Source organism: Sinohyriopsis cumingii, chromosome 13 (genome assembly GCF_028554795.1).
Source record: "Sinohyriopsis cumingii isolate HCF-2022 chromosome 13, ASM2855479v2, whole genome shotgun sequence".
NCBI lineage: Eukaryota > Metazoa > Mollusca > Bivalvia > Unionida > Unionidae > Sinohyriopsis > Sinohyriopsis cumingii.
This window is the reverse complement of record NC_142973.1, coordinates 54,947,017-55,091,195: the sequence shown is the minus strand read 5'-3', so window position 1 is coordinate 55,091,195 and position 144,179 is coordinate 54,947,017. Positions and strand designations below refer to the sequence as shown.

The window sequence follows — 144,179 nt, the reverse complement described above, 5'->3', positions numbered from 1 at the left end:
TGTGTGTGTTACGGCATCAGTGAACTTGGTCATACGAATATAACATTTGTGTTTTAATATTCACTCAATGAACCTGGTCAAATGAATCATTTCGGTTTTAATACTGAAACAATGAACTTAGTCATACGAATATAATATTCTGGTTTCAATATTCACACAGTGAACTGAGTCATACGAATATAACATTCGGGTTTTAATATTCACACAATGAACTTAGTCATACAAATATAATATTTCTGTTTTAATATTCACTAATGAACCATGTTATATGAATCTAATTTTGTGGAAACAATATTCTCAAAATAAAATCGCTGTAATAAGTTTTAAAATCATACTGGACAATTTATTTTGTGAATAGGGACAATCATAAAACACTCAGATAAAATTATGCCATGGATGGAAGCTTATTTCAAGACTGAGAAATCATAGTATTGCATTAAACAAGAAAACTGCAGCAAAAATATTTGTATTCTTTTACAGGAAGTCAGTAAAACTTTATCCTACATTGGACTATCAGTAAAACCTAAGACTACATTGGAATATCTGTAAAACCAAAATATGAATTGGAATATCAGTAAAACTTAATCCAACATTGGAATATAAGTAAAACCTAAGACTACATTGTGGATATCAGTAAAACCTAAGACTGCATTGGAAAATCAGTACAACCTAAACCTTCATTGGAATATCAGTAAAACCTAAAACTACATTGGAGTATCAGTAAAACCTACGCCTACAATTTAACATCAGTAAAACCTAATCCTACAATGGAATATCAGTAACACCCTAGCATCCATTGGAATATCAGCAAAACCTACGCCTACATTGGAATATGAGTAAAACCCAAGCATTCATTGGAATACCAGTAAAATCTAAGCCTACTCTGGAATATCAGTAAAACCCAAGCATTCATTGGAATATCAGTCAAACCTAAGACTGCATTGTGAATATCAGTAAAACCTAAGACTACATTGGAATATCAGTAAAACCTAAGACTACACTGGAATATCAGTAAAACATAAGACTACATTGGAATATCAGTAAAACATAAGACTACATTGGAATATCAGTAAAACCTAAGACTACATTGGAATAACAGTAAAACCTAATACTACATTGGAATATCAGTAAAACCTAATCCTACATTGGAATATCAGTAAAACCTAATCCTACAATGGAATATCAGTAAAATCCAAGCATTCATTGGAATATCAGTAAAACCTAAGCCTACACTGGAATATCAGTAAAACCAAAACATTCATTGGAATACCAGTAAATCCTAAGCCTACTTTGGAATATCAGTAAAACCCAAGCATTCATTGGAATATCAGTCGAATTTAAGACTGCACTGTGAATATCAGTAAAACCTAAGACAAAATTGGAAAATCAGTAAAACCTAAGAATACATTGGCATATCAGTAGAACCTAAGCCTACTTCAGTAAAACCCAAGCATTCATTGGAATATCAGTCAAACCTAAGACTGCATTGTGAATATCAGTAAAATCTAAGACTAAATTGGAATATCAATAAAACCTAAGACTACATTGGAATATCAATAAAACCTAAGACTACATTGGAATATCAGTAAAACCTAATCCTACATTGGAATATCAGTAAAACCTAATACTACATTGGAATATCAGTAAAACCTAATCCTACATTGGAATATCAGTAAATCCTAATCCTACATTGGAATATCAGTAAAACCTGATACTTGATTGCAATATCAGTAAAACCTTTGACTACATTGGAATACGACTGCTCCGGTAGTGGTTAGAGCGTCCGCTCGGATGCGGGAGATCGCGGGTTCTAACCCCGGCCGAGTCATTCCAGAGACTTACAAAAATGGAACTAACAGATGCCTCGCTTGGCGCTCAGCATTAAGAGGTTAGTGCTAGTACTGGTCGGCCTGGTGTCAGGATAATGTGACTGGGTGGGACATCATGCTACATGTCTGAGGCATGATGACCCAGTGCTAGACGTCATTATATATTGTCACACTGCAGACATCGCAGCGGTGTGATTGAACAATTGTTGAAGCTACGTTAAAAATCTAAAGCACACAGACATACACACCTGCATTGGAATATCAGTCAAACTTAATCCTACATTGGAATATCAGTCAAACCTAAGACTACATTGGAATATCAGTAAAACCTAATACTACATTTGAATATCAGTAAAACCTAAGCATTCACTGGAATAGCAGTAAAACATAATCCTTCACTGGAATATCAGTAGAACTTAATCCCACATTCGAATATCAGTAAAACCTAAGACTACATTTGAATATCAATAAAACCTAATACTGCATTGGAATATCAGCAAAACTTAATCCTACATTGAAATGTCAGTAAAACCTAATCCCACTTTCGAATATCAGTAAAACATAAGACTTCATTAGAATATTAGTAACACCTAAGACTGCATTGGAATATCAGTGAAACATAATCCTACACTGAAATATCAGTAAACTCTAAGACTACATTGTGAATATCAGTAAAACCTAAGACTGCGCTGGAATATCAATAAAAAAACTTAATCCTACATTGAAATATCAGTGAAACCTAATGCTACACTGAAATATCAGTGAAACATAATCTTACATTGGAATATCAGTAAAACCTAATCCTACACTGGAATATCAGCAAACCTAAGACTGCATTGGAATACCATTAAAACGTAATCCTACATTGAAATATCAGTAAAACCTAAAACTTCACTGGAATATCAGTTAAACGTAAGCCTAAACTGGAATAACAGTAAAACTTAATCCTACATTGGAATATCAGTAAAACCTAAAACTACATTGGAATATCAGTAGAACCGAAGACTACATTTGAATAACAGTACAACTTATTATTATATGCTCATTTTTTCCCCCGTTAACTTACATTGTCGGAATCGTTCAGTATTCCCCGATACTGAATGCGCGCGACAATACACATATAGCATTCACGTGAATAAAGGAACTACTTTCTATTGTAAACAAGCAAAGACGCAGACACCAGCACTTTTGATTTGTAAACAAATCATATACACTCGCGTAAGAGGCTCTTTACGTTGTGGTTATTTAAATTTGTTTCTGAATGAACTAAAACATGTTTCGTAGACTGTACACGCACAAAACACCCAGCTGTTTTGGCACAGTCCGCGTTGATACAATGTTACGGATTTAGGCTAGCTACATTATATAAAAGACGGACGATCATGTCCTTACAAATAACATACAACTGACAAGGAATATAGTGTATTCTTTATGTGGTGATAAGAATGGCAAAATAAAATATACTTACAGTTTTACATCCTGAATTTCCTCAAAATGTTTTTTCTTAATTCTGCGAATCGGAATTACATGAGCCACGTCATAGGTTTTCAATCTGGCTTACACATTTCAAAAGTGTGCTGTAATTTCTGTAAGTCCAATTGCATCCTCCTTACTGCACTCAAAATGAAATACACATTAAATTCCATAGCGTTCTTTTGAAAATTGCAATTGAAAGACTTCATATTTTCCCACGTTATGATTTCAAACATTCAATGACAGAAACAGAAACACATTTGCAGACGTAAATACGCTTCTCCCGCGCCACTTCAATCCGATGAATTTCATGTATAATTTGCACAGATGAATCCAGTCCAAAATCACAAACTTTCATCAAACAAAATACCAAAAATGCATTCACTCCAGATCAAATGGAAAAGTTGTTGCAATGCGCATTCATTCACAATATGACTGAAAATTTCAATTTTAACTAGACACGCCATTTTCTTTCGAAAGTTATGTCGACCGCGCGACTAAGTTCAAATATATCTGGGCGGAGCTATGTGCGCATTAATAATGATGTCATTTTGTAATGTCAAATCTGCGCTTGTGTATTTAGTTTGGAATACGGCATTCATTCATTTACGTTGTTTCTTGTAGTGTATTTTGTTTATATAATTTAACCTTAGGTTGAATAAAAAAATGAGCATATAATAAAAAGGTTACTGCATTTGTATGGGAAAATAGGAACTCGTTTTTTTGGAAGGATATACTGCACTCACAAGTTCGTGCAGTATTCATTCCGAAAACTCGTTCCTATTTTCCCATACAAATGCAGTAACCTATAAATCCTACACTGGAATATCAACGTCTATTTAAGATATATATATTCGATTACTGTAAATTGTACGTGCTAACGTCTCCGGTGGCCTAGTGGTTAGAGCGTCCGCCGTTGATGTAGAAAGCCGGAGGTTGGAAACCTGGTCGAGTCATACCAAAGACTTATAAAAATGGTACTAACATCTGCCTAACTTTGTGCTTGACATTAAAAGGTTAGTGTTGGGACTGGTCGGCCTGGTGTCAGGATTATGTGACTGGAAGGGACATGCTGCATCTCTCCGGCATGATGCCTCAGTGCTAGACTTCACTATAAACTATCACATTGCAGACATCGTAGCCATATGATTGAAAAATTGTCAAAGCTACATTAAAAATCCAACACACACACACACACACACACACACACAGAGTCGTACGTGTATAATGTCTCGCGATTAAAGGAATTGCCAGTATTCCCGTTGGTTATGACTCTTAGATTTACATTACAAGGATTCGTGAATATGCATCCCAACATAAAAGCTTTTATTCGTGTCTACAAAAATGCCATGTAAAAAAGTTTGATTATGCACTGCATTTACAGTTTCACCGGTTTATTAGTTTGTCGCTTTTTAATATGGATTTGCTGTACATTTACGTCAAATTGGTTAAAATAACTTCAAAATTTATATGCCTAGTATAGCCAACAGTGCCCAGATGATTTACATTGTGTGACGTAACATGCAAACAGTGCCCAGCTCACTAACATTGTGTGACGTAACATGCAAACAGCGCCCAACTGACTTACATTGTGTGACGTGACATGCAAACAGCGCCCAGCTGACTTACATTGTGTGACGTAACATGCAAACAGTGCCCAGCTGACTTACATTGTGTGACGTAACATGCAAACAGTGCCCAGCTGACTTACATTGTGTGACGTAACATGCAAACAGTGCCAAGCTGACTTACATTGTGTGACGTAACATGTAAACAGTGCCAAGCTGACTTACATTGTGTGACGTAACATGCAAACAGAGCCCAGCTGACTTACATTGTGTGACGTAACATGCAAACAGTTCCCAGCTGACTTACATTGTGTGACTCAACATGCAAACAGCGCAGTGGCTAATAGTGCGCTGGTTCATGGGATTTCCTGCAATAAAACACGTGCGCATTCAAAGGAAAATCCGTAAGATCAGGTGAAAATAATATTTGTTTTCCTTCTGTAATCATCTCGATTCCCTATGCTGAAGCGATTTCCATAATGGAGAGAAAAACGGAATATTTGTTTTTTAAACTGAAACATTTTTCGGAAATGTTCGTTAATGGAGAACGACAATTAGACCTGTTCATCTTGGTTCTAACAGTTTTGATATCATATTATGATAAATTTGGATTATGTGCATTTGGTTATAGTGCTCCGTTTTAAGGGATTCTTAGATTTTTGTGATTACTTGTCTGATTATTGGAATTTGGTGGAATGGAAATATTCCTTAGCCCGAAATAATTAGCCAGTTACTAGAAGCAAACGTCACGGAGTGAAGTGTTCGTGAGTTTCCATGATGCCATGGTTCACTTTTAGGGAATTTAGGTCAAAACCGCATGAGAGTGTCCTTGTCGTACCATAGTCCCTATTAAAATATAGTGGTGTACATTGACGGTGTGACTGCAATGGCATTATTTATAGTAGGAAACCGGTAAATTACACAATGGAATGAATAAGAAGGGACTCTGCAGATACCGTTTATCTAGCCATGGTGGTAAATGTGATGCAGTTGTACTGGCTACGGTGGCTTAGTTAAAATAGTTCCCTGTATTAGGGGATAGTTGAATAGTTTCTACAACGTGAACTGCTGACGGTACGGAAAGTTGATGAAGAGAAACCATGCAGATGTACGGTTGACGTATATTTGGCAAGTTGTGAGATTTGTGGTCTTGCATTGATTGGAGTAAAATTTATGTATAGAATGGAAACGTCGGGTTTTCTAATTTGCAACTGAAGTTGTATAGAAGTTTTTGGAAATTTGGGGTAAACTTGTGACTTCTAGAGGGAATCGCGCGAGGGTTTGATACCGCTCGGTCAAGCAAATACCCCTGGCTTGTAACCGTATTTACATATTTTCATCATGTGGTGAATGACATCTATTTCTTAGGTCATTACACGGGTTGTTTGTATATTTAAGTGTGATTTTATACTATACTAATAATTACGACAATCTAACGATTAATGACATCGGAATGCGTAATGCATTCAGCTAAAGAAAAACGTAAAAATGTATGGCTCTCTGCAACGGTGACCTACATAGTACTTTTCTATGATTTGTTTTTAAATACGTCAATAACAATAACACTGATTCATGTATTTCATGGGTAACTTTGCTGACTTGATAAAATGGATTGATGTGTAATGACAAAACATTACATATTACACTGATGCCAGATTTTGTAATATATTGAACACTTTCTCACAAATTAATGAAAATAGGAAGCGTTCGTGTTTTGTAACGATTTTATTGTAAGTGCTATTACAAGAAAACCTATTGTCTGCCTGACATATGGACCTTAAATGTTACCATCTTGCGGCATTTTGTGCCGGAAGTCTCCCTCATTGCTGACAAGATTCCTGGTGTATCGGGTCATACATTGTGATAATAACAAACAAGAAAATGATGTACTTAGTGAGTGCACGCCACAGTGTGCAAAACCTGATCTAAATAAAAAGATTTAAAAAAAAAAGAAAATAGAAAAATCACGTAACTAACATAAAATCATTTAAGATATGTGTCCAGATAGAAGTATTGTAATTAAATTTGTCTAACCTGTCGAAGGGAACCACAGTTCTGTAATTTTTCTCCAAAACATATGGACAACTTACCCCCAAGAAACCAATAAATTCTCATCTTAAAAATTTAAGTAGCTAGTTTGATGACATAGATTCGTGTTGAGGGTCATCACTCATGTAAAAGAGGTGTTTTTTTTAGCCACATCGTGAAGAAAAATATACAAGTTTTGTAAAGTCAGATGAAAACGAGTAGCAATGTTACCGAGGAGAGGCACTTATCTTCCATTGCCTTGGTATGATATATCCAATAATGTGTTACAAGTGCTATTACACCCCCACCCCCACCCCAAAAAGTAAATGAAAAAATTAAAAAAGTTAACTGTCGGGGAGGGGAGCTGAATCAGAAGTAGTTCATGGGGACTATATGGGTTCGAATGTGACTATGGGTACCTAACTTCCATCTCACCTCTGTAAGCGTGGGTTTGAGTCTCGGGGTTGGTCAATATGGGTACGTGAGAAAGCTGCCAGTAGCTGTGGTTCTTACCGGTGTTTCCCAGGGTTGTTCCTCCATGTATAGCTGAGAAATGGCATTAAACCAAAAGCAAAACAAAAATATGGATACAAAAGATTATTGTCATCATGCGACTATGTTAGATGGAGACTTATGGGGAAAAGGAGAATTTAACATAGGTTTAACACTGTGGATGGGTACAAGGGGGATACGTAACGTGAAAAATGTCCATTGGTTTAATATGATGGGATTGTGTGGGGACCAAGCGATACTCAAATTAACTGAACAAAACAAGGTCTTACTAATCAGCACCTAGCTCTAATAACCATCACCCAAGTAATCTGACCAGTACCCACATCATGAACCAAAAAGTACACCTCCTAACCAGCGCACTTACTAATCAACACCTACACCTACTGACCAATACGGTCTTACTGACCACCATTCTCATGTACTGATCACCCTCGATGCCTGATAACTAAATCACAGTGCTACTAACCAGCACCCACCTATACTTCGAGTTTCGACACGATCCAGATTTTCTGATGCTGACAACTCTGTATAAACGAGCAATCAGTATCAAACTACTATTATAATAATCGATATTTAATGACAACCGCCCAAGCTTAATGACTAGCACACACATCTGCTAACACTCACTTTTAGAAACAGTTATATAACGATGGGATATTAAATAAGGAGTTAAATAGCGACGATTACCTCTAAATTTTAGACATAGAGTTAGTCACGATAAAACACTCATCCTCTTAAAAACCAAACCAAGGAAGGAAAATCCCACTTAAAGAATGTTGTCCAGTAGCTACATGCATGCATCTGAAATGCTGACATGTATGTACAGTGCAAAAGACATTAGCTCTACCCCAGAATATGATAGCGGTGTCAGTAAATTTTGTTATAAATAACTATAGTCAATGGAATCAGTTGATAAAACATGCACTTAAACGTACGCGACTGAAAATAATGCTAACATTTCGAAACTGTCACAACTCATAATATCAGATTAAATTGACCGAGATTAAAACTCATAATAAAATTGTGAAACTGATACTTAGTTTAGCGGAGACAATAATATTCCGGAATATCATATTATTGTTATACATCAGGGATTTTGGCTTGACCGAGCGGTGTCAAATCCTGGCGCGATTACGTTAGAAGTCATAAGTTTACCCTAATTCCAAAGACTTCCATACAACTTCTGTTGTAAATTAGAAAGCCCAACGTGACCATTCTATAAATAATTTTACTCTAATCAATACAAGACCAAAGATCTCATAAGTTTCAAATTGTCTGTCAACCGCACATCTGCGTGGTTTCTCTTCATCAACTTTCCGTACCGTCAGCGTTCACGCAGTGAAACTATACAAAAAAACTCCAACACAGGGGACTATTTTTACTACGCCACATTAGGCCATTCAAATCATGGTTTGAGCCACATTTCGCCTGTAAAACTGCATCACTTTTGCCACCATGGCGAAATAAACGGTACTTGCCGACGACGGAACAGTCCATTCTTGTTTATTTCATTGTGTAATTTACCAGTCTCCAATCATAAATACTGCACCTGGAGTCATACAACCAATGTACACCACTACATTTTAACAGGGACTATGGAACGACAGGGACACTCATGCGCCTCTGACCTGAATTCGTCAATCATAAACCATGGAATCATGGAAACTCATGAACACTTCACTCCGTGACGTTTGCTCCCAGTAATTGGTTAATTATTTGGAGCTAAGGAATATTTCCACAGGACAGAATTCCAATAATCAAACAAGTAATTACAAAAACTACGAATTCCCTAAAAAGGGGCGCTATAACCAAATTTGCATACTCTAGATTTATTACATTATGAATGTCTTACATATTTAGAATATTGCTAAAATAACGAAATATTAATTGATTTTAGTGGTGACAACATCCCATCTATTATATTAGAATGGCTGAAAATTAAAGTTTTACTAAATTGACACAGACTTTAGTGGAGAATATAAAACACTCGTAAAACTGTCTCAAACGACAGAGAGCAAACGTAATACTAATATTAGGAAACTAATACGAAATTTGGCAAAAATAATAAAAAAGATGCTTTACAAATTACAAATTAAAATTGTTTCAAAAAAAGTTCAAATGAAAAGAAAAATTATACCGAATTTAGCAGAGGGTAAACAAAATATTCCGAAGAAAAATATAAAAAACAGGTAAGAACCATTTTGTTACAAATAGTCACAAAGTGCAAAAAAGTGTTGTAGATTTTAAAAACGAATTTAAAAACAAAATTACAAATTATAATTTTTTTTCGTTTTGTGCTATTGGATAGTAATTCTATTCTTAGCAACCTTAGTACCCTTTTAAAGTATCGTTGTATGAAAACACAGACATGGAATGTTCAAACATGTCACATTCTTTTGAAGTAACATTTAGAGTGATGAGGACTAACACCAAATGGCGATTCATCCAACACCCACATATACAAGCAAAACGGACGAGAGAAAGAGGAGTTACAAGATGGTCACTAGTACACATAAGTACAATCCAACTCCTACCCTTTCAAACAATACAGATGATTGAGTGAGGATAGATGGTTTCTCACACCTACCTATGGACAAACCAACCCATACTCTGGCAATCATGCACACGCTTACATAGAAAATATAATGGAAAGGGACTCACTCACACTTACTAATGGATAAACAAACACATACCTTTGCTATCCATCACCCATACAAATGAATTCAAATTCATTTGAAAGGGGACAAATATTACGTCCTTGGTCTAATACTAAAATGGGCAATTAGTTATTTATTATCTATCACCCATGCACACATACACATTCCTGTAAAATAAATGTAGGGTATATGACTGAGGGATCATTACAAACAAACACTTTTTTCTGTCTAGTTCTAACATTTAAAAGCAAAAAGGATAGCCACAGGGAGGGGACGATACTCATAATATCTTACAGTTAAACACATACTGGTAAGGAAAATGTTGGAATTGGTGACATATTAGGGTTGCTCGCACATACAAATGGACAAATAAGTACATCCTCTTAGTCTCTAACACACGCACACACTTTCGTACAAATCAATTTTAAAAGGGACAAGGGATATGTAGCTACTATTAAACATAATTACAATAAAAGACAGGATATTCATTATCTAACACGATACACTTACAAACTCATGCGTAATGGGATAAAGATTATATAGTTTAGTAGTACTATAACACGTAATTATCATTCACCACAAGTTATTTATTACCCAGCATCTATAAAATTACGTACCAGCGCAAGTATGATCTCTAACACTCGTCCTTACAAACAAGCACATGTTTTTATCTTCCAACACTCACGCTTACAATCAAATTAAATGGATGTAGAAAATGGGTATATGTAATGATTACCTAACTTACCCTAACCCTAAAGGAGAAATAAATATGCCTGGCGCCGCTACTCGCCCTTCGAAAAAAAGCAACAGCAACAGCATCTGCAGAAATTACAGGGAGGAGAATAATGACGGCTGCGGTTTCACACTTGGACGCAGAAAAGGTTTAAGACAGTTGCAGCTGATAATGAAAGATCCGCCATTTTGTGGATTATTTTCAGAGCAACCTTCTTTTTAAGGGCCAGTCATATTTCTCAGAACCAAGATATTCCTTAATCATTACTTAAAGAACAAACCAAACAAACAAAGGACAACAACAACAATACTACTGCTACTACTACTACTACTAATAATAATAATAAACAAATCAATAATATTTAGATATTCTTCTTCTACTTTGTCTAAAATATATTTCTCTTTCGTTATCTCTTTCTTCATTTTCATTTTGAGGAGAGGACATTCTTAACACCAATGTATTTGCTCGTGACACAGAAAACATTCTTCTTTTTTCTATTGTCTCTGGAGGGATCTGGGGTCAGGTGAACATCAGTCATTCTTGAAAATGGACAAGCAAAGACCTACCTTAACTGAACAACACATACGCACACGGGCATACAAGAAAGAAAACAAAGGGTATTTTGAAATTATTACACATAATTAAATACAGGTTATTCACTATCCAACATGACACACGTACAAACACGTGTGACAAGGTACATGTGGTTATATAGTCACATACTAGCATAAATCATACAATCCAATGCACGTTGTTTACTAGTCAGAAAATGTATACTTCAGAACTAATATAAAGGTGATGTACGATATTGAATGAGTCACTAACAGTAGCACTTACAAATGAATACATATTTTGATTCCAACATCCATCCTTAAAAACAAATAAATATTATCATTCAACATCTATTCTTGCAAACAAAACAATTATTTTTATCTTCCAACATATATCCTTACAAATAAAACAGAAGAGGGCAGATAATGTACTAGCCAACGTTCATAGATCCATCAAATCCTAGGTGACCGTAAAAAGAGGAGAACGTTATACGAAACATCTTTGGCAAAGTCAATGGAAACAAAACATGGCATGTCCATTCATCCCAAAATAAAATAAACCATCATCGTCATGATTATCACCAGCTGCCTCAACGATGATGCGGGCAGAGGCTGTGGTCTCACTAGATAGTTTCGTATTTTGACTCATCCCTATTTTTTAAAACATTAACCCCTAGCGTCGAGTTAACTTGGCAGGAGGAAGTAGCAAACTGCCGAGCTCTGCGTCATGGTCATGCATGATACACTAAAATGGGTGATATTATAGAATGGTTGCCAGATGTAGCTCTACAATACTACCACATAATCTGGAATTTCTAGTTGCACTACAAAATACAGAGGGAAAAACCTCCATTTTTGGAATCGATTTTTTTCTATCCAAAATTGGCCCGTGGTCGGGATCCGATTTTGTGTCCGGATTTGAGACTTTTTGGTCTCAGATCTAAGGCAAATCGGTATGAACTGCAAATAGACAGATGAACTTTCGCCAAAAATAGGATAAGATGGGGATTTGGAATAAAGAGTGGTCTCTATACAAAAATAATGGGTCCGTTTAGCAACAACAAAAAAAAGAAAGACAAAAAAAAGAACTCCAACTTTTACCCTTCTGCTCACGTGCGAGCCAAATAGCCAATGAAAAACGATGTTTCTAACACAACTAGGCAGTATGTTATTGAAAAATCACCTGGGATTTGGTGTTTTCGGATGCATTCAGAAATAGCTTTCAAACTGTGTTTCCTACTCGAATATCAGACGAAAACGACAGAAACCTCCAGGGGTTAATATGTTAAGGTACAAGGAATGAACCTAATTATCGTAAGCCTAAACTGTATACATTCACACGGGAGCTAAATATATAATGCGCTTTAGATTTACTTTGAGTCAGGCTTGAAAATGGGTTGGCTTGTTTGGTGACTGCCTGTCACAGTTAGAATAGCATTGGAGATCAAATTTGTAACTTGTGCTGCAAATGATCATCCGATTCGGCTTACGTATTTACATGTGTCTGCTACAGAGGTAAATATCTAAAAATCTAGATGGTTGAGGGGTGATGAAAATTATGCTAATTTGTTATAGTACTAGTGAACTTTATTCATGCATAAGGCATATACTGATTCTTGTAGCTGCCTTGTCACATAAAAATATTCAAAATAGCTCTTTGTTGTCAAAAATGAATGTAAAAAAGAGGGGTTTGTGACAGTGTTGGTTCAGTATAAAAGCCACCAGTTGTATAAGGAATTAACCTGATTGTCGCAGTCAAAATCTCACATGCATGCTTTCAACAAAAACCATTAGTTTGTTTGTATTTGTATCTTCAGTGTAAAAGTATTCTCATTTTTCTGCAATTGGTCATTGTCGGATGAAAATTCGCCAGATAAACTGTCCAGTGAGACATGTAGACTCGGATGGAAAAAAAGATAAATGTAACTGATTACGGAGAATGTATCATTTTTATGGATTTTGTTGAAAGCAACGTCAGTCATAGCCAAATAATTAAATAATCCTCCATAACATGTGTATAATAATAATAATAATAATAATAATAATAATAATAATAATAATCGCAATCAACTTTTATTTCGAACGTGGGAGAGTCGCATGTGACTTAATTATACCTACTTTTTCATTTTGTTGTATTTAATTTCATATTAAAGCATTACTAAATCATTTCGGTACGTGCAATTTGCTGTTTGCCATTATTTACATCAGACTTTCTCCGGAACGGTAGTCATAAATGTGTAACGATTATATTTTTGATGTTTATCTGTTGATTAAGTTCATTATTATTTGCTAGCTATAAAATATCAGTGGTTAATAAAATATAGCAGAGAGTGTAAACTTGATGGTTGAATCAAAGATCGTATGTGATAACGTAATACATATGCTTCAGTCATTTGTGTGTGTAATGTTTACATGTATTTTATTGCCGTGTTATGAAGCATTTGGGGTTGGAGAGAGAGAGAGAGAGACAGAGACAGAGAGTCATTGAAAAGAACACATTAGTGGAAGAAATAAAACATCCAGCACGAACATTGCACAGCTCCTCTGTAGTTCTTATATGCTTCTAGCATGTCTAATTAGGCCCTCATTATAAAATACTTATAGTAAATGCTTACTCTGCAAAACAGTTATTCAATCATGTAGTTTTTCAACAATTCCATTTTGTTCTATCTTTTTGACCAAATCATCTTTAATTTCGTTTATTTTTGGCATGCTGGAGTTAAGATAATAAACTATTAGTTTTGACTCTCTGTAGCACGGCTAAACGAAACACAAGTTCAGGATGCAATAGTGGGCACAGCGTATTTATATATACACATATTTATATAGAACTGGATACCGCGACAAATTTTGTACAGCGGTATATCGATAAATTTCTGAACGTATCATCATACGTACCCGGTATACCGCAGCTGTATTAGGGACCAAGAAGTCAATGTTCTGGGGGAAGGGGCTGACACTTCATAGTTTAATTTCTGCCTGTCAATAGTTGGAAAAATAGTTTTCTCTGATTTATAGCAAAATCGCATCATATTATATCCATGATATTATTTGGAGAAAATTTGTTTATCATGAGATAATAGAAAATATAATATTTCAGCTCCTCACTCCGAAAATTAAATGACAAACATCTTATAGGACATAAATTTGCTGTGTGTATGTTAACTGCTGAAAATAGCTGCAATCTAAAAGCTGTAACTAAAGTGAGATGATAACGATTGCACGATAGCTGATACTCGTGCTGATAGTCAAGATCATGTTGATGACAATCGAAAGTGTTGACACTAAATCCAGCAATTTATAAGTGGACTTGAGAAAATACATAATGTTCCGACAGGAAACAAGTTTGCTCCTGAAGACCATAGGATGATTCTCAATGGAATTCATATTCTTAACACATTAACACATTAACATATTCAAGTAAATACATGTAACTAAAATATGACATGTGATTTTCCTTTTTAATCCGAGTTTTGTTTTCTCCGAAGGTTGAATTTTTCTCTAATATGTTTCACTACATTCCATCTGGCCACCACGATGGCATACATGACACGTCAAACATGTCATTGAGCATAAATATACAGATAAAACTACATATGTATTTTGTTCCGAGTGAGCGGAAAGAACGAGTTTTATGCTGCGTAGGAATATGTCGAGGCCATCAGGTAGAGACGTATGTTTCTGCGGTGTATCAAACGAGTTCTTTTTCGTACTCGGAATAAAACACTTTTGTGGTTTTGTATTTGTTGCATATCCCTTTCTTAGCCACGCGTTCTTTTTAATTATTGTAATGTATACTTTTAGAAAAGATAAATTAGGCACATGACATTTTATTAAAGATATTGTACAACCTCTGAAAAACCCATGTGACGGATTTAACCAGGGCTAGAAAGAGATATGTTGTGTGAGATATATGAATTGATTTAAACTGCAGTCATTGGCAAATGGGTTTTTCCTTGCTTCTCCAATGAAATATAGGTTTTGGACCAATAAGTAACCCTTTCTTCATATACATTCCTTACTGAATACACATACTCTACTGTTTCGAGTCTAGGCTCTTACAAAAAGTAACAGCAAAAACGTGAAGACAACCAGCTTTATAAAAGTAAACAAATAATTTATTTCCCAAGAATATATCAAGTGAAAAATTAGAGAAAAAGAACTTAGGGTTTTACGAATCAAATCCACAAATACTCAAAGAATTAAAAACATACTCTCTTTAAATGAGTGTAACTGTGTTTGAATCAATCTATCTGAATTCGTACAATGATTTTTATATAAGTTTGACGAATTTTTTTTAATTTTGTCGTCTTGATTGTTATTGGAATCTAATAAATTCATGCATTACTTTAGTTGATCTGAGTTACCAGAATCCGTGTGAATTCACCGATCTTAGATGATTTCACGTATGATAAAGACTTGAATGTGTGTATTCGCTGAAAATAATTTGAAGAAAATAAAATAATTAGCCCAAACTGGACACGACATACACAACTTGACGTCTCGAGTGTTAAGGCACGACTGACAATTCTTTCTCAGTACATCTGTAATAAGTCTACCTAAGACTCAAACCATATTTCCGGATGGGGTCTACTTTCTAGAAATGGAAGTTTGTTGCATGATAAATATCACGTAGTCCATGTATGGCCTTGACTTAACTTAATAATTCTTACTCTGAGAATGAATTTTAAAAAATAAAATTAAAAAAAAAGTTGATCACTAAAACTGTTACTGGTCCTGAATCAAGGTCAGAAACCAGATACCGTATTTCTATTACTAGGTGCTTACCAATACAAACATTAAAAAAGTCAGGTCAAACAGAACTAAAGTTAATTCTAAAAACATCAAGTCCAATAAGCAATATTACATTACAATAGCATGTAATGGAATAAAATAAAAAATTAAAACATCAAACAAACAGTTAAATTAAATCAAATATACATAACACTACTTCAAAGGAAAGTTAGGACAAATTTCATAGAATAGCGGTACTTAAATACATTCAATATTAAACAAAAAAGCTCGTTATAGAACAGTCCTTCTAAACTCTCATTATGCTTTCATTACAGGAATTTATTGCTGCATCAAGCTTAAAGGCGGTAATGTAAGTATATATTTTGAACAAAACGAAGATTCAGTCTCTGTCTAACATGCGAACTATATTTTTAATAATCATTTGGATATTTTAACAAGAAATCTCTATATAATATTCTTCTATTTTGTTCCCTTTATTTTCTGCGTGAACATTATGGAAACATTTAAATACAAACCAACATATAACCCCCCCATGTGTCCCATTAATGAAAAATCTCTACAACAATATTGTAAGAAGATATAATTCTTCCAACTTTGGGTCATATTTAAAGCAGCTGTTGCTTTATGTGAAACGTCTAACTTTATGGTGCAAATGTTTCTTCAGTTTATCTTTAGATTTACTAAGCAGAATACATTCCTCAGTAAAATTAATACAAACGGGTGCCCAGTACTAAAGTGTTTTTCTCCGATCTGACAGAAAGGTTGTTTACAAAAGGGTTTAATAACTTACAGTGAGTTGTGAAAAAAAAAATTCGAATCTGACAGAAAAAAGGGGACTTGATTTCGTGACATTTAAAGTGTGAAGAAAAGGTCTCACAATTTTACAGAACTAGAAGTTATTCGAAATCTTGTCAGCTTGATTACAGTAAAAACGTTTTACAAAATGTTGCGACAAAACCAAAGGAAGCTGTAAAATAAATGCTTGAAGTAATAACGTAGCCGAATATACCACAATGGCGAAAATTGTAAATTAATTGACATATCGAGAAGTAGAAGTGTATCAACGCTAAAAGACAACATTACATTATATACGACGCTGGAAGTGATGTGTTTCACCAATTAATATTTTTTCCTTCGTTAGATAAATTTTTAAAGACTTAAGGTACCAGCAATGAAGATCTAGACATTCATTCTATCATTCCTTGTACTAAACTTGATCTGCCCAGTCTTGAACAAATTAGAAAATGTTTCAACTGACAATACCAGGCACCTGTTAACCAGTAGAATAGGTCAATATATAACAAATGCATATAAGAAATTAATCTGAAAAAAAAGTGACTGAAAGCACAAGAAAATTGTTGAATAATTCAAAATGGATTAATTCATTATGTGTGGAATTTTGCATACTATCGCATAATCTGTTTCTCCTGTGTGTGTTTGTTGCATAATAGATAGACTCCCTAATTAACTGCAAATGTAGCGGCAACTCAATATTTAATAATTCAGACACGGGCAAACCCAAATTGAATAAAAAATATAGCGATGTGCTTTGTCCTATTTCTTAGATATTTAAATATATAAAAATGACTGATGTTACAAGCTTTGAAAATAAAGAAATTGAAAATCCGTTTATCATCATAATGTAGCATATGCACAAGTTAAAACAGAGGTGAACGATACTCTAATAATTTTAGTCAAACCACTCTGCATGTTGTCGAGCAATGCACTGGGTACTCTGAGAAACGCTGCACTAGAACTAACTTCCTGACTAGTTCAAGGAGCAGATAGAAAAGGACTCGGCATAAATGAAACGCAGTACGAGTTTGATAGGAAACGGCTTAAAAGAGATAACATCAACCAAATAAAAACCCAAATAACACACACACACACACATAACAACAACAACAACAACAACAAGCAAACAAAAAAGAACTACTCTGAAGAACTTGTTTCTACTAAAGGCAAAATCAAAATCACGACAGTTGAATTGTTAGAAAAAGTTAGATCCTGCTGGCATCCAACACTACGGAAGACCATAATACAACTAACCTTTGGAATAATGAGGGTGGAAAATAACGTCAATAAACGGGTGCGTCCGTTTGAGGATGTACAGCCAAAACATATATTTCAAATTAAACTTTAATTTATATCTCTGTGTTTAATCATTGTAAATTTATCTCATAGAATTTAGAGATCTATAAATTTTACTGTAAATTTAGCGGAATACAAATTTGTGCAATATCCCAAACCGAATATGCTATTTATTCCATTTTCATACTGATCTGGTTTAACCATCTTGCTTTCGAAGCTTATATTATTTTGCTCAAAATTATCATCACTAAATGCAATCAGGATCTATGCATCTTTTGTAAATCATTGGTTGTTGTGTGTTTTTTTGTTTTTGTTTTTGGAGTGTTTTAAATAAATAGATCGTAGTCTGTGTTATACCACGTTATATGAAAATTCAGATTAGACTATCACGTGATATATACATTAGTAGTTAAAGGCATCGATATAGCCTCAATGTAAAAAAACATTAGAGAACCCATCCACCCCGGACGATATAGCCTCAACCTGTTTTAGCACACACTGGGACGCTATAGCATCAATGGGAAAAGGTTGGGTTTTGTATAGGGACAATAGGAATGGAACAGTTGGGTTACGTCACGCTACTGAACATTGGCAACGATGTAGCAAGGGTTTGACCTGAATACGCGCTACTCTAGGGAGAGACAAATACAGGAGAGATATAGACATAGACATAGACATATATAACACATACAACACATATACATATATTGCTACCGTAGGACAAATGAGAACATATAAGGAAAAACATCCTGAAAACGTATATGGAGCAAAGGTTAGTCCATTTTTTCTGCCTATACTGTACCGCCCTCCTCCAAGTAGAAAAAACAAGCTGGCTGAATCTCTCCTTTTTGGAGCAGTTTCCGAATCTCCTGGAGTATGGAAATTCGATAGGTGGCAACCTGATTATTCTTGGAGATTTCAACTTTCACTTTGACTGTCCCGGAAACCCAAACACATCAAAACTCACAGATTTCATTCATGTATTCAACCTCAAACAGTCAGTTAACCAACCCACCCATAAACATGGTCACATTTTAGACTGGATTCTTCATAGACCTGATGATAACATTCTTCGGTCCTCCCTGGTATCCCATGACCTTGAATCAGATCACCTCTGCATTATATACCATCTTGACGTATCAGTCCCTAACCCTCCACCTTTATCTGCTACTAAGAGAAACCTCCGTATGATAAATAGAACCAAACTAATGCACGACATCCAAGCAAACCGAACAACTTGCTTACCTCCTACAGCAGAACAACTCGATAACTGCCTGCGTTCATTGCGCGACAAACATGCCCCAGCTACCAAGTGCAGAGTATCAATTCAAAAGTGTTCTCCATGGTATAGCAGTGTTAGGGACCAGCGTCGCACTGCTAAAAGACACTGCCGTAAAGCTGAGAGGTTTTGGCTTTCCACCAGACTCACTATTCATAAGCAAATCTATGAAGCCGCTAAGAAGAATGTCACAATATAGTCCATGCAGCGAAATCAGCCCACTACACTACTAAGATCATGGAAAGTTTCAGCTGCAAAGAGCTCTTCGAGATTACTAACAAGCTAATGTCAAGGAACAAATGTACACCACTTCTAACTACAATCTCTCCAGTCGACCTTCCGGACATGTTTGCAAATTTCTTCCATGACAAAGTACAAACCATTAGAGATAAACTTGACACCACAATTTCAATTGACTCGTCGTCACCATACAGTTGGGATACAGAATTTCAGCGGCAACCATTAGCACCATTTGAACCTGTCTCTATGGATTTCGTACGTGCAATCCTGATGAAGAGTGCACCAAAGTCATGTGAACTTGATCCAATTCCAACATCACTGCTGCTTGAGTGCTTAGATCCAGTATTGCCTTCACTAACTGATGATATTAATACCTCTCTCTCATCCGGGGAATTCCCATCATTTTTTCATAACTGCCATTGTAAAGCCTCTGTTGAAGAAACCTACACTAGACCATAACGATTTAAAGAACTACCGCCCAGTTTCTAATCTCCCATTCACATCAAAATTTTTAGAAAAGGTCGTTCTATCCCAGCTTGTATCTCATCTGAATTCAAACAGTCTTTTTAGCAATGTACAATCTGCATATCGCCCTTGCCACAGTACTGAAACTACTCTTCTAAAAGTAGTTAATGACATTCTGTCTGCGTTGGATAGTGGAAAGATTACAGTCCTTACCCTCCTTGATTTGTCTGCAGCATTTGACACCATAGACCATGATATATTACTTCACCGTCTCCAGCATGTATTTGGCATTCATGATACAGCCTTACTGTGGCTCAAGTCCTACTTGGTCAACAGGACACAAATTGTATCTGCAAATGGAATACACTCCAGTCCAGTTGATCTATGTTGTGGTGTTCCACAGGGGTCTGTTCTTGGACCTGTTCTCTTCATTCAATACACTCGCTCTCAAGTGTCATAGGTAATCATCCAGTGTCTCACCAATTGTACGCTGATGACACCCAAATATACAAATCTAGCCACCCAGCTGAAGTTGATGCTAACAACCAAGGTGTAGAGAGGTGCATTTCGGATGTGAAATCATGGATGACATGTAACAAGCTGCAGATGAATGATGATAAAACTGAGGCCATTCTGATCACAACACAAAGACTTTCTCATTCACATACTTTACCTCAAACAATAAATATCAGCAACACCAACATTAAATTCACACAATCAGTACGAAACCTAGGTGTTACTCTGGACAGTACTCTCACATTGCACCAACATGTCATGAACATATGCAAGGCTGCATATCTTGAGCTGAGATGCATCTGCTCATTTCGCAACTATCTTTCAGTTGATGCCACTAAAACACTTGTGTGTTCATTAGTACTTTTAAGACTGGACTATTGTAACTCAATTCTGTCTGGTTCATCTCAATATCTGCTCCAGAAACTGCAAAAAGTTCAAAACACAGCTGCTCGGATCATACTTAGAGTACCATGATCAGAGCACACCCTCCCGCTGCTCTGTACCCTACACTGGCTATCCATTCGATCCAGAATCAAACACAAAATTTGTTCTCTGTGTTACATTTCACTGACGGACTCCAGTCCAACATACCTATCCAACATCACCGATGTGTACACACCAGCAAGATACCTACGCTCCTCTTCTGACAATCGTATACTCATTTTATCCACTATGAAAACAAAGTCATATGGACAGCTTTCTTTTGCGTACCAAGGCCCAGCAACGTGGAATGAATTGCCCACTGAACTTAGATACAAAGACACAGTGATCCCATTCAAGAGTGCTCTCAAAACTCACTTATTTCGGCTGCAAGAACAAACTTAAAGATCTAATAATGTTTCATACCTTAAATATTCTCAGCATATTTTTTTTCTTCTAATTTCATGGTGTTTGTTTTTGTAATCATATCATTATATGTTTTTTTTTTATCTTATAGGTGTTGTCTAATGTTATAAAGCGCTTATAGCTTCTAAAGATTAGGCGCTATACAAAGTCCCTATTATTATTATTATTATTATTATTATTATTATTATTATTATATGGAGGGACAAGGTGAATTTAATATGGGGAAATTTAACATGGGTTGGGACTGTATATGGACAGGGGTAATCGAACTTAGGGAATGTATAGCGACAATGGATAGGAACTGTCTATGGACAAGGAAAATTGAACATGGGACTGTCTAGGGAAATTGTATAGGGCCTGACTAAGGGACATGGATGGTAGAAGGCCAAACGAAACAGACAGAGAGCAGCAGAGAGGGTGAACAGACCATTTGCTGGAAATGCCATTTACTGAAAATAAAGCTTTCTACGAAAATGAAACAATACAAGCGTAATAACGTCAAACCGGTCTCTAACAGACCGAGATTTTCTCCAGCTGGGTTAGCTCATTTTGCTAATTTGTCTTTGTCGTTTGTTTTAAAATGTGTATGTGTGTTTTGTTTACCCGCATTTGTGGTCGCACACTCCATGCTGCTGTAGTTTGTGAGTAATTAAATCCTCATTATATCAATAATGGATTCTAAACAGCTAGATTAGGTCGAGAGCGACTAGAGGCAATTAAGAAATATATTTCTGTTCGTGATGTTGTCAAACAACAATAACAAGCTCGTCAAGAGACTGAGGTGGAATTTGCAGAAGGTGCAGAACAATAATTTAAACCGGTTACGAAGGCTACCGAAGGAGTTACAGAGGCTACCAAAGGTTTTCTTCCTACGTTGGAGCAAACCGCGAAAGCAACTGGAAAAATGGCAGAAAGAACAACAACAACAAGAAAAGATTCCACTAGAATTTCCAGCTGAAATAGCTGCTGCTCAACCACAATTACAAGAAGAAATACAACAAGTATTTGAGAGTATTGACAAAGTTCATGAGGAGGTCGGTGATGTAATGGATCTTGTTACGCCAAAACCAAATCAAAAAAACCAACCCGATTTACTGAAGAAGGTCATAGAAAGTTCAAGAAGACGCTGTAAAGGTTGCTGAAACAGGATATCCGAATCGTGATAGATTATTAGATCAAATTATCGCCAGCGTTTCAGGAAAGAATTGGGTTCCTTTTATATTTCGAAAATACCATGGTATACCCAGAATCACTGGTGAATATAAGGATAAATTTGCAGAATTTAAGAAACAATCTGAAGAAGCTGAAAGAGCGCCAGTACTCGGAGATATAGTATCCCCCAACTGGAAGATATTAGACGAAAGAGGGAATTGGGTTCAGCAAGTAAGAAAGAAGCGAAAGGAACAACTAGAAGTGGTCTTTTTACTCGAGGAAGTGGTCTTATTACTCCATGTCTCAGCAATGTCCTTGCTGATGTTGATCGACTAGAAATTCTGATTGGTTGAAGACGAGCTGGTAATAAATTCCCAGAAATCGTTAATGAAGCATGCCGTATCATGGATATTAATGTTTATCGCACTCTCGTCGACGAAATCGTTGATAATTATCACAGTGAGTAAGGGTATGCAATTAAATACAATGACTAAAATAATATGATCACACATAATGCTCAACGTGGACCGATCAAAGTCAGGGTGATAAATTCGCGATTACCAATGTAGAAAGCGATCTACAGAGATGGACTCGATGATGCTGTTCATGGTCTATTCAGAAGGATAGCCCCAAAAGCAATACCGATTGCAAAACAACCGGGAATGAAAGCTATTTTCGTTGTTCGTGATAAAGGTATTGATGGTGTTGCTAGTAAAGCATTCTCGGCAATCCAGGACAGACTCGCACGATCTATACGACGAAAACCGCAGCCAATAAAATTATCCAGTACTGAAGTTTTTCCTTCAAACGTTAGTAAAATAATAAATCAGGCTGTAAATCGAAACCTAGCAGAGTTAGTTGGCGTACCACTATCAGAAAAAGAACAAATACAACCGCTAGTCTGATAGCAGGAAATATGATTTCCCGAAGTGGCATTCGTGTTAAACTATAATAATTATAATAAAATGCTCACACGTATATCTGATCCAGCATTTGACATGGACGCACGAATACTCAAAGATGAATCTATGCGCGTTTATCAATATTATTTTTATGATGCACATGTACCTAACGCACGTGGAAGAATCGAATTACATGTTCAGGATACATGTAAATATTTCTTACCTGCTGAGATATTTATTGAGATATTTATTGAGACAGACCTTTGAAAGCAGATGATACAGCGTACAGACTTTTACATCGACCTAGTTTTGTTAACAATGGTGTTATGACATTATTTAACAGCGCCGTATACGTGATTGACTGAAAAAAGTGAATCATGCCTGGAAACGTTGTCGTTGCCACGACGATTTTGGGTATGGCAAAGTACAGCGATGATTATTCGAGGTCAGCTGGTCCGTCAATGATGTTTCAAAAGGATACCACTGATCAGCCCGAAAGTATTGCAAAACCAGCTGCACTCGGTGCTGTTGGAACTGCTGCTGGGATGTCATTAAAGAAAGCAACAGGTCACGGAATAAATACTTCTACAAAACGAACGAGGTCTAAGACTACCAGGATCTCCTCATTGGTACGGAAAGGGTTTAAGATTCCCCGGGACAATTAAAAGCTTCTACGTCCTATATCCAATTTTGATTTACTTGATGCTGCTAAAAAATTAAATATCAAAAGTTTCAGGTGTTTTTATGCTTGACCAATTACAAAAACAACCAAACAATGTTGAAACAGGTATCATTATTCTCGATAAAAGTTCCCTCCCTGGTACTCATTGGGTTGCATACACGATTGATCCACGTGGAATTGTTTATTTCGATTGGCGCCACCAAAAGAATGTTTAAAATATGTAATATTTCTGTAGTCTGGTATTCAACATTACCAACACAAACAAAACCGATCTGCCAATATGAGGCCGTGAAGTAATTGCTGTAATCGACGCTGTTTCATTATCAACAATACTACCTCATGAAGTCGTGCACGAGTATACAAGTAGACGGTATAACCGTCCAACGTAGTTTTAAACAGATCTTAAAGTATAATGGTAGATATTTATGTGCGATCTTCTGCACAAAAGCAAAAAACTAATGAAATAACCCATGAAAATGTAAGTACACAGATTAGTGATGAAATATCTGCATTATTAAATCTTGCAAAATGTAGATCCAAAAGAAGTGTTTGTATTTCAAGATGAGCAAGGAAAATTAAAAACAAGTAATCTTTCATTGCATGATATTATCGTTAGAATCAATGAAGTAACTGAAAACAGCATAGCTGTATTTGATAGTAATTGAACAGTTAAATCTGGTGTTATTGTGGCAACGATATCAGATAGTATTCGTGATCGAGTACAAAAATCCGGTGATACAATAACTGGTTCTCTCAATATGTCTACTAATAATATTACTGATCTTCGAGAACCAGAATCAGACGATGACGCTGTAACAAAGAAATACATCGACAATAAAAACCTTCCAATGATGAACTCGTTAGTTTCAAATAATAATTAAATGACCACATTTAGATCTGATTATATTACTCACCTAAACACATTTGCGAATTATCGCGAGAGAATGAATGCAATTTTTGATGATTTGTTCGGAAAGCCAGCATTAACTGGTATTAAGCTCTCCGACATACAAAATTACCGACAGGTTAGCATATACAGTAGCGTCTGGACAAGCATTATGGTCACCACACAATAAATCCATTAAATATCGCGCTGAGGTTGCATGTATATACAGGTTCTCATTTCTTCGAGTTACAACATTTACAATATTCACCATAATACAATGGAATTATTCACTAACTGGAGCCTCTGGATCTATGTTATTGATGTCGGAACAAAACGATGAGGAAACATTTGTAGTGGGACCCGAAGAAACAAAAGTCGGCTTGATTTACTATTGGCCTCTTGAATTAGTAGCTACAATCCCACCTACTTAAATAATGATCTCCCTAATCGACGTTGAACGTGATGTTGCAGCGTAAAATTACAGATACAATCAAGTATGTGAGTGGCAAACCAAACAGAAAAATATCGTTGACGTGTATACAGTAAAAGTAAATAAAATATCGCAGACGTGTAGTTGTTGTTGACATAATTGTGTATTCAGCGTCCGATGTTATTGCTGAAAGCGTCGTATTGCTATCACCAATAACAATGACATCAGCAGTAGTTATAACAATTTGTGTTTCAGCTGCAACAACAATTGCTGGTATTCTTAATATCATCGCAAAAAACAAAAGTATGTACCTGCACCAATACAAAATTACATCATAATATAGTAAAGTTGCATAAAGCGACGCTAGCATACTCCAAATTATCTTCGTTGATATCATCAGGTAATAACGATGGAATAATATCAGAAACTGAGTTCACAGAAATGATTAAAATCTACGCCCAATTTAGAAATCGTGATTTACAAGTGGTTTAACAATAATGTCGTCATCGCATGAATTACTGCAACAGATTTTCGTTAATACAACTCCGTCAAAAACTACGATGATATCAGCAATCTCCACCAATACTAAGTTGAGCGTCAAATTTCCAACTGCAATTCGCGCGAATGAAACTGCACTAGCACAATTACGAATATATCATAGCTGGCCTAATAGTAGATCTAAATAATTCGATGGATTGACAGCAAGTAATTCATTGGTATTTGCAAATACAAAAACAGATGGACTCCCGATTGGCAAGTTGTTACTGTTCCCACAGGTAATTATCAATTTGAAGGAATCAATAATCAATTTCAGCAGAGAATTAAATCTATTATGAGAATATAATCTAAAATAGCTATCACTGTTCACCAACTAACATTATCAGCGGCAATATAAATAAATTCGTTAGATTATGCTGTAGATATACATCAATCGTCAATCAGAACTGTATTTGGATGGCCAGAAATCCTGCCAAAATATCAAGGACCGTTAGAACCAAAACAAGATGATTTACTCACTGATAAGAATTTTTTTTTTTATAAAACTTCCAAAATATCGAAAAGAAGAACAACGGGCTACGGAACATAATTTCATTGCATCTGATGGTACAAGGCTTCCTGAAATTAGACATGGTTTTGCTTACTATGCGGACATTAATGAGGATAAATTCGTTAAAGAAGAAATTGATGTGTATTCCGGCGATATCAGATTAGAATATAAACATATGCTCGATCAACTGCAAAATTTATGTTTAAGCGTCACACAATATTACAGCGACGATATAAAACAGCAGATCATCGCAATAATACAACATTTAAATCAGGTTATATCCGACACTAAACTTGCAAATAAAACTGTCATCGAAAATATATTTTACTGTGGTGATATAGTAGATCGTGTCTCAACAATTAAACAATGATTCCTAAAAAAAAGCACATACGATTACAGAAGAGCAATTAACAACATTCATAGTACCAGGATTTACCACTGGTGAGCTGAAAAAAATCAGTCAACGATCTTATCCATAAATATTTTCCTAAAATCGTCGAGTCTTGGAGAAAAATAACCCCGCCATCAAATATTCTAAAACATAACAATGATCCATACGGTGGCGGTCGTCAAATTTCATAAGGTATTGTTAATATAACATCAGCGATCTCAGTCAATCTTGTATGCAATACAATTAATAGCAGCTGTCAAGTTCATCTTGAAAAATCTAGCCAGGCTCAGCAGGGATATATTTTATATACATTTATATACACCTCAAGTACCTCCTGGATATTTGATCGTACAAGAGCCTACAAATCCAGCTTATCTGCGATGTCATAATCCGCTATATTAAGGATACATTTTAAACTTTCTGACCAATCCGGAAACTTTCATGATTTGCAATATGATTTGAAATTGTGAAAATCATTCAGATTTTATAATTTAATGGGGCAAATGTACTCGAAATTATGAAAATCATTCAGATTTTATAATTTGTTGGGGTAAATATTATTAACAATAATAATTATAGGACTGATTTAATAATTTGTTCGGTTAAATGTAACTTAAAATAATAATTATAGGACTGAATCAGAATAAATATTATTATCAGAATAAAAATAAATGTGAGTCACTTGACAAAGTCATGGATAAATATTATAATCTGAATAAATATTATAATATGAATAAATATTATCAGAATAAATAGTATTATCAGAGTAATTTTATTCTTCACCGATTATTGAATTTAATGGGGTGAATGCTACAAAAAATAACAAAAATACGTTAGATTTTACAATTTGATGGGGTAAACGCTACTAAAAAAATAATTTTATTACTGATTTCATAATTTGTTGGGGTGAACGATAATAAAATAATAATTATAGGACTGAATCCCTTGACAAAGGCAAAGATAAATATTATATTCTGAATACACAGTATTATCAGAACAAAAATAAATCTGAATCAATCTTGACAAAATCAAGCCTAAAATATTTTAATCAGAATAAATATTACACATGTTATTAGTTGGAGTTAACACTTTTACAATCACTAGTGACATTGTCATTGTTATTTGTTCACACACCGTTACTAGACAAAGGTTAAACGTTCGTTGTCGCCATAACTTTCACTTTCATCACTGACGATTTTACTACTTTACTTTCAGAATCATTACGGTCACTGACAGCGCTTTCGTTTTCACCATGGATCGTTGAACGATCTGACAGACTCTTTCTCAATTGTCTTACGCGTGTATTCACAATTCTTTTCGTATTTATGAGATAATTATAAACTAATGTTTTCAACTGCGCGTGAGAGAAACGAATTACTCAACTTCTGTATCTTTGACTCTTGGCAAGGATTGAAACATAGATTGTTGAATCAGCTTATGAAATCTGTATTCTGCTGGTAGTATATGTCTGTCTTCAAATTTTCGTTGTCGTAATGATTCAAAATCACAAATAATTTGTTCAAGATTTATTTCATCAGATAATTGAATTTTATAATTGCAGAAATAATAACATTAATATTTTCGAAATTATTTTATAATAAATATCTGTTTTCAATAAATATATATTTAAAATAAAAATATTTACACAACACAAGCCCCTATGAATTCCTAGATTACCAAACGATATTATTTATATCAAGTTCAGAGGGTACGAAATATTTGCACAACACAATCGCGATGTGAACACCTCGATTACCAAACGATATTCTAGGGAGTTCAGAGGGCGATATATTTCCGATCTTAATCCAAGGACGGCATAACCCGAACGTGAACTCCTAGATTCCCAAACGATATTGTTGCAAATTCAGAGGTTACGAAAGATTTATATATATATATATATATATATATATATATATATATATATATATATATATATATATATATATATATATATATATATATATATATATATATATATATATATATATATATATATAATCCTAGATCTAAGGACGGCACAACATACATATGAACCACTAAATTGTCAAACGCTATTCTGGCAGGTTCAGAGAAAAAGAAAAATGTAGAGTATATGCAATTTTAGTTCTATATATTAGTTCGATAAAGAGCACAACATTAACTTAATTAACATAGTTCTATAGAAAGCGAAATATTAACTTAATTATCTTAGTTCTATGGATGGCACAACACCCATGTGAACTCCTAGGTTACCAAACGATACTCTGGCAGGTAAAGAGGATACATATATAATCTTAATTCTATGGACAGAACAACATACAATCTTATCTAACTTAATTCTAAAGACGGCACAACACTTACTCATTCTGTAACTTAATTCTAAGGACAGCACAATACATATATATGGCCTTCTCTACGTTCAAGATTTCTGCACATCCTCCCCCCCCCCCAAAAAAAAAATCAACCCCGTACAAAAGAGCACTCACCACGCGGTGATATAATGGGAGGGTTTGCTTCTCTGTTGAAGATCGAACATTTAGGAGAACCCCTATCATAAAACGGGTCCTATGCTATATAACCTAATCAATACTTAGAAGTCCAAAAGTCGCTCACGCAATGGGCGTGGCTTATCGCTGTTTGTTTTTCCAATTAGTATCGCGGACAAAATCCAGATGACGCAAGAAACCTAATAGGTTCAGAAAAATAAGAATAATGTTTATTTGAAGAAATAAACAATCAAAAAATGATTCATCAGTAAAAGAAAAATATTTATAAGATTACAGGCCCTACCTTTATCTGAAAGAGTTATATCCCCTGATTATAACAGGACTTAGTCAAGGAACATATCATGATTTTGTCATCGACGAAGTGAAGAAACGTTAAATTACTCTGTCTTACGATAGGACTGTTTCCTATTTTCGTCATGAGTCAAATACTGAAAATATTAGTTGTTTGTAACACCTATTTGCTTTCTTGTACAAATGGAGAAAAAAACCATATAATTTATTTAAAAGAGAATATTGTAAAAGTACAAGCGAGGTTACTCAGTAACCACTCTAGGTATCCTTGACAGTTATTTCCCTTCATAATTTTTTGCTATATGCAATACTGAAATGTTATTTTTTGTTTAAATTGTTTTGAAAACGCCAAATGGTAATATTATCTGCGACATATTTTACAGAACGCATCGAAATGTATAAATATTTTCCAGCTGAATTCATTGCTTGAAATATTATTTTTTTCACCAGTCTCTGTATTGGCGGATTTAATCCCTTTTTGTGCAAATTTACAGCGTTTACCGGTACCACCAAATTTGCTATTATGACTTTGTGTAACAGCTCGTATATTACCCAAGGAATTATCGAGTTTCCTGCTGTTTATTTGATAAATCACAAGTCAATTTTTGATTAATCCGTGAAAACAGGCGTAGGTAAGTTTATGACAAATATATATTGTATTCCACCCAACCCCCGATTGAATAAGAGATAACCAGTATTATTAAAAATACCGACTAGTTTTTTCGTCGACAGATTATGTCATACCATCACGGGATGTTTCATAATTCTTGATGATATGATGTCTTACAAACTCATGTTTCACCATTTTGTATAATAATATTATTTGTCTGAATTATTATTTGGAAATATGTCGAGATAGTCCTCAGCTTTTTTTATGACCTTTTCATTATGGTCGGTGTTATTTTTAAAAATCATAATATCGTTTCAGCTCTCTGTACTTTTTACCACCACATTCCACACACAACTGCGTTTCTACTCTAACTCTAACACCACACTTCAAACACGGTTTTAATACTAAACTTCCTCTTCGTACACGTTGTAAGTGAAGTCCACATAATACATTTACGGAGGCTCTGTTACAGGAAGTTGTAGAACCTATCATCATCCAACTATATTTATTCTTTGTATGATTCATTATATATATATATATATATATATATATATATATATATATATATATATATATATATATATATATATATATATATATATATATATATATATATATATATATATATATATATATATATATATATATATATATATATATATATTTTTTTTTTTTTTCCACAGCAGCGCCGTAAAATGTCCACGTCTGAATGACAATACTTTAACATTCCTGAAAATCGTAGGGGTCCTAAGCGTGAGTCTGTTACCAAGCGTAAAAGGCTTGTAGTTGTTAGGTGCGCATTTTGTCGGGGTCATAGTAGTGAGCCTCAGTCAAATCGGTTAGAAGGGCGTGTTGATCGTCTTTGGTATTGAAAAAAGCGGAAAAATAACAATTGGCCATTTCTGTCATTCCAAACGTTTAAGGCATTCGATTCAAAGGAATGGTCAAGTTACTCATCGAATCTTTAAACTGCACTTATCCCACTTGAATGGAAACGAGTTCGGCTCAGTTCAAAGTCACTTTAGGACGATCGGTACTTTGTTCCGTATAGTATTTCAAAAGAAACTTCCATCGTATCCCGAGAAATTGTGAGCCATCACCGTGGCATGGCGATGACAATCTGGGTAATGTTCGATAGGGTCTAAATTCAATTGGCCGAAATCGGCTAGCGTGTTCGGTCCTTGAAAGTTTTTTTCACGTTCTTCAGGAATCTTGCTGAAGTGAGGACAATTGCTAAAAATGGGCTCTGGATGCACTTCCCGCACGCTCGGTGAGCCACGCAGAAACGTTAGGCATTCAGCCAGTCTCTTGCATGCATTCGAAATCGAAATAGATGAAATTCCATTTCTTCTGGTCATCATCTTCCTTTTCATGTTTGGAATGGTATTTTTGGATGTAGCGTTCGTGTTCAAAGTCCACGATTTGGCGACAAATGTGACATCGTTTCTTTCCTCGACAAAAGTGTAACTTGGTACTATTGGTATGTATGCCTTTTCCACAAGTCGGGCACAATCTCAGGAGTTGGCAAGCACTTTTCTTCTGTGAACCTTGCATCTTCAGATGTTGTTGGTAACAGGTAGGGCTCACAAAAGTGCGCTGACAAGCTGGGCAGTGCACTCGTTCTTGTCCTTCGTCAAGACAGAGTTGAGAGGCAAAACATCCTGAGTATTTCGATGGAGAATTGATGTGTTGCTCTGAATTATTATAGTAATAGTCACATTTCTAACAATAATAACCGTATCCCAAGAATGCAGTGATACTGGTAATGGCATCAAAATGTTCATCGTGATGATAAACGTGAATGTATTTTCCGTCTTTGAAATATTTGCCTCGAAACAACAGAGGTCCTCGTACTTCTTGAGGATGCACCTTAAACGTGTAGCGTGGAGCCAGGACATCTAGAAATGTTTGCATTTTAGGAACGCCACAGGGCGTGTCATTGGATAGACCCGCTTGCTGTAACAGGAGTTCTGCTTCTCTTCGTTGTTTGGCTCTGTCCGATTGTCAGATAGTTTTCGAGGTTCTTTTCCATTGTACCGTGTCGTTCTTGTCGGCATACGTTCGTCCCATCACGATGACTCTGGTTAAACACATCTGGTCTTGAGGATTGTTAATCTAGACGAGGCTACGCTTGATGCTACGATGGTCGTCCACCAATAACACTTTCCTGCATTGTCCGATCTCTTGGGGAAGAGACGCGTGGGTCATGAACAGTGTCGCTTTTCCATCGGTGATGTGAAACTTGTGGTTGGATTGTTGCACGTGTTGAATTTTGTCGAGTGCGTGTGTTTTATTTTCTCCTCCCTCTGTGTGGATAGTATATTTTGGGTTTGCTTTTTTCAATCTTCCCTCTGTGTGGCATGTGTGTGTGTGTGTCTGTGTGTATGTGCGTGCGTTTGCGTACGTATGTATGTATAGTAGATTTGGGTTTGTTTTTTCTTCTTCCCGTGTGTGGATAGTATATTTGGGGTTTGTATCCGTTCGCGACGTTGTGTGGATAGTATATTTGGGTTTGTTTTTTCTTCTTCCTTCTGTGGTGTGTGTGTGTGTGTGTGTGTGTGTGTGTGTGTGTTTGTATGCGTTCGCGTACATTTGTGTGGCTATCATAGTCTGGGTTTGTATGCGTTCGCCTACGTGTGTGTGGATAGTATATATTGTGGATTTTATTCCTCTTCGCTCTATATGGATAGTATATTTTGGGTTTGCTTTTCTTCTTCCCTCTGTGGTGTGTGTGTGTGTGTGTGTGTGTGTTTGCTTACGTTTGTGTGGACGGTACCGTTTGGGGTTTGTATGCGTGCGCGTACGTTTGTGTGGATTTGGGGTTTATTGGTTTTTACTTCCCTCTGTGGTGTGTCTGTGTGTGTCTGTTTGAGAGTATGTGTGCGCGCGTATGTTTGTTTGTGTGTGTATGTATTGGTCTTTGTCTGTATAAAACTCTCTTTATCCCTATTAAATACATTCAGACTACCTATCTACCCATAGTAGCGCGTATTCAGGTCAGCCACGTGCAGCACTGTTGTCATTATTCCTCTAGTATTCAATACAGTGACGTTATTGAAGCTGGAAATTTTGAGACTATAAATATAGACTTGGGTTGTTTCACAGGTTGTACATATAAATAGATACTAGGTATTTTAAACAGGAACGTCATACAAGTTGAGGCTATAAATAGATATTTCCCCAGTGTCCCTAGACAGGCCCATCCATGTTCAAGGTCCCCTTGTCCTTAGACAGTCCCAATCCATTGTCGCTATACATTCCCAATGTTCGATTCCCCTTGTCCCTATACAGTCATAACCTATGTTAAACTTTCCCTTGACGCGCTATATAGTCCACCCATGCTAAATTTCTATGTTAAATTCACATTGTCCCTCCATATATGTTTCCATGGTGTTTTTCCTTACATGTTCTCATTTGCCCAACGGTATCAATCTATGTCTATGTGTTATATGTGTTATATATGTTTAAGTCTATGTCTATATTTCTCCTGTATTTTTCTCTCCCTAGGGTAGCACGTATTCTGGTCAAACTCTTGCTACATTGTCAACAATGTCCAGTACCGTGACGTCATCCACCTGTTCCATTCCTATTGTTCATATACAAAACCCAACCTTTTCCCACTGAGGCTATATCGTCACAGGGTGTGCTTAAGAAAGGTTGAGACTATATCGTCCAGGGGTTTTGTGTGTCTGTAATGTATTTCCATTGAGGCTATATCGTCCCTTTTAACTACTCACATCGTTGCTTTCATGTTAATCTCGTCTCTCTCAAAGATGTTAAATTCTATACACTGTACTTTGGAACCACTATTTATGTTTCTTAAACAATTTACTTACACTGTTGCTTTCATGTTAATCTAATCACTTTCAAAAATGTTAAATTTAATACATTGTAGTTTGGTGCCAATATTTATGTGTCGTAAAGATTGTCAAATTAATTCGTGTCTGAACATTATCTGTGAGTATATATTTGGTACGTACTGCAACAAATAAAGTCCTAAATAAATATTCATCAAGACCTCTGCCAAATGTGAGATCACATCACGGCACAGCAACACACTTAGGTTATTATTGCCAATACATTTGGAGTAAAGTGCTTTGCCAAGGAGACACCTCGGTAGCTGACCTATGCTAGTCCTATAGCAGGATTCTAGCCCACTCCCTTTTGGTCGTGAGTACGGTGCTCTAACTTCCAAGGTACTGCGGCTATGATAGCTAGCTAGCTAGATAGATAGATAGATAGATAGATATTTCCAATTATCTGTTTCGTATGAGGTAATCATAATGCTAAAGCATGTCTGTCTAATTTACCTGTTTACTAATTCTAATAAATTTGTTTAACCTAATTAACCAATATAAAATGTTTGCTTTCTGGCTTGGTTGGTTTTGTTTTGTGTTTGTTTCTTTTTTTCTTTCTTCTGTTTTTCATGTTGTTTTGTTGTTTTTTTTTTGTGGGAAAGAAACCATAACGAGTGACTTTCGTTTCTTGCTTAGGCCGCATCCATATTTCAAGAGAAAGAAAAGGAGACATAATGAGTGACGTGTGCTGTTTATGTTGCACCCAATTATATGCGGTATCTGGACTGCTGGAAATAATGTTCTAGATATTACCCTTGCCTATCGTCACAGCTCATTAGATTAGTACCACGACCATTTTCCTAACGAAAGTAACAATGAGGTTATTAATATCAGCAAGTAACCAGACTACATCTTACACGAACCAACCGAAGAGAGATAACCCCCTGTGAGGAGTATGTTCCCTTGCTATATGAATGTCATTCGCCAGCTTTCGTTTTCTGCTGTTTCAAGAATGGCCTGTCAGAGATTAAGTCCAGAGTCTGCAAGAGATTTATTGAACAACGTGGATAATTTTATGTTTGACTGTGATGGTATGGAAACTTCATATATTTACAACATTGTTATGTAACTTACATTGTTAAGATAAGAACAATTGAACTAACCGGTGTCGTAATAGCTTTCTCTTTATCAACAAATGATCCAATGGCTCTGTTTATGTCCGTATCAACATGACCTTAAGAGATTTGTATCTCTTATTTTCCCCAGAAAGACATGTACTAATATACGTTTACCTGCACCATGTCATTGTGATCCGCTTCTTCAATATAGTCAGGTCCTACGATTTATGACGTCAACACTAACGCAGTATAGCTGTGGGTGTCATCATTTGACTGCCTGAGTAGTCCTACAATATAAGACACAGCACATGTTGTTTTTGTTTTACCCCCAGAACAATAATATCGGGTGATGTGTTTCACGTTGTAGGACTAACTGCCTGAGTAGTCGGCGATGCTTAGAACTAGTAATCAGATTTTTAAGAATATCTCACATACAGTGGATATTGACACTGTCACACATACAGTGGATATTGACACTTTCACACATACAGTCTATATTGACACTGTCACACACATTGGAGCCTAACTGCATTAGATATACTGTACTTATGCTGGTACCTTTTTTCCCTACTGACATGTATTAATGCACGAACAAATGGATGGGTTTTTCGGACTATCCTGAGTACCATTTCAGTAGCGACAGTAGAAGAGGAATGCACAAAACAGTTGAACTAATAGTTAATGTTCTTAAATGAATATGCTGAATCAAAGTATGATCAGACATATTCATTTAGTTATATAAAAAAATGCACTACAGGTTAACCAACTTTGGCATTTTGGTCAGTTATATCTAGATCTGGATGTAGCATTTTATGACCATGCAAATGCCATGTACCAAATGTGTTTATTAATACAAATAATATATTGTTGTAGTCGGTTATTGCCATGTAGTATTGATGAAAAAGTATATGGATATTGTAAACAGCTTTGACCTTTGACCCTGAATTCCTGATCCCACTTGTGTTTCAAGGATACAGATTTGATTAGGTTCCATGTGCTTTTGGTTTGAGTACACTGCATAGAAGACTTTATATTCACGTTAGGAACTTTTAAAGCAATTATAGGTTAATTACCCTAATTTTACATTTGCAGATATCGAAACACTTTAGACATTGTAAGATATACTTGCATTACATAATTCCTCAGCACTGCAATGCCTAATTGCATGGCAAGGGATTATCAAAGACTACTGGAAGTTATGTGGCCAAGAAGGGTCAGTCGTCAGCTGCAGTACCAGTAACAAATTTATATATCCTTCCAGAAATGAAACAGATACATTTTGTTGTAACCATTAGTTGCCATATGTCAGTCTGGTTTTTAGCTTTGTAATAAATATTTCTTAAATGAATCCTCGTTTACACATGTACTTACCAAGATTCTTGTATTTACCATACTACTATGACCTGACAGTCTCTGTCTATCTGTGGTTTTACCCTTCATATTTGTAATTCTTGACACATAAAAATTACATATATAATCAAAACAAAATGGCTGTCTTCCCACAATTCACAAATATAGATAGTTTACTTAGGTCAGTTCTCCAACATTTTATTGCAGATATAGAAATTACTGTGCTATTGCAACATTATATTTTTTTTGGTAGTATAATGAAATTTTAATAAAAATATTTAATTCTTACATTGTGCTGCAACTTCATGACTGAACTGGGGACCCTCAAGATTTTCTTTGGAGACAGGAGTCCTTGACTCTCAGTTTTCAGCATCTAAGGAAATTCCTGATTAAAACACTATCTTGAGGAATTTACCAGTAAAAACATGTTGATGCATTTGGCTCTGGCAGTTATTGAGTATAATTCTAGCTGTGAAGTATTATTTCTTTAATGTTTGGTTATGATTGAATTGTGCGTTTTGACCTCTAATAAAGGGAAGCAACCCCAACATTACATGCTTATAAAATTGTGAATACTGCATGTAAATTTGATTTATACCCGAATTCTCTTGAGAATTTACTGACTTCTTCAGACCTAATATCCTTAAATATTACAGTCCATTAGATGAATATTTGTGTAGAACATGGAGCTTATAATTTTAATGCTTGCATCCTTCTCCCATTTACCAAAATTTGGGTCTCCCTTGTTATCTCCCACCCTTGCCTATGCTGCACTTGATGTTTCTGGACTCCATCCCTTGCAAGTTATAGATTGAGAGAGAGGTGTATAGGTGTATCATTCCAGGATTCCACATGATATGTTTGGATTTTTGGATATTCAGTTATTTGTAGGAAATTAATATAGAATAACACCATTGTAATGAAACTATTTAGAGTTAATTTTTATTTGAAGCAGAAATAACTAAACAACACTGAACAACAGAATTATATATATATATATATATATATATATATATATATATATATATATATATATATATATATATATATACATACTTAGTATGTAATAAAGAATTACATGTATTATTATTATGTATAATGTATTTTTAGACATTTTTTGGAAGGACTGCAGTAACATTTGAACAGAGCTGATGTTTGCTTTTCCTGACGAAATTTTGCACTTTAAGCTAAAACTACCAAGTGTTTTCATCTTTGCAGGAGTTCTGTGGAGTGGCCCCAAGCTAATCCCTGGAAGCTTGGAGACAATTGTCAAGCTTAAGAAAATGGTATGCCCTCTTGTAATTGTTCTTGTTGTCTAGTTGTAAATAATTATGTCATTGCATGTAATGTCAATGTCACTTCTTAGACATTGTATGTGTGCAATCTGTCATATAATGTCTGTGTGACTGTGTCTGTGTGATTTGGATTTTTAACGTAGCTTTAACAATTTTTCAGTCATATCGCTACAATGTCTGCAGTGTGGCAGTTTATAATGATGTCTAGCACTGGAACATCATGCTGTCTCCAGTGCGGGAGGTGGTGTGTTCGATCCCAGGCCGAGTCATACCAAAGACTTACAAAAATGGTACTAACAGCCGCCTCGCTTGGTGCTCAGCATTAAGAGGTTAGTGTTAGGACTGGTCGGCATGGTGTCAGGATAATGTGACTGGGTGGGACATCATGCTACATGTCTGCAGCATGATGCCCTAGTGCTAGACATCACTATAAACTGCCACACTGTAGACATCATAGTGATATGACTGAAAAATTGTTAAAGCTATGTTAAAAATCCAAATCACACACACACACACACACACACATACAGCTGTAGGTTTAGTATTTTAAAGTTTTGCTTTATGGATTCGGAAGTCACTTTTTTTCTTTTAGCATGAAATCTACAAATTATCTTAAATACCATAATTTGTCATGCCCCCACCCACCTCTGCTGAAATGTTCAACATATAATTCATTGATCATTGTTCATAACCATATAAACAAAAAATGAATGATAAAAGATTGTAACATTGTCTAGCAGTTTCTTTGTTATGTTGGGCAACCAGTCTGATAGCTAATGTATTGGGACTGGATAATAATACCAAAAATAAAGAACTTGACTTTTAATCTTTCTTCATTTTAATCATGTTAATATATTTATCATATGTGATGCAGTATGTATTGACATATTTCTGTACTAGTTAATATATTGATATAGTGTATTGTCATAGTAACTAACCTGATGCAAATACACATTTTTGAATCATTACACCTCTAGTGGCAGTGCAATGTAACAACCCCATTTATGTTTCTGCTGTTAAGCCACATCACAAAAAAGCATGCATGAATAGGTTTCCTTTATTGAGAATTTATGACAGGCAAGGTCTTCAGGGTTAGGGTTTAAGGGCAAGGTCTTTAGGGTTATGGTTGCCAAGGTCTTTCAAGTTCACTTGTGTTAAGATACAAATTGGAATTCTTAGCTATCATACATCAGTCAGCATTTGCTATTCAGAAGCTCCTTTCAAAAACCACTAGAACAATTTTAACCAAATAACAACCACTAGAGCAGTTTTAACCAGATAACAACCACACAACCACAAGAACAGTTTTAACCAAAAACAACCACTAGACCCATTTTAACCAAATTTGTCATAGAGTATTCTGGCATAAAGGGCTGCCAGATTTGTACAAATCATGTTGACCCACCATCCAATATAGTTACCATTGCCAAAAATTCATTGAAATGGCTTTATCTAAAAATAAAAACGTGAATATGACCAGCCTGGACAGAAAGTGTCACACTCTAAAGGTCTTTGAGTTTTGACTAATGATGATGATGTGCCATCAGATGAGAATGGAGATAAAGTAAAAGATAGGAACCTTGAAACAGTTGTTTTCGTAATATACATGCACTTATATATTGGAAGAAATATGTAGAGGAAGCATCATTTTAACCAAGACTTCTTCGCCAACTGCTCTGAGATGTCTGTTAGCCACTTGGACCTCTTGTTAAGTTTTAATATTATATTTTTAAGTTAATTTTATTCTAGTGTGCAAAATTACCAATGTTATGCCTTTTTTGGAGTTGACAGTATGTAAAAAATTTGGTTATTGAATTTGTACTGCGAAAAAATATTTATGTGGACTCATTGGTTTGGCAGGCTGAAGAGCTGCTATTATAACAATCTATCCACATTAATATTTTTCAGTACAAAGTTCAATAACTCATAAAAAAAATGATATCTTAGCTTTGTCAACTTATTCAAAATTTACATGCTTGAAAATCTATTATAACCACAAGATGTATGGTCATTAAAGGGAGACAGTGCAAATGACATTTATTTACACAGTTTTGATGTCAGGGATGCAGAGGGAAATAATTCCCTCTATGCTAGATAATGTGCCCAACAAATTGTTATTTAATAATGGTTAAATCTCTTAAGAGGAGTCTGAAGACTGAAAGGTAATTTGCTTGTATTAATTCTTGTAAATGTATCAACTTTAACTGATGTTTCGTGTATTCTTGGCAGGGAAAGAAAATTTTTTATGTGACGAATAACAGTTCCAGTAGCAGACGAATGTATGTAGAGAAATGTAACAAGTTGGGGTTTCCAGCTACTGAGGTAGGTCCCCCTGCTCATTGTATGATTGGACAGGAAAGACACACCATGTGATGTAGTCTGCAATTTACAGTAATGATGTTTGAGAAGTGCTATTATGAAAGATAAATGGAGTGTTCTTATTTGTTATGGTGGTGTTTTTTCCATGTAGAAACAAACAACGAAAAGTGAAATTCTAAGTAAGACTTTCTGTATTTAACAACTTTGTACTTTTTTCTAAGTTTGACTTTATCAATAACGGGCTGTCAGAGAAATGAATGAATGTCTTTGTCACACATTAAAATGGGAAGTGGCACACCTGTGCATGGCCTCAGATTTTCATTTAGCATGTCTTACGCTACTGTAGTCTCTGACTTAGTGTGCAGTTAATTTAGATTTGGTTGAATCAATTTAACTTAGTAGTGGAAATTTGCAGGAAAATTTATTTCCTGACTTACTCAGGTAAATGCAAATACAGGTGTCTGAACATTTACTTGTTGAACCTGTACACCTTGCTGATATCAAACAACCCATCAGGGGGAACACAATTTTCCAAGATGCAGTGAACAGGATCGCTCGGGCAAGAAAGTCTGCCATTTTAAAAGCATTTGAAGGGAAATGTGAGTAGGAGCACATCACTATATTTAAGTTCTGGATACCATAGATTGCGAACTTTCTACTTGGGCTCTGTGAAGAGAAGTTAGCCCCTATGACTATAAAAGGCTACCATTCCATGATTACAGATACACTGTATGAATCATCAGAAAAGGGAGGCTGTAGGTCAAAGCAAAGACCACTCAGGTCTTTTGGAGAACTTTGATTTATCTTCATCAAAAAGCTTTGGCCTTGTGTCCATGACATAATCTGGCATTGATTCAAACATGGCTGAATAAAGTACATTTCAAACCTAGGCCCAGAACCTCCTTGACTCACCTATCATACAAAATCTACTTCCTAGTCTGACAGGCATAACCAGGGAAATACTTACCTTGTCTGTCAATTTGAACTATCAGCAGTTCCATCAATAATTTTTTATTTTGCTGGTTTTGGCTTGCATTGCTAAGAACAGGCTCTTATTCTCTTCCTTGTTCTGAAGGAAAGGATGATTATCTCAAAGCAAGCTCAATCATTCTAGTTACATGTGGTTCAAGTAGATATATAGTCTGTGTATTTCATTGTCATTTGTAGGGATGAATATTCAAGTAGATATATAGTATGTGTATTTCATCTACATGTGTAAAGATGAATCTTCATGTGTAGGGATGAATATTCAAATAGATATATAGTATGTGTATTTCATCTTCATGTGTAGGGATGAATATTCAAGTAGATATATAGTATGTGTATTTCATCTACATGTGTAGGGATGAATATTCAAGTAGATATATAGTATGTATATTTCATCTTCATGTGTAGGGATGAATATTCAAGTAGATATATAGTATGTGTATTTCATCTTCATGTGTAGGGATGAATATTCAAGTAGATATATAGTATGTGTATTTCATCTTCATGTGTAGGGATGAATATTCAAGTAGATATATAGTATGTGTATTTCATCTTCATGTGTAGGGATGAATATTCAAGTAGATATATAGTATGTGTATTTCATCTTCATGTGTAGGGATGAATATTCAAGTAGATATATAGTATGTGTATTTCATCTTCATGTGTAGGGATGAATCTTCAAGTAGATATATAGCATGTGTATTTCATCTTCATGTGTAGGGATGAATCTTCAAGTAGATATATAGTATGTATATTTCATCTACATGTGTAGGGATGAATCTTCATGTGTAGGGATGAATATTCAAGTAGATATATAGTCTGTATTTCATCTTCATTTGTAGGGATGAATATTCAAGTAGATATATAGTATGTGTATTTCATCTTCATGTGTAGGGATGAATATTCAAGTAGATATATAGTATGTGTATTTCATCTTCATGTGTAGGGATGAATATTCAAGTAGATATATAGTATGTGTATTTCATCTTTATGTGTAGGGATGAATCTTCATGTGTAGGGATGAATATTCAAGTAGATATATAGTCTGTATTTCATCTTCATTTGTAGGGATGAATATTCAAGTAGATATATAGTATGTGTATTTCATCTTCATGTGTAGGGATGAATATTCAAGTAGATATATAGTATGTGTATTTCATCTTCATGTGTAGGGATGAATATTCAAGTAGATATATAGTATGTGTATTTCATCTTCATATGGAGGGATAAATATTCAAGTAGATATATAGTATGTGTATTTCATCTTCATGTGTAGGGATGAATATTCAAGTAGATATATAGTATGTGTATTTCATCATCATTTGTAGAGGTGAATATTCAAGTTGATGTACAGTCTGCGTATTTCATCATCATTTGTAGAGATGAATATTCAAGTAGATATATAGTATGTGTATTTCATCATCATTTGTAGAGGTGAATATTCAAGCTGATGTACAGTCTGTGTATTTCATCATCATTTGTAGAGATGAATATTCAAGTAGCTGTACAGTCTGCATATTTCATCATCATTTGTAGAGATGAATATTCAAGTTGATGTGCAGTCTGCGTATTTCATCATCATTTGTAGAGATGAATATTCAAGTAGATGTATAGTTTGTGTATTTCATCTTCATTTGTAGAGATGAATATTCAAGTTGATGTGCAGTCTGCGTATTTCATCATCATTTGTAGAGATGAATATTCAAGTAGCTGTACAGTCTGCATATTTCATCATCATTTGTAGAGATGAATATTCAAGTTGATGTGCAGTCTGCGTATTTCATCATCATTTGTAGAGATGAATATTCAAGTAGATGTATAGTTTGTGTATTTCATCTTCATTTGTAGAGATGAATATTCAAGTTGATGTGCAGTCTGCGTATTTCATCTTCATTTGTAGAGATGAATATTCAAGTAGCTGTACAGTCTGCGTATTTCATCATCATTTGTAGAGATGAATATTCAAGTTGATGTACAGTCTGCGTATTTGATCATCATTTGTTGAGATGAATATTCAAGTTGATGTGTATTTCATCCTGATTTATAGTGATGGGTATTCAGAGTATTCAGGTAATTCTGAGTAGTTTTGTTTCCTGATCTCTGCAAAATATCTCCACATATTACTCAGACACAGTTGTAAACAGAAATGAAGTTGGATGTCCATTTGTCTTTTTTTATATCAATCAGTAAAAATTTGTAGATTCAAGTTTCATAATAAGTGTATATCATGGTACTGTCGATATTTCACAGAAAACACTCGGTGTGTATATCGGTAGAATCAGTAGGTACCAACTCATTGAACTAAATGGATGAGAAAAGGATAGCACATTGTTTTTCATGAAGGACAAGTGAAAACTAAATATAGGTAACCAAGTAAATACTAAGAACATAAATTGTACTGTTTCCCATTCATCAGTCATGTGCTAGGTTTTGTATACAAAGTTTATAGATTTGAATTCAGTTAAGTAGTTGATGAGATGGAGAGGCCTACAAATGGGGCCCCATGAGGGGGCTGAATATTGCTAATTTACAAGTGTCTTTTGGGAACTTAATAAATGAAAATGCTTCATTTCGCTGGAACATACCTTGTTTCTTTGAGCCATATTAAATAGCACTATTTTTACAAGCCTGATAGGTACCTCACTTATAATACAGGAGTGGCCTGATCTCTGTTTAATGTGACCTTGGGTGTCCAGCTGTACAGTTGTTTGTGCTTGCCATCTTTGGTGTAAAATCGTTTATTTTAATTAATTTTTGATCATCACATGGCTTGTAGCATTATTTTCATCTTCCAGAGATGCACATATTAATTAAACACCATTCATCTAAAAATTCCAGCTCATAGCCTTTTCTCTTTTGTCTCTCTTTGATAGTATTAAAGCTGCATGCATGTTTAAATGTTATACCAAGGTTTTATGTGATTATTACTGTACATCCAGTACACATTCTTAAATACAATTTTTTTTCTTCATTTTCCTTGAATAAGATAATGTTTGAGCTTGTATAAAATGATTATTTTTTCTCCATTTGCATTTAGGATGACATTGTTTGCACATCCTACACTGCGGCACTGTACCTCAAGAGCATCAACTTCAAAGGAAAGATCTATCTGGTGGGCAACCCAGCAATAGCTGAAGAGCTGGACAAGTTTGGTTTTCAGTACATAGGACTTGGGGTAAGAGTTGGACAAGTTTGGGTTTCAGTACATAGGACTTGGGGTAAAAGCTAGACAAGTTTGGGTTTCAGTACATAGGACTTGGGGTTAGAGCTGGACAAGTTTGGGTTTCAGTACATAGGACTTGGGGTTATAGTTGGACAAGTTTGGTTTTCAGTACATAGGACTTGGGGTTAGAGCTGGATAAGTTTGGGTTTCACTACATAGGACTTGGGGTTAGAGCTGGACAAGTTTGGGTTTCAGTACATAGGACTTGGGGTAAAAGCTGGACAAGTTTGGTTTTCAGTACATAGGACTTGGGGTTAGAGCTAGACAAGTTTGGTTTTCAGTACATAGGACTTGGGGTTAGAGCTGGACAAGTTTGGGTTTCAGTCCATAGGACTTGGGGTAAAAGCAGGACAAGTTTGGTTTTCAGTACATATGACTTGGGGTTAGAGCTGGACAAGTTTGGTTTTCAGTACATAGGACTTGGGGTAAAAGCTAGACAAGTTTGGGTTTCAGTACATAGGACTTTGGGGTTAGAGTTGGACAAGTTTGGGTTTCAGTACATAGGACTTGGGGTTAGAGCTGGACAAGTTTGGGTTTCACTACATAGGACTTGGGGTTAGAGCTGGACAAGTTTGGGTTTCACTACATAGGACTTGGGGTTAGAGCTGGACAAGTTTGGGTTTCAGTACATAGGACTTTGGGGTTAGAGTTGGACAAGTTTGGGTTTCAGTACATAGGACTTGGGGTTAGAGCTGGACAAGTTTGGGTTTCACTACATAGGACTTGGGGTTAGAGCTGGACAAGTTTGGGTTTCAGTACATAGGACTTTGGGGTTAGAGTTGGACAAGTTTGGGTTTCAGTACATAGGACTTGGGGTTAGAGTTGGACAAGTTTGGTTTTCAGTACATAGGACTTGGGGTTAGAGCTGGACAAGTTTGGTTTTCAGTACATAGGACTTGGGGTAAAAGCTAGGCAAGTTTGGGTTTCAGTACATAGGACTTGGGGTAAAAGCTAGACAAGTTTGGTTTTCAGTACATAGGACATGGGGTAAGCTATTGGCAGTTTACTTGTACACTAGCATTCATAAGAAGCAGTACAGCTTTTGCGTGACCAAAAGCAAGTATGCCCATTGTAAAAAAATTAAATACATTGTTAGTTAGTGGTGGTAACTGCTTAAAATTTAAAGATGGATGATTGATTCATCATAACCAACCAAACATCAGTTTTTTTATCAAGTAGATATGTTTTCTGTGTATTTGAAATGTTTTCTGTTTATTTGAAATGTTTTCTGTTTATTTGAAATGTTTTCTATTTATTTTTTTCATGGACAATGTTAATTTTCCCATTCTTGGTACCCATTCTTGGTAACAGTTAAGTTACTTGTATCCCGTAAAGTTTGTTGGCACATTTGTCATCGTCCTTGATGTTGGCATTTAGGCACTAATGATGGAAGCTATTTTAATTGCAATCTGTTGATAACACATTTTACTTTTACTTGAAGATGTCGTCTAAATAAGAGAAGGAAAATTTGAATTGTTCATATTCAGTCATGGAAAATCATAATCATACACTTCGCCATATCACTGTCTGACCAGTCTCCAATTATTATGTTTAATTTTCAAAAGATTATCATGAAGAACACAAATCAAAATCCATTGTTTTAGGGTATCTGTTTGAATATTATTCAGATAAGCAGAGAGAGTAGCATGATTGCTAATTTTTAACCCACAGGTAGCATGAAGTCAGGATTCATAATTAATTGCCAAGAAATCTAAAATCATTTATTTTGACATGTTAATTTCATGATCTATATGCACCAGATGAAAATGGCATCATTTTAATAAGATCAACATCATAGAGATCAAGTGTTTAAAATTTATTAAAGAGATTTTTGTTTTTAAAGCATTGTTCAGAAACTGATTATAACTTGTACTTTCAATCAGTGAACTAATATTTTGTCCAAAACTCACATTTTTACTGATTTATTAGTCATAAACATGGAATACAAAATATGTTTGACTCTTTACCCATTTTCATACCTAGATAATAATAATAATACTTTCTTGGCAACAAAATGTAATACATATTTCAGTACATCAGTGCATTTTGTGCAGTTTGCAGTTGGACATGACTTATAAGCGAGTACATACGGTATATGATGTTCATACATGACCTTAACTTGCTATGCTTTTTATCCCAGCCAGACCGAGTATCTGACGGAGCTTCCAACTATTTCAATCCAGCCCTCTTGGATACACAATTGGATCCAGAGGTATATCAATTTCCCTTATTTCTATATGTGTATGGCTGTGTTTTCCAAATACATAACACCAGTAGAGTATATCATGGTCTTTCATCACATGTCTGCTTTTTCTCATCACATGACCTTCTGCTGTTGAGCATTGTTGTGCTATAATCAAAATAAAGATTAATTACAACAGATATACTCACTAAAGCAATCAGCAGCTAAAGTTAAGTGTCCTGCAGACAAGATGTTTCATTCTTTTGGATCTGGTTACATGTGCAGATGTGTAGCCCAATATCAAGCCCAATAAGTTGTTGTAATAATTTATTTAAAATTCATATTCTTATTATTATTATTCATGAAGGCTAGGTCAGTTCTTAATCAGAGTTGAACTGAGATGATTCCATTTTTGTATCTCGATCTTATGGATAAGAGTGGAATTTGTTTTTACCTGGACATTCACATTTGTATCATTGCACAGGGTATTGTCAATACACAATTGGGATGCTGCGTCATTGACATTACATTTGTATCATTGCACATGGAATCATCAGTACACAATTTGCATTCTGTGTAATTGCCATTACCTTTGTATCATTGCACAGGGTATCATCGGTACACAATTTGCATTCTGTGTAATTGCCATTACCTTTGTACCATTGCACAGGGTATCATCATTACACAATTTGGATGCTGTGTAATTGCCCTTACATTTGTATCATTGCACAGGGTATCATCAGTACACAGTTTGGATGCTGTGTAATTGTCCTTACATTTGTATCATTGCACAGGGTATCATCATTCCACAATTTGGATGCTGTGTAATTGCTATTACCTTTGTATCATTGCACACGGTATCATCACTACACAATTTAATTTAGCATTCTGTGTAATTGCCATCCCACTAATTCTGTGTAATTGCCATCCCAGTCATTTCTTTCAGTGAATGTTTTGAAAGTTCATATTTTGCATTTTAATGGAGTTAAGTCTAATTTACTTTAGTTTTAAATTATATGTCTCCTGGGGAGAGATTTTTAAGTATTTTTTGTTATTTAAATCTCTTTTTCTGTAATAATACATGTACATATAGATGGTCACCTTGACCATTAATTAATTCATTAATTACATAATATGACAAGGCTGGTAATATATTTCAGCATTAAATTGGAGAGCAATAAATGGTGATATTAAAAGAGGTGATTCTTAGTGTAATTAATGTAAGTTTAATCTAAGTTTGTAATTGTAAACCATGCTTTTTATGCTTTGTTTTAAGGTAAGGAAACTTTCAGTAAGGGTTTTGCTGCTGGCAAGTTACATCAATATTCACAATTGACTTTAGCCTTCATTTTTCATTCATTCTAAATCTCTTGTATGTTATGTATACTGTCCTCACTGTGCACCCTGTTGCAAGTACATTTTAGTTATGCATGCTAATATTTTCAGCTGATCTAACTGAGCCTCCAGATGTTTTAAATGTCCACAACACATTCTATCAGGGGATGAATAGTGTTACCCATGTCTTTCCATATGTATGTCTAGTTTGTACTGTATTTACTCACTTATAAATCATGTCTAGCTACAAACTACACTGACCCAGATCTGCCATCACATAATGAATGTGCTAGCAGATCTGGGTCTGTGTAGTTTGTTAGGAGTAATCAGTAGAACAATCAACATAGACTCTGATCTGTAGGCACATTATACTATGGCTGATCAGGATCTTTGTTGTTTGCAGTTTGACATGACTTATAAGTGAGTATATATGGTAACTGCACATTCAGATGAATTGTAGTATGTAGCCTTTGAATGACTTGCATGTTGGCATGGTAACTAGAAAACCTTGATGAAACTGCTAACTTTGACCGGGACAATTCATTTCCATTTTGTCCCCGTTATTTAAGTTAATCAGTGCTATAATCATGATTTTTGTTATTAACATTAGGAATTACTCTGTGCTTCCTTCAAATGCAGCTGTACCCGAACAACTAAACACTTCATTCAGTCTATAGGACTCACGGTATTAATTCAGTTCCCATAGTAAACCTATGCAAACACCATGATTCAAAAATTCAATCACTTGATATTTTTGAGTGCTCATCAAACCTATATTTATCAGTATAGATGAAACCTGGATGTCAGCTTCTGTAGAGGAAAGGATATGAAACATGTGCTTTCAATTCTGCACCAAAGAGTCAGGTGCTAATTTTAGTAATGAGTGTTCCAAACTCAAGACTGTTAAAGGACTAATATTTCATCAATAAAACAATGTCTCTATTTTGTTTCACTTACAACTAGGATAAGCTCTCAGAAGATTCTTTTTCCTACAACATAACTTACATTATTTAACCAATCCTGGTCAGCCAAACCCATATATACTCTATTTTACGTTCACCCATTTCCAGGCTGGTTCCCATTTTTCCATCCCATTAGTACCTTGTGTCCTATAGCATATAGATGAAGGGAAGTAACTCCTATGTATAAGCTCCTTTTTTTATCACTAGTGGTCCATGTGTATCCCAGATGTAACCCATTTAAATTTTCACCTTAAAAAAAATCTGTTGCAATTTGTATTTAACTTCTACCATGGATTATATATTTTCATTTTTATAGTAAGTCAAAACATTAATATACCTGGTGCATCCAACATTTGTTTTTCCTTCCAGTGAATTTATTTGTATTTATGCATTTTTTTACTGGTCGTTGCTGTCCATTTAATATTGTTCAGTAAAATTCATCTTTTCATCAGTGTGTTTAACTGCGCTGTTAAAATTTTTGTTATTTTGCACTTAGATCATCTTGGTAATGCAAGTTCACCTATCTAAAGAACATGTATTTTTCTTTTATGAACTTGTTTGTTGTTTCTTCCTACTTTCATTACAGAGATGTCAATCAAGTACAAGAAGTGCAGATTCTTTAAAGTCATGGAGGACAACTATGAGATATGTCTGGTCTGCACAAAATGCTGTTCCTCACCTATGCTGCCTATGAGCAGAAAACGTTTGGTCCAATGTCCTCAGGAAGTTAATTCAAATCCTGGGCCTGCTGAGTGGCAGTGGTGGTTCTGTTACAACTTGGCTATCTTCATTGGGAAAATTCAGGGTGAACTACCTCTTCCAAGAAGGGAGGTACAAAATCACCAGACCTTTGCATTATGGTATGGGAGTACCTTTGTTACTGTGCCGAATATAAAATAAACATAGTGGCCCAACACATCCTGGACATGCTGAATATCATGGCATACTGATTATGAAGGAGGGGCTGGCTGCTTCTTACAGAGAGGCCTCTCCATCTATCTTCCACTGAGTCAGCAACTTATGGGGATGCTATATCCATTTGAGGTAGTCCCATGCTGCCAAGGTCACCAGTATTACAGACACATTCTCAGTATGTCTAGAGAAACTCCTTCTTCACACCTGGCTCTTTTAGGAATGCATTTGAAGTGAAATAGCGAGTTTCTAACGACTAATGTCATATTAATGACATCACACTACTCTAAGCCACCATTCTCCATCTGGCTTCTTTCTTTTCCTCTTTGAAGACCCGAAGCTAATCCCTAACACAATCAAGGGATACCATTCCATGATCTCAAACACATTCAGCCATCATGGAAGAGACAATATTAGATGCAGCAATTTCCTTTTGACTTGTCCAATTTGTAACATCCAGGCCATGCTTAATCACCTTGTTCCCAAAGTGGAACCTCACCTGGGTCTTCGAGTGGTCTAAAGCACTCACCGTTATGGATCACTGCCATCTCACCTCTGTCTGCGTCGGTTCGAGTCTCGGATTCGGCTAATGTGGTTATGTGAGAAAGCTTGCCAGTAGCTTCTCGTGGGTCGGTGTTTTTTTCCAGGGTGTTTCGGGGTTCTTCCTCCACCATTAATACTAGCCTATCTTGTGCTGAAAAATGGCGTTAAACCCTACAACAACAACAACCTGGGTCTTAGTGTCAAAGTTTGAGCCCCAGTCTTCCACCTCGCTGAAGCAATTGTCAGAGAAAACTTGTTAACTAAGAGCACTGGCTTAGCTTGCAAGATGAGTGAAGCAGCATGCACTGTTTGTGGATCCGAATTACATTCAGTTCCATTCTGACAGCTTACTTATAGTAATGATGCAACTTGTTGTCATTTTTCAAAGAGGTTACCATCAAGAGGCAACCAACAAAAACTATATGCTCTCTCTCTCTGTATGATCAGTTTGCTGAGAGATAGAAATTGACAGGACCCATTATGGGCTTTCAGATGCTATCCAAACACACAGAAAATGTCTGCAGTGGCCATTAAAGACTCATCCTACCAGTGAAGGCAGGAAAAGACATAACCTCACAAGCACATCCACTTTGCCAAAGGATGTTATTCGATCAGTGTATTCCAAACTCCTGCAGTATCAGTAATGGTTCATGAAATACAAGAAATTCTGGACTTAAAACATAACATCTCAGTGTGATTGTAGTGAAGTCACTGGGCTTACATGCCCAGTCTCCTTTCTTCAGTTTCTATTTACATAACATGACCTCACAAAGGAGAGAATTTTGTCAGGCCACTTGTAGCTCCAAAATGACAATTATCCTGATACATTCATGATAGCACAATTTCAGACACAGGTATGACCTTGTAATTTTTTCTAGATTCACCCTTGAAATGTTGTAAATGTTGGTCAGTAGCGGATCCCACAGGGATTACCCTCACACTTGTGAAAACACATGATTTTCGTTTGTGCTAACCAAACATTAGAAGTTCATCTTTCAGTCGAGCAGTCATCATGCTCCTACAGCATGTGTTAAAGTTAGATGCTCTTTCCTAATGTTAATGTGATTAGGGAATGTATTTGAAGGAGAAAGGAAATTTATTAGTAAATTATGTTTCTCTGATAATACTTTCCCAATCCCATTACTATTAATCCCTCCCACCCCACCTTGCAAAAAAGAGCATCCTGTTACAGGTGACACTCAAGTTTAAACTGGTTACATCCAGGATATGTTGGCCACAAAATGGGAACAATGGGAGTTAATCTGTTTTGGTTACTTCCCTTAGTCTACAGTATAGATGGAAAAACCTTTATTTTTTGTCTTTAAGAGAGGGTTGGATTATGTTTGTCTCTTTTTAATGTTCACTATCACAGCAACAAACATTCTTTAGAGGCTGTGTTGTGTGTTTGTCAAAATCTGAAATGAGAACAGATATGGGGATGAATATATTCTTCCATTTACACAATACAATACAAGACCGTAGATGTGCATTAAGTATTTGATGTTATAATCATGATTCATACTCATTCTTAGTGACCAGGGTTTATATTTAATACCTATTATATTTTCCACATTTTGAAAACCTAGAACTATTTTGAGATTCCCCTTTTTGCCAGGTTAAGTTAGCAAACTCGTCAACTTCATCAACACTAATGAAAGCTAGACTGTTTGTAATGATTTATTTTATTCTCACGACTAAAGGATCTGTGAACACTTTGTTTGATACATTTACTTAACAGTTATTGTCAAGTCACCTTGAAATCGGTGATACACATCAAATTATTTAAAATGCTGACTTTTGAGTTTGAGAACAATTCATTTTACCCATTTAATTGTTTGTCATGCATTAAGTAATGTACCAGACACCTAATTATCATTTGAACAAAAAGATCATGAACACCACTTGAGGGTGCTACATTTTTAGTACATCAGTCATGTGTTGAACAAAATCCTCCTGGTGCATAATCATTAGAGATGAATGCCTTTTATTTCCAACACAAGATGAATACCTTTTATTTCCAACACAAGATGAATGCCTTTTATTTCCAAAGACAAGTCAGAGAAATATCATGAATTATGCTATTAACAGTGAACACTTACTCACAGTAAAATCAGTGACATGCTTCAAACAATCTTTGACAAGCCAATTGTTTAAAGTCAGCAAGTTCACAAACAGCCTGCAGCTTGGCTTGGATTATAAAGTATGTGAATCCCAGATACAGATATTATGAATGTGTAACTGATATGATAAAATATTTCATCCTAATTTGTCAAATCTTGCTTTAAGTTGTTCAAATCATGTCTGAATGAGAAAATGCAAGACTGACCTTGATATTGATTACAACATGGAAATGACATTCAGTCGATGAAAGAAACTATGGCCAGTTAGATAATAGAAGAATTTGGTAAACACTAAATACTAGTACTGGTATATGTAATGTAGTGAGATCACAGGGTATAAAACTTGCAGAATATAAAGCATATGAACAGAATATAACCCCTTTCTCTTTTTCTCTCTATATCATTTTTTTTTACTTGCCTGCTAGAAATTAACTTCTTGGAAAATAGTGCCAGCTTGAGCTGAATTTTAGGTTGTCCCAGAAGTCAGGCAAGTAGATTTGTAAATTACTGCAGTATTACATTTGGCATTTGCAGTATTGCATTTGAAATTTACAATATTACATGTGACATTTTCAGTATTGCATGTGACATTTGCAGTATTGCATGTGACATTTGCAGTATTGCATTTGAAATTTACAATATTACATGTGACATTTTCAGTATTGAATGTGACATTTTCAGTATTGCATGTGACATTTGCAGTATTGCATTTGAAATTTACAATATTACATGTGACATTTTCAGTATTGCATGTGACATTTACAGTATTTACATAATCTTTTATATGTAATCTTGCAGGTGAATTGTGTACTGGTAGGTTTTGATATGCATTTGAAATTTACAATATTACATGTGACATTTTCAGTATTACATGTGATATTTTCAGTATTACATGTGACATTTACAGTATTACATGTGACATCTACAGTATTGCATGTGACATTTTCAGTATTGCATGTGACATTTACAGTATTGCATGTGACATTTGCAGTATTGCATTTGAAATTTACAATATTACATGTGACATTTTCAGTATTACATGTGACATTTGCAGTATTACATGTGACATTTACAGTATTGCATGTGACATTTACAGTATTTACATAATCTTTTATATGTAATCTTGCAGGTGAATTGTGTACTGGTAGGTTTTGATATTCATTTGAGTTACTACAAGATGATGAAAGCAGCTACTTATGCCAGAAGGAAAGATTGTATATTTATAGCCACAAATGAGGACAGTCATCTCCCATGTGATGGAGATATTGTTATCCCAGGTGAGTTATATGTAGCCTTCATCTGTCATTGTCAAGGTCTCACAACTTACACTGTTTTTAAGTACTGTCTTGGATTGACTTGGGGATAGGGAGGGTGTACTAGAGACAGAAAATGTGACAGTGAGTGGTAAAGTGTTTGACTCCTAATCCAGCGGCCATGTGTTTGATACCTGCCCAAGCCAGCCTTGACTTGCTGCCTTAGTGTGTCATTGGGAAGACAGTTAGCCCCTATTTCCTTGGCATGAAATTGTTAATAATGTATTATAATGTTATGTCTTCCAGGTCATCTGGGAATATCTGGAATTTGAGACCAGACTACTGTTCTCTGGACTAGGCAACCAAGCTTTTGGGGTTCAGATATATTAAGCTTTGATGTTTTTAAACTTTTCCCACAACAACTATTAGCTGATAAAACAACTGGCATTATTAAACAACAGACTAATCAGTAATCTAATTGTATTACATTGAGTTCCAGATTTGTTCTCATAACAATTATTAGATGACAAAGTAAGAAACATTAAACAACAGTGACTGTAAATACAGGTTATCAACACAGTCTTAATCTGTGTGCTTGTGTTGCATAGTTGAAGAATATGAGATTTCATGAGACACAAAGTGTGATTCATTGTCCATTAGCTATCAAATGAGATGCAATACATGCACACATATCAAGTTATTGTACTGATGATGTGTTATTATATATCCTAAATAATTATTTCATAATTAAAACTCAGGTTTTTATGTTGTTCTTTTTTTACTTTGATCCAACCATCTGCTCACATGTAGCTCTTTACTTGGCCATTGTTTGGTGACATCATCCTTGACATTGTGCAGTTTAAATCTGTATTATCTACATTTATGTACTGTTATGTATATTTGATTTAATTATATCTGATTTGATATAATTTCTTTCAATTTAATTGTCAGTTTTTTTTTTACAAAAATTATTTTTCATTACATGATATTGTAATGTAAATTTATTCACTAGAGATGATACTTTTTATAGAAAATAGTTTGACCTTGACTGTTAGTTTATAAACCCCAGGTGTTGATCTAAATCCTGACATTGTTTCAGAATTTGTAGCAACCTTCGTAAACAAGTTCTATTTAATATTAAAATGATTGGTTGTTTCCAAGGTCATGATGTAACTTTGTCTTTAAGATATAAACAATTTTTTTATATTTTTATTTCTTAGAGTAAAAATTATTGGTGTTTGTCAGGGTCACACTGAGTAAACGTGATCTGTAACAAGTACTTGTTTCTATAAACTTCCAGAAGATGATCACGTGACTCTTGTTTACTTGTTTACATTTTAGAAAGCCTATATAACCCATGTTTTGGAGAATTAATCTCAGTAGAAGCTGGGCTGTTATACTGTTAGTTGTATGCTGTGCTGTTTGGAGTTATTTCAAATTACTTGGATTAAAAAGGATTAATTCTAGAAAATATGTGTGCTCATGTAATATTGTGGAACAAAGACAGTTTTTTATACAAATATATTCAGCTATCAGAAACCTGAGTGATAATTCTTGTTTCTACAAGGAACTGTAAATGTCAACACTACAGATTGCAGCATACGTCATCATCTTCCATCTCGGATTCTTCGTCGAGATTTGAACATGAAATCAGTAGAACATTTTGTTATTAGGACTACTAAAATTATATATATATATATATATATATATATATATATATATATATATATATATATATATATATATATTTATTTATTTATATTTATTCATATATTCAGCTGATTTTTTGGCGAAATTATTTCCAGTACTGAGTGTGAAATCTTTAATCAATCATTCTAGAATAGACCTTGAAATAATCAGAATTTACATTACTCCTGCTGTCAAGCATCCTAGAATAGATCATGTAAGACTGGGAATTTACTTGGATCTTACAATTGTGCATCCTTGAATAAACGAATAGACCCTGTAAGACTAAGAATTTCTATGATATATTGATATTAAAAAATTGGACACTGTTGACAATAACTGCTTAAAACTTAAAACTTTCACATTGGTTTACTCTGTTACATAAGACTTCACTTGTGCATCATGGAAAAGACAATGTATGACTAAGAATTTACATAATCCTGCATCCTAGAATAGATCATGTAAGACTGGGAATTTCCATGAACCCAGCAATCATGCATCCTAGAATAGATCATGTAAGACTGGGAATTTCCATGAATCCAGTAATCATGCATCCTATAATAGATCATGAAAGACTGGGAACTTATGTGGATCTTACAGTTGTGCATCCTAGAATAGATCATGTAAGACTGGGAACTTATGTGGATCTTACAATTGTGCATCCTAGAATAGATCGTGTAAGACTGGGAACTTATGTGGATCTTACAGTTGTGCATCCTAGAATAGATCATGTAAGACTGGGAGCTTACGTGGATCTTACAGTTGTGCATCCTAGAATAGATCATGTAAGACTGGGAACTTATGTGGATCTTACAGTTGTGCATCATAGAATAGATCATGTAAGACTGGGAATTTCCATGAACCCAGCAATCTTGCATCCTAGAATAGATCATGTAAGACTGGGAATTTCCATGAATCCAGCAATCATGCATCCTAGAATAGATCATGTAAGACTGGGAACTTATGTGGATTTTACAATTGTGCATCCTAGAATAGATCATGTAAGACTGGGAACTTATGTTGATCTTACAATTGTGCATCCTAGAATAGACCCTGTCAGACTAAGAATTTACATGAATCCAGCCACATCATCCTTTTACTCTCCAATCAAGAATGAATGGGCAATCCATGTTGTTTTGGAGAAACGTTTGATTTCATTTATCCAACCCCTTTCCCATCCGACTTTCCCCATTCATCCAACCTCCTCCCCTTTCAAATCCCCTTCCATGATGGACTTGCCATTTGATTTGGAGAAGGCAGGAAATTTTTAGATGGAGATTGTTACTTGACAAGTAGACCGTGGAGATAGTTTGTATGCCTGACTCACTGGGAGGTTTTTACTCCAGGCTGTTTCTGGTACCCAAAGCCAACTGGAAACTCAGACAAATTATAAACCTAAGCTAGTTTAACAAATATATAGCCAATCTATGGTTCAAGGCAGCAAGATCAGTCAGATTTTAGGTAAAAAGTGATGAATTTGTGGTCAGTTTAGACTTAAGCGGGGCCCCGAGTGGCCGAGTCGTCTAAAGTACTCACCGTTACAGATCACTGCCATCTCACCTCTGTCTGCGTGGGTTCGAGTCGCTGGTTCGGCCTATGTTGGTATGTGAGAAAGCTTGCCAGTAGCTTCTTGTGGGTCAGTAGTTCTTTCCGGGGTTTTCCTGTGTTCTTCCTCCACCATTAATACTGGTCGCCATGTATAGCTTATCATGTGCTGTGAAATGGCATTAAACCCTACAACATAAACAACAACAACAACAATTAGACTTAAGCGGCACATACTTTCATGTCCACATGCACACAGCCATGTACAAGTTTCTTTGGTTTGATTTCTAAGGAAGCATTTATCAGTCTTAGTATCACCCCATGGCTTTCACATGATGACGTAAAGGATACTGTGACTTGTACCCAAACCAGCATTTACTGAACTTCAGTTCAAAATTAGTTGTTTGTCAAATCAGTTCTGAGAAAAGCAGTAAGCATATACTGAATCCCAATTTTATTTTTGTCTATTTAGGCACAGGGAGTATTGTTGCAGCCTGTAAAATACCAGCTAGAAGAGAGCCAATAATTGTTGGGAAGCCCAGCACGTATGGTTTTACACCTTTACAAAAACTTCATAATCTTGACCCAAGCAGGACGCTTATGGTTGGTGACCAGTGAGTAATAATTATGTTGTATATAAGATAAATATTACTTTTCAAGTCTGTCGTAAGTAAGATGTATTTACAGTAATTGTGTTCTGCAGAACATGTCTTGAAAGACTACTCCTTCTGACCAAAAAATCATAGATTCTGAAGACACATGGACTTTTGTGACAGGTCTTAACACCATATGATGCAAAAATTTGAGAATATGGTTTTTCATTAGCAGTAGTAACGTGATTTGTGGGTGTTTTCCCATAACACTTGTAAGTCAATAATTTTTATAAATTTGTAAAGATACTTTAGTGACATTTTTTAAAATGTTAATTAACTCTTTCCTCTGTTTCTACTATAACAGTTAGAGGACACATAATCTGTAATTGCATACCATGCATGTATCTGGAGTGAGACATTTAATCAGGTTGAAAGGTTGATAAATCCAGCAGTATATCAGAACAGCTAGTACACCACCTAGGGATATAGATATATACATTATAACATTGATTATCCGAACCCATCAGTGGACATATTTCGTCCAGTTAATTGGTTAACTTGATTTTTTCAAGTTTTGGTCAAAATACTGAATGGAAATATCTGGATAAAAATGGTCTCATAATTCTAGTTTATATTTATCAGTAATTAAATGTTTCTTAGACACTTGACATGCTTAAGAGCTAGACCTCTTTAAGATACATTAATCAAATATAATTCATGACTAAATTAGTGGGATTTGATCAAGGTAAACTCAGCTCACATAGATCCTGTTGTGATCTGTACTGGTAGTCTTTAACTTTCATCACCCTTTAAGTGACCATTGGTCATCGATTGACAGTTACATTGGCTTTGACTACAGAAATCCTTTGATTGGACCATTATGAGTCCTAATCATGCTCAATTAAGTTCAAATTTTTGTGTGACAAATTAAATATTGTCATAACGGCATCCACTTAGTGACACTTGGTGTACAAATAAGCTTTCTTTATCTCTCTCTCCTAATTACACATACTTTTACTTTGAAAAGATAATTTAGCTATTCATAATATCATTATAATTATATTTGTGTAGGGTTGTATTTGATTGTGTTTCTTTTTTATTTCTGTTACTACATTCGGTGTCGGCATCGTGATTGGCAAGTTATATGTTTATAGAGAACTAGTACTTCATATGAGCAAATAATCTGAGTAATCATCTCAAGACAAGTGACATTCTACTCAATATGATGCTCTGTTGGAGCACTATACTCAATATGATGCTCAGTTGGAGCACTCTATTCAATATGATGCTCTGTTGGAGCACTCTACTCAATATGATGCTCTGTTGGAGCACTCTACTCAATATGATGCTCTGTTGGAGCACTTTACTCAATATGATGCTCTGTTGGAGCACTCTACTCAATATGACGCTCTGTTGGAGCACTCTCTGTCTTTAATATAGTAAATAGCTATATCATCATAATAAGTGTATAAACCCACTCAGTTTACCTGCTTACCTTCATACATTAAATACAATATCTCCAAGTCAAAACCACAATTAGACCGGGCAGAAGTTGTTTTAAGGTCAAGTTTGCTCTTCTACATAATAAATGGGAGTATCCAAATATGGCTGTCAAAATAATTATATTTAAAGGATGGATGGAAGTAATCGAATGTGTCTGCCAAAATGGCTATACATAGGGCTTGGATATGAGTAGCCAAATATGGTTCCATGATGGTTACACATAAGGGAGGGATGGAAGTAACCAAATATGGTTCCATGATGGTTACACATAGGGGGCGCTCACCAATTAATATGTACTTTAGGGAGAGTGACGTATGTAAGGTGAAGTAGTTTGCATTTAAAACATGCACAGTGGAGAGAATGTTGGCATACCTATATGCTACAGTAATGTAATGTGGATGATATTTCTTTGGATATTGTACTTTTGGAAATTTTACATGATTTAAGCACACTGCTAACTAAAATGACTGCTCCCTTGTGTTAAAAAATCAGCCTGAATTAGTCTAAAGTACACTATACATAGCAGCTATTAAAATAGGGAAAATGAATTTTGCCAGACTAGACAATACCAGCTTCTGAAAGTGCAATGAATGAATTACCAAATATGTAAAATGTAAAAAAAAGTTATCGGCTCTTTTTTATACAATTTACCTCTGAAGTTCAGGAAGTGAAAATGACCAAGTAGAGCTAGCACTTTTTTGAAAGGTTCACATTTGAAGTAAGGCCAAGCTGTATATTCTATAACCCATAGTACACCCATCAATCATACATCAAAATAAAGGGAATTAAAGGTTCTTTTAATTATACCTAAGATATACAAGGTCTTTTTTAAATAGCCAGTATAACCAGTGAGGAAAGCTGGGGAAATTCTTTTTATTTAAAATCTTAACCCTATGGAAAATGCAAAACTGTATAGCACCACCATAAGGGAGGGATGGAAGTAAGTAAACCTGGCTGCCAGAAAGAATGGTTATATGTGGGGAATGGCTTGAAGTAATCAAAGGTGGCTGTCAAAATGTCTGTACATAATGAGTGGTTGGGAGTAATCAAATAGGCAAATAAGGGATGGATGTTCTATGTTGAGAGTATCTTGACTGGAAGTGTTCATTGTTTTCTAAGGTCTAAAAAATTCAAAAACCACAAAAATTGGTATCCCATGAAAAATTGTGATTTCACAGTAAATTGTGGAGTGATAAACTGGTGGGTGAATAATAACAATGAAACCCACACAAAAATATAAAACTAGGAAATTTACATATTGTAATTTTAATAGGCAGTTTCATTTTATTTTTGTATGCACAATTTCTTGTCTTTATCATTCAATATCTTGTCAGAGTTGGACAAAAGCAAAATGTGTAACAGATGTGAACATTAATGGAGGTTAACATTAATGCAGGCTAACATTAATTCAGGCTAACATTAATGGAGGTTAAAATTAATGCAGACTAACATTAATTCAGGCAAACATTAATTTAGGCTAACATTAATTCAGGCCAACATTAATGCAGGCTAACATTAATGCAGGCTAACATTAATTCAGGCTAACATTAATGCAGGCTAACATTAATTCAGGCTAACAACATTAATGCAGGCTAACATTAATGCAGGCCAACATTAATGGAGGCTACATTAATGCAGGCTAACATTAATGCAGGCTAACATTAATTCAGGCTAACATTAATTCAGGTTAACAACATTAATGCAGACTAACATTAATGCAGGCCAACATTAATGGAGGCTACATTAATGCAGGCTAACATTAATGCAGGCCAACATTAATGCAGTCTAACATTAATTCAGGCTAACATTAATTCAGGCTAACAACATTAATGCAGGCCAACATTAATGGAGGCTACATTAATGCAGGCTAACATTAATGCAGGCCAACATTAATGGAGGCTAACGTTAATGCAGGCCAACATTAATGCAGGCCAACATTAATGGAGGCTACATTAATGCAGGCTAACATTAATACAGGCCAACATTAATGAAGGCTAACGTTAATGCAGGCCAACATTAATGCAGGCCAACATTAATGGAGGCTAACGTTAATGCAGGCTAACATTAATGATGGCATTTTTTTCAGTGATATGCCCAAGAGGTAGTCAAATAAATTCATTGCAAAGTGGAGACAGTCTTTTAATAGGACATGGATTTCCTAAATTAAAAGGGTTGCTGAGTTTTTTTTAAAGTGGAAGTGGAGGTGGTCTTATCATCAAGAATGTGCTTATCATTGGAGAAGTATAGTCAGTGGCTTTCTATTGCAGTACAACCTGCCTTGAATTACCACCCTTTATGCCAAAATATCATTTTAAAAGAAGTAATACAATAATTGCTATTACCACATTGCTATCACTTTTCCTGGTGCTAGGCTCCAGTCCATGGCAAAATTCCTACTCCAACTAGTAATTGGAGTTGTTGGAATAAAACAAGTAATTTGGATGTCTTAGATCAAAACTAACATGATCTCAGTCTGTTGCCTTAGTTACTTCTGTTATTCATATGCTATTTAAAATATCATCTGCTTCCTTGGTCTTCATGTGTTTGTAATGTATCTCTGGGTATTTGATGATTTTTCACCTTTTAAACTGTCTCTTGACATAATTACCATCAATTGTATAGTATTTTGTGTTGCATTTGATGTTATCTCCCTAGTTCTTAGGTATTTTATTTTTGTTTTGTTGTCTCACTTTTTGTTAATATTAGAGGTTATTGTGCACTCTGTCACAAACTGCTGGAGTTTCTTCATTTTGTATCCCATCATTTATATCCAGTGTCAGGGTGCATATTACCTGCTTTAGATTTGTTCTGGTAGTTTTTGTATTTTCTTTCAGTTATGCCACATTAAGTTGGTAATAAAGGCTGCTTATGGACACTTGCCTCATCTTGGTCTCATGCAGTTTGTCTCTATATCTTATGATCAAATGAGTTGTGGGATATAGTTGAAAGCTGCCACACCTTTAGAGGTAGGAAGAAGTGAAGGAGGACCCCTTCTTTCCTGGGAGAGATCATTGGCATTGACGTAAGGAAGTTGCCAGGTCCAGTTAGGAAGGAATCCATGGCATTTTCTGTTGTAAGAAAGTCGCCAGCTTCTGTTAGGAAGGGATCAGTTACACTTTGAAAACTATAATGAGGTCATCAGCTCCCATGAAGATGAATCAGTAGCACTTCTGGTGTGAGGACATCACCGACTCCCATTTGGTAGGAATCAGTGATGCTTCACTGTGTAAGGTAGTCATCGGCTTCTGTGAGGGAGGGATCAGTAGCACTTCCTGGTGTAAGGAAGTCACCAACATCTGTGAGCATCTCTGGCCCTTCCTGTTTAGTGAAAATATGGTCCTCTTCTCACTTGGATAGACTTATGCAGAAATGAAGGTGGTCAGAGTTGAGTTTCCTGGATGGAGATACCTCGATCAGGTCTATGTTACCTGACCAGTCATTAGCGAGTGACATGTATCAATCAGCAATCGGTAGTCACCAGCATTGCAACAAATTCAGGCATCGGTTGTTGGTTATCTGACCAGGCATGAGGGCTTTGATCACTGGTATAGAGAAAGGAATCATGTTAACTTCCCCCTTTCTCAATGTTACCATTCAGTTCCTGCAATGATTATTCATCAGGCTTTGATCACTAGACTTTGGGAAAGGGATCAGCTTGACAATCCCCCTTTCCAAATGTTCTTATTCAATCCTTATAAGTCTTGGAGATTCCCACCACTGGTTGGTGAGGCTGCAATGCCTTTCTTTTCCCCCATGGCACGATGGATGAGCTTTTCAAAGCTTGTATGCTAGCAGACCAGACAAGCCATAGATTATCCCCATCCTCTTCTCCAGTATTGTTGTTGAATACAAGAAAGGAGATCTGCCACTCTACTCCAGCATCTAAAGAACAGGATAGTTTTGTTTTGCTCCATGATCGGAGACAGTACAAAAAACTCAGTCATAAAAGTCCATTTCTCCAAAGAGGGAGAAAAGAAGCCAATGTCCTGTCTTGCTTCATGTGCATAGACAGGAAAATTGGTTCTAGTAGACTCAAAATTAGTTACAGGTGGCTCATTTAAGGTCTTGAGGGGTTTCCATCATCCAGTATTTAATGACAGGTTGATGTGCAGTATTTACAGCTCCTGAGGTCCTGTTACTCAGATGGAAGACAGTGAAGTCAGATATGCTCCTCTCTCAGAATTTTGCTTATGTGATGATGAATTTTCTCACCCATGAAGGTAAAGTTTGTGTCCCATGAACAGGATCACACAGATTACTGTCTCTCACAGCAAGAATGTCTGCTTTCTAGTTCTACTAGGAGGGCTGCATATGTGGCCTTTCCATTCCTGGCAAACCAAACTGAAGACCTAATGAGATCTACTGTCAACTTGGATTCATAATTTCATGACCATCTGAGTTTGTGGCTTGATAAGGACAAGTTTCTGGCTCCTCAGATCCTTCAAGATGTACACAGATGCTTAAGATTAAGGCTGTGGTTCTAACCTACAGCCCCACTGGTCCTGTCAAGCTTGTGTTTTCTAACCTACAACCCTATTGGTCTAGTCAAGATTGTGGTTTCTAACCTACAGCCCCATTTGTCCTGTCAAGTTTGTGGTTTCTGGAAGAATCTTCATATTAACAACTGAGAATTTGGATGTTTTTCTAGCACATAGCATGATCACATTACACTGGTTGTTGTCTACCTAAGACAAAAGGAGAACCCATGCTCCTTTTCTTTACAAGAAAGTCTTGGACCACCTTCATTGGACATCATTGTTGGAAATCACTCTTAATGTCCACCGAATTACAGGCAAGGAAAATATGGACATCCTTTCTAGATTGGTGGGTGGTCATCACAAATTAGTCTTTGTACCAGTCTGTAGCACAGACACATTTCAGCTGGTAAACATTAGTGGACTTGTTTTCAATGAGGCTGAACAATAAGCTACCAATTGATGTCTCTCCTAATCCAGACCAGAAGGCATGGTTGTTGGATGCCTTCAGTCTGGAGTTGGACTTCCCACCTTTCACAATGTCAGAACAATAGAGTTCTTCAAAAGGCTATGGTTCCATGGTTCCATGATCTCAGTCTGTTGGCAAATGCTCACAGGAGTTAACACTGAAGAGGGGTCTACTGTCATAGCACAGAGGGTTCCTCCAGTACAAAAGTCCATAGATCATTGTTCAAGCAAGGTTGCAAAGTACAATGCCCAGGTTAGAAGGCAGTTGACTTCCAAGTTTATGATGCCATGGTGGGAATATTCTGTGATTGGTGCAGAGGAAACACCTTGATTCTTTAACTGCAGTTGAGATCTTCTTGTTTTCAAAGAAAACAAGTCATTGAAGGGACTGATTCTCTACTGGTCAAAAATAAATCTCAGGAGTTCAAGTTAAGCCATTTCTGATATTCTTCAGCTATAATATGGATGTCAGATAGATACTGTTTTCATCTAGGACCATCAAGATGGCATAAGAAGTCTCCTGGTGGAAATAGCTTGTTGATATAACCTTACATTTTGGAGAAGTAACAATAGCAAACATTTCAAGATGGCTGCCTTTTTGGCCATATTGGATATTAGATAGGCATCATTTCCATTTAGGACCAGCTAGAGATTGTAAGAAATCTTTTGATATAAGCACAATTTCTGTTTAGGACCATGTATAGATTGTAAGAAGTCTTTTGCTGAAAGTACAATTTAGATATGACAGACCATCTAGTAGCTGTAGTTACAAGAAAATTTTCAATCATATTGAAAGTCAGATTGGCGCCCATTTCATGTAGGAATTAACTAGGCATCGCAAGAAGTCTACCCCATAGTAATGTATCTTTCACTCTGTGGTGGCTCAATGTTTAGCATGCTGGACTCGTGACCAGAAGGATATGGGTTCTGATCCTACAGTCAGACCAATCTGGATTGGCTACTGTGATGTATCCTTGGGCAAGACACTTTAGTGTGATGTATCCTTGGGCAAGACACTTTAGTGTGATGTATCCTTGGGTAAGACACTTTACTGTGATGTTTCCTTGGGCAAGACACTTTACTATTATGTATCCTTGGGCAAGACTGTTTATTGTGATGTATCTTTGGGCAAGATAGTTTACTGCGATGTATCCTTGAGCAAGAGAGTTTACTGTGATGTATCCTTGGGCAAGACACTTTACTGTTATGTATCCTTGGGCAAGACAGTTTACTATGATGTATCTTTGGGAAAGACACTTTACTGTGATGTATCCTTGGGCAAGATAGTTTACTGTGATATATCCTTGAGCAAGAGAGTTTACTGTGATGTATCCTTGGGCAAGACACTTTACTGTTATGTATCCTTGGGCAAGACAGTTTACTATGATGTATCTTTGGGAAAGACACTTTACTGTGATGTATCCTTGGGCAAGATAGTTTACTGTGATGTATCCTTGAGCAAGAGAGTTTACTGTGATGTATCCTTGGGCAAGACACTTTACTGTTATGTATCCTTGGGCAAGACACTTTACTGTTATGTATCCTTGGGCAAGACAGTTTACTATGATGTATCTTTGGGAAAGACACTTTACTGTGATGTATCCTTGGGCAAGACAGTTTACTGTGATGTGTCCTTGGGCAAGACAGTTTACTGTGATGTGTCCTTGGGCAAGTTAGTTTACTGTGATGTATCCTTGGCAATACAGTTTACTGTGATGTGTCCCTGGGCAAGACACTTTACTGTGATGTGTCCTTGGGCAAGACACTTTACTGTGATGTGTCCTTGGGCAAGACTGCCTCTGCACTAAACAACTTACTTGTACTGCTGTGCCATAAAGTAGCAAATCAAACTGAACTTTTCATTAATTGTAGGAGTAGTGATGATGACAAGTTTTTCAAGATGACCACTATAGTGGCCATGTTAGATATCAGATCAGTACCATTTTCATTTAGGACCAACTAGAATTTATAAGAAGACTCTAGTGAAAACCCCATGTTGACCATCCATTTAAGAGGAGCAGAGATATAAAGATTGTCATGATGGGTGCTGTGGTGGCCATATTGGATGTCTTAGGCATTTTCACATTCCTAGATGACCTGTGGGATTAATTTTGTGATTAAAGTAAATAGCTTCTTTGGAGTAGCAATAACAGACTTGTGCTAACTGACAAATGGATGACAGGCAACAGAATACCTTTACATTGTATTTTTGGATTAGGAAAGGAGTAAGTTAGGACTTTAATTTCATGTATGTTTTTGGATTATGAAAGAAGTCCTGTTGTTTCCAAAGAAAGGTCATCTTTTGCTGGATCTTAAATTTCATGGTATATAACAACCATTAAACCCACCATAGTAAATTGGCCATATTCTGTTAGACATTGGTGTGTGTCTTCTGTTTCAGGTGCACTACGGACATAGCCTTTGGCAGGAAGTGTGGACTACGGACATTGCTAGTATTTACAGGGGTGTTATCCAAGTCAGATCTGGAGCAGTTAAAACAATCAACAGATCCAGAAACACATGAAATGCTACCAGAGTTTTGCACCTCTTCATTTGTGGATCTAATGGACCTTTCAAAAAACAGTTGATGATGAGTTAGTGATAATCTAATAGACTTCATTTTTTCCCATATGACTTAGTTTGTTTCAATGAACTTTTAATGTTGTTAATCTAAAATAGCTGTGATTAATTTATTTCAAACTTCATCGAAGTTTGCCTCTCTAGACAAACTGTAAATCAATGAAGATAATTTTCTACATGTTGTATGAAATGCTTCTGCCAATATGTAAATTTTAGGCAATACATGGTAGCAAAATTTAAAATACACTTGTCCTTTTAATTTGAAGAATTAAAATGTTAGCTTCACTCAGCTTAGCTGTACATATTTGTATGAAGAATGGTCTTTAGAAAAGAATCGTTTTAAATTTTGAGAAGCCCTTAAACATGAGATGTAAAAATACTTCATTTTCTTTTTTAAATCCACTTATAAAGATTTCAGGGAAATTATTATTCATGCACTTGTCCATATGAACAATAACTTGCAACAGATACTCCTTCATGTCATCACTTGACAAAAGAAAGGGTTTTTAGCCTGCTGTGATAGTCTCACTCTGACTTTGAACATAATATTTTCATTTTTAATTAATTAAAATTAAATTAATATTTTAATATCAGGTTTATTTTGAGTGCATTTGTAAACATCAGTCACCTTTTTTTTTCTACATGTTCTGAACTTTGAAGCAGGCAGAAGTAATTGATAAATGATGAAAAGTAGTGTTGAGGCTTCAGGGCTCATCAAGGGTTGAAACTGCATAGATATTATCAAGGTGCAAATCTTGTCCTGGCAGTTAACTTACAAGCAGGCAGAAGTAATTGACAACTGATGAAAAGCAGTGTTGAGACATCAGGATCAGGGCTTGTCAAGGGTAGAAAATGCACAGATATTATAAACATGCAAATCTGCAACTGGTTAACCCAGGGATAAGCAAGTTTTCTTGAGCTCTGCTTCTGTTTGTTAGTTTCTTAATATCTATTTTCAGTGTAACCCTACAGTTGATTGTATATTTAATGGATAGTTTTCAAGACACTTATAACAAGGGATTCTTCAATGAAAATGACCCAAACAATCAGTAGAGATTTACATATTTAGGAAGATGTAATAGTAAAATTTACCACAAAAGGAAGTTGTTCTTGTCAATGGTTACTACTAGTGATGATAAAAATGCCAACAATGTGTTCCCAATGCAAACTATCAAATAATAAGCAAATATTTTTCACACTATAGTTGCATTAAATTTAAAAAAGGATATGGGTAACTGGAGAAGATGAGTTTAATTTTTCTCTAACATTTACTTAGGTTATATGTCACAGACATGTTGGTAGTGTAACTAGACTGGTAGTCTCTTCCACGATAGAAAAAGATGTAGAGGGTGACCAGTCTACTTGATGAATCCAGTTTTGAACAAGCACACAGATGATCCACATAGCAACTGTTTCTCAGCTGACTTATGAGTTCAGCAACCTCAGAAAATTCCAGTAAGAACTCAGTTAATTTAATTTGCAGTCAGCTCAATTCCAACTCAATTATCTTTTTTTTTTTCTCATTAAATTGTTGTTGAAGATTCCTCATTTGTTTCCTGACCTTCAACAATATTTGCAGAATCTAATGATTTTTTCCCCGTCATGAACAAATACACTCTTATAACTTTTTCTCTTGATTTCTTGGTAGCATGGGAACCCTGCATGGAGTACCCAACTTAAAACCATTGAAGGAAGTAGGAGAAAAAGTATTGGAATTAGAGCCTTGACAAGTTATATGCAGTGATGAACAAACAGCTGAAAGCAGGTCACTGATTCCTGTAAAATATAGCCTAAACTAAAAACCCATGGATAAACAGATGTCTACATCGAATCTCAGATATATAATAAACCCACATATCAGTGCAGATTTGCACTACAGACATGACAAAGGCATGTGGTAGATCTTTTACACTTATAGCAACCTCATCCTTTCAGAGCACTTTTACACTTATAGCAACTTCATCCTTTCAGAGCACTTTTACACTAATAGCAACCTCATCCTTTCAGAGCACTTTTACACTTAGAGCAACTTTAGATATTTTATCCAATTCACCAACACTTCATCAGGTAGCAGCATTTTGCATCATTTGTCTAGCAAAATCTAGTGATCTGACATGAAATTCATAAAACTTGTTAAATGAAAGACTTGGCCTTTTGCTCAGAACAATTTCTGTAATGTAAGAATTGGCCATAGTATAGTGATATGCTCAGTTAAGGACCCAGCGATCCTGACTGCTGTGTCCCCAGGAGTGATTATTGTTTGGATTGTTGGTGAGCCAGAATATTGCCAATGCGGCGAAATCTAACATGGAAAATGTCACCACTGTGTTCCGAACCAGCTTTATCATGGCATGGAACATGTTCTTATCTACTTTGTAGTGCATTGGAGCTGACATGTGGATGGTTGCCAAATTGTTATCGAGAGCCAAAGGTCTGTGCTGAAGGCACTGGAGTGCGTCTGACACCAGCGAGAGAAGAAAGCCACTGGAACCTGCTTTTTGATAAGAACACCTTAGAGTTGCCTGGTTTGCCAACCCAACCCAAAAGCTGGTCATTAATCTTTTTAATCTTTGCTGATTAGAGAAGGAGCCGAAAAGACAGTGTCTCTTCTTCCTCCCTGAAATCAACTGACGCCTTGACTTTGTAAGCTTGGGTAGTGATAGGGGTTGAAGGGCATTCCAAAATAGGCAGTACTTGATAAATTTACTCGATGGTGGCTTGAAAGCTGAATTCAGTCTGCTCCATAGTCAGATATAAATACCAGTAAGATGGATTTGTTGGCATCTCATCTCTCTCTGTGTGTGGGGTCCTCATCGTGTTGGCTTGTAGCTCGTCATAAGTCATGCTGGGTGGCATCAACGACTCCAGCTGGTTGTATTTGGCAATGTCACTAGCTCTTCCTTGAGGGTAGGCAGTGAGTAATAGAAAGTCTGGCATAGCCGGCACTATCACCTGGCGTGAATAGCGTGTGGTCAGCCCGGATGCTGATGGTAAATAAGGCAGTTCAGCAATCACTGGTATTGGCTGCTCAAAGGCCTGGCAGAAATCTATATGTCTCATTGAAATCTCCAGTAATGATAAGATGCCAATGGCATGGCTGGACAGACAGATCTATCAATAAGATCCGTGATGAACTACTTGGCTTGACCATTTCAAAGAAAAAGTCCCCATTACTGGGACAGCTGGACTGCTGGTGTCAGCGGGATGGTTGTTGTTGTCAGGATGGCCAGTAACAGAACAGCAGAGTTGGATCCAATGGATCCTGCATGAACCTCATGTATCCTGACTTAACTAGCTAAAACGAAACCCAGACTTTGTATTAGGGACACTGCATATCATATACAGTGTGTAAATGGTATAAACAAAACAAGAGTCTTTGTAGACTTCCATGCTCTGAAGTTGCATATAAATCATTTAATTGACATTTTGTTGAGATGATACAAAAACAAAAAGCAGAAACTAGTAATGTATTGAAACTGCTAAGTAGCTAAAAACACTGTCATAAGTAAAAGGGCAATGAAAGTGTCATATCAGAGACCTATTGCCTTGTTATGAACTTATGTACAATCCTTGGTAAACAATTAAAACATAATTCTATTAACAGCAACATAAATATGAATAAACTAAGCGTAAATATCAAGCAGCACTTTAGAATTTCACTAACAAGACCTCTGTAATGAACAGAGTAAGTGAACAAAGTCAAAGGTACACTAACTCATAATGACCTAGTATAAGGTCAGTGATAGCATGGTCGGATGGTGGTATTAAGAGACAAAGTCCTGAAAGATGACAAAATCACTCAAAATTTGCAAACATTGTAAAATTATGCATACAATCTGTAGTAGATCGATAAATCCATATAATAAATCCAAAAGGAATATTGGATGGGCCCATTGGAACAAAACAAATTCTGGATTGTCATTGGATGAACTTTGCAACTTATGGTCTGTATAGTAGCACAGCTAAAAACTGGCAACAAATGGTGGTGCCAAGGGGAGGCAATGGTTGAAGAGTTATTGCCCATTGTCTATTGATATAGACAGGGAAAGACGATTTTTGTCTTTTGTAGGGCTGGATTCATGAGTTAGCAGGCTCATATTCCTAATGTAATGTGATTGGGGAATGTATTCAAAGGAGAAATTTGTCTTCTGTAATAGGTGCAAAAAATAGTATCTTTCAGTTGGTATTACAAGGAACCATGATCATTTTCAGGCACACCCCTTACAACTTGACCTCAGTCCATGAACATTTACCAAGACTGTAAACTTTCTATCTTGACAGCAGCAACTGAGGTGTACCTGGAAGACGTGTCTTCATTCGGTCACAGTGGCCTTAACTACTCAGTAAATGGCTTCTTTCTTACCCAAGTGTAAACCACCTGCAAAGTTTGGTTTAGGTCTCTAACATATATCTTGTGTTTTTTGCAGCAACCATTATTCATTTATGAATTCTGCTATTAAACCCAAATGGGCCTCGAGTGGTCTAAAGCGCTCTACGTTTTGGATCACTGCCATCTCACCTCTGTCTGCATGGGTTCGAGTCTCGGATTCAGCCAATGTGGGTATGTGAGAAAGCTTGCCAGTAGCTTCTCGTGGGTCGGTGGTCACATGATGCTAAACAAATGATACTTTCATTTTTACTCTTTCAGTCACAGTGACCTTGACATCAATAAACATCAAGATTTGTGTGATGAGGAAAATGATTACTTTGTCATTCCTGGGTTGAGTAGATACAGATATTCATTATCAGAATAAACCCTACATTTTCTACTCTTAACAAGTGCTTTAGTTCATTATTGGTCAACATGTGGTATGCATCAATTATCAATTACTTTTGCCTTGTCAATCTCAGGAACAGGTCATAAAGGATGCCTTATTTATTTACACAGGTACCTGATGCAGACTTGATATTACAATGGATTCAAATCATTACATTATTATGTGTGGGGGAAACCCTTCTAAAACATGCTCCCTTACATAAATATATGTAACAAGGTTTGTATAAATAATTGGATAAATAATTGATGATTTGCATTTCACACTGGCATTCATTATTACATTGACACTTTCTGGTAATATAGACATCATTTTAATGTTAATTTTCCTTACAATGAACTAACACATATCTAAATGAGCGTGACCTGTGATAAGTTGAGAACCAGAGAATGTCAAAATTTCATGATTTATCATCTGGTCAGGCTGGTGTAATGCTCACCGTAGGTCAACAGTATTTTCAATACTGTACAGCTTTATTACAGTCAAAGAGAAGACACTAACAGAATTTTCTTCAAGACCTGGTATGTAATTAAGTTTTACAAGCAAAATCTAAAAATTGCTCTTTAGCCTTAAAACCTAATCAGGTCATCTACTTGTGACCATGATAAAATGTATGAAAGTTTTGTGCTCTCATGTCAGAACAGATTTGGGACAGACAAAAACCGTAAGCATTACATTTTCAAAAGCTGTAGCATGGAAGCTGGTCTAACTACATCTTAGCTAGTCAAGGGTCATTGTTCCACTTGACATCAGAGACAGTACCTACTACTCCAGAACAGCTTGTAAAAATGTTCCCAATTTAAGCATTTCACACAATAATAACCGCTCTAGTGGCCTAGTTGTTAGAACATCCACCTTGGATGCGGGAAGTTGTGGGTTTGATCCCCGGTCAAGTCATACCATGGACTTACAAAAATGGTACTAACAGCTGCCTTGCTTGGCGCTCAGCATTAAGAGGTTAGTGTTAGGACTGGTTGGCCTGGTGTCAGGATAATGTGACTGGGTGGGACATCATGTTACATGTCTGCTGCATGATGCGCAAGTGCTAGACATCACTATAAACTGTCACACTGCAGACATCATAGCGATATGACTGAGAAATTGTTAAAGCTATGTTAAAACTCCAAATCACACACACACACACACACACACACAATTATCAATATCAAGTCTGTGAATATGAACATTATAGAAGTCAAACATTATAGAATTCAATACCTAACAGGTCGTCTAATGATCTTTCTCATTGGTTAATTGATTTTGCTGGCTATGCAGTAATTCTCTCATCCACAAGAGGGCACTTGTTGAAGAGACAATTTCTGCTCACTACATGTGCCAAGGGTTAATGTGGAGCAAAGTGGATTAACAAACCTTGGCTAATTAAGATGCTGTTACCAAGACCTTGCAGGTAACCTCAACTGTATCCTCCTGCAGACCCTGGGATGTAGAATAGGACCCATACACCCTCGTGCTTGTATTTAGAGATGACTAACCTTTTTGTGTCGCATGATGTTCACAAAGGTCTTGAACTTTTTAAGATGAGCTTGGTTTTAAGATTTCACTTTCAGTTTGACGGATTTTACCAGTTTCAATGCTTTTTGGGGGAATGCCTAAACATACTCTGCACTTGGTAGCTAGGAGTGTGCTGATGTGCCATTAAACCCTATACACTCTAATTGGTCTTAATAACAAAGGTTTAACAGTGAAGTAGGTAAAATGTAGATGAGACTTCTGAATGCAAGCACAAAAGAGAAAATAGCTTCTAGATCTTGTAATGGGTAGTCACATGAATGACAGCCAAGTCCACTGGTTTTGCAAACAGCAACTGCTGCAGGGCTTCTAAAGAAATTTTCATTCAACAAGAAAACTGGTGTAAAATTTGAAATATATTTATTTCTGATGTTAAAACTGGTGAATTGTTGAACTATAAAATAATTCCAAACAAGATGTATGGATGAATGGATAATGTCACATGATAATCCCACTATTCAGTCAGATCTTGTGCAACTCTATCAGCTTGTTTCCATTGAGTCACTAGCTGGAAAAAAAGAGGCAACAAGTAAAATATCAGGTTAGTTAAAGACTTGGAAGAGTACTGCATTTCTATTAAAACTGAATATGGATCACTCTGTCCAAGTTCAAGAGAGACAACAACTTTGTCAAATACTGACAGAAAAGCATGGCAACTGGACTAAACCTAATTGTATAATGAGGTACCTGGGTTTAATGTTTGTAAATAACGTCTAATCTTATTAAGAAGTGATGAAAAACACTAAGTATATACAAGGGTAGAAATGTATGACCACTCCATTAACAACGACTTGTGATAAAAATGCACAGTAAGTGGTTTTCTTTTTCAGGTACATTAAAAGGGACAGATTTTTGTATGTCCATTCACTCAAATGGGATGGGCTGATATACATTTCTCAACAATTATTATCGTTATTGGTAGCATGATGTTACGCTTTTTAGTTATGTGTCATTGCCATGACAGTAGTTGTTCTCTGAAATTGAGGCTACTATAATTGGTTTCATGAATGCTATCCAGTGCTACATCTTAAATCATCCATGCCAATAGCCATAAAAATGGATAAAGTTCATTCCTCTTATGGGCTTGATAATACCAAACCATTCTTTCCTGAGCTGGATGTTGCCAGCCATTTTGTACTGTGATACATATCATCATAAATGCCCTCAATACTGTATGCATCACATATGTAAATTTAAACATATACAGTTAGCTCATTTGAGTAGGACATGCTAAATTCCCAGAAGAAAAGTTATTTGAAAATGATCAGATACACAAAAATAATTTCAAAATATTTTTTTTATCATATTATGTAAACTGATGGCAATAAATGAGAACTGTGCCTCTAATTAAGACTATTCTCTACATGAAATTTACAAAGTTTCAAAGCTAAACAGATTTGTGGATAACATTTTCCCCCCAAAATATATGTTAAATAGAACTGTAATGTCCAAGTTGGTATGGTACATGCAAGGTCATGTTTTGCATTGAATTTGTTTATTCTATGTAACAATATCTCAGGAATGTAGATTGAGCTTTCTTAATATAATTCCTTTATTGATTGGTACTTGTTTATATTGAAATGGAAGGGTAGATGGTAGTTATGATAATGCATCTTTAGGGGAGATATTTTAATATGGGGCTTACCATAAAATACCTGGAACAAATATTTAAAGAAACAAAATGTATAGGGCATTACTTTTTTTAAACACTCTGAATTTACAAAAAGTGTGTATAGGTAAAATGCCAAAAGTATAGAATAACGTTATTTTAATTGGGATGCCAAAACTATAGAATAATGTTATTTTAAGTAAAATACCAAACAATGGAATAATGTTATTTTAAGTAAAATAGCAAACTATGGAATAATGTTGTTTTAACTAAAATACCAAAACTATAGAATAAAGTTAATTTAAGAAATAAAATAGTAAGCTATAGAATAATGTTTTAATTAAAATAGCCAAAACTATAGAATGATGTTGTTTTAATTTAAATACCAAAGTACAGAATAATGTTATTTTGATTAAATTACCAGACTATAGAAGAAAAATGTTATTTTACATAAAATACCAAAACTATAGAACAATGTTGTTTTACTTAAAATACCAAAACTACAGAATAATGTTATTTTACTTAAAATACCAAAACTATAGAATGATGTTATTTTAATTAAAATTCCAAAATATGGAATGTTACTTTAATTAAAATACCAAACCATACAATGTTATTTTACAATACCAAACTATAGAATAATGCTATTTTAAATTAAAACTATTAAGATAATTGTCAGGCTTAGAACCAGGTTTCTAAAAATAGGTTTATGTAGACATTTTCAGGGTTTGAAGCTGGCAGTAGTATGTTAGAGATTAGTAGATCTCACTACAAACTAAAATCTGTAGATTGATATTAGTCTAATTGGACAAAGGAAAATTTTATTTTAAATTTAATCTTCACAGAAGGGGAGGGGGGCTGATGCATCTGAATCTGCAAGGAAAGTGACTGTTTTTCCACTGATTGTGATTAATTTAAACTACATACTTCAAAACATGCTTTTGATAGCTAAAGTCTATATACCTCTAAACAAGATTTGACAAATAGTATTAAAACTTAAAAGAACTTGCTTAAATTGGTTTAGTGCAAAATAAGATAAAATACCTTCTAAAACAAACTTAGTATAATACCAGTTTCTAAGAGATAGTTTTCATTTGCTTGGCTGTGTGTATTGTGTTATTTAAAAAACACTGGGGAACAGCTGGATCATTATTATTATTATTATTATAGATCTATATATTCTGAATGCTCATATTTGTTTATCATCACTACAAGTACATGTACATGATGTCATGATATTAGTCACTTTCCAACACTGATCTCTACTTTCAAGTCATTATAAAGTGATAGCCTCGCTTCAATTTTAAGCAATATCAGGAATAGCTACTTGTCCAGAACATGTATTGTGAACGTATATATTACTCTTGGACTGCAAATTTCAGGCTGTAATACTGTCATTGGAATGTTTATCACTATAAATTGTAACATGTCAAATGAATGACGAACTAAGCATATTTCTAAATCTTCTTTCTTAGCATTATCCTGTTGCAACTAAATTGACACTTGGCTGTGAAGTTAAAAGTTTGTATATATGACAAATTTCCTGTTATTAGTCCAAATGAGTTGTCTGTTTGTTAAAACTTTTTCTTTCCCTAAATGTTAAAAGTTCCACTGGGAAATTTGGATTGTTACCTTTCCCTATGCACCAACTGTCTCAATTAGCTTGAAATTTTAGGCAAACTTACTCATCTCGTTGAACATGAACTCTTGCTGGTACTCTTTCAGGAACTGTGTGGATCGAGATTCATCCAGGAAAAGGGAGTAAACTCTCTTGATGTCATCCACATCTACCTCTGTGGCCTGAAGCAGCCAAAAAAATAATAAAAGGACTAAATACATAAGATCTTTTACAATATTATATGAAATAAGTGGGGCTTACATTTCTGTCTTTGAACATTTTAAAAAGCCAACATACTTTGTTGAATGCATGGACCAGAATGTGCAAATTTTGTATTAACAAAAAGAATCCTTATCATTCCTCCATTACAAATATCACAGTGACATTACATTTCAACCTCTCTTGATCAGCCAGCTGAATAACGTAACAATTTATGAAATTTTGGGGAAGAAATTGTCTCAAAAATCAGACACTAGCTCAGTATGAGAGATACCCTTGAGAGGAGGCAGCTGTTGTGGAAGGCTGGAATTTTATATTAGATATTTTTAGAACTGTTTACAAAAAGATTCTCAAAATTAAAATTTGCTCACCTTTCTCTTCCTAGCGACCAGATTTGCTGTGGTGATGAGCTGTATGGCATATCTGAGTGATGTTTCCATCCCAATCCGTGTTAAGACAGTTAGGGCATCTTCACTCATCTCCACATCCTCTTCCTCACATCTGCAATCAAAATTATACACAGAATTATGCAAGCTGTGCACCTGTGTTCTTATGTTTAATGAACCACTAATCAAAAATCATCAAGGCCTTATCTCAGTGACCTGGAAGGCTCAAATTGTATTTAAATCAAGACTGTTGTCAGGTAGATATAGTCATACTTAAACATCAACTAAGGTAAATCTTGTAAAAGTATTTAAAATAGTTATTTTTGCATTGCTCAAGATTTTATAAAAGTACTTATTGTATAAACATTTTGTGTTTAAATTTCGAAATTTACCAGAAATAACCACACTGAAACATTACATTATAGGTCCACTCCATCCTTAATAGTCCTCTAAGCAGATGATAGTAGGGCATGGTAGGCTATGGAGACAACAAATGGGAAATGGGTCTCGATGACTTGGTATGCAGTGTTTAGCTATGCTTTCTGTGCTGAACCTATTTTCTTAATAAACTTGACCTTTGATCTTTAGACTGCAAAACCGGTATGTTTTTGTTTTGTATTACCATCCATGCAAGCCATCCACAAATTCTAGTCAAGGAACTTACTCAGGAACAAGAGTTAATGTGAAAAACCTATTTTTTCTGAGTTCCAATAACCTTGACCTTTCATCACAAACTCCATATGACTCTTCTTTACCTAAGTGAAAGTGCCCACAACTTTGGTCAAGGTAGGTGGTCTTGAAAGAATTCATGTTTGTACAGGTTTGTCACTCCTGAATACTTGATAATAAATTTTTTACCCATGCATTCATGTAAAACTGCATATAACATTTTGTTCCAATCCATGAAACCCTCAAGAGTTATCAAGCTGAAACTAAATAACTGAAGGACATAGCAAGACAGGAGGGATGCACACAAGTAAAACTATGCTACTTCATAAATATGGGAGGGATAAAATGAATACAATGAAGTCACCTGAACTCACTAGAAGCACTAAAGGTCTGAAAACTTACTCCAATGCATAACTGAAACTGGATGGACAGATGGATGGACAAGGTTACACTACATGCCCTGCCCCTTTGTAATGGGACATAAAAAGTTCTATAACACAAAAATGCCTGAAAACAAAACTAGCATAACTAAAGCTATCACTGACATGCATGCCCATATACAAAGTGAAGTGACCCTGTAGCAAACTGTATTTAAAACACTGATCACATGCTAAAATTTAAAACTCAGGTTAACATATGGTGTTGATGGATAGACACATGGACATACAAAAGTGAACGTTATATAAAGCTTCCAACATGGCTTGCTCAACAAATAAGACAAATTTTCAATTGGTGTAACAAACTATCCCGTTCCAGCAATAAGTAACATTTTAAGGGCTGTTTCACTTAAATATACACGGTACCCTGATAAGGCAGTTGTATTTTTAAAAATATGTGCCAGGGTACTCTGATGACAAATACAGCTCATAAGAAAATTATTTAAATTTTAGATTGCGTCTATGGGTGACTACTTCACACTGAGAATGCCATCCCTGGGTTCCAAACATGTTTTACTAACAACTATTCATTTCTATGTTTTAATCAATGTCAAATGGCACATAAATATACTGAATTTTGGTTATATGTGCAAAATGCTTTTAATGCAAGTTAAAATCACTGAAGGATTGTCGGATTCAAAATACAATATAATATTCCACCTTACATTTCTCTTTCTTAAATCATCAACTAATAACATGAATATACTGTCAACAACACAGGCTCCATCACATGTTGGAAACTGATAAAAAGGGCTTCACTAACAAGCCCTTTGCATGATTAAAATATCTAACCATAATTTGAAGAAAAAAACTTCTCAGAATCATTGCTATCATCACTTACTGAAATGAAGGGTTTGGGACTAAATCTTGTCCAGTTTTTCTTGACCTGACTTGCAGTGTTGAAATACAAACTTAATAAGTCGTTTTCTTCTGCAACACTTATAAGCTGCTATTGTCAACTTGGGAAATACACATTTGAAAAGCTGAGAACCATGGTCTGATGCTGTGTAAAAGATGCCAAAGACCTACATCTTTTTGTTTATATTAAACTTTCACATACCTGATCTTTAGAATTTGCTTTATTTCCTTCTCTTCATAAGGTATGGTAGAGATGATAAGCAGTCTGTCCAGAAGATCTATGGGTATTCCATGGGGACTTTGATAATGAGTGCCTCGAATCCTGAGAAGGAAAGCAAAATTCTAAAAGAATGGTTTAGAGCACTGTTTCTATGCTGTCAACAGTTATCTTCCTTATCTCAACTTTATCATCATGAAATTAATTATTTCAGTGATATTGAAATGCAGCAGAAAGATATGTTCATAAAACTGTGTCTTGGTATACTAACTGATAAACCTGACTTTCAATGAAATTACAAAATTTACTAATGCAAAAGAACTAGATGCTTTAAACATCCGGCTTAATTTTATCACATTACACAGAACATACTCTGAATGCAACTTTAAACAAAACTTGCTTCAATTTTAATGAGTAACAGACTAATAACTGTAAACAAGACTATCATGCTAAGAATATTTTATGCCAACCCCATGACTGATATTCCTCTATATACAAACTAGTAAGGAATGACTCGCGCTGGAGATTTTTTTTATCAAAGGGTCTCGATGACCTGACCCTTTGAAGACATGCAGTCTTGAACTAAACAAACACTGCAGTAACTATATTACTAGACTACAATAACCTTGATCCATGATGTTCACAACCCAAAATCAACAGGTTTATTTCTTAACTAAGTGCAATCTACCCACAAGGAATTTAGTCTGTTTTGTAAAAAAGCCAACTATTCTGAGTCACAATGACTCTGATCTTTGACCTATTGACCTCAATATCAAAAGGTCATTTTCTTACCTTTTGTTTAAGCCTTCCATAAACTTTAGTCACAGTAAAATAGGTCAGAAATATACTTACTATTCAACAGCCAGTTTTCTACTTTTAGTCACTTACCTTGACCTTTGAACTTAATCAAATTCTACAGTCTTACCTCAAGGGTAAGCCAATCACAAACTTTGGTGAAGGTACATGGTTGAAGATTGAATAATTTGTGAAGATCCATTTTTCATTTTTTCAGTCAATGACCTTGATATCTGACCAAAACATCAATATATTTTGAATTACCCACTGTGCAAGCCATTTACAGAGTTTATTCTAAGTCTGTGATGTAGAACTAAAGTAACTGCGCAGAAAGGATATTTTTTCTATTGGTCAGTGACCTTTACCATTGACATTTTGATCCCAAAAATCAATAGGCTCATTCCTGACCCCTTAGTGTAACCCCTCCACAAAGTTTGACCTAGCTCTGTGATGTAAAACTAATGTTATTGTGTGCTGTAGAACTAATGTTATGGTTCAAAAACTATGTCTGGGTCTATGGGTGACAGTCACTCATCAAAGTATGTTTTTTACAGCTGGATTCGACTTTCAAGCAAGTATATATGGTACATTTAAATTTGAAGGCATGCAAGTCCGAGTTTTGCAACAAAAATTCAACTACAAATTTGCAGCAGTCTGGTATTATCCCAAATATTTTCTCCGATATTTATTCTCTTTTATTGGTCCCATACAGAAGCCTCCCCCTGGGGTGCTGCAGGAGCTCAGATGACAGAGCATCAAACTTGCAATCCAAAGGTCATGAGCTAACTATCTGCCCAGCACAGCCTGTGTTAACTGGCTCAGTACATTCCTGGGAAGGGCACTTAAATCCCATTTCATACGGCATGATATAAGTCTATAATGTGTTCAATGTGCCATAAAAAATTAAGCCTCTCCCCATGGAAGTTGAATTAAGATTCTATAACCAACGTTCCCTCTAAGCTGCGAGCGTGGCCGCGCAGCTGCTCAGACATTCCCGTGCAGTCGAATTGTTCTCCGCGCAGCAAATCAAAATTGCCAAATATTCAAAGCATCATTAATACTCAAATCTATCCAAAATTATCAATCTTGTTGCAGTAAGAAGACCTTACTAACGCTAGACGGATTTAAATTTTGGCAGGATGCTCACCAATCAAATCCCACTAATAGCACCCAATCAAAGGATGTCGTTCAAATTCCCCTGGCCATCCACAAGCGGTGTATGTTGCATAGTCTGTTTCACTTATAGGAATTTATTTCGCTTTGAATATAAACGCACCATTCTGATACTCATTCTTGAGAAGTAAAATCTGTTTTATCATCGGCTAAGCAAACCACAAGTCCACCAGAGGAATGGCTCTGAAAAAGCAATTGGCAACCAAGGCTGCTTGTAAGAGTTCATTTTATTCAATCTGGATACTTGCATTGAATGACTGTTGCATTTTACTAACGCTAGATGGATTGAAATTTTGGCTGAATGCTCGCCAATCAAATCCCGCTAATAGCACTCAATCAAAGAACATCGTTCAAATTCCCCTGGCCATCCACAAGCGGTGTATGTTGCACAGTCTGTTTCACTTATAGAAATTTATTTCGCTTTGAATATAAACATGCCATTCTGATACTCATTCTTGAGAAGTAAAGTCTGTTTTATCATCGGCTAAGCAAACCACAAGAAAGTCCACTGGAGGAATGGCTCTGAGAAAGCAAAAGCCAACCAAGGCTGCTCGTAAGAGTTCATTTCATTCAATCTGGATATTTGCGTTGAATGATTGTTGCATTTTAATTTAAACGGTTTGTAATATATTTTTTTACAGCTTCTTATTATAATTTCAAAACGAAAATGTGAAGATGATGCAGACACAAAGCATAAAAAAGCAGCCACTAGTACTTTTAAATCAGCATCATTGAAAGAACTTGTTGAAACCTAAACGCAGCGTGTGGAATTAGGAATTATTTTTCATTTTTCTGAGGATGACGGTGTTGTTTGTAAAGTATGTGCCGAGGCTAAAGCGAGTGGTGATTTTGCAACGAAAAACTGGGATATGTGGAAACTGGATTATCTAAAGAGACATATTACACAGAAAATCAATTAGGACTCAACAGCGAAATTAAAAAGAACTCAAGCTGGAACTGGAATCAACATCTTCCTGACAGAGTCAAATGATGATCGACTGATGCGATCAAAGTGAATGATCGCCAATGAAGTAACGGTGAGCAAGTGAAGATTCTTGCTGATAATGTCTTGTTGGCTCTTTCAATGAACGAAGGCTTTGATGCTGTCAGTAACGGATATTCATGATCACATGGCTAAATATTTTAAACTTCCTGATAGCTGGAGAAGTAAAAATTATGCAATTGAGTTTGTTGAATGTATCGACTCGGTTGTCAAAGAGATATGTATGCAGGAAATTTGAGAGTCTAAATTACATATTCCATACACTTATTGTAGACGAAAGCAAAGACATATCTGTAACCAAAATGCTAATTATATACATTTTAAATATCGTCCAGCAGGAACAAAGTGTCACCGAACGGTTTTTGCTGGCATGGTAAAACTGACAGCCTGTGACAGTGGGTCTATTTTTTCTGCTATCAAGGAGTTTTATATGATGAACAATCTTGATTTTCAAAGGATGGTCATGTTTACATCAGATGGGGCATCCGTAATGCTAGGAAGAAGAAATGGCGTGGCTGTACTGATCCGTGCCGAGGTTCCTCATATGACTGAGCAGCATTGCGTGGCACACACAGAAGATCTAGGAATCGATGATGCGTGGGGAAATGTTTCTCTTATAAAAAATATTGAGACATTACTCCTGACTGTCTACAATGCTTTTAGCCGATCGTGTCAAAAAAGCCGCATTTGAAGAGCTCGCTAACGTCTCTGATGAAGATGTTGTCTCTTTTAATCCACTGAATGTTTAAAAGAACTCCAAAACCCTCAAGTTCATGTCGCTTTAACTGTCTTGAATTAAGTTTCAGCTGAATTAGCTGATTTGTGTACAGTTTTCCAGAGAAGCTGTATCTCAACCATACAGGCTGTAGTTTGCCAAAGCAAAAGTTTCTAAATAAACTGAAATCACAATATCTGGAAGGAAATGAAGATCATTGGAGTGATGCTGTGAAGATGCTGTTGTCAACAACTGGTTATGATGACACAGATACAGCTGCAATCTTAAGGTTTATAGAGCGTGTCTGCCTGCATTTACAAGAAAGATTCCCAGATGGCAAATTACGAAAGTGGGCAGCGTTTGATACTCAGGCAATTCAAAATCAAACAAACTTTGATTACGAGAAAGCTGAACTAAGCAAATTAGCAATGAAATACAAACATTTACTAGGCCTAGCTGGAGAAAGCTTCAATCAGAATATAATGATCTAAAATTTATTTTTAAGGAAAATCTCCAATCTGGAAGTTTAAAAACTTTTGCAGATGTTACTGGATTTGTGCTAACAGAGGAGAATTTTTCAACCATGGCGACATTTGTGGATATGTGTGGTACATTTCAAGCTTCGAGTGCTGATGCTTAACGTGGTTTTAGTCTGATGAACAATATCAAAACAAAACTGTGTAACAGACTTGAGGTTGACCATTTGGACATGATTATGCAAATTAAATTTTATCTAACAAGTGGACAAACCGTGGATCTTGATAGAGTATACAAATTTAGGAAAAGTAAAAAAAAACATAAGAGAGCACACTATATAGACATTATTGGCGAGCTTGTTCTTACTCAATTTCTTTTCAAAGTACATAATACTGAGTAAGTATGAACAATGAAAATGATAAAAATTTATCACAAAGAAATGCTGATTTAATTTTTCTATTAAGTGTTGACTCGTAATAATTATAGTGTATTATGCATTATTTTTTGCAATTTGTATAGATGTTTTATGATGATCTAAAAAATTTGCTCAAGTCACCATTATGCTTGCAAAATGCAGCATGCACAGACCATTCACTTAGAGGGAACACTGTCTATAACCATGGTGAAGTTCAAACTTGTATCACACTGCACAGGACTATGCAAGCTTTTGAAAAAGTAGGATCAGAGTCACAAAGTTTTGATTCAAAAGCATTGAAATATAGGTTTTCGCAATTACTGTTTTGAATGTCAATTTGATAACAAAAAGGTAGATCATCTGCCCTACCTTGTGATTCCTCTATTTGTGGCCATGATCAAGATGGGTGCCATGTCACTCTCTAAAGCTCTGTTCAGGAAGGAGAAGCACTCTATATCCAGCATGTGTACTTCATCAATAAAGAGAACCTGGAAAAAAGCATCCATTATAATACACAGTTAGTACTTTTTATTAATACTTACTAAACCTTACAGAAAAAAGCATTACAATGCTTTTCATGCTTGGTCCTCATTTCATTTACTGCTGGACTTAAACCTAACATTGTAAACTTGGAAGGAAAGATTTAGATCTGGATTTTTTAAAACATAGCTTTAATAATATTTCAGTCATATTGCTACGATGTCTAAAGTGTGACAGTTTATAGTGATGTCTAGCACTGGGGCATCATGCCGCAGACATGTAGCATCACGTCCCACCCAGTTTCATTATTCTGATGCTAGGTTGACCAGTCATAACACTATCCTCTTAATGCTAAGCAACAAGCGAGGCAGCAGTTAGTACCATTTTTATAAGTCTTTGGTATGACTCAGCTGGGATTTGAACCCAAGACCTCCCAATTCTGAGACAGATGCTCAAACCACTAGGCCACCAAAGCAGTTGGAAGGAAAGAAAAATAAAATTTTCAGGGCTGAAAATACTCATGTGCCAGTTGCACTTTTCGTAAAACTAAAATAAATCCATCATTTACTTTCATGCTTTCAATGAAACTTGTGTCAAGTAACATGATATATACAGACCTGCCAACATTGAAAAGATCACAATTAGGAAAATCACCATTAAAAATCAGGAGGTACAAGAGTACGGTGTATATATCATGATAAAGATGTCTACTTTAAATTTGTTATTTCAGTTCATTGTATGTTGCAGATTTGCATTTTTGCAAAAGTTCATCATTTATTTCTCCCTGGGTAACAAATTTGCTAACAAGAATAGCTTCCAGGGTCATAGCTGCCAACCTTCCAGGCTCACAATTAGTGAAAATAGGGATAAAAAGTCGTGAATTTGGACACGAATTCGTGAATAATACTATGACAATAACTCCATCCACTCTGACTACTCCAACCGTCAATACTACACTATATCAAGTTCGCAAAATAAAAATAAAACACTATATATATGCAGAAATATTTATTTATCAAGACATGATACTGTGGCAGACTTGAACTTCCTCAACTGCTTGATCGTAAATTTGTCTTCTAAACAGTTCCGACTTCTTGCCTGCTGGTTGATCTTGGGGACTAAAATTGCTGACAAATTTTCTGCAGCTAAGGAGGCCTTAAAGTCTGTCTTATTTTTCTTCACTAAAGAAAATACTCTTTTGCTGTCACTGTTGCTGTGAGGAATGCACAGGAGCTGCAGCATTTTTGGTTCTTCCACAGGAAAATTTGGAAGCGATTTTCTAGTCCGGGAACATATGTCAGAACAAATGTTTAGCATGGTCTCCAGCTGATAAAGGTAAATTGTGTTCAACACAAGAAAACTCACAAATAATGCTTAAGCGTTGGTAGCCTGTGGGTCTTCCACCAATGGTTTAAAATATTCCAGAGCTGAAATATGCGAATTCTTAATTTTCCCAACTTCTACGTGTTTTTTGCAACCGACATTCTTCCTCACATCGTCTCTGCGATGGCACACTGAGTGCAAAAAGCATGAATGAATATCAATGTTTAATGGCAGAATGCACGGCCAATTTTTGATATATTCCAAATTAAACTTCACTTTTTGAGTAATACATTTCTTTTTCCTTGGCGGTGAAGACATTTTCAATATGTTACATGCGATGCTGAACGGTAACTCGAATCAGTGTTTTGACGCATGCGCAGAGCAAGTTTCCAGTTAGGCCCCAGTTTCTCTCAAAAGCATTTGTAAAACTACTCTTATACATATAGATTAAAATAGGCTAAAATGCTTGCGACCGGGCCAACTGTACTAATCGGCTGTAGATCTACTAATATCATGACCAGCGGTACCAGACCGTTTCGTCAACTGCAAATATCATGACTAGCGCTTAATGGGAAATCGGTTATTTTATTAAAGATTTAAAATAACTGAGGATTGGAAAATTCGTGAATTTTTGTCTTACGGCGTGAATTCGTGAATCGCTGAAAAAATCGTGAAATTCACACCAAATTCGTGAGGGTTGGCTGCTATGCAGGGTTGATACTGACAGGCTGGCTCTTTGGCTAGTTCTGTATTTTCTGACCATTGAGAATGCTCTCTCAGCATTGCTGTTGCTATGCAGTATTAAAAGTATTGATAGCTTTACTCTCCCAAGGGTTGGAAACAACAGTTGACCAGATCCATCCTTTTTTCCTCTCCTGAGAGCAACCCACTGATGATCTGCTATTTCCACATTCAATTCTGTGTCTAAATTGTAGATTTAGTAAAGCTGAAACTCTCTATGCAGATCATCAGTGCCGATTTCTTCAATTCGGCTGGAGAAAAAGAAGGCCACATCCTTAAACGATACTACATATTGTTCTGACACGTCTGCAATGCTTGCACTGTGTTTATTAATTTCATCTAGATCAATATATCATATTGAGAATGCTGTGAGCAAAATTGGCAGAATGCATGAAAGGCCCCACGAGTTGAAAGACGAATGAAAGCAAACTGCTTCTCCCAATCACTCCTATATTTTTGATCCCAAATTCATCAATTACTTCCTCTTCTTCTTTTTGTCACTTCTTGCAAAGAAACTTATCCATTATGTTGCTGTGCTTTGCTGATGGGGTCAGATAAATAGAACCACACTGTGAGACAATCTTTGTATTGGCGGATGAAATGGTAAAGTACTAATAAACATACCAGACACAGCATGATCAGATACAGAAACAGACAAACGGAAAATGTTTTTGTAAAAAAAAATATGGATTTTTTCTCTCTCAAGTTGAAAAATCAGGGAATCGGGAGACAAGTAAAAAAACTCGGGATTCTCCTGATTTTTTCAGTAGGGTTGGCAGGTCTGAATATATTCCCCCAACAGAAAACTCTGGTCCAAAATTTCAGACAATATAATTTGTCTATTTTCTTTTAAAAATATTGACGATACCATTCTACGTTTTATTGAATAATAAGCAAGTGAATTTTAGAGCGAGCACCTTAGACCACTCTTCCATGGGTGGCCCCATCTAAAAACAGAAAATTGTACAAAATGCCTTCTTAAAATGCACTGGGTAAGCAAAATTTAAATTACACTTAAGCCCCTTCTTTTCACATGGTTTTTGATCATTAACACAAATGGCAAAATGCATATGTTCTCAAGCAGTCAAAGGGCTAGACAAATACATCATGAACAGCACTAAATATAATTTTCAATAAAAAATTATTTATTACCATTTAATCACGCATGTGACATGTCACTTGCAAACAAGATTAAAACTACAGTCACTACTGAACTGTTAAGAGATCTGCAGGCCTTGTAAAATGCAAGCTACAAATTTTTAACCAAAGCTTATAGAAGAGTCGGTTGGGGAGGTAACCTTTTGCATTCAGAAATTGTCTATTTGGTTGTAACAAAGCACCTTTCAGTGCTAATAGGAGTTCATCATAAATGTTATACTCTATTCATATGCATGTAGTTAGATTAACTGTATCATTGTAACTGAAACCTACCCCTGGTACAATTTCTGCTTTTCCCTCCTCGCGCCATTCTGCCACCTTGCCATTAATCTGTTCTCTCACCTCACTTTTAATCTCACCTGTGTCACCTGTGAGAAGAAAGATAGTGTTACATACATTCAGTCAGCCAGTATACAACCAGCTCAGGTCGCTGAAATAAGGTCAGAGCTAAACCTCCAACTGTATCTACTCACACATATTATTAGCAACTGAAACTAATGAAAATAACATTTAAAATATTGTGCAAAAATACTGAAAGAAGTTGTATAATTGTTTCCTGCATATTCTTATATACAGTGCTTAATTCTATGAAAGTCTTACCTCTATAAGTAATTCACTAATTTAAAAGGTACCTTTCAAATCTCCTTTTTCTCACAACATTAGCAGGTCACAGCAGTGTCATATTTTGTGATAAAAAAAACTTGTCACCTACCAGAAAAAAGTGCAAGAAATCCCTGTGTTCTGCTGTTGATGACATCTATTTCATGCAATGTGACAGTGTGCACCACCTCTTTTCTCTTTTGAAGTTCTCCCTCAGGACACTGGACAAACCGTGTCTGAAATATTGATGCACAATTTCAATAATTGAGTATCTTTTAAGGCGTTTTTAATTTATAAGGCTGTACTAAAATCAGAGAGCAAACCAAAATGATGGCTAATATTTAATGTTATGATGCAGAAAGAACCCCTTTATGTAATGGGTATCGAAGGAAAATCAAGCAGGCTGATTATGGGTCTAAAAGAAACTTGGATTCTGGCCCCACTGAGTCTATGTTTTTCATGGAACAGCCCTTTAACAATGCTATATCTCTTTTAGGCATAAGATAAAAGAATCTTTATAAAGACAATGCAATTTATTTTGGAGAAAAAAAATTATGCCCCACCCAAACATGTCATTCTGTGACATTCTGTGACACTAATGCGAAACAAAACCCCTAGCAATGTCATTAGTAGTATGATAGAAGTACACAGCTCTTGACAAGATTCAATCCTAGGTTCAGAATTAATTGCACAGTTAAATTTGATGGGGTAGTAAGTGAACAGCATAAAGCAAAAACTTATGATATCAGACAAGTCATAGTTATCTAAACATTAATCACATTTCAAGAATGCAAATGGCTTAGTGATCATGAATAATACCAGGTGCAGTCGGTTATATGTTAGCTTGATTTGAGTATTTGTTCTCACAGTGATAGAGTCCCATCATTTCAAACATCCAGAACAAGTCATGAGATCAAAGCTTTTACTTATCGGATGCACCGTAACAAAACCTGAACTGTACTTATGAAAAAAGAAATGTTCTGACAACTTTAGACCAAATGCTTACAAATGTTATGGGTAATTTAAACATATTAACAAATTTCTTTTTATAAGCAATTTTAGTCCAAATATGCAAATATGCTGTTTACCTAAAGTTCTGAAAGGTTCCTGATTTTTACGGTCAAAGGGCAATATTTTGTACCACGAAGGAGAAGTCATTTTGTGACAAAGATATTACAAGTGGAATTAAGAATAAATCCAACCTGATTTTGATTCTGGTAACTTAAAAAGATGTTTAAGGTAACTAGTTGATATTTTATGCAAAGGAGTGGACATTCAATTGTGCGTAAAATATATTGGAAACCATTTTGATGACAAACAGTGTCATTTTGTGATGCTGTATAGTTTTCCTTCCATGATAAGACCAGTGGGCCAATCAAATAAATTTGTCACAATGTAGGCTGTGGGTTTATTAGCAGATAAGGATATTCTAGGTGAATAATTGTCAAAATTTTGTAAAAATGGGGCAGGCTTATCATTAAGTGTTAACTCAAACCTGCCAATCCTAATAAGACTGTCTCAGTAAGGCAGCTGATTCCCCACCCCACCCCCCTGTCAGTTTGACCAGTTTTCACTATTGTGTAAGAAAATATCATCTATTGCTATTTTAAAGTTGGAAAACACATAAATTACACACTTACCAGGGGTTTTAAAACACGCTGCCCGTGGACCATGGGTCCCACCAAGCAATATCCTGTGGCCCACCAAATGATTGGCGTCACAAGAGAGATACAATAGGTGGTGCGGCTCTTGGGCCATTGAAAATGCTCTCATGCTGCCCTCAGGGTGGTTTGAGTTTGAGACCCCTAACATAGACCTTATTTACCTCCAGTACAGTGCACAAACTTTAGTTCCAAACCCTATGCAGCTGAATAGCTTGTTGCCACCTCTCAACTTGACGTAATACTTTTTTTTTCGATTTCACATGACTACAGCAATCATATTTCCTGCCACTTAACATACTCAAATCAACACATGGTAGCCAATAAACATAACTGTGTCCCTTACTGCTTTTATTTACAAGAATCTGAATATTTCTTTTTATTCTTCTGAACTGATTATTAACTGTCTTTTAAAAGGCTAATTTTCCCTTCTGTCTTCGACATACACTGTTTGTTGGATGCCATTTTTAAAACTTTCTAAAAATCAACAGTTTCATCATGAAGATGCTTTGTATGAAAAAATGTATGCAGCTCAAAGCATCTGAGGTACTACTATAAAGTTAGTCTGGCTTCCTGATTAACTCCACTAAATCTAATATGAAACCTGGATCCAACTCAAATACGGACGAGCAAATTATCCAGATTTTACATCAATCTTATTTCCATACTTTTTGCTCTTAATATGCAAGTCTGTATTTTATGGGTCATTTTCATAAGACTTATGCCAAAATCGTAAGGGTTGGCAGGTCTGTCAACTTATGAACAGATAAATACAGTAACTATGTCATGGGAAACCTGTCCACAAAGGACAGCTTAAATTTGTCAGGTGCAGTTGACAAAATGATTTAAAAAGAGAATAAAACTTCACTAAGATAAAAGGGTCAATAAAGTCACTAGTCCATGCTCTGTGGGTTTTCAGTGAATACTGACAGCTGTAGGTCCATGGGGCCTGTTAAATTTTCCAAAGTCGTCATTAAATTTGATTGACCAATAGAAAAATCTGTACTGCTCCATCCCTGACATTACCACAACCTAATTTGAGGTGCTGAAGCTCTGTTGATGGAACATCAGATTTGTAATCAAGGGTGACTGGTTTGGTACCCACCCTGGCCAGCCCAGGTTGCCTATCTTGATGTCTCCTTAAGAATGGAATGTAACTCCCACTTCCTCAGTACGGGTGAAACTATTCTCTGTATAAATGTGTCAACAATTCTGCCATTTCGATAATACACAAACTAACACCAAAGGCAGAGAATCGATTCATCATATATACATTGTAAAAGTTGCCTTAAAACATTAATGGCAATGAATAATTATAAGTAGTTTGATTCTTTTAGTGTATCAATATGTATCATCTTGTAGGTTGGGTATCAATAAATGGAATAGGCATATTGATTCACCCCACAATTCCTTGGCATGGTGTAGCCAAATAGATTTTTAAAATCTGCTATTTAAACACATCAACCACAAATTAATCAGGTCTTGGGACAATTTCAAGACATCTAATGACTGGTTCAATAGCACCTAAGATTTCTTGCATATGCCCCTACACACCTGTCAGAAAACAGAATATCACTCTATGTCCATGGAAATGGGATTAAAGTCATCAAAAGTTGTGAAGATTATTAACCCTACAAAGGCATCTGCACATCAAATTTGGTTCAGTTCAGGAAAGCCATATTGATCTTGCTTGCAAACTTATGTCCTTCAATTAGTAAAAAATATCAACATGTGACCCTGAGAAAAAAAATCGCAATCACTGATATCTAAGCATGGTTTGGACCAATTTAACATATCTAATATCCAATTTCAACTGCTTTAGCTCACAAGCTTTGAAGTTATCTTGCTTACAATGTAAGTGTAATGTATAGATAGAAAGATGGATAGATAGAGGTGTAATGTATAGATAGAAAGATGGTTAGAGGTGTATTGTATAGATAGAAAGATGGATAGATAGAAGTGTAATGTATAGATAGAGGTGTAATGTATAGATGGATAGATAGAAGCGTAATGTATAGATTGAAAGATGGATAGATAGAGGTGTAATGAATAGATTGAAAGATGGATAGATAGAGGTGTAATGTATAGATAGAAAGATGGTTAGAGGTGTAATGTATAGATAGAAAGATGGATAGATAGAGGTGTAATGTATAGATAGAAAGATGTATAGATAGAGGTGTAATGTATAGATAGAAAGATGTATAGATAGAGGTGTAATGTATAGATTGAAAGATGGATAGATAGAGGTGTAATGTATAGATAGAAAGATGTATAGATAGAGGTGTAATGTATAGATAGAAAGATGTATAGATAGAGGTGTAATGTATAGATTGAAAGATGGATAGATAGAGGTGTAATGAATAGATTGAAAGATGGATAGACAGAGGTGTTGCTGTTGTTGTTCTAGGGTTTAACGCCATTTTTCAGCACAAGATAGGCTATACATGGCAGCCAGTATAACTGGTTGAGGAAGAACCCTGAAAACCCAGGGAAGAACCACCGACCTACAAGAAGCTACTGGCAGGCTTTCCCACGTACCCACGCTAGCTGAGCCTTGGACTTGAACCCACGCAGACAGAGGTGAGATGGCAGTGATCCGGAACAGTGAGCGCTTTAGACCACTCGGCCGCTCGGGGCCCCGTAGATAGAGGTGTAATGTATTGATAGAAAGATGGATAGACAGGTGTAATGCATAGGTAGAAAGATAGATAGATAGAAAGATGTATAGATAGAGGTGTAATGTATAGATAGAAAGATGGATAGACAGATGTAATGTATAGACTGAAAGACGGATAGATAGAGGTATAATGTATATATAGAAAGATGGATAGATAGAGGTGTAATGTATAGGTAGAAAGATGGACCGACAGGTGTAATGTATGGATAGAAAGATAGATAGACAGGTGTAATGTATAGATAGAAAGATGGATAGATAGAGGTGGAAGACATCTGGCTCGAAGCATTCTTATCATTCAAATCATCAAGAAGGAAGAAAAAAATGGTAAAAATATTTAAATCTGGTGCTTTAAAAATATTCACAAATAAAGATAAATAAAAAATTGATGCTATTTTTGCTCTTAAAGACAAAATTTTTCACAACCTTCTTATCTTCATTAAGGCAATATAATTTTGACCACATAATATTTTTGCCTTGTTTGGTAACAGCATGCAAAGTTGATGGGATCATTTTAATATCAGTATTTCTTTTGAATTAAGATTAATTCCTTAAATATGACAAAAGAAATCTTAAGAAATTTAGGATCTGAATAAGAACACTTCCCACATCTACAGAATTCAACACTGTCTGACTTACCTGTGCTCCCATTGCATCATAATCCCTTGCTCGTGTAAATGAGCGGCCAAGCTTTGTGATTTTGCCAGTGGCTTTGTCTATGGTTATAATATCTCTGCAACAGGAAAATTATTCAAAGTAAAACATTTTAACTCATACAAATGTCTGCAACTTAAACATTCCTTTGTGACTTGTTATAAGAAATGTACACTTTGAAACTAAATACAGTAAAAAGTAAATAATTGATACCAAACATTATCATTACTTCGTTCATTCTACAAATTAACTTTCTTCTCAGGATGTAATAGTAAATCCATTCCATGATTGTCTTTGTATTGGATTAATGAGGGCTGAGAAGAAAATGTATTATATTAAAATGAAACTTTAAATTTATCACACTGTACATTAATGGATGAACTGTAAAGCAATCTTATGAGGAGACCGCCAGTCAGTTATGACATGATTCCTCATGCACTGATCAATCTACTGAACAATTTGTTGACCTCTATTGAGAAATGGAAATTTTACTGATAAATTATGATGCTCAGAGAATACTTTGTACCCTATCAGATTAATATTAGGAAAATACACCACTACCTCCTGAATCCAGTAATCATGGAAAAACCAAGATGTGTCTTCCTCACATGTATTCCATATACTAGAAAGAGTAAAGAAATTCTTCCCAACCCTTCTACTTACTGCACCACCACGAGATGGCTATGTTCATTTACCTGTTTTTGCTTTAGTGATACCTCTATGAGGATGCTCATATTTCCAGGGAGGGTTTATTAATGATGACATCAGGCTATGTCTTCTTGGAGATACATAATTTACTAAAAACTTTGCTTTCTCCTTTGAATACATTCCCCAATCATATCAACGTAAGAACAGGTAAAAGAAGCAGTCGATGTTGAGCATCATACCTCTACAATGTCCAAAAAAGGGAATAAGGATTCTTCCCTTTATAATATTAAACCACACTCCTAACTGCAGAACAGCACAAATTAAATCCACGAAAATCCATGAGACCCAGGAACGAAAGACGAATCAAAAGACATTTTTTCCAACCTACTAATATCATGGTAAGGCTGTGCTGTCTTTAAACTGGGGCTGTCTGATGATCTGGACTGTAACCACCAAAAATTCCCAATTTAGTTCTTGTCTCTGCAAAGCAAGATCCTGCAGATAGAAGCTTATGAAGGCCGACCGTTCATACCAGCCAAAAGCATATATTATGTCTCAGATCACTGTTTCATTTTAATGCTAGGCTTGCAGAGATATGTCTGATTTCAGAAACAAAAATTTTCATAATGTGTGCTCAATCTCTTGAGATCTTGGAATATGTCATGCATGTTACCCATTTCAGCCATGATGCCAATGCTTGAGTGGTAATGTTAGTCCCAGGCCTGACTGGATGAAAGGTCCTCCTGGCAATCTTTTGTGTGTAATTAATGTATTATTGCTTGGACCAGATTTGCATCATGGTCTTGAACCCCTAGACTCACTGATGTTGGAGACGGGCTACATGACCACTCTTTGACTGCCCTCTGATGGCAGCCTATTCTTTGCTATGAAGTCTGGCAGTGTCATCAAGACCAAAAAACCATCTGGTCTTAACTAAGACAATTCAGGTCCACCAAATGGACATTTCCACTTATTGAACCTTTAGGCAGACATAGTGTCATGGCCATGTTATATGCAACCCTGTTAATCACCTTGCCAGCAAAGTCGTGGCTTCCCTAGCATTATCATGACTCACTTGTTTGGTTTTGACCAATCATGAAATTGCCAGCGAAGCCGAACTGAGCATCAAGCAGGTGGCAATCATGTTTTGCACTAATTTGGATTCGGTATGCAAGATATTTTTGTCCACCTTATAAAGCAGAGTTGGTCAAACTGAATGTTGGTAAGTGTGTGTGATACCAGCATAAGAGAATGATGCTGGTAACTGGTTTTCCAAAATGAAAGCCTTAGAATGCCTGGGTTCCATATTTTATCAGTCAGGCAGGCAGAGGTTTCTTTAACCGTTCCTGGCCGTGAAAAAAGACAGAAGAATGCAGTTTTCCCCTTTACCCTCATTTGCACTTCAGAGACCCCCAAATTTTTTATTTGACCCCCATTTTGGGTACCAAAGTTTGTTTTTACTCAGTCTGACCCCCAGTTTTGACACCAAGGTGATTTTTGATTCTCAGTCTTGCATACACTGAGGATGGCTGTTTATCTTCAATTTCCAAATCCACTAAAGTCATGGACTTAAATAAGCATGGCTTTCAGCTGATGGAGCTGGACTCTCTAGATTTCCTCCTCTGTATTCTGTATTGCAGGATTGTCATACAGTAAGTCAAGGTTATCCCCACACTCACTGTGAGGGTTGTCAACATCAGGCATTCTGTCAACATCAGAATAAAACACTAGGGATGAGATCATGCAAATATCCCTGTGTATGTTTTTATATATCCCCAAAAGAATTAGCCATATGGATTCAAGACAGTGGTTGTATCAGCATCCAGGCAAGTGCCATAGCTTGGCCTGCAGGTATAAAATGTAGATAGCATGCTGGCCACTTGGCTCAGGTATTGTCTGGATGGACAGCCCAGCTATCAGCTGGCCAGTCAGATCCACTGTCAGCTGGATAAATGACCTGGCTGCCTGCTGGCTGGGTAACCACTTGGTTGGTTGGTTGGTGCAGTGATACTGACGGACTAGCTAATCAGATCTTAATATAGCTCTGAATACTAATATCAAGGTGCAGTCGACTGGTCCAGGGAACTGCTCACCAAAGTGACGGATTCCTGTTCACTGATTGTGGAGTTTGGCTGGCTAAGAAGCTGGACTGGCTGGCTGGCAGGTGAAACAGCATTATACACCCAAGACTGGTGACAAAACGGATCATCCATGACTGAAGAACACCCTAGGCACCCAGACTAACAGACCCTAAGGCATGTACATACAGGTGTAATTATGACCAATGGGTTGCCAAAATAATGGAGGACACTCATCCTATAATTGCAAGCTACAACTGGAGGTTACTGTAACTCGAGACTTGACATGTCTAATTGAACGTTACCGCAAAACCATGGCCCAAATTTGATCTACTTCACACATGCACTGCAGTTAGAAGTCGAAGAACACTTTTTGCATGTGCGACATACATGTCTACATCGACTTTGGCATGTAACAACAACAGTTTTTATGAAATGACAATGGCATAAAATTTGAAAATAACGACCAAGAGTTCCCATGAAACAAAAACTAATCTGGAAGAATATTTTGTGCACAACAAAGACAAATCATGTGCATCTTCATTGACTCTGGCACACAATGTTGTCCTTGTTAAATATAAATTATAATAAACAACCAAATATCACAAATATCAATCCAAAAATAAACACATATAGCAACAACAGTGAAAGAGAAACATACATCATATGCATACTTGTCAACTAAACATCTTGTACTTTGCATATTTATCACTTAGACAATCAGATGATATACTTACCCAGCTTGTACTTTCTCTTGAGTTAGGGATTCTATCATCTTCTGGCCCAAGTCATAAATTGTTTCCATCTCTGTTGTTTTCAGTGTTAGTTTGCCAACCTTGGCTCCCTTGGAGAAAATAAAATAAAATATCAAAGATCTTAGTCCAATAAGTAAAAAGAAAAATATTTATTTAGGTTGGTTTGGTTTGGTGTTTTACAGCAAAGCGACACAAGTAGGTTCCGTTATTATCTAGACTGGGGAATACCTATTCTTTCCACTGCCTGCTGCTTCCTTTTATCTCTAAGTTTGTTCCTCTTATTTTTTAATAGAATTTCTTTAATCAAAACAAAATACTGAAATACTGCAATTGTATGAGCAAAATATTGCAGAAAAACACAAGATAAAATTTAAAGACTGTACAAATGTATCATAGCAGAATGAATCATCTCTTTTGGGTTGAGGAGATCTGATGTGCTGGAACTTCATTATGCAATGTTACAAAATGACTACACTTCCTGTACCTGATCTGTCACTCTGAATGCAAGGCTACCAATAAGAAAAGACTATATTCACTGTGTCTGTGACTGGTCTGTCGATGTGAATGAAAGGCTAATGGGAAGAAATGACTATACTTCATGTGTCTGTGACTGGTCTGTCAATATGAATGCAAGGTGACTGATAAGAAAATAATCCCACTTCTGGTGTCTGTGGGTGATCCTTTCAATCTGACTGCGAAGTTACTGAGAAGAAAGGACTACACTTCCTGTGACCATGACTGATCTGTCAAGGACCACACTTACTGTGCCTGCTGCTGGTCCGGTTACTAAGAAAGGACAACACTTACTGTGTATGTGGCTGGTCCAGTTACTAAGAAAGGACAACACTTACTGTGCCTGCGGAAGGTCCAGTTACTAACAAAGGACTGCACTTACTGTGCCTGTGACTGGTCAGACTATTGAAAAGAAAGGACTACATTTACTGTGCCTGTGGCTGGTCCAGTTACTTTGAAAGGACTACATTTACTGTGCCTTGGGTTATTAGATTACTGACAAGGCAGAGCTTACACTGACTGTTGCAGGTTGCTGAGAATAAAGGACTACACTAACTATGCCTGTGGCTCATTACTCAGATTAAAGGTCTATAATAACCATGACTGTGGGTCATTCCTCAGAATAAAGGACTACACTAACTGTGCCTGTGGCTGGTTTGGTTTCTGAGAATAAACTACTACACTAACCATGCCTGTGTCTCATTACTCAGAAGAAAGGACTACACTAACTATGCCTGCGACTCAGTACTAGCAAGAAAGGTCTACACTAACCATTGCACGTGGCTCATTACTCAGAACAAAGGACCAAACTTACTGTGCCTGTGGCTGGTCTATCAATCTGAATCTCTACAACTTCTCCTTCTATGATCTCAGTTTCCTCTCTGGAAAGTAATGTTTTATATATAAAGAAAGGCAACATATAAAAAATTATAATATTGATAAGGCTATTAAATAGGATGAGAGTATAGCAATATTAAAGTCCCATTACAAAAATACACTCTGCTCAAATTAAAACTAGCCGCATTAGAGAAATACACTGTTCACATTAAAACTAGTCTCACTAAAAGAAATCACCCTGTTCACATTAACACTAGTCTCATCAAACAAATCCTCTCTATTCATACTAAAACTAGTCTCATTAGAGGAATCCCCTCTGTTCAAATTAAAAGTCTCTTCAAAAAAATCCACTCTGTTGCATTAAAGCTTGCCTCATCAGAGAAATCCACTCTGTTCACATTAAAACTCATCTCATCAGAGAAATCAACTCTGTTTAAATTGCAACTATCAGATGCACTTACTTTTACTAGATCAGTATACAGTAAAGCCTTAAAAATTATAAATCCTATAAAACTCATAACTCTAAAAATTGAGAAAAAATATTTTCCTGCATCAATTTGTGTCCTCTATTTTCAAATTCTGAATTTACAATCAAACAAAAAACATTCTAACACAGTTAATGTAATTTTGATCCCTGCTAATAACTATGTTAAGATATTCTTTATGACTCGTACTTGATTCTGACACCAATTGATTTTCTAAACGCCTGTGTCAAAGCCTCTGTCTTGCTCATTTCCAAAGAAAAAATTTCACTGCCGGCAATACTTGTGAAAGGTGTGTCTGTGCCAAGAGCCTGTGCCATACCTGAAGAAGATTAAAGCATAACTTTGATTGTTCCATCTATTTCTGTAATATACTGAGCTCACTTATATTTATTGAAAACCATTTACAGTGTCTGTAAAACATGTATACATATCATCATAACCCTTTATGTGTCCCACCCACCACAAGCAAATGGTCAGCAGGATCAAGTTGCGGGGGTTGGTAATGCGTAAAGTGTATGGATAGACCCGGAGACCAAAGTTGTCACCGATCTAAATTTTTCCTTTTGATGCCTGGAAAGTTGATGTATTGTCATATTGTGAAAGATCTCCACAGTTTCTAAGTTGTAACCAAGGGGAAATAACTATATGACCCCACAGCATGCCCTAGGGGTCCTGTTAAAACTTCTATCTGACTAGTGTTGATCACTGGGTCAGTAATGACATACACCAATATTCAGACATGTTAGTCCACACTTTGAAATGTTTTAATTTTATGTAAAACAACCCTACACCCTCAAACCTTGCATACAGCGGATACATAAAAATTCTTGCAAGAGTGTGCACGTCCAAAGACACACCCCCAATCATATATATATATATTAAGTTTGCATCCTTTATCTTGAACAATATAGGCAGAGTTGAAGGACATTACACACATATGGATATCTAGATCAGCAGCATCACACAATGTCTGCTTTTTCTTTGAAAAGCATAGGATAATTACTTGAAACAGACAATATTAAAAGATTAAATACACCTAGCACTATGACTCACCAATGCTACCCATTCTGTCATACAAGCTATCTCGATTCTCTCTTTTCTGTAGGTGATGGAAAAGTTTATTTAAATCTTGCAGTAATTCTACTTATAGGGGCAAGAGAAAAATAAAACTCCATCAAATCAATTGCTGAAATTATTTAAATGTAAAGGATGTAAACAGATCTAAAAAATAGTTCTTATTTCCTTGTCAACTGTAACAACTATAAATGATAAAACTTGATAACACAGGGTTCAATAAATCTTATGCCCAAAGTCATGGGCTGCCAAAGTACTGGGTCTGGACTACCAATGGTTGAGCGTAGGTATCCAAATGGGTTCTTGTGTAACATCATGTTCTTTCAAAACATTTAAAAAAAAATCAACAAGATAAATGATTATGAATGACATAAGAAAGCAGAAGCCATAAGCCAACATTTTCAATAGTGCTTTTCCTAGGTTACCAGATACAAGCTGGACTATCCAGTTCTTTTTCTGGCATCCCAGTGGGCTCACATCTGATTTTTAAACATGTCACACCAACTGATGCTGGAAATAGTTAGACTTACCCATTGCAATTGCAGTCTTTCCCGTTCCTGGGTGTCCGGCTATCAGAACAGCACGACCAGCAATTTTCCCTTCCTGCAGATGATACAGTTAAATTCTTACTTTCATTGGAAGCAAAATGATGTATTTGAATGCCATACTAGGTACAATGTAATCCTAAAGGAACTAAAAAAATATATGCCATTAACAACATTTACAGATTACTTGTATGATGTTATCAAGCATACCAGTCATGTCTATGGAAGGTATAAACACCTTTGTAAGCAAGATCAGTGCTTGCAGTCAGGGTTTTAGTCAGGTGCAATATTTGTTGAGTACTTCAAAACCTTTTCTAATTGGCCAAGTTATGTGACTAACCTAATGCATAATATCATTTTATATTATCTGTGTTTAAATCAGTACATTGGGCGTGCATACCATTTTATATTGTCTGTGTTTAAATCAGTACGCTGGGCCTGGATACCATTTTATATTGTCTGTATTTAAATCAGTACACTGGGCCTTGATACCATTGTATATTATCTGTGTTTAAATCAGTATGCTGGGCCTGGATACCATTTTATATTGTGTGTTTAAATCAGTACACTGGGCGCGATTATACCATTTTATATTGTCTGTGTTTAAATCAGTACACTGGGCGATTATACCATTTTATATTGTCTGTGTTTAAATCAGTACACTGGGCCTGGATACCATTTTATATTGTCTGTGTTTAAATCAGTACACTGGGCCTGGATACCATTTTATATTGTCTGTGTTTAAATCAGTACACTGGGCCAGGACACCATTTTATTTTGTCTGTGTTTAATCAGTACACTGGGCCAGGACACCATTTTATATTGTCTGTGTTTAAATCAGTACACTGGGCCTGGATACAATTTTATATGGTCTGTGTTTAAATCAGTATGCTGGGCCTACATACCATTTTATATCGACTGTATTTAAATCAGTACACTGGGCCAGGATACCATTTTATATTGTCTGTGTTTAAATCAGTACACTGGGCGATTATACCATTTTATATTGTTGTGTTTAAATCAGTATGCAGGGCTAGGATACCATTTTATATTGTCTGTGCTTAAATCAGTACACTGGGCTAGGATACCATTTAATATTATCTGTGTTTAAATCAATACACTGGGACTGGATACCATTGTATATTGTCTGTGTTTAAATCAGTACACTGGGCCTGGATACCATTGTATATTATCTGTGTTTAAATCAGTACAATGGGCCTGGATACCATTGTATATTATCTGTGTTTAAATCAGTACACTAGGCCAGGATAGCATTTTAAATCGTCTGTGTTTAAATCAGTACACTGGGCCTGGATACCATTGTATATTATCTGTGTTTAAATCAGTACACTGGGCCAGGTCACCATTTTTATATTGTCTGTGTATAAATCAGTATACTGGACACCATTGTATGTTGTCTGTGTTTAAATCAGTACACTGGGCCTGGATACCATTTTATATTATCTGTGTTTAAATCAGTACTATCTGTGTTTAAATCAGTACACTGGGCCAGGATACCATTTTATATTGTCCGTGTTTAAATCAGTACACTGGGCAATTATACCATTTTATATTGTTGTGTTTAAATCAGTATGCAGGGCTAGGATACCATTTTATATTATCTGTGTTTAAATCAGTACACTGGGCCAGGATACCATTTTATATTGTCTGTGTTTAAATCAGTACACTGGGCGATTATACCATTTTATATTGTCTGTGTTTAAATCAGTACACTGGGCGATTATACCATTTTATATTGTCTGTGTTTAAATCAGTACACTGGGCGATTATACCATTTTATATTGTTGTGTTTAAATCAGTATGCAGGGCTAGGATACCATTTTATATTGTCTGTGTTTAAATCAGTACACTGGGCCTGGATACCATTTGAATTTCAAGCCTTACAAGGTAAATCTGTCTTAGCTGCCATCTTACATTAGACTTAGCATATTTTCCATTCAAGAAACTACTGTATGTGGGTAGTTTTAAATATAACATTGAAAACAATGACCTGTTCAACAGGGATGGTCCTGGCTTTTAAAAAGCTGTCGCAAAAAAATTGCCAACCTCAATATTTTGTCGCCAATTTTCAAAAAGTGTCGCCAGAACAAGTAGTGTACATGTTTTCAAGTGTTAATTTAGTCTGTTAATGTAACAGGCAATGAAAATTACAAAAGATGGGTTAGTTAATACTCTAATTACAACAAGCATTAACAAAATGTTACATAGTGTACATGAAGATCCGTTGTGATTTTAGGGCTGCCCACTTGTTGAATACAGTTTCAAAGTCTAATTTTTCACATCTGTACATGCTGATTCTCATTAAATTCTCGAGAGATGAGATGCAGAGTTTATTTCTGATGTCAGTTTTTATGAGGTTCATCTTACTGAATCCACGTTCACAGTCTACAGTGCTGACAGGCGACACCAGTAGTCTCTCAGCAGCACCCCCCCTTATGGCTAGCTTCAGAAAGCTTGTTGTGAATTGCTTCCTAGATCCCAAGAATGATCACTGAATGCTGTATAAAGTTTCCCGACAAGCAAAATAGGATCTCCATTCCCACGAATGAAACTTACATGAGTCAACACCTGGCAATATTGGACCGTATATATAAGCATAAATTCACACCCAATTTTGGGATTCTTTCACTCCTGTATTTTGAGAAATAAATAATTATTATTAATTATGCAAACTGTTTTTGCTATTTCTTGTTGCAGAGTTTAAGTCTCTGCAGCCGTAACACGGATTGATGGCAAAAGGAAAAGATCAATGAGTAAAATGCTGCACTGGCGACAGATATAATTGTGATTGAGATTTTTCCATTTGCTTTGTATTTATACGCAGTAGTCGGTACTTCAAAGGTTATCAGTTTTCTATGAAGGCTCAGCAAAACTATTGTACTGGTATATGTTTAAAAAAACAACAAAAAAAACAACAGAAGGATTAGCCATTCAGTTAATTGTATCTGTTTTATTCGCGTCTTCAGAAGTCGGTCAGTTGTAGGTATAGTTCGATAGCATGATTGACTGTGATACAGTACTCAGCCCAGATGTCAGCATAAGCAGACTACGATGTAACAATGCACTGTAAAGATGGGGTTGTCAATACGAACAAAGGATCGTTTGTGTAATAGATTGATTCCAATGCATTGCTTAGTCAAGTTTGTGGCTTCCTTTCATTCTCCCTTTTAATTTATCCAGTCCAAATCCATGATAATATGTACACATTAAATAACCAAAAAGTCTGTTGCCAAAAAAATCGCCAGATGGGATATTTTTGTCGCCAATAAGGAAAAAAAATCGCAATTTGCGACATTGGCGAAGCCCAGGACGATCCCTGTGTTCAATATTATCAAAATTGTTCCTCTTCAACATTTTAATGGAGGGTTTATTCCCTATCTGGCATTCATTTATCTAATGATGCTTTATACTATACAGTCTAGTATCCTGTATCCAATGTTCATTTATATGACAATGCTTTTTTTACTATACAGTCTAGTATCCTGTATCCAATGTTCACTTATCTGACAATACTTTTTTACTATAGTCTAGTTTTCTGTATCCAACATTCATTTAACTGACAATGATTTTCACTATACAGTCTAGTTTCCTGTATCCAACATTCATTTATCTGACAACAATTTTCACTATACAGTCTAGTATCCTGTATGCAACATTCATTTATTTGACAATGCTTATTATAAAAAAGTATCAGGAATGAACTATTCCTGTTATATTTCGTCATGTGAATAAGGTAGTAGAGAATGCTGATGACTAAAAATAGTCAATGCTGTTTAGGTGTTGACTTTGATTCACAAAATTTATTTTCTATCCTTCATTGTGCAATCTGTCAATATATCTAAATTCACGACTAAAATTTTCTTTTGTTCTAAATGCTTTGAGATTCTTATCCATTTTCTACCATTTACACACATTCAACCATCACATAACAAAACTTTGTTTTCTCCATCCATATTCCAATATCTTTCTCTTTTAATAAAACAATTACTCAGAGGTCTTTCATTTCCTCTCTTGTATCTCTGAAATGTTTCCATAATTCTTTCTGAGTTTCTCTCATATCTATATACACCACTCTCATAACAAGTAGGTCACCTAGATGCAACCATCGGTTATGTACTGATTATCTAGCATTCATGTGTATCTGACAATTTTATTTAGAAACATTTATTTCACAATTAAGCCCAGTCTGGAAGGCAACAATTTGGAATTTTTGAATAATGGTTGTATTATAGTCTAGTTTGCAAGTGATCGCAATGCCAATTAACTAAGGAATGGTAAGTGGAGAATCTGTAATGTGAATATGAGCGTAGGTCTCAGTCGATGTTTTTCTGACCTGTTCACAATGAAGCTATTAGAATGAAATCAAATAATTAAATCTTACCTTGATCATCTCTAAAATTATGCCAGCTGCTCTTCGTGCCTCCAGCTGTCCCACCATCCCCTGGGAGACATTACGTGCCTCAAGAGCATCATCCAAACCTAATCCTCGTATGTGTGAGTGGGCGCCTACAAGTGGGTATTACTCAGTTAGCTCCATTTACATGGCATGCAGATAAGGACATAAATGTATGTCTTAGAATTTTTTTAAATATATACTGATCATATTTCATTTAGAATTTTCACACAAATTTTTAATGTAATTTCACTCACATTTTTAAGTAACATTACTGTATTTCAACACCAACTCAACTTCTGACCTAAAGAAAAAACAACAGTAAGGCATCTGATTTGTATGGACAGAAATGCAGCTAATGAATCAATAATGATTCCGGGCTGTTTAGAGTATCACAGGCAGAATTAATTCATCACTCCATCCTGATTTATGACATACGATATGAAAAGTATGTGTGTGTGTGATTTGGATTTGTCATATCGTCATGATGTCTGCACTGTGACAGTTTATAGTGATGTCTAGCACTGGGGCATCATGCCACAGACATGTAGCATGATGTCCCACCCAGTCACATTATCCTGACACCAGGCTGACCAGTCCAAACACTAACATCTTAATGCTGAGCGCCTAGCAAGGCAGCTGTTAGTACCATTTTTGTAAGTCTTTGGTATGACTCGGCTGGGGATCAAACCCACAACCTCCCGCATCCAAGGTGGACGCTCTAACCACTCTGTCACTGCAGCGGTCACGATATGAACAGAAAAAATGTTCAGCAATAATGCGCCAATAAAAATGAACAAAAACAAAATGTACTGATTAAGAATATCACTAGGTATTTACTGAGAAAATATACAACTTAAAGACACCATGATGAACTTATTGAGAAAATAAACAAAAACTTAAAAAGTCAAAATGACAACATAGTTGTAAATGCAGACCTTATAGCCATTAATGTTTTTCAAAATAACTCGAACTTTGGAAATTACTTGGTCTTAAAAATGAGAAATTTATAGGAATCTTTAAGGGAGGTCATAAAAATAGATGTGTATTATTACCATATGAATAATACCTCAAAACACTAATTAGTCTTAACTATTACCTCAACACACTAATTAGTCTTGAATATTACCTCAAAATACTAATCAGCCTTGACTATTACCTGAAAACACTAGTCTTGAATATTGCTTCAAAACACTAATTAGTCTTGAATATTATACCTCAAAACACTAGTCCTGAAAATTACCTCAAAACACAAATTAGTGTTGAATATTACCTCAAAACACAAATTAGTCTTTAATATTACCTCAAAACAAATTAGTCTTGAATATTACTTCAAAACACAATTTATTCAATAACATAATGCACTGAAGAAATAATTTCAACATGCATCAGCAGGAACTCTCATTGCATTGAGTATGTCATCATGATTAATTCTTCTGTGTCCCTTTATCTTAAACAAGACTTGTAAGAAACAAATGCATTACCGATTCTCTCTATCCGAGTCACCTCCCTGATTTCTTGAACTTTCTCTACTGTTGGCTGCAAGTAAAAAGAGTGACAACATTATTCTGGATTAACTCTGATGGTATTAGGGTTTAACCAAGGCTGCACTTTAGTGCAAGAGGCACACACAATTGACAGCCCACTCAAATACAAAAGACACATCCATGTGGTGCGTTTCAAAATAATTGGCATTCATTTTTCATGCTTATAATGTTATAATGTTCCTGATTGTAAATTCAGCATTTGATCTATGTTGTACATGGTGTAAATGGGCATTTGAAAGACAAAGGCTGACAGTTTATATGCATTTGACTCCCAAAGGCTGACAGTTTATATGAATTTGACTCCCATAGGCTGACAGTTTATATGAATTTGACTTACAAAGGCCGACAGTTTATATGCATTCAACTGACTGAGGCTGACAGTTTATATGCATTTGACTGATAAAGGCTGACAGTTCATATGCATTTGACTGACAAAGGCTGACAGTTCATATGCATTTGACTGACAAAGGCTGACAGTTTATATGCATCTGACTCACAAAGGCTGAGTTTCAATTAATTCATCGCACCATTAAGTTATATACATATATTTTACCTCAGTAATGAACAATTAATATTTTCCCCATGAAAATAAACATCTTCAAAAGAGGTGATTCACAAATACTTTTGGATTTTTTTCTTCAAAGATTTGCCTAAAGTAATAATATCCAAATGAAGCTGTCTGAGGCTTCCCTCTGTCCATTATGTTTACTTTGGAAATTAAATAGAAGAATCTTATGCAAAGAAATTAGCAGAAGTATAGACTTCATGGATTATGGTAAAAATGTTGTCACAAATTTTATTTTAATATTTGCATAGGACAAAGACAGTAGTAATAATTTTAAGATTATCACACTACAGACAGATATATATTTAGTGATTTTCATGTTTGTCATTAAATGTTTGCTTTATAAAATAGATTCAGTGACTATTTAGAACACTTGTGCCAGGAGAAATTACCATGGCATACTGGCTTTGAAAAATGAATAAAGTCATACAAAAAAAATTCACTTCTCTACATTAGGTTACTTCTATGATGTCAGAATATTTTTTGCAGGCATATCATCATAAACATCTAACTTTGGTCTGAATACAATGGAAGATAGTTCATTTCATCAAATGAATTTAAATGATATCACACAGAAACTTGACTCAAATTAAAAAAGAATTTATATTCGCATTCAATATTATTAGTTAAATAGAGAAAAATTATTAGAAAATCAAGAGTATATTGTTCTAATATAAAGATTATATCATTTTAAATGTATAATTCCCATGCAAAATATCAGCCAACCAAACTCAGGCACCTTTAGGAAGAAATAATACAAGCCCCAAATCCCTCAATGACAACTGTAAGTAACATGTGATATATGATGTTTATGGAATATTCTCCCCAACTCTACCACTCTCTCCCCAGCAAGCTAGGTTGGAAATTCAGACATGTATAAAATAAAGTCTTTGCTTTGTTCTCATTTCTAAGTCAAAATAAAAAAGAATGAAAATAAAGCTCTGATTTAAATTTTTTTTTACAAATCACACTGCCATGGTGGGCATTTTCATCTGTCCACTTTGTATCAATATATATAACAGTGAAAAGTTCAAATGAAGATTCAAATAGGTTTTCCACCTGGCAACTAAGGAAGCCACACCATCACTAGAGGGCCACCCTTGACAGAATTTTGATAAAGCATGCCCTAAGAGACATTCCTAACTAAGAAACACTATTACCAAGTCTTTTTTCTTTGAAAATAATTTCAGTCTCTCCATATGGTGGCTACAGAAGGCATACCATAACTTCAGACGCCAGCCCTGAATCACATCCTAACAATCCAAACAAGCTGTGTAGATATTGGCTCAGCTATTTTAAAGAATGAGTAGAAAATAGGTTTTTCAAAGAGTTGCTAAGGAAGCCACTTTATTGGTTGCGGATCAACCCCAACATAACTGTAATTCAAAAGAGAACTTCTTAAGAAACATTTATACAAATTGTGATTCCAGTTGGCTGGATCACAATGGAAGCCAGGATTGCTGCAGTCAGTTAAAAGGATATGAATCTTGAAGGAAACAAAGCTATTTACACACTTGCTTCAATAATATTTTGTATTAGTCTCATTACAGAAACATACTTCTGCTTAATATGATTTCAGCATTCTCAGCTTCCATCACATTCCAGCCTAATGAAATGTAGGCCAGTGAAACTTTAGAAACACATCCATTTGCCTTGTGTGAGAATTTGAATTTATTTGAAAAACAACATCAAAGTAAAGTCTGACTAAAACACTAGGACTCTAATTTGTTAAAAAAGCACTGATATGGACTGCCAAGTGTGTGTGTGATATTCCTGAAAATCTGACTTATCATTCCTATGTTCATCGACAATACAGCGCTGTTATTAAGCAGTAACACCTCAATCAAAATAACATAAATATCAGGGTCGTTGTCTAACACTGTAGGACTAAAAAAAATCAAAAGCATTAGAGGTACTATGCATATTTTTGAAAGGGTTTGGGGAATTGGTTTAGTTTTATTTTTCTTCTTAATTTAAGTCATTAACCCCTGCTGCTACAATAACTCATCATACTTGACCTTCTACATAATCCTTGTGCCACAATTACATGGCACAGTTTACCTTGCTCATACCCTGGGTGCCACATTTTAGTGGCAGTATTAGTCTATGCCTGTATCCCGCATGATGAGTTAATGTGGCACAAACCATTGGTTGAATTCAAGCCATTTCCTCATTAGGTAGGCAGGTTAACAGTCCAATTTTAGCTTATATAAACAGTGAAAACTGCAGTACAAAGAGAATTTTTTTTGTCTTCAATAGCACCAGAAATAGTTGCGAAACTTAGATTTCAAAATGATGTAAAGTGTAGAGAATCAGGGAGTAGAAAGTTATCTAACACTCAGATGGAAAATATTCTAGATCTTTTGAAGAATCGGTAAATAATGTTTGGGAAAATGAATTTAGTAAGCACAAGTAAGGTGCATAGAAACACTGAAACACACCAAAACACCAGAATACAATGAAAACACTGAAACACACTTAATTTATATCGTATACGCCATAGGGTATATTGGTTGTGTATGTATAATTCATATGTAAAATTTAATATTAGTAAATTAATAAATTAATATGTACTTTTTTAACTGCAAGTAATGCGACATCAAATTAACAAGAAGCTGGAAACTGCACATTTTGGTGAGTTTTGAAAGTAAATGAATTTAATATTAACAGCATGTATTGCGATGTATATATGAGTTTAATGCTGATGCTAATATTAATAAACACATATTAATAATGATTTATTAAGTTGATTTTTATATTGTGGTTATTAAAAATTACATTTTTCTTATTATCTTAAGTTCCAGGATGTGTAAGATTTGTGCAAACCATCAAGTGAAACAGCTGTATAGTTTAAGTGTAACTATCATGAATTATGCGCGAAGAATTATTTTAATGGTCTAACTGCAAAGAAATATGCGAGAATGGCGTGTCAAATCATTTCCTTACTTATTTCGGTATTCATATCACAAAAGAAGTTGTCTGCACACAATTCAGAGTAGTTACATTTTCCATACTGATTTCTGTTACTGGGACATACAACAAATATACTAGCTAATAGTACATCACTAGTTGACTAATGTATGCTTTCAAGCATATTGACAGTCTTTCGTTAACCATTTTTGAAACCAATTCTGCTATTGGAGGAAGGGTATGGTATACTAGATAGTTGCAGAAATGGGTTTAATACACAAAGACAATTTTTGGAACATATTTCAAAATGTATTTGTTTCATATAACACATAAATGTTTACAAATAAGGCAAGTCTGATGTGCCCAGTCAGAGAGTAAAGAAGAAGAAATATAGCAACAACAGAAATAAACATATCCCATGTTATATCAATGAAAATGATGGCCTCAGTATACGACCTCATGAACAAAACATGTTCCTTATAATATATAATTCGTTCCTGACAATATACTAAGTAATGAGCACGTTGCCATACTAATTATTTCAGAGGACAAGGTTGTCCAACAAAAGTCCCATGAGACGAATGTAGCCCGCGGGAATCTTTTGGGTGGCCAGCACTCGTACAATAATTAGTTCTATAATTATAATGTAAATGAGCATGCATGGCCCATGAACATTACATTTTTGGTTCATATGGCCCACAGGGTTGAAGAAGATGGACCACCCTGTTCTAGTATATACATATTTATATACATGTACTGCATCACATAACCAAAGATACAATTATAATATAAATCTTTTTGTTATGAAATTTGAACGTGATCAAAAACTATGTAAAAGAATGCAGACATTTAAAAAAATCAATTTATTAGCAGACAGTGGATTTGTGGCGTATGCAGTGTTTAAATCAGTTTGAAAATAGTGAGCTGATTCAAACAAATTAATAGCATATATAGGTTTCTACACATGATTGCAGAAATTACCATGCCACAAGAGGTGCATTCGTTGCAATATACCATATCTAACATTATGCTATTTGTTTGTCTTAAACTTTTAATTTGACAGTGTCCAGTTGTTTATTTTCCATTTTCTTTGTCATGGTTACTTTCCATAAGTCCTCGGAGCCATGATTTCTGACTGTCTGTCTGATGATGTCATGTATTTACTGTCTGTAAGAATGAAGCAGATTTTTTTTTGTACAGCTTTTGTCTTTGTTCGGTAGTTTGTGCCACCAACTCCGTCTGTGAAATTTGAAATTGTCTTTGACTGTCAGCTCGTCGTTATTCACCATTCCCTATTAATGTACTTCTCAAGTCATTGAACTGTCCATCCAAATAGTCATTTAAATAAGATACAACTTCTGTCTGAGGTTTCGATTTCCACTCTACAATCTGCTTTAATGCGTGGTTAACATACAATTGTTGATGGTCCATTCGTCATTGGTCAAATTTAGTCGTGTTTGTCCATTTACCTTGGTCAGCAGATGATTTACCAGTCTTGACTGAAAACAGTCAATAAATTTTGAAGAAACTTCCCAATAGAAAGTCTCCAAGTTATCACATTTCTCTTCAAAACAAACTGTGCCACCAGTGTTGAAAATTCCTCCAAATCCAAATATTTTGTCTGTTTATCCCACCATAACAATTTTTTTTAAAAATTAACCCTATAACTCTCTTCCAATTTTTACATGACCTTCGGGGCAACCACAATGCAATAACGGTTACTACAAGACACTAAACAGAGCAAATGCTTAAATTATATCAATAAAATTAAACTATGCATACACATGTATTAATGATATTGAATGTACATGAAAGAGGAAAAGAGTCAAAAGTCTTTGCAAATGAAAATATTTATCCACCATTATTGGAATTGTCATCACTTAATCAAGGCATTACCATGGCACAGTTGGCATGCACAAGACACACATGGGTTGTGCTAACTCGTATTCAGTCTTTATATGTTATAACAAAGATGTTATCAATTTGCTTTGCTTTGAATGTTCTCTTTCACAATTAGCATTTGTCTTATTTGAACTTTCTCAATTCAGTAACTTGCATTATTTTCTTCTTTGTTCATTTACATAGAAAAAGTAGTAGCACGCCACAATTAATTTCATGATCACTCACATAAGATTGTGACATACTGCACACTGTTACTTTACTGCACAGTATTTATAAATATTTCACAATAAAACATAGGGATTTTATATTTATGTATTAGTTACTTTTAGTATAAATAGTAGTAGTAACTTTAAAGATGATACATGAACTAAACTATTGTTTCTAACCGAATTAATATAGGGATGAGTGCATCCATTTTTAGAATGAGGGGTTTTCGTAATGACATGGACTCTTTTGGTACTGGTCTGTTTTGAGCCTGATCTGTAAATACATTATTGCGTTTCAGTGTTTTTAATGCGTTCCTGTGTTTCGGTGCATTCCAGTGTTTCTATGCACCAGCACAAATGTACATAATTCTAAGTAGTACTAATATTAGTACCCTTACTCGTACCTTGTGGACAGGGTACTAACATAATCATATACGTGTTAATGGAGCAAGCCGGGTGTGATTCACAGCCGGCGCTCTTTTAGCCTAATAATAACACTTTAAACATATTCCTTGCATATAATCCAATAAATTGAGTAGTCCTCTTATTTGATACCGGAAGTATCGAAAATCATTGTAGAAATAGTTGTAAAATCTCATTTACCTTTTTTAGCTGATATTTTCGTTTAGATCGTCCGCCATATTATTTCAAATAATGATTACTTCCGTTCTCAGCCTCGTTTGTTTGTGTGCCATATAAGGACATTGACACCTTATTTGGAAATGTAAACAAATCGTAGTAAAAATTTGGCGTCGTTAGGGTCAGAAATTCTGCGCATTAAAAGTAAATATGGTTTATCGGCAACTTTGAAATCCCACCAAGAAGCGATTATTCGCCACTTGATTGATAATAATATAGCGTAGAATATCCAAAATATGGTCTGGCAAGCCTTACGTAGAAAAGGGGTCAAGGCGAGAGTCTCGCGTTATCTGCCATGGTGGACAGGATAAGGTTAGAGTAACCATGCCAATTTATTTTATCATGTAAGGGCTTAATAAATTCAAAATAAGCCAAACTTCTTTCACAACATGATTATACTTATGTAGTTGATTTCTACACTGTTTGTTTTTCTGACTTTAGTGATGAATTTTTTTGCTCCATTACATGATATGGGATCAGTTCGTAGCCTCAACCACAACAAATCAAGCTGAGGCTACGACATCGTAGATAAATTCTGAGGTGATCCTTCTGCATGTAAGCAGTAGGGGAAATCTGTTTGCCTCAGGAGTTAATGAGTTAATAGTCTTTCCATTTTAACGACGGAATCTTGTGGATAGATAAACAGTGATAAGAGCTGAAAAGGGTATCGTAAATACAACAACTTAGAAATTATTTCTTCGTAAAAACAAATTGTGGACTGGACTCATCTTACTGACAGTGCAAACAGTGGACAGCTTCAAAACAGTTCTCGAACAATTCAACTAACTTTTGAATGGCTCTCTCTTCCAGTGTAATTTTATGTCGTAACGGGGCCTGCACTGTACAGTATACATTCAGTCTTTTCAGAGTCAGAAAACAACAAAATGCCAACTAATTGGAGACAATACATGTTAACTTCGAGGTTTATCTTGAGTGTGGATATATAGACGGACGGTCAGGCAAACGGGCACGATAGTGTTTGCAACTATGGGATTCTATCAATGCGGGCTATATGAAAATAGTCTTTCAAAAAATGGATATCAGAAAATAGACCCCTTGAAAACGTGAATACGCTTACCGCCGCCATGATGCCGGTAATAAACTGGATGATGGACTAATGCCACACTGTACATTGAACGCTGAATCAGAATGCTAAACCAGTCTGGATATCTTCTTCCAAGGGAAGCAACACGTATGGAACCTTCGAGATCGGACATGTCGATACTTGCCGTGTTTACCTGACAACAACGTCCACGCATGCGAGATTGTTGCGAGGCAGGCGGTTGCAACCTGATTCGGACCATGGATGATTAGAACCAAGCTTTTAAGGCAATATTACCTGCTGATCTGGACCATATCATAGGCTATGAAATATTAAATTTTATTAAATTTTGTCTAAGGTGTAAATGTTACAGTTGTTTCAAATTATATTTCGCACTATTTACAAGGCACGTTGACAAGTTCAAAACTATCTTTAAGGAAATAAACCCCAATTTTACGTGAGATAATGACGTAGTTTTAAGTTAGTTATACAATTATAATGAAATAATGCAAGAATGTTTGCCTTTCATTACTAATTTAATAGGAACATATTTTTAAATCAGCTCCTCATTTTTTGTGCAAAACTGGAACAGTTTTTCTTTACTGAGTTGGCAGTAACTAACACTGATAAAAATCGTGAAATCATTGCCCATGCTAAATTCGTGTGTACGTAAGATTATGTAGAAGTTATCTGCATACATTATATTGTATTATATTCTAACAGTACTAAATAAAACTTGCAGACAAAATAATTGAATGGGGCGTGTCAGATTCACGAGTCAATTCAATACAGTGTCATATCTCTATAGTCTTCCTGAATAGAGTGTATTACACAAGTACATTCCATCATATAACTGTACATTGGTAATTTAAATGTTTCTTATTCCATCATACAACTGTACATTGGTAATTTAATTAATACTTATTCCATCTACAACAGTACAAAGGTAATCTAATTACTTCTTATTCCATCATACACCTGTACATTGGAACTTAATTACTAATTATTCCATGACAGAACTGTACCTTGGTAATTTAATTACTACTTATTCCATCATTCAACAGTACCTTGGTAACTTAATTACTAATTATTCCATGACAGAACTGTACTTTGGTAATTTAATTACTACTTATTCCATCATACAACAGTACCTTGGTAACTTAATTACCAATTATTCCATGACAGAACTGTACCTTGGTAATTTAATTACTACTTATTCCATCATACAACAGTACCTTGGTAACTTAATTACTAATTATTCCATGACAGAACTGTACCTTGGTAATTTAATTACTACTTATTCCATCATACAACAGTACCTTGGTAACTTAATTACCAATTATTCCATGACAGAACTGTACCTTGGTAATTTAATTACTACTTATTCCATCATACAACAGTACCTTGGTAACTTAATTACCAATTATTCCATGACAGAACTGTACTTTGGTAATTTAATTACTACTTATTCCATCATACAACAGTACCTTGGTAACTTAATTACCAATTATTCCATGACAGAACTGTACCTTGGTAATTTAATTACTACTTATTCCATCATACAACAGTACCTTGGTAACTTAATTACCAATTATTCCATGACAGAACTGTACTTTGGTAATTTAATTACTACTTATTCCATCATACAACAGTTGTTAGAGCGTCCATCTCGGATGCGAGAGTTCGCGGGTTCGACCCCCAGACCGAGTCATACCGGCACGTGTCCCTGCGCAACGTGATTTACTCAAACAAGTGACCGCACTCGGCTATTTTCCTTGAATCCGATAGGTGATGCCACCAGAAAACCGATGTCCATCAAAGAAAGATAATATCATGTCTTTGTTGTAATTTTATGTTTGCTATTCCGCTGCAGTCTTTATGTCGCTATAACACTTTAGCTTGTCCTCGTCAATGTAGTTGCTATACCGGCAGATTATACCGGTTGTCTCGGCAAGAAATAACGTTAACACACACACACGAGCGCGAACGCGCAACGTGTTATGCCGGTCAACATCAAATTTTTAGCACGTGATTGCTTTGAAAAAATCTTCGTTTGATATCTTTGCATGTTCGTTCTAACTTTGCACCGAGACTCTCCGAATATTGATCTATCATTAAATTGTCTGAGTTTTTGACGGAGATCGTCCCAAACAAGCCTGTTAATAATGTGCAGACCTAAAAGCCTGAGACGTATTTGTAAAAGCAAAAGAAAGTTAGAAGCAAAGCACAATAACCCTTGGCTTTTGCAAACCATGCAGGTCGAAAAATGCAAATCAAGAAGACACACGATCAAGTAAAATTCTTAGCATAGTAACGCGAGTAATACTTGGCTTCCACAGTTGCAAAGCCAGATGTAAAAGAAAATGTCCTCTGTCTGATTACATTACTTGCAAGCAACGTTGTCAGACTAATTTATTTGTCGTATCTTTAGTCAAATTTTATTTTTAGCTGCTTGATACGAACGAACATAAAATGACACCTATCTGGCGCCATCATGCTAATTCAGTCATTCAGCCATGAATTGAGAATAAAAGTGTGCTACACGAGCAGCTAACAACTTGTGACCATCATTTCAATTCTTACAAGATTATTACTTGGAAATATTTGTTCAGGATATAATTTTCGAGGTCAATATTGTGGCGCCAACCTCTGATGATCCTTACATGACGCTTTCCTACAGGTGGCGCCACATATTTTTAATTACCTCAATATGTTTTCCTCAGTTTTCAGCAGTTCATCTCTGAATGGTGCAATGGTCTGTAGTGTGGTCATATTAGCAATTTATTAAGCTTTCAGAGACAGCACTGAAGCCACCCTATTTTTCTGACATACTCAAGTTTTTGTACCACATGAAACCACGCCATTTCAAGCAGAATGTGCCATTTTTGTGTTCATTTTGGGCAGGATGGTTATTCGTGATGTTAGCTATTAGGAAAAGGATAAGTTGATTTAGAAAACAGACAGACTGTGTAATAATGGTCTCTTTGCCCTGTACTTTGTTTTATCACTTCTTTAATCATGGATTTTGCCTCCGTCAATAATGTATTCAACGTATGTTTCTCATTTTCCTCATGCATTGTCTCTCTCTCTCTCTTTATATATATATATATATATATATATATATATATATATATATATATATATATATATATATATATATATATATATATATATATATATATATGTGTGTGTGTGTGTGTGTGTGTGTGTGTGTGTGTGTGTGCATTACGTTGGCATTAAGCGATGTGTGTGTAGAAGCATAAAGTCATATAAGGTAAAATGGTCATTCATTTAGTCCATTGACTCATTCTTTGTAACAGTAATTGATATAGTTCAAACCTTTCAGCACTATTTTTCCCATTCCAGATTAAGTGCGATGTAATTAGAGAGAACATAAAAGTTGCTTTGAAAACTTAATTGATTCATGGGTTGATTCTCAGTGAGGGTACAAAATATATGTTTGTAAGAGTTACTCCAATTTATTTTGATTGTTTTTCTTCGAATAAAAATGCACTTGGTGATACCGCATGATGAACAACCCTTTATTGTTAACATTAATTTCCAAATTTTGTTAATCATGCGGTAAAAATTGTGCCTGCGTTGATAATTACTTTTCTCTTCCGAGACAGTTGTTTTTCGATTTTGTTATTTATAAAACTGACGCTTTCGTGGCCGCAATCAGGACAATAATATCGATCCTTATGTTGTATTCATGAATAGATACATCCGTTGTAAAGAAAAGAGGAGTAGGGGTTCCTCTTTATGAATGGCTTGAAACCAAACCTTGTAGAACACGCATTGCCCAACGGTAACACGCGATTCGCTTTGCAACTTTGCAGTTCAGAATCCGATCGCTGTTTCCTTAACTTGCAGGGGCAAATGGCTATCAATTCAATGGTGGGTATTTTCTTTGGGTTATAGAGATTTTCTTACGTTTCTTAGTTTATCACCCACACACTATAAACATCTAAGCTAGAAAGAAGACTCAGTTTTCAGAAGTTCTTGTACGATTAACTTCAAATCAGTTGCGTCTGACATTTCCTTTCTTTTTGAACCTGGTTATATTGGTGACTGCTTTAAAAGTTAAGAAACATTATATTGGGGATAAAGTCTAACATTCATATACACAATCAGCGAGAGAGAGAGAGAGAGGCAGTATTATCGAGCAACAGGAGAGGATGGACCGAACAAAAAATGGCGGCCAACAAATTGTTGTTACCCATCAATAAAACCTCCACTGTGGAATCAGACGCATTCATGAACAAGTGACAATTATTTTTTGCGAATGACCTAAATTTATACGATACTCACCGAGCCACCATACTGTAATCTGACCTACAAAATAGCAAATTGAAGGGGGTGGGGGTGGGGGGTCAACCGACCAAAAGGCGGCCAGACAGTGCCAAAAAAATGACGCAAAAATACAAGGTTATATTTTCGTGACCAATCATTGTAAGAAAAAAGGTTGATCTTTTAGTCACCGGATGAACAAATGTTGGCCAAATTTCTTTTAAATATAATTATTCTATCGTTTTAAGTAGCAAAAATAGACAACAAAGGCTGAGCGTTTTGTTTGTGCTAGTTTAATTGCCAATATAATGCCAGTGATACCAATCATGGAGTATTTTCGTTTGTGCCAGTTTATATCCATTCATGGGGTCCCTCCATTTGGTATCCTTCAATGAAGTTTTGATTTTGCCAATTTCTGCCTTCATGGGGTCCCTCCATGGGGTACCCTTCAATGAGGTCTATTTTTGCTTTTGGATTTTCCATGTATTTCTGGTTAAATCTTTCATGCATTTCTGGCTTATTTATTTCCGGCTATTTTGGGGCTCTTTACTTCTACTGTCTATTTTTACCATAAAGGGAGGGGAGAATGTGTTTCCCCTTTATGGTCATATGGACATACCCTCCGGTGAATTCCTAGATACGGAATGAAATTCTAGAAATTCAGAAGGTTGTCTATAAAGTTCGCGCGTTGTGTTGGGATGGCCGCTGAAAGCGCCGATCTATACTGGACCACCACAACCCCAACGATCTGATTATTTATCACACAAAAAATTCATAAAGGAACCATCTTATGTATACCACCCACAATGGTTTGGTCTGAAAAGTAGAGAGATAAAGACTTTACTTGGAGTGACTGACTTAGATGTCCTTAAAGAGGAAGACTCAGGTGGCCATGATTATAACGGATGGATATATGATAGTAAAACATATGGTAGAGGAAGTTCATATGGGTTCTCCAAGACAAATAATAACTATCAGCACAATATATCGACATCATAAAGATACACAAAATGATCTAAGAAAGCTGCTTGGGCAGTATATATTTGAATATCCAAACAAAGAATCACTGAGACAGTACAACATCTGAATCATGTGAAATCTGATGCAGAACTCCTTCGAAACTCTATGAGAGAGAGAGAGAGAGAGAGAGAGATCGTATTAAAATCGAAGGCGGCGTAACATACATCAAGTTATTTCTTGATCATTTTAAGATCACCGAAGACCAACTACCTACGTTTAAACTACCTGGGTTTAACATCGATAAGATGCTGTTGTTGTTGTTGTAGGGTTTAACGCCATTTTTCAGCACAAGATAGGCTATACATGGCGGCCAGTATTACTGGTGGAGGAAGAACCCTGAAAAACCCAGGGAAGAACCACCGACCTACGAGAAGCTACTGGCAGGCTTTCCCACGTACCCACGCTAGTCGAGCCTTGGACTCGAATCCACGCAGACAGAGGTGAGATGGCAGTGATCCGGAACGGTGAGCGCTTTAGACCACTCGGCCACTCGGGGCCCCCTCGATAAGATGCAGCAGGGTTTCGATTACATAATTTTCGAATATTTTCCAAAAATCTATGCCGCAAGGGAGAAGTTACGGGGAACTCGAGATATTCTCCGACATAACAACGATCCAACAGGTGGCGATCGTCAAGCATTGCCAGGAATTTTCAATATCACATCGACAATTTCTGTACATCTAGTGTGTGACGCAGTCGATGGTAATTAAACTTCGCCTGGGCAAGCATTACAAGGGCAATCGCAGCAGAGATATGTTGTTGACAGCTTTCCTCCAGATGTCCCGCCGGGTCATTTGATTGTGTCGGTGCCCACTAATCCTTTTTATTTACGATGCCATAATCCATTGCTGTAATGAATACGTTTTCGTCTAACCGTCTAACACGTGGTGAAGAATTGACTGTATGTGCGTGACAGACCGTGACGAAAACAAAATAACGCATATCGAATACAAAAAACAAAACAAACCCATATGCTTTGTCGTTAATCTTTTTTCGTTATTTTTATATTTTGTTCGTAGTTATTTTTTTGTTGTTGTTTATGCTGTTACTCCTTGGGTAATGCTTTGCATTCTGAGGAAATCTTACCGGCGGATTTCAAGCAATCTGGCACGAGATGTTTTAGCTGTCTCTCATGTGCACTTACAGCCGCTCGAGTTTCATATTTTCGAGACAAATATTATTGTATTTTCTCAATGGCACTTGCCAATGGAACAAATTTAGCTGTATGATGTTGTTCGTATAAATCCGAAATTCCATTTCGCGTTGGAGTAATTTGATAAATCTGTACTCAACTGCGAGTGTATATCTTCCCTCTTCACGTCACTGCTGTAGCATCTCAAAATCATCGTTGATTTTTTTCAACAACGAGTTGAAGCGCGAGACCATCTTGCTGCAATTTTTCGACCCTAGAGATAATCTCGTTAATTTTTCCTGGTTCATTATACAACAAATGTATTTCTTTAATAAAAGATTTTATCGAGACCAATTCGATAACGTGTTGCAGGATCATGTAAACTTATCGTGATGAATCTATCCAGGGTTTTCTGAGCATGTGAGAAGAAATCTTTAAATTTGTTTATGTCCATATCACCGGGACACCATGTCTGATGAATATCTCGAAGCAGATGAGTATCGACCCCGTTTAAAATAACCAAATATTACAGTTATCTCTGATAACATTGGAAATCTGAGTGTACTGCTGAGTAACGTAAATGGCATCTGTGTTTTTATGTCTGCCCCGTGAAAATATTCTAGCTGGATTTGTTTGTTTGTCAAGAATAACATCATCGTAAATCACCAGGTTGTTAATATCCCCGTTAACATCCTCGACGGACAATGCTTCATCGATGTCTGTGATAAATTCAGTAGCATCGTTTTCAGCCTCCGCCGATTCATTAAATTCCTTAAGAACATTATAGCATTATTGGTTATCCACGGATGGTGCTACTAAATAAAGTTTGTCCCATTTGAGCCAACTCATTATCAGGTTAAGCAACAACTGAATCTTACCCGACACAGATGGATCAGTTATGATAGCTCGAATGGAATTTGGTAACACTAGATGATCATTGACCGGTGCTTACTCACGTGTCGCTGAAAAGTCAATCACATTCATATTGTACAAAATGTAATATTATTTATAATCATGAGTTTGAGTTGTGATCGATGCAAAACAGTCACTGGTACAACATTTCTGAGAGCAACCACGTTGAGAAATAACACGCCGGCACTTACAGGTAAATGTGTAAAATGCGGCACACAAAAATATATGTTTGTGTGTATTCTTGTTGAAACAGCGGGCGGCGATATTGTTAAGGCACTCGGGAAAACACATGGAACACCATGGGCTAAGTATCCTGGGGAAAAATATCTTCCAGGATATAATTAATGTGGTCCTGGAACTCGCCTTGATATTAGACTTGACGAAAAAATCAACCAAAACCAGACGAATTTCCGGTAAATGCAACTCATCAAGAGTGCCATCTTCATGATGTCGAGTATAAAAATCCAAATCTACAAAAACGACATATTGCGGATGTCAAATTGATCCACACGCTGAATTCGATACAGAATAAAAACACACGAGAATAACTCACAAATTGGTTGATAAGATAACGTCAACAATTACTTAATGGAGTCGATTTATTATAGTCTATTGGATACTGGAAAGGTACAGCAGCAAATAATTATTAACTGCGCAACAGTCGTTGAGACTGACATTGATATCCGGTTTATTAAAGTTTCTACCAAACCAAATTGGTATCACATGATGAATACTCGTTCAAAACTCGAATGATTCAATCTCGGCAAATCCAGTAAGATCGATATTGCAGCTCGTGTCATTTCCTGTCTTGGGTGCCCGAATCGTTCAAAATAACGACGACACTCGCCAAGTCCAAGAAAAGACGCCGGATAAGTAGCAACATTGTCATATCGGAGGAATTATAATTTGTGTTCCAAAGACCACCATAGGCAAACTCAACACAGCACTGTGATATGTCATCGAGAAATTCTTTTAGAGTTGGACGCCATTTATCTTTTTCTGGGCTATGTGAGCCAGAACAGACGAAATATAAAGACAGTTAACGAGTAAATCATCGCTGTCTTCGTCATATTTTACCGCAATCTGTTTGATCGCACGTTGGAGCGATTCCTTGCGATAAAGAACGTCAGATGGCAGAAGAAACTGATCAAATATTGATTCATCCGATTCAGAGTCATCTCCGTGAAATAGTCAGATCGATGCTGGGTCACACTTACTTATGTTGTAGATTTCTTCGTATATATCGCCGTCATTAAATCGTATTATTCTCTCCCTTTCAAATTTTTTAACCGAATCGGTCCAAGCATGTGAATTATCATCGTATAAAATTAATGGAGCACCCATACTACGTTATTTACCAGAATTGTACAAAATCTTAATGGTTATTGTTTTACAATTATTGGAATCTTTAATAGGTTTTTTCTTCTAAAATAACCATGTCATCTATATTAGCTCTGTTGACAAGAGAGTTTTCCCATTGTACAATATATTTTATTCGTGATTCTGTAAGTCCATATCCGCGTTTTGTGTTTATAAAATGTTCTGTTACACGTTGAGTCACATAATTTAGTGAGCCTGTTTTTTATCGGAGCAAGAGCAGCTATGTCTGGTTCATTTAAACGATACATTGCGTAAACAACAGTGGACACTGGATATGCGTTAAAGTAGTATGGTTTGTCGATTCCGGTGAAAATAACTGGTTTAGAATTTTTATCTATTATGACGACATTGTTATGTCGCCGTGATTCCTTAACAGGGTCGAGTTTATCGCGAATAGTCCAAGTCGGACAATCTTCGCTGATACGTTCGACAATAAATTTTATTCTGAACATATACTTGATATCGTCAACAAGATTATTGACTATAGTAGCCACTCGTTTGTTATTCATTGTGTAATCAATTAAAATACTATCACCATCAATTATAAAGGTCGACCTAACATGAGACACACCATCATTAATAAATTCGTTCTTTGCTTATTTGATAAAATCATGCAGCTGCAGTTCGAATGATATTTGTTTTCTGTCAACTAGTATTCTGTTAAAATCGGATTTGGTGATGTGCCCTTGCTCAGTTGAGGATTAATATTTAGTTCTCTTTCAAAAAACTTGTCTCTGCTCTTCTTTGGTTCTCTTGCGAACAATCTCTCTATTTCACTCGCGGTTAATAACGATTTTGTCTCATTTCGTAAGTTTTCTTGTGCAATTTTCGAACTTGGGAAAGCAGGTTTTATCCCTGTTAGACCAAAATACTGTTCTTGCAGTTGTTTTGCAACAGTAGAATTTGTCTATGATAAGTATTGAACGAGCAGAGCTTGGATCATTACAAATTGTGGTTTTTAAAAAAACGGTTGGTAAAGTCCTCAATACAGGTTACATACAAATTAGTATTGCGATCCCCGGCGAAACAAAAAAGTATTATGCACATATGTTTATTTATGAGTATTTTAATGGGGTAATTAATAAAGGTTTTGTTGTTGATCATCTTAATCAAAAAGGACTAGACAACCACCTTGAAAATTTTCGAGCAATTTAAGAGCAATCAAATCAGGTGAAAATTGAAGACGTGGAAAAGCTGGAAAACTTGGTTAAACACAAAATCCACAGTGACCAGTAAAATCAGTTAATTTTGATTCATGTGAAATAATAGAATTTAATTATATGTACTCTGCTGAAAAATATTTTAGTATTCATCCACATTCAATACAAAAAGTAGTTGAAGTTATAACCAATTCAGCTACATCAAAGATGTGAATTCAAAAAATAAAATTAATTTATTTTGATCAGTAAATTTCGCATCTACCAAGATCACTTGTCAATCATCCTATTTTTGTGTCCAACCTTTGGTCAACCGGTCACTAACAAATCTACCTTGTCGGATTCATGAGAAAACAACAGCGAAGCCACGAAGTTGTACAACGGGGACGACAAGTTTTTCTTAGAACGATTTGTCAAGAAAATGAAGCCTTGTATTTGTTTTACATCGTTTTTTTCCACCTATGTTTGGCCGCCTTTTGGTCGGTTGACCACGCTTTCTTTTGTTATATTTTTAGGTCAGATTACAGTACGGTAGCTCTGTGAATCTAGTATGAATTTAGGTCACTTTTTATAGTATCTTGTTCATAAAAGCATCCGATTCTACAATGGAGGTTTTACTGATGAGTAACAAAAATTTGTCGGTCGCCAATTTTTTGGGTCGGTCCATCCTTTCCTGATGTTACTTATAGTGCACATACCACTTGAGACCCAAACGATGAATTAACATTAGACCCCCATGCTTAACTATCTAGGGAAAACTGTATATATTATTGAGTAACTATTTCACATAAAGAGTTTTTATTGTTAGAAATTGTGGCATTATAACATGTTATATCTTGTTTTGGTGGGAATAGGTGGTTTCTAACAGAAATGAACGATTTCACCGTAACCTTGTTTCGGTTATTTGCAGTATGTTTTATTTTCAATCAGTATCAATCAAATACGTCAGAATATCTGGCTTATACTTGATTTGGTTCTTAAATTGTATACTAAGATTGACACTGTCAAGACAAGATATACTAAACAGGAAGATACTCGGGATGTACAAATTGTCAGTGAACGTTATACGTGTTTCCTTCATTATCGCAAGAATCTATTTTAGAATCCACCTTTAAAAGAAAGGTCTATCAACAACGGGCAAATGTGTTTTTCTTATGACGTTGTACACGACATAGAATTCAATATTCGTTCATTTCGATCGGAGAACTAAAATACTTGTAGAATCTGTCATTGTCGTGGATGTCTTTGGTTGAAACGAGAGATGTGTTTCCACGAAGAATATCAAACAAATTGGAGAAAAAGTGACGGACAGCGTTTTAGCTGTGTAAAAGAATCCGCATTGAAGTGTGTGCAGTGGTCAAGACATATCGATTGATTGCGGACCCGGCGATTGAGTCACGAATAATCTTCGATGGTGGTCTCATTGCCATCCACAGTAAAAAAAAATGGAAGATAAATCTGACAAAAGAAAAATATTTTGGCGCGACTGTGTTCGATTTGTCTGATCTTCTTATGTAGGAGTTTTATTATGACTAATCAAGTATATTAATACTAACGATGTATATGCGCAAATTCGACAAAAGCGCGTATCCAGTGGATTATCCACTTTTTAGCAATAAAAATGAAAAGGACGTGTGGAAGTTTAAGGACAAATGCACTGGAAAACCCAGTGAAGAAAACATGAGAATGAGTCCCAAAATGTGTTCGAGCTTGGTTGGATCAAATGAAAAAATTAAGAAAGAAAAGTTGTTCCCTGGGTAGTGGTTGTCCCCGCTGGATACCAAAATGATAGATTTTTTTCTGATAGAATAACTACTAACGCGTATGGGTACGCGCAGATTAAAAAAAAGATATATTGGAGATAGTTCTGTACTTGCGGGAATGACTTATTATTCCTCTCGCACAAACGCTCTACTTGGAGGTTTTTACCTGCCATGGCTGGAACGCAGAGCGGTCTGCATGTGCTAAATGGTAGCATGTTGGTTGCCCCGGTATGTCAATTCGGTTAGAGATCGTAAATGCATCGACAGACCATACCGGGTAAATAGAACGACGTTGTCCACCTTTAAGGTCTACCGGTGCACGGTATTTCCACACCGGAATTGCAGATGACCTGCTATCATTCTCTCTGATAAGATGATAATATTGGAGGGTATAGACGGTCAAAAGACGGGGAAGGCACATAAATACCTACAGAAAACTGTACTTTTTGTAATCGCAATTAAAAGTAATATCATACCACTACGTTAAGGTTCGCCTTAGTGAAAACCAGCAAGCATAAATAAAAAAGCGCAATAAGAAACGATAACGGGCTCACATTTCTCTAGCAAAGTTAACTGGAAATGTCCCTGTATAGTTGATCCAAACAAAAATATGCGGCCTAACAAAAGAACACCTTAGTGACATTAAAATGTTTCAAGCCTGAGATGACACAAATGCAAAAGACCGGTGGAATATTTCCATTCTTAGCAGCCATACTACCCATGTTTGCGGCCACTGCTTTCGCGGTGGAAAATGCGGCTACGTTAAGGGCCGTCGAAACTGCATCAAGCATGTTGTAGACGATACAAATGGAAAAGGCATTCGACTACCTGGGACAACTCGCCGAATATCATCAGACAGTTGTATGACTCACATAATATCTTCAGACCATGTGTATCGGTCGTGGCCTCACCGATGAGGGAAATGGAAGCACGTCAATTGACCAGTTTTTATGTATATAACAAAGAAACTCAAACATATCCGAGGTGTTTTTATGTGGGATGATCTTGCATCTATTATCCTCTGAAAACTAGACATGGGACTCACTGGGGTCTCGTACTTGGTAACGACTGGACATCGTTCTTAATTTGACTCGTACGGAACTGCACCGTCAGGTGAAGTTGTTGATTATTTACATGGTAGTGGAAGTCGTCTACCACTGTTTTATTTAGCATCACAAATATGGATGGACGGACCCATATATAGATATCTTCTTGTCGAAGCATTGCATGCATCTGAGGGTTCACTAAGACCACGTGAATACGGTGTTACCAGACCATCATATCCACTCAAATTTTATTTTTGACAGGGACAAACTGAAAACTACCATAGGAACCATGTTGGTGTAGCAATACCGACTCGAGCGATGCTGGTAAAATAATCTCATTATGGTGGCATTCACCAATATATGTATATTCAGAACGTATAGCGGCTGCCAAAAACAATCTCTATACAATTAGTATTCGGTACTCGGTGGATATTGAGGATAACATGGTTAGCATGGCAGAGTGTTCGATTTACACCAAAAAAATGAGTAAATGTGTGCCAGTGTACATCAACCTGTCTGAAGCAGTGTATTAGTCAGAATTTCACCTCACATTTAGTATGAGGTTCTATTTGTTTATCTTTGCCTCGGTTGTCGCACTTTTTGAATCCACCAATGGCACAACTCAGAATGATGTCTTCGGATATTCGTCAGTCTATGCTCCTAAACGACTGTCTTCGATGCATAGGAGATGATCTCCAGGTCGATAGATGTACATAATACTCTCGGTATTGAAGTAAGTAAGACGGTCTCGTAAAAACTATAATACGTAGTACAGGTTGAAGGGGCACATGCACATTTGTGCGCAAGCCTCTAAATGCAATTAACTAACTAAGGGATAAACTCTTGCAAAATTCGTCATGTTTTATCTGGATCAGACACATTGAAATAGGAGTTCAGCGTGAAGGTCGTTATCACTTATCATTAGATTTCGCAAATGCTCGTTATCTAAATATGGTTTAGTGTCATTGAAAAATTACTGATTATTACCGCTGTAAAATCTGTACTCATTTAAATTTTTCTTCAATGAATCTCTTTAGATATTATTCTTTTTAAGTTTTTGGCTTTCTCATACGGCCCAGTTCTTTGCTTGTTATGAACATTTTAACTGAGAATATAATTAGTTTCTGACTTTGTTTGAAATAGGTAAATCAAGTATCGATGTTTTCCTTTCGTTGATTTATGAAAATTACAATTTCAATATATATTTCAACTTTATTTGATCGCAAATGAAAAGACATTTCATTAAATTAACTATTTTGATTTATTTAAGTTAGATTTCAAAACATTTCACTGTTTCGTTATTTTTGTTTTATATCCGTTAGAAAAATTTACTTTAAATTTCGGACACGTGAAGAGATATCAATAATGCCCAAAAATTAAACATTAAAATAAATACCAAAACAAATAACAAGTTTAGGAGCAAACATTACCAAATAGAATATTTGAATTTTTTTTTACGAAAGCTATTTAACTTTGAACTCTGTCATAAAATTTTATTTAAAAAAACTGCAACACTTATCATCCTCAGAGTAAGTCCACGTTTCATACTGCAAATCATTTTGTATGCTCCTGGTTGAAAATGCAATGCATTTCATCTACTGTGAACTGAGAAGGATGTTACATTGCTTTCTTACGTCAAATAGGCCAGGATGCTGCAGAATCACATCACTTTAATTACGTTGCACCGTGAGCTGTATCTAGATATTTTACGTGTGCCACAGTTTAATATGTTATTTTCTTTAAGAGATGTCATAGCATACCCTTGGCACCGATGTGATGCCATGCTATTCCTGGTTCAGGAAAATGCAGCCCAATCTACTGTTATATTACTGAATTTCTGGGGGCCCCGAGTAGCCGAGTGGTCTAAAAGGCTCTCCGTTACGGATCACTGCCATCTCACCTCTGTCTGCGTGGGTTCAGTCTCGCATTCGGCTAATGTGGGTATGTGAGAAAGCTTGCCAGTAGCTTCTCGAGGGTCGGTGGTTCTTTCCGGGGATTTCCCCAGTTCTTCCTCCACCATTAATACTGGCCGCCATGTATAGCCTATAGTACCATGTATAGCCTATCGTGTGCTGAAAAATGGCGTTAAACCCTACAACAACAACAGCAACAACTGAATATATATGTGCTCCGCTTCTTGTTTGTTTTTGTTTGTTCGCAATATATCCCGTGCCACGTTTCCAGCATGTTAGTCCTGATAGTAATCTTTTATCATTGTTTACAATGCCTTTATGCTTATGCTAGATCCTGTGTCTGGCTTATTGTACGCTAATGACACATGTATTTATTATTTTACGTTCATTGATTATGTAAGGTCTCTGTTACGCTTGGAGCATGTTTAATTTATTATTTTTTTTAATTTATTGATCTATCGTGTTCTAAGTCATTTGGAATTCGAATTAGGAGTGTATACGTTGATTTGGTTTTCATGTCGTCTGCTTTAGATATTGAGGTTATTTGTGTACAGTAGACACGTATTGACAATACCTGGCCAGATTTAGCAAATTCCGATTTAATTTACATGTATGCTTGTTCTGGTCTCGTTGTTCCCTTGAAACAAATGTGTGTGTGTGTGTGTGTCTGTGATTTGGATTTTGAACGAAGCTTTAACGCTTTTTCAGTCATATCGCTACAATATCTGCATTGTGGCAGTTTATAGTGATGTCTAGCACTGGAGCATCATGCCGCAGACATGTAGCAAGATGTTCCACCGAGTCACATTATCCTGACACCAGGTCGACCAGTCTTAACACTAACCTCTTAATGCTGAGCGCCTAGCGAGGCATCTGTTAGTACCATTTTTATACGTCTTTCGTATGACTCGACCGGGGTTCGAACCCACGACCTCTCGCATCTGAGGCGGACGCTCTAACCATTAGGCCACCGGAGCGGTCCAGACGTCTGAAGTATTAAGGCACGAGTGAATATTCTTTCTCAAAACATTCGTAATAATTCTAACCAAGACGCAAAACAGATTACGGGATGAGGGTCACAAGATCATCTTTTTAGAACAAAATTGAAACTTTTTACATGCCTAACATCACGTAATCCCAATAAGGCCTTAATTGAAATCAATGGTTCTTACTCTGGGAAAGAATAAAAAAAAGGTTGTTTATCAGAACTGCCACTGTTTCTGAATCAATGTCAGGAACTAGGTCAGCATTAGAAACAATGTCTCTATAAAATTGCTTACGTCAAAAAAATTAAAAAATCAGTTAGAACTGAACTCTATTCTGGACAATATCAAATCCAGTAAATAAAGTTACATTACAATAGCATGTAATGAAATAAAAAAATTAAACTAACAAACAAACAATTAAATTAAATCAAATATAAATTAAATAAAATATCATAAAAATTATTAACGGACCACTTGAGACATAAAGATATACTGTGTATCGAATCGATTCAAATAAAATAGTGTGCTTTTTCACCATACGGTGTTTCAAATACCATATCAGTTTTTTTTTATTATATCCTTTTACGTTCATTCCTCGTCTTTTGGTTCTATTGCATTAAATACAAAATATGTACGACGTAAAATTACAGTATCCAAAAGTGGAATGTTTTACTTCCTTATTAGATCTTTAATATTTTCCTCCAAAATGTTTCCTCCGGTGATTTCGTTGGCATTACAAGCCAACCGTCCAATTAATATCAAGGTAATAAAGGCTGATCACATTACTATATACACGCAGTGTGCAATAACAAGGTAATAAAGGTTAGTCACTTTACTATATACATGCAGTGTTCAATAACAAGTTAAAAAAGGCTAGTCACATTACTATGTACATGCAGTGTTCAATAACAAGTTAAAAAAGGCTAGTAACATTACTATATACATGCAGTGTGCAATAACAAGGTAATAAAGGCTAGTCACTTTACTATATACATGCAGTGTTCAATAACAAGTTAAAAAAGGCTAGTCACATTGCAATATACATGCAGTGTGCAATAACAGGGTAATAAAGGCTAGTCAAATTACTATATACATGCAGTGTTGAATAACAAGTTAATAAAGGCTAGTCACTATACTAACGCATATAGTATCTAGTATGCAACATATTAATACGGACCATCGTGTTTCCAGATTATATAGTTAAGTAGACAAACTGGTTACTATATTTCCCGATCAGTTCTCTGGGCACAGTACTGTTCCGATATGCATGCAAATATCTGTTAAAATTTCATTGGTTTTTTTTCCTTGCAGTGATGTGGATTTAAAGTCAGTTTTGCTATCTTCATCAATGTTCTGAAATGCTGAACTTGAAAATTTAATAAAATCATAAAACATGCATGTTATTGTGTGCCTAGTCCGCTGACAAAGTCAAAGGTTAAAGGTGTAAATTCCTAAGAAGTGATAGTGTTTGTAATTCGCACCTCTTAAAACTCTGTTAGTTTGCATGCACGTTTGTAGGTAAGTAGGTAGGTATGTGTGCAGGTAGGAAAGAGATAAATACGAAGGTTGGTAAGTAGATAGTGGGGTATATAGATAAATTTAAAAGAAAGATTATTAGAATTGGAGAGATTTTACCCATCAATCCGGCAATCAGACGAGAGAGAGAGAGAGAGAGAGAGCGGTATGATGAAGCCAAATTGTAACTGGTTCTGTGGTGTCTCAGTTACGTTGACCATAGTAAAGGCACGTTGTCATCAATTACTCTTAATTTATCACTATTCATTTTACAGGGTTTGCGAATTATGATCTTGAAAACCCGTGTTTCTTTACGTGCACTTATTGCTTATATTAAAAATTTTGTGTGGTACATGTCAAATATCTTTTTTGTTATCAATGATCTTCTCTTGTGTTTTCTTTTGTTTGTTTTACATCATATTAATTTTATTTACTGATAGGAATATACTGGATTCTTTTAAAAATGGGGTCCGCCTTTCGTAACGAGATCTAATGACCTATTTACGAGTCTGTCGTAAACGTTATTGAACCTGACTAATGGCTCTACCTCAAGGGAACTTCGCTTTAAGTATCCAAATTAAAATACAAAGCGTTTTAAAATATACTTTGTGTTTATCTTTGGATTAAGCAACGCGCAGAAGCTGCCAAATGTACTTTGTGTTTATCTCTGGTCTTAGCTTGGTGCGAATGTGCGATTAAGAGTTTTAAGTTTTAGTTTTGTGGAAGACAAAGACATATACAAACATGCAACAAAAAACCGCGACATTTGGAAATGATTTCAGTGCTAACAACATTGTAATAAAGTTAGACTAGATTTTCGATAATTTCGTACAGTGTCATTTTACTGTCGATGAACGCTGTATTTCGGGGATAAAAAAAACACATAACTATACTGTTCACAAAACTATTGTTTTCTACTGATCTTTATCCTGACTCCTGGACGTTTTTGGCCAACTGTGAGCACAGAGCACAGAAAAATAGCGAAAGCGTACCGATTTCCATCATCACTTAACATTCTTTCACAATAATTAAAGCAGAAGTTAATTTCAACACATTTACGTACTGAAGCGAACAGTGGTTGAATGTAAGTCTTCCTCAAACAGAACGTTTCGTACTTATTGACCTAGCTCCACTAAGTGATAAACATATTTGTGTACTGATTTACGTAACTACATTATGTACTAAAGAACGCTATGAATAAAACCAAGTGTCTCATAAACACGCCGTTTAGGTACTGATTTACGTAACTACGTTATGTACTAAAGAACGCTATGAATAAAACAAAGTGTCTCATAAACACGCCGCTTAAGTACTGATTTACGCAACTACATTATGTACTAAAGAACGCTATGAATAAAACCAAGTGTCTCATAAACACGCCGTTTAGGTACTGATTTACGTAATTACATTATGTACTAAAGAACGCTATGAATAAAACAAAGTGTCTCATAAACACGCCGCTTAGGTACTGATTTATGTAACTACATTATGTACTAAAGAACGCTATGAATAAAACTAAGTGTCTCATAAACACGCCGCTTAGGTACTGATTTACGTAACTACATTATGTACTAAAGAACGCTATGAATAAAACAAAGTGTCTCATAAACACGCCGCTTAGGTACTGATTTACGTAACTACATTATGCACTAAAGAACGCTATGAATAAAACTAAGTGTCTCATAAACACGCCGCTTAGGTACTGATTTACGTAACTACATTATGTACTAAAGAACGCTATGAATAAAACTAAGTGTCTCATAAACACGCCGCTTAGGTACTGATTTACGTAACTACATTATGTACTAAAGAACGCTATGAATAAAACTAAGTGTCTCATAAACACGCCGTTTAGGTACTGATTTACGTAACTACATTATGTACTAAAGAACACTATGAATAAAACAAAGTGTCTCATAAACACGCCGCTTAGGTACTGATTTACGTAGCCACATGGACGGCTTCTTTTTCTACTGTGAGCATAGTGCCCATAACGAAATATTTTCGAATGAACGCAGCAAATGTGGCTAGTGTCAGATTTAAGATATGTCATTTTGCGCCACACGCGATGAAATTACATACAATGTTGGAATTTCCATATCTGAATTGACCCCAACCTAAGCAAACCTTTCGACGCATAGATTTTAGACCCAAACTAAATCCTAGATTTGGCAGGATCAATGAAATGTACCCTATGAAGAAATATACAGCTGTTTTACATTTTGTATGGGTGTGTGCAAGTGTTTTGAAAAAATGACAAAACTAGAGTAAAATAGCCTTTTATTACACGTAAGCAACTCTTCTTCTTCTTCTTCTTCTTATTATTATTATTATATAACAGGATCAACACCAATTCTAAGATTAATCTCCCTTTGAAATTTGTTTTAAAACCAGAAAGCGATTTCAATCTATTGGTGCCCTTCTAAAATGTTCCAGCAATAGATAATAATGTGAATTATAAACTATAGTGTGGTGGTTATGTTTTGCAAATTTATCATTGTGGTGTTCATTATAATTTAAATGTACATCTGTGTTAATTTTGTCCTCCTTGTTTCTCTGAAACAAATGCTGATCCTTTGAAATATCCTCGTACTGGACGCATTGGTAATACAACTTTTGGTAAATAGTGTCAAGTGTGCTTATGTGTTTTCACACATTTCATAATGGTAATGCTAATTTTTGAATACGTATTATCGTACTTCTACACAAGATGGTGATACACATTTAAAAAAAACAACTGTTTATCGTGTGCACGTTGTGATCCCCCTCCAGTGCTATGAAGTTGTGTCGAAACAGATTGGTTACTAAGACGAAGTTGAAACAAGCAATTGTTGACAAACGTACAATGCATAAGGACGACGGACAATACATAACGGACACATGACCATACAATGAGTTCACTTTACAGCAAGGTCCGGTGAAGTAAAAACTGATTATTAGGAGTTTGAAAAGCAAGGACAGACAACAGGAGAAAACATTTCAGCTTTGCATTGAACATGTTACAATCTAATGTCGGAAATGCTTAGATTTCTAACAGTTTGAGAATAGGCTGATAAATATTTGAGACCAAGATGTTTTACTTTGATTAACACATGAATGTGACTTTTTTGTACTGTAATTATTGTATCCTGAATGATGGGTTGGCATAGTAAGGATTTCCTTTAAACGGCATCAAGTTCAAAGGTTCAGTCATCTAATCGTTCAAAACAAATGTTAAAGCGTTCAGTCGTTCAGGTCGGAGGTTCAAGCATTCAGTCGTTTGAAGAATACAATTCTAGTCCAAGATTAATATCTATATTGACATAAGCGTACACATTTACATGTTTTCGTTACCAATGGATAAAATCACTACAATATACAAGTAGATAACAAATTGCATAAACTTTATACAATGAAAACAAAAGTCATAGTACAAAACTAAAGAAGTCTTAAACATTCACCCATGCGAAAAGAACTGTTTTGAAAGAAATGTAATAATTCAAAGATTGTACTGAGGAAGATACGCGTATTAAATATTTGACTCCTAATTGGTGTTTGTAGGTAAATAAAATAACTGATAAGCCAGGGAAAAATCACAAATACTAGTTACTCGCAGTGATATACAAGTCTACTTTTTCAGATTTAATAAGTACTAGAAAATATTTATTATTGAATTCTAATTGTTTAAATTAATCAAAATGGTTTTAAAATTATCTTTGGCTACAGTTTAATTACAATATTGATTCAGATTATTTTATGAAATAGTTAGCAAGCACTTACTGCCATGTTTTTTGTTTTTACGAATTCTTAGCAATTAGTCAAAAAGTAGAACCGTATTAAACGAAAACAACAATTTAATTTTACATGTATTACATCATGCAGAGTATAATCGAACACTTGGTTATTTGACTTTACCAACCAAGACGTGACTTCTGCTATCAATTGTATACTAGTTTGATGACTCTTCACAACACTAATCCATTCTTACCTCACTTTTCGGCCTTTCTGAATCTTTCAATAACAAGATCTTGCCTTTCTATAATACATATAAACACATTTCCAATTTTCCCAATATTCCAGTTAGATTAGCACTGAAAGACTTGCTTGAAAATACAAAACAATAATTGCTTGAGAGATTAATTAGCGATTAGACATGATATGGCTTTCTAGCCATTTTTACATTATTTCCTAACCGACAAACACGCTAGAAACCTGAGTATAGTGAAATAACTACTCCAAAAGGTTAGCAAAAAAATGAAGTCGTTTAAATAAATGAAACCTTACAAAAAGGCAAACGAACAGAATTAAATTAAAGTACAGCACAGATTTAAATAAGCAAACCGTTTTTAAAATATTTATTAAAGAAAGAAAGAAATTTAAAATAAAACAGTCTGTCGACGCCAGCATTCTCCAACAGTTAATCAGAGTATGAAGGCTAGATTGACGAAGGAAATAGAAAAAAGAACTCATTGATTGTTTTATTTAGGATCTGGTTTGATGTCTAAATTGGGTCTAATGGAGATAAGAGAAGACGAGATAGCTGGCCCAAATACTAGAATTTAATCGATATCACAAAGTGATGCATACATTAAGAGGTGAAATAAAAGACACCCCTTCAAAAACAAAACACAACTGGAGAAATTTGTAATATCCTGAACTGATTGAATGACTTCATTTTCAGCAAGAATTCATTACTAATATCACGATTCACAAGTAATTTACCATCTTAGTTTGTAAAAATACTTATTGCAAATAATGAGAATCAAGAAACAGCAAATAATTCCAATTTAGGTCACAATTATATATTAGCCACTAGTGCAAGTAATCGTTAAAATAATAGGTTAACAGTAAATAAGAATTAAAACGCTTCCTTCTGGCTAGCTCTTCACTGTAAATGATCATATTTTGACTTCAGTGTGTCTACGCGTGAGAGAGAGAGAGAGAGAGAGAGAGAGAGAGAGAGAGTAATCATACAAATAAATTTCAAATTTCATAAATTTTGAAGTTTATGTGGCAATGATTTAATTTACGGTATTTGGAAATAGAAAATGTGAATTAGATAGAGCAGGGGTGCACAACCCGTGGACCCCGGGCTCCAGCCCGTGAACGTGCTCTGTCCGGCCCTCAGGGCAAATTAAAACAACACAGATATCTGGCAAGTGAACAGTAATTATATTAAAGAAATTTGTGTTTGCGGCCCTAGAGTGGTCTTAGAAAATGCAATCTGGCCCTTGGCAGAAAAAGGTTGTGCTCCCCTGAAATAGAGGGATGTAAAAGCCGAAACATTTAAGTATTATTCAACTCGAATGCCACAATGTTTATTAAAATAATAACTGTAGTTTAATGTTTGTCCAAATCTCTCATTATATGTATGGATTCGCATCTATGGTTGGGTATGGGTCTTCAGAGGGATAAATTCCCCATATGACTTACAAGTTCACAAGCAGGGTTATAAGAAATTAGGTTTCATCACGCAGAATGGTAACCATCCTTAATTTCGTTGTTATTTGCTGTAAGGAATTTTAACTATAAAATGTAACCAGCGTATTTACAAATAGAGCAATGGTACCTTTAGCCCATTTTGTTACATTATTGCCTGGTTGGCTTCTATCATCACAATAAACATAGTAGAGGAGATGATTAACCATAGTAAAGAAAAGATACACAAAACTTTGTCCACCATTCCGCTGATGTCTTTCCAATTTACGGCAACGGCTAACTCCTTATTAGCCGTGCACATTTGATCCGATTCTTTCTCCAGTTTGAAGGACATTTCCTCCTTCTTAGTGACAGGTATCTCATTTATAGACTCTGGAACGAAAGGCAGTACATCATTTCGTGCCGGCGCACAAACGCAGTTCAACTTCCGGGCGATAGCAGCCAAAAGTCGAGGGACAGGCTTGGATTCCGGTTTGTGGTACAGTCGAAGGTTGAGTATCGTCATGATGCAAATGAAAGCACTGAGGGAGAGATTCACCAGCAGAAAATAGCAAATCATGGCCATGGGCTTTGATGTCTTTGGCAAATTGTCTCCAACGATCGTCAGAAAAACGGCAAAGGCCAGTAGAACTGTTATGCAGAATGAAACCCTCTCTCCAGATTCAGCGGGCAAAATAAATACCATAATATTCAGAATCCCCATGAAAATAATTGGAACTAGTACATTTACTAGAATGAATCTGGGTCTTCGTTTCATTTTGATAGTGAACTTAATGTATGACAAACTCTCAGTTGTTCCTGAAATAACGGATGTCGATGTGACTTCCCACTCACCATTTTCAGAGAAATATGATTTCAAGACATAATCTTTGCTTGCATATATTGTTATTTCATTCGGAAGCGACCCCCAGGGAATCATCGTGATATTGCAGGTTTGGGCATCGTAAGGATAAAAAGTTACATCGACAGCTCACGTTGTCTGAAATACATCTCCTGGGCTATAAATAGAAATACCGCTATTGTAATATCTAACTTTCATCCAGTCTGCACCAATAGGTTTAAGTGTGTCAAATGAGTTAGTAACTATCAACGTAGGCGTCCATACGTTTGGCTGGGGAATCATTATAGTGTTCAAACCATTGTAGTCTGAGGAATTCCACGTCATGCTGATGTCCTCCCATATGATGTAGATAACAGCAACAACAGAGAACTTTTCAAGCACTTCATCGAATTCCTGAATGGCCACTAGATCCATTGAAATATACAGAATGACTGGTTCGGATTGATCAGCTACTGGTCGAGTCAGTTTGTCATATCCATTCAAAAGATCTTTCATCAGCTTCATGGAATCGCTGATCGTCTGTCCGTACACTGCCAAAATAATACAATAGAGCACCATAACTTTGATCCCCATCTTGGTTTCTGCCAGAACGATAAATAAAATTAACAGGAAATCGCAGTTTCACGATTCTGTGTCCCATATAATCCGTTAAATTTCTAGCACTAATAATCGAACCATTGAATACAATAGCTGGAACATTTTGAAAATAATTATACACAGTCTAGAAATCAATGACTTTTCACCTAGAGTTGCTTTTTTCCTAATACACCATGTCAGATAGTTGTCGATATTATAGCATTAAGATAAACTAGCAATTTTTGGCATCCTAATCCAACAAACGTAAAGCAGCTCTTGACTAGAATCCTCATCAGTTACAAATGTTTTGGTCCGTTAAATATAAGGCACAAATGCCTATAAAGTTTACGTCAACACTAAATTTTAAGGCATTTCAGATAACTTCCCCCAAATTTATGTAGATACAGCAACAACAAGAAAGCAAGCACCCACGCTTGCTTCTCAAGAGACAATGACCAAATCTTAAACAAAAATCAAATTTATCAAACAATGTTATTATCTGTCACACATCTTGTGTGACGTACCTGATGATCATGATAGTTTATGTTCATCTGCACGAATCCGTGACAAAATAAATCCCCTCCTGCCTTAATTAGATAATTAATTCCCTGCAAATATAATATATGATTCACAATTTGGAATGAGAATACGGTCATAGCTGATAATCATCGGTTATCTTTTAATTCATGGGCGATTTTCTGTCATATTTTGATACAAGATAAAGCTGGATAACCAGTCATGATCGCTGTTTCCTCAGATCTGTGAGATTATATATTATCGGACCAGTTGAGACAAATAAAGATATTCTGTGTATCGAATCGATTCAAATAAAAATTCGTACTAATTCACCACACGGTGTTCCAAATACCATAACAGTGTTGTCTATCATTTTACGTTCATTCCTCGTCTTTTGGTTCTACAGCATTGAAACACAAATATGTACGACGTAAAAATTACACTATCCCAAAAATTTAATTTGTTGCTTCCTTATTATATCTTTAATATTTTCCCCCCAAATTTTTCCTCAGGTGATTACGTTGGTATTACAATCCAACCGTAAGATTAATATCAAGGTAATAAAAGCTAGTCACATTACTACATACGTGCTGTGTTTAATAACAAGTTAATAAAGGCTAGTCACTTTACCAATGCATATATTATCCAGTATACAACATGTTAATACGGATCATCGTATTTCCAGCTTATACAGTTAGGTAGACAAACTGGTTACTATATTTCCCAATCAGTTCTCTGGGCACAGTACTGTTGCGAAATGCATGCAAATATCTGTTAAAATTTCATTTTTTTTTTTCTTGCAGTGCTGTGCATTTAAGGTCAGTGGTGGTGTCATCATCAATGTTCTAAAATGCTGAACTTGAAAATTTAATAAAATCATAAAACATGCATGTTATTGTGTGCCTAGTCAGCTGATAAAGTCAAAGGTTAAACGTGTAAATTCTTAATAAGTGATAGTGTTTGTAATTCGTACCTCTTAAAACTCTGTTAGTTTGCATGCACGTTTGTAGGTAAGTAGGTAGGTAAGTGTGCAGGTAGGAAAGAGGTAAATACAAAGGTTGGTAAGTAGATAGAGAGGAATATAGATAGATTAAAAAGACATATAATTTTAATCGGAGAGATTTTACCCGTCAATCCGGCAATCAGACGAGAGAGAGAGAGAGAGAGAGAGAGCGAGAGAGAGAGAGAGAGAGATGAAGCCAAATTGTAATTGGTTCTGTGGTGTCTTAGTTACGTTGACCATAGTAAAGGCACGTTGTCATCAATTACTCTTAATTTATCACTATTCATTTTACAGGGTTTGCGAATTATGATCTTGAAAACCCGTGTTTCTTTACGTGCACTTATTGCTTATATTAAAAATTTTGTGTGATACATGTCAAATATCTTTTTTGTTATCAATGATCTTCTCTTGTGTTTTCTTTTGTTTGTTTTACATCATATTAATTTTATTTACTGATAGGAATATACTGGATTCTTTTTAAAAATGGGGTCCGCCTTTCGTAACGAGAACTATGACCTATTTACGAGTCTGTCGTAAACGTTATTGAACCTGATTGATGGTTTTACCTCAAGGGAACATAGCAATAAGTCTCCACATTAAAATAGAAAGAGTTTTAAAATATACTTTGTTTTTATCTTGGGTCCAGCAACGCGCAGAAGCTGCCTTAGCGAGGTGAAAAAGGTGCGACCGCATCCGGGCCCGCAAACTGAAAGGGATAGGGGTGGGCGAAAATTTTGGAGTTTGTTTCAGACATTATAATTACATCAGATCATTTAATAAAAAATTTGATTTTGAAAACAAACCTTGATTTTTCTATGAATATTTCACAGAATTTCTTCAGCGATATAGAAATAAGATTTTTGGAGTCCATTATCCTCATTTCGCACCGGACACTCACAGCCCTAAAACCGCCGATGCAACACGAGCTTATTTTCTGAAATTGATGGTTTCTAAACTATTTGATTCTAATGTACCTTAATCTGAACAGTTCTCATATTGGTATTTAAACAGAAATTAGTTTGATCGGTACCTTCAATGACTCCATGCACTCTTATATTCTGAAATAAAAATCAGTTTTTCCTTTAAACATTGAAAGTTTAAACATTTAACAACAAAAAACATGACCTATTATGATTGATATCAATACTTATGGGATGCGTCACGAGTTGTGGCTTAATAAGATAGTAATGGACCGTACATAGATTTGAAGCAGAACTTCTTTCCCCTTGACCACGTGTAAATAAATAAATACATGGAGAAAAAAATCGAGAAATTAAATTCGAGACCCATTATTATATCAAATACTCTAAAGTTACTGCACTACAAGACCAACCAGACAAACAAGACAATTAGAAAAAAGCATAATTGAAAATATATGACATGAAATAAATACTGGAATAAATCATCGTTGTATTAAATTAAACAGGTTTCAAAAAGGTGGTAAAAATATTACTCGAGTTTAACGTAAAATCAACAATGTCGATCTTTAACCGCAAACAAACCAGTGCGATGTAAATGCCGTGACACACCTTCCTAGACAACCTCAGAAGCCCAAATATTTGAAATGCTGACGGAAAGGATCATAGAGACGCTAGACGTCGCCTTCGACCAAAATATTAACGATCTCTTCATAATCATCATTTATTCATAAAGTCCTTACAGTTGCAGGGACAACGCCTGTTTCAAAATTTGACTTGCCAGTCTATGTATCTAGTGAATCTATGTCAGTTTCGGCAACAGAGCAATACTAGGATATTTAGCAGATCGCGATTCCTTTTACAACTGTGAGTAGTAATATGTGGCACTCTGTGCCCAAATGAGACTCCAGTTTAAACAGGGTTAAAAATGTATTGGTCCAGACTGGATTTAATATGTATGTGTGTGTGTATGTGTACTATAGATATAAACGGGAATTTAACATTATGGGTAAATGGTAACATTGTTCGAACGGTTGACTTATATCAGGTAAAAGTTATAGCCCCAAATGTGAATTTAACATGTAGTGTTGGTGGTTGGGGCGAGAACTATAGGCCTTAGTGCTGACACTAGTTAAATGGGGCGTTATATGAACAATGGGACTTACCATTCAAATACAGGTTGGGGGGATATACGGACAAGGGTGAATTTAACATGGTGTGCTACTATACGGATAAGGGAAACTTGAACATGGTGGACCACTATACGAACAAGGGAAATTGAAAAGGGTTGGCCACTGTAAGAAAAAAGAAAATGTATAGAGACATAGACAGACATGTACAAACAAAACACAAAAAACAACAAAAAAAACCCCAAACAAAACAAATACAAAAATATGGTAACAGAGAATAGACATCTTTTCGAGGCAATGGAGTGGTCCTGAAAAGGGTCTTTGGGTTTCTTCTAATTTCTCCCCTCCCTTCATCTTCTCCACCAGGCCCCCATCTTGTCCAATACATTTTTATTCTTCTTTCTCCCTGTCTTCTTCTTCTCATTCTTTTTTCTTTTTCTCATTTTTTTCCTCTTTCGTCAACTTATTAAAGGCTTTGATCTGCTCCTTTTCCTGCTTGTCCTACTTTTTCTCTTTTTCCCTTTTTATTAGATCCCTTAACATTTCTTTGGCTTTCCTTACGTTATTGATTTCCATCTTGATTCTACCGGTACTGTTAATGCATCTATCCACCTTTACTCGCATCCCTTCCACAATACATAGATCGTCTACCACCTCTTGCAACTTTTGCATTTTATCAATTTGGTTAGTCGCCATCGCTGACTATTCAGTGATGAATGGTACGATTGACTGATTGACTGCTGGAATTGAGTCGTTATCGCCCATTGGGCATGTACGACTATTTAATACCCTCTTATGAGGGTTTATCAATTATTAGTAGGGAGCGGTATGGTGCCGCATCTCCTCAACGCTTTATAGTGTGCATGGCACACTGATTAATTCCAATGTCCGGACGAGGAAAGGCAGGCGGGATGGTGACGGCAAGGGAGCCGCTTGTTAACATCCTGGTTCGTTTTTGAATCCCATGTTTTCCGAAATTTAAAGATGTCGTCTTGTCCCAATTTAAAATATTGATACTCTGTGCTTTTGAATTTTTGAGTATGAGTTTGGATGTAGTAGGATAGCTTATCTAATTTGAGATAATTTTTTTAAAACGTTTAGATTTGGGTTCTTATATTTTGAATACAGAGGTTCCGCCTTGTGCGATGGTCCTGATGACTGGGGTTTTAATCACCTTATATAACTATTTGGGGGCTTAAGGACCTTTATCTAGTTAGTGATCCGCATTGTGCAGCTGTGCCTGATGATCTTGGGGTATTGACCACAGTATAGTTCTAATTTGGGGTCCTCAGTAATTGGCTACTCTGATATTTGTGTCAATCGTTACCACATTGTTAGGCTGGGCCTGTTTGCTGGGGTTTAAGCCACTTTGCATATGATACGTTATGATACGTTTTGATGGACAGTTTGGAGTGTTATAATAAATATATTTATAGTTATTTCCCCACCTCATCCTAGTGGTAGAATAGAGGATAGTAGAAGTAATGTAGAGGTTGTTTGTACTCTTAAATATGTATTACTCTATATTTGAGGTGACATGCTTCTATCGTCATTGCCATTTTTCTAGAATAGTACCTTTGGAATTGTTTGCATACGATTAGGGCGGATTTGATTGCATTAATTTATACGTTAATTTGGGTATCTGTATGATTCAGGATTCAAATGGCTTCATGGGTCAGACATATAAAGACATGGGCAACCACACCAGCCAGTGTTGGGTCTGAGTACACGCACCCGCTTAACCAAGCCCTATGCGACCTGAAGCTTTGGCACCCTTCACAAATAGGAGTGACCCCATCTGTGTTTTTGCAAGGTCTGATGATCATGATGTTTGGTTCCTGATATTTAATTGCACTGCATGGAATTTGTTACTAGCTACATTGCTTGTGTTAACCTATCAAGGGCGTTATGAGATTGTAATGGATTGATAGGGTTAGGAGGAATCTTCTATAAAAAAAAAACAAGGAAAGCTGTTATAAGTGGAGGTCGAAAAAAGGTTACAGTTAAGTTTTCCCTATGGCCTGGAGGAAATGCAATATGGCATTATAAGTCAGGTTGAGGTTGGGATAATTTTATTCCAAAAGGTCCGGGTATATCGATGGAGAGCCTATTGATTTTTGTATGATAATAAATGTTTCCCGATGGGTCTGGTATTTATGGCACACCTTAAAGACGTGTTGTAAATTTTCAAAGGTTGAACAATGAGGGCAATTGTGGCCCCAATCCCTGTTGGTTGGTAGGAATTTGCCGAAACTACTTGCTAATAGTGTTCTTCCAGTTCTAATTCTACTAATGGTTTTGTGATCGTGTTTATTGTCCAGCTTGGGCATTTGTGCGTTGATGCCCACTGTTTTTTTTTAATAGAGTACAGTTTATGTCGTTTGGGGCTGTTGTACCGTTCGTGCTGCTATTTTTCTATAATTTTTCTGCTAATCATATAATAAATTTCCTTGGTGCTGTAGTTAAACTTGTTGTGTTCAGTTTCTTTGAAGCTGAGTTTTGCTGCTAGACCCGCTTTTTGATTTCTGTGGATGTCGATGTGAGATGGTACCCACATAAATCTATAATTTAGTTATTATATTCCATGTTTAATAAGAGGAGAATGGTCTCTTTCACGAACTTTTATCGGCTGTCAGAGTATCCGGTTTCTTGTGATCTTAAGACGCTTAGTGAATCACTAATAATTATGGATTTGCGGGTATTGTGTGCTTGAACCCATTTGAGTGCTTCCATTATGGCCCAAAATTTTCCTTGTGTATGGAGCAGTCGTCTAATAGTTCTGTCGAGATTTTTTGTTTTAGATCCGTCAGTATAGATTTTGATGTAGTCCTTTTTCGACACATCAATAACTGTTAGTATTCTTGATCTTATTTCTAGCGGATGGTCGTGTTTGGATCCAAATTTTCTCGCTTGTATGTCGATTTTGTGTGTTGTACATGTCCATGGTATTGGATCAGGAAATATAATATGGTCTGCTAGTAGGCTTTGTAAGTCTACAGCCTTACTTAATTCGTGGATCTCTTTTCCTCCTGGTGGATTTGGTACTAACGTGCGGCTGATTTCGGTGTTGCATCTTCTGATAATTGAGTTGGTAGGGTGCGATTCTTCGTGTATTGAGATTTTTACCGCGTATCTAGGTATTAGCTCTTCTCTCCTTAGTATGAGTGGTGTACCTCCTGATATTATTTGTTTAGTAGACTTGGCTTGGCTGACAGATAGACATGACACCCATAATCCAGTTTAGACCTTATTAGTGACCTGTATAATGTCAAGAGCGTGTCTTGGTCCCCAGTTAAATCCTTTAATATTTCGGAGAAGGTTTAAATCTTGATTGCACGTTCGAACAATTTCTGTGATGTGGTAGTTCCAAGATGTTTGTCGAAATACATGCCTAAGAATTTCGCTATCTTTTCAAATTGTATTTGTTCGCCTTGAATATAAAGGGTCGGATAATGTCTAGTAGAATTTGATTTGGGGGAAAACATTACTCTTACTATTTTTCCTTTGGAGACTTTGAATCCCCATTTGTCGGCCCAGTGGCCGATTAGGCTTGGACTCTTTTGAATTTCCGAGATAATTTGGTTACTGGATGAGTTTCCAGCCTTCCAGATGTTGCTGTCATCTGCAAACTGGGATATATCTAGTTTGG

The 144,179-nt window shown here is 35.8% G+C and overlaps 3 protein-coding genes across 6 annotated transcripts; 1 reads left to right on the top strand and 2 right to left on the bottom strand.

The window, feature by feature from the left end:
• The first annotated feature begins 35,147 nt into the window (after positions 1-35,147).
• LOC149785598 (phosphoglycolate phosphatase-like) lies at positions 35,148-71,706 on the top strand. 4 transcript variants are annotated; one of them, XM_089979404.1, is made up of 9 exons: positions 35,156-35,310; positions 37,906-37,973; positions 40,212-40,304; positions 44,326-44,463; positions 46,652-46,723; positions 53,695-53,842; positions 57,522-57,663; positions 66,490-66,682; positions 71,317-71,706. In XM_089979404.1, the coding sequence occupies exons 1-8, from the start codon at positions 35,175-35,177 to the stop codon at positions 66,674-66,676; spliced, it is 984 nt and encodes a 327-aa protein (XP_089835530.1). In that variant the 5' UTR covers positions 35,156-35,174; the 3' UTR covers positions 66,677-66,682; positions 71,317-71,706. The 4 variants fall into 4 exon arrangements, with proteins under 4 accessions (XP_089835532.1, XP_089835530.1, XP_089835529.1 ...); XM_089979403.1 differs by lacking the exon at positions 71,317-71,706 and having other exon boundaries at positions 66,490-67,771; XM_089979405.1 differs by lacking the exons at positions 35,156-35,310; positions 71,317-71,706 and adding an exon at positions 35,670-35,741 and having other exon boundaries at positions 66,490-67,771.
• Positions 71,707-73,316: 1,610 nt separating this feature from the next.
• LOC149785597 (ruvB-like 2) lies at positions 73,317-113,139 on the bottom strand. Its single transcript, XM_089979401.1, has 15 exons — positions 113,052-113,139; positions 105,689-105,743; positions 104,193-104,317; positions 99,776-99,848; positions 98,361-98,490; positions 97,664-97,730; positions 96,319-96,425; positions 92,841-92,934; positions 87,979-88,102; positions 87,540-87,634; positions 83,934-84,052; positions 78,972-79,091; positions 76,791-76,920; positions 76,268-76,382; positions 73,317-73,481 (listed from the first exon to the last, which is right to left on the bottom strand). The coding sequence occupies exons 1-15, from the start codon at positions 113,058-113,060 to the stop codon at positions 73,456-73,458; spliced, it is 1,389 nt and encodes a 462-aa protein (XP_089835527.1). The 5' UTR covers positions 113,061-113,139; the 3' UTR covers positions 73,317-73,455.
• Positions 113,140-132,477: 19,338 nt separating this feature from the next.
• LOC149785596 (5-hydroxytryptamine receptor 3A-like) lies at positions 132,478-137,366 on the bottom strand. Its single transcript, XM_089979913.1, has 2 exons — positions 136,536-137,366; positions 132,478-136,499 (listed from the first exon to the last, which is right to left on the bottom strand). Exons 1-2 carry the CDS (start codon positions 136,959-136,961, stop codon positions 135,693-135,695), a joined length of 1,233 nt encoding a protein of 410 aa, XP_089836039.1. The 5' UTR covers positions 136,962-137,366; the 3' UTR covers positions 132,478-135,692.
• Positions 137,367-144,179: the final 6,813 nt, after the last annotated feature.

What these genes read in the sequence shown, in the direction of transcription:
- LOC149785598 (XM_089979404.1), top strand. Translation starts at nt 35,175, where the DNA reads ATGTTCCCTTGCTATATGAATGTCATTCGCCAGCTTTCGTTTTCTGCT. An exon ending in TTGTCAAGCTTAAGAAAATG is followed by an intron (nt 37,974 to 40,211) that starts GTATGCCCTCTT and finishes TATTCTTGGCAG; the next exon opens with GGAAAGAAAATTTTTTATGT. An exon ending in ATACACAATTGGATCCAGAG is followed by an intron (nt 46,724 to 53,694) that starts GTATATCAATTT and finishes GTAATCTTGCAG; the next exon opens with GTGAATTGTGTACTGGTAGG.
- LOC149785597 (XM_089979401.1), bottom strand. An exon ending in TAATTTTAGAGATGATCAAG is followed by an intron (nt 99,849 to 104,192) that starts GTAAGATTTAAT and finishes TATCATCTGCAG; the next exon opens with GAAGGGAAAATTGCTGGTCG. An exon ending in CAAGAGAAAGTACAAGCTGG is followed by an intron (nt 92,935 to 96,318) that starts GTAAGTATATCA and finishes TTCCTGTTGCAG; the next exon opens with AGATATTATAACCATAGACA.
- LOC149785596 (XM_089979913.1), bottom strand. Translation starts at nt 136,961, where the DNA reads ATGGGGATCAAAGTTATGGTGCTCTATTGTATTATTTTGGCAGTGTAC. An exon ending in CTATTTATAGCCCAGGAGAT is followed by an intron (nt 136,500 to 136,535) that starts GTATTTCAGACA and finishes GATGTAACTTTT; the next exon opens with TATCCTTACGATGCCCAAAC.